At 51.2% G+C, this 117,219-nt stretch overlaps 1 protein-coding gene and 1 long non-coding RNA gene across 5 annotated transcripts; one reads left to right on the top strand and one right to left on the bottom strand.

The window, feature by feature from the left end:
* Positions 1-913: 913 nt before the first annotated feature.
* LOC127490555 (uncharacterized) lies at positions 914-15,491 on the bottom strand. The gene is made up of 3 exons (XR_007918564.2): positions 15,155-15,491; positions 14,812-14,916; positions 914-1,934 (listed from the first exon to the last, which is right to left on the bottom strand). It is a non-coding gene; the product is annotated as an uncharacterized lncRNA (long non-coding RNA).
* Positions 15,492-15,565: 74 nt separating this feature from the next.
* On the top strand, positions 15,566-91,962 carry BOD1 (biorientation of chromosomes in cell division 1). 4 transcript variants are annotated; one of them, XR_011389903.1, is made up of 7 exons: positions 15,566-16,038; positions 19,591-19,715; positions 73,023-73,240; positions 76,119-77,064; positions 79,094-79,307; positions 81,465-81,615; positions 82,159-91,962. XR_011389903.1 is itself a non-coding variant. In XM_002710387.5 (4 exons), the coding sequence occupies exons 1-3, from the start codon at positions 15,802-15,804 to the stop codon at positions 25,548-25,550; spliced, it is 558 nt and encodes a 185-aa protein (XP_002710433.1). In that variant the 5' UTR covers positions 15,566-15,801; the 3' UTR covers position 25,551; positions 26,542-27,290. The 4 variants fall into 4 exon arrangements, 2 of the variants coding, with proteins under 2 accessions (XP_002710433.1, XP_017196751.2); XR_011389902.1 differs by having other exon boundaries at positions 73,023-77,064; XM_002710387.5 differs by lacking the exons at positions 73,023-73,240; positions 76,119-77,064; positions 79,094-79,307; positions 81,465-81,615; positions 82,159-91,962 and adding exons at positions 25,355-25,551; positions 26,542-27,290.
* Positions 91,963-117,219: the final 25,257 nt, after the last annotated feature.

Below are 117,219 nucleotides of genomic sequence, written 5' to 3'. Positions count from 1 at the left end.
GCTTAGCCTGCTGCCCCACAGTGCTGGCTCCTGTGAACTTCTTCTGTTGTTAACACCATGACATGGCTGGCCCCTCCGCATCTGATTACAAATTCCATGGCCCTCAGCACCCTGATTACAAATTCTGTGGAAGGGGCCTTATATCAGTAAACCTCCTTCCTTTTTCAATCTCACACAGCCGCCCTCGGGGCTCCCCGATGAGGTTCTGCTGGGCATCAGCAAACAGAAAGATAATCAGCACAGCAAACTTTCACCTCTGCTGCCCTCATGCTAATAAGCAGGCAAGGAGAACTCCTTTGTCCCCAGGCTCTGAGCTGCCCGCAGCCCTTGGAGGGGCCAGGGCCAGCCAAGGCTGCTACTGGTGTTCAAGGCTTGCAAACAAAGCACGTCAGAATGCCAGCTGCCCCAGGTCTAGCCACTCTGTTCCTGCTATGTGATGAGCTCCTGGCACGGTGTGAATTCTTAGGAGGACAGGATGTGGCGTGTGGGATCCAGAGGGTGCCTCAAGAAAAATCAGTCCTGTCAGGGCTCTGGGGTCCTATTACCCAGCATGTTTCCTGCCTGCAGACACCTTTATGCAGGGTGGTGAACCCCGTGCAGACTCGGCAGGGGTGAGTCATCATTTTCTACTTGCTTTGTCATCTTCCTCGGTCAGTACAAGGTTCTTGCCCGAAGTCACTGAGAGGTAGGATTTCTGTGGCCTTGACTCAGCCACGGTTGCCATGACGACAACACTAGTACCACTGGGTCAACACTTCCTGTTGAGTGCAACCCTCCGGGGGAACCCTGGAGATCAGGGAGCAAGCCCAGTGTGATCCCCGAGCCACGGTGTGGGTGCCGGCACTCTTCTGCCTTCCCAGACAGGATTTTTGGCCCTCGTATTTGGGAGGCACTTCAAAAAGTTCATAGAAAATGGAATGAAAAATACATTTATTTTGGTGCAAAAAATTTCGAAACCCATGCATAGTTTTTTTCATACATACCACTGATCTGTCACAGGCTTTGCCAAGAACCCCTCATACCTGCCCTGGACCATTTATCCGTGCATAGTTTATTTAATCCTGAAAGCAGCCCTGTGAGGGAGGATTATTGTCCTCAGTTTACAGGAGGACTTGGACGCTCAGGCCCACACATCCTACTATTTTTTTATTCAAGAAGCAGATAGACAGAGATCTCCCATCCCATGGTTCACTCTCCAAATGCCTACACAACTGGAGTTAGCCCAAGCCAAACCAGGAGCCAGGAACTCAGTCCCAGTCTCCCATGTAGGTGGCAGGGACCCACTAGCTGAGCCATCACCATTGCCACTCGGGCTCTACTTTGGCAGGAAGCTGGAGTCAGGAGCCTGATCCAGGATTTGAACCCAGGTGGGAAATGTGGGCATCCCAACCACCAGGCTGAACTTCTGCCTGGGCCACACAGCAGAGTCCAGATGCAGGCCAACATGACGTCACCGCTGTGCCTAAGGCACTGGATTCTGCCAGGAGTTCGAGGGAATCTTCCCAACCAGTGAGCAAGGTGGGGAGGGCAGGGGGTGCCAGTGAGAGCAAAGGGAAGAGGACAACTCTGATACCAATGACATAAGGAGCATGGGCTGCAATGAAGCGCGGATGAGCAGGACACAGGCTGGTCCCTTCCATGTGGGCACAGGGGACTGGGGGAGGGAGACTTTGTTTCTAGGCCCATGCGTGTTCTCCCGTCAGCAGCAGGGCCACCTGGCCCTCCACCCACACTCAGCCTGAACTCTGATGCCACTGGGAGCCACGCTTCAATTATGTACAGTCCTGGGCCGGTCTGTCTCGAGGGTCTCCTAGGGAAAGTTCCCCTAGACTGGACGTTGCTAAGAGGGGGGATGTCTTCTCCACATCTTTATGTTCCTCTCGGATCCCAGGAGGCCAGTGAAAACACATCCTCGTGGTGGTGAACTCTTCCCACTGTAGAGAGAAAAAGAGAGGCAATGGGAATTCCTATAAATTAGGTTGGCAGCTCCAGGGTTAGTGGATTTTCCTTTAACATTAAATCTCCGATCACTACTATATCCTATGTGAAAAGCCAAATAAATGTAGGCTGATTTAAACAGGAGGAGAGGGGAGCGGGTGCTTACCCCAGCAGTGGAGACTTCTGCTCCGGATCTAACACTTGGGGCACAGTCCCAGCGCTGCCTCCCGTTTCCAGCTTCCTGACGACTCAGGCCCTGGGAGGCAGCAGTGCTGGCTCAAGGAACTGGGTTCCTTCCTGCCACCCACGTGGGAGGCCTGGAGTGAACCTGGAGCTCTAGCCCACCCATCCTCAGCTTTGGCAGGCATCTGAGGAATAAACCAGCAAATGGGAATCTCCCCCCACCCCCAGCCCTTGACTCTCAAATAAATTTTTAAAAAAAGATTTAAATGAAAAAGGAGAAGAGGAAAGAAAAGGAGAAAGGGTAGTGGAGAGGAGGGAGGAAGATGGGAGGATGAGAAGGGGATGAAGGAAGGGGAGGGAGGAGACAGCAAGGGGAAGAGGATTTTGTTCTAGAACATGGCACAGCTGAACACTGAAATGGGTAGAAAATCAGATTGGAGACAGAAATAGTCCTCTTCTCGCCACCATGAATTCTGCATTTCCTAACCTAAAAAGAGATTGTTCTGCCACACAGATCTCCACCTCTGTGTCTGTAGAATGAACCGCAGAGACATGCAAAACTCAGCCAGGTTCATTGCGACAGAATTGCAGCCACAGGGTCAAGTCCTGAAGCAAAACAAAACACACGAGGCCAGCTTCTGCAACCTGGCCATCTCTCGCAGATGCGGTGCAGGCAGTCGCCGAGAAGGGGATTCCGGGGGGTAAGCAGCAGGCTTTGCCTCCAGGTCAGAGTCAGTAATCAAGGCCCCCATCCCTGGGACCCGGTGCCCGCCCGCCATCGTGCCTGACCCAAGTGGGCAGCCTTTTGCCAACTGGTTATTCCTGCCAAATGGAATGGAATGGAATGGAAGATCTCTCTCTCTCTCTCTCTCTCTCTCTCTCTCTCCCCCTCTCTTTGTAATTCTTTCAAATAATTAATTTTTTGGAAAAAAAAAAAAGCAGCAGAGAGAGGTGAGCCAGCACACATTCTCTTTCTGCCTATGCAGTGCCCTCCTCTAGGCTAGGATGCAGCCAGGCCACCACCAGATGCCCGCACCATGCTCTTGGACCTGCAGCCTCCAGAATGAGCTAAATAGATGTCTGTCTTTCAAATAACCCAGTCTAGTATTCAGTTCTTGCAACAGAAAGAGGCCTAAGACAAGCACCATTGAGAAGATGGGCCAAACAGCCTAGCACTGAGTGGAGCAGAGGCCCATCACCTTCCTGAAAGGCCTGGCCTTTCATTCACAGTCACCACAGGACAAGGGCGGGGCCAGAGCCAGCCTCAGGGGCTCTGCTGAGAGCAAGCCACACCCAGCCCCTGTTCTGGGCTCCAGGCCCAGCCCCAGTCCTTGGGGCATACCTGCTGACTCCCCTGCTCCCAACACCTGAAATGACACGTCTGTGGGCTCCCCAGAATGTTTAGAACACAACCCACCCTCCTGCAAGGCCTCCTGCCTGGCCTTATCTGCTCTCCATGTCCCACGGCTCCATCACCTGTGGCCACCGTGGCCTTTGGGCAGCCCCTTGGTCTGGCCAGGCTTGTGCCTTTGTACTATATTGCTTCTTCGTGTGGGACCCTCTTCCCGAAGGTCTGAGTGTGGCTGGCTCCTTGCTGTGTAGTCCCAGCTCAAAGGCCACCTCCCAGAAAAGGCCTTCTCTGACCACCAACTTATCTGCACCCCAAGTGATCTTGATCTTGAGTTTGTTTCCTTGTCTGCTCCTGGCTTTTAAGTGCCAAGAACCAAGCTGGGCCACCTTCTACTTTTGTAGCTCTAACTCCCAGCACAGGGCAGCTCACAGAAGGCTAAATGGATAAATGTGTGAATGAACAAAAAGTGAGTGCGCTTGTTCAGTTAGATAGTGAGGGCCAACACAGCTTCCAAGGGGCCGTTCAGCACAGTCCCATTCAGCAACAAGACTAACCCCAAGATGCCTGGGGCACTGGGCATGGGCATATGACAAGCACATTATATCCAAGGCTTGGTCTAGGGGTGGCCATTTGGTCTAAGGAGTTAAGACATTCATGTCCCACATCAGGGCCCCTGGATTTGAATCCCTGTTCTGTTCCCTCTCCATTCCAGCTTCCTGATAACACAACCCCAGGGAGGCAGCAGTGATGGTTCAAGTAATTGCGTTCCTCAAACACACATGGGAGACCCTGGCTAGATCTGGCCACTGCAGGCATTTAGGGCATAAACCAGCAGATGGCAGCTCTCTGTCAGTTACTCTCCCCCACCCTGCCCTGTAACTTTGCCTCTCAAATGACTTTTTTTTAAAGATTTATTTATTTTGCAAATCAAAGTTATGGGGCGGAGGGATAGAGAGAAACACACACAGAGAGAGAGAGAGAGAGAGAGAGAGAGAGATCTTCCATCCATTGGTTCACTCCCCAGATGGCCACAACAGCCAGCTCTGACTGGGCCAGGCCAAAGCCTGGAGTCAGGAGCTTCACTGGGGTCTCCCACACGGATGGCAGGGGCACAAGCACCTGGGCCATCTTCTGCTGATTTTCCCAGGCCACTAGCATAGAGCTGGATCAGAAGTGGAGCAGCTGGGACTCGAACCAGTACCCACATGGGATGCTGGAATTGCAGGCGGCAGCTTTACCCAACGTGCCAGAACGCTGGCCCCTCAAATGATTTTATTTTTTTAAAGACTATTTAATTCATGAGCCACCCTCTGAGCAGTCACCAAGGTGATTCCCATTTCACAGGTAAGGAGGCACACCTGGGGAGGTTAAGCAACTTGCTCAAGGCCTCCCAGCTAGGAATCACAGGGCTGAGACTCCCACCTTGTTCTGGGTGACCCCACACCTCTCTCCTGCTCTCCTGCACATCACGATTCAACCTGTAAGTCTGCGCCTAGATAGGCCTGAGGCCAGAAAAAAGAACTCCCTGAATGCAGCAGCTCCTAATCTTTTATCCAAAAAGTATCCACGGGCCCCTTGCTCTCTGTGGGCCCCAAAGCCAAGGGCTGAGCCACAGACAGCAACAAGGCCAGGCTGCTCCATCCTGTAGCTCTGGGACACCCGTGTCCCAGGGAGTCCCCACATAATGGTCTCCTAGGAAGTTCTTTCTTAATGAAGGATCATTAAAATTCCTCCAGGCTTTGAGGGTTTCTTAAAATTCCTCGGGAGAGGGGGTGATGTGTGGAGCTAGCCCCAGTGTTGGCATTCAGGGGAGACGTAGGAGAGCATGGCCAGACAGCAAGCTGCCCAGCTTCCCGGCCTCCTGGCCTCCCGAGGACTGCCCCAGTGCGGAGCCGTTTTCTCCCCACGTTCTGACTTTGCAACCGTCAGGCCTTGGGGCCCCGGGCAGAGGGCCAGAGGGCACTGGCAGGGAGAAATGTGCCCGCTCAGCACTTGGTAGCTGGTCTGGGAGTCAAGGCCCCCAGAGCTTCTGCTGAAGCTTTGGAATTTTTCAATTTGAAGCCCAAAGTCTGCTCTTTCTCTCTTTATGTCTCTCATTCATTCATTCCTGGCAAAGTGCACATCCTCCCCCTCCTCCCACTGTGGCTGCCATTGTCATTCCGGTGGCATCTCAGCCCAATGCAGGCCCAGCACAGGCTCCCTCTTCCCCAGCTCTCTGTCGAATTGCTGGCAAGGACAAAGCCATTAGGAACAAGATTCGGTAACTAGCTTTTTAATTTCATGGCCGAGGGTTGTCAGGACAGTGCAGAGAAAATTGCCAAGGATTCAGGGAACAGCCGTGAATCCGGGCCGGCGCAGGCGAGAACAAGGGAGCCCTTCAGCTGGGGGTGGGGCGTTGGCAGCCACTGGGATGAGAAAGTTCTCTTCTTCCAAATTTCTTTGGTTCGGATCCGTGTTCATTTAAAAAGGTCGATTCAGCGATTTTTCGCCCTTCCTCAATGAAGTGCTTTAGAGGGCTGAGAAAGGAAAGGAGACGGGGCCTCCGAGCGTCTTTCTCAAGGAAGGCGTGAGGGCCTGTCGGTCACAGGTGGGTATGAAATGGGGCTGGTTCATCTGAGGGAGAGTCGTCCTATTTCCAGTTCACCCTTGCAAACTTGGATTACGGCACAGCTCTGCCGGCAGATTACAGCCCAGTATCAACATGGACAGATCTGCACCCAAAGCCCAAGATTGGCTGCAGACTTGCTGTGTGACTGCAGGTTGGTGACTCACCTTCTCTGAGCAAAGAATTCGCTGAAACAGTGCCCAACATCCTTTCCCACCCGCACATCTCTGCGTTAGTCGAGCTCACCAGTTTAGTTAGTCTAGTCCCTCCAGCAGAGCCTGCGAGGGGTCTGAGCTGAGAGCACTGACCTGTGACCTACAAGGTGAGTGATGGGACAGCGGTAGGAAGCACCTCAGGGATGCCTGGCAGGAAACCGCATTCAGCCTGGGCACGAAGATGCCTGTGTCCCATGTCAGAGGGCCTGGGTTCAGTCCCTGGCTCCAGCTCCCATCGCCAGCTTCCTGCTAACTGGAGGCCATGGTGATGGCTCAGGTAACGGGGCTTCTGTCACTCCCAGGGGAGACCTGGATTGTGTCCCCAGCTCCTAGCTCCAGCACCAGCCCAGTCCCAGCTGTCTGTGGGCACTTGGGAAGTGAACCATGTGGTGAAAGCTCTTTCTGCCCACCTCTCTGCCTTTCAGATAAATAAGCTTTTAAATTAAAAAACTGAAAATAAGCCTGACAATTTCCATTTCATCCTGTCATGCTAACCAAGATTTTCCAGTTGGATATATTCATAAGTCAACACCACTACATAGCAGGTTTGTGGCATAGCAGGTAAAACCTGTGCCTGTGACACCAGCATTCCATAAGTTCACTGGTTTGTGTCTTGGCGGTTCCACTTCTGATCCAGCTCCCTGCTAATGTGCCTGGGAAAGCAGTAGAAGATGGCCCAAGTGCTTGGGCCCCTGCACTCACGTGGGAGACCTGGAAGAAGCTCCTGGCTCCTGGCTTTGGTCTGGCCCAGCCCTGGTCATGGAGCCATCTGGGGAGTAAACCAGCAGATGGAAGACCTCTCTCTCTCTAACTGTGACCTTCAAATAAATAAGTAAACATTACAAAAAAAAAAGTTTGTGGAAAATGGAGTTAAAAGATAAGCTTATTTTGAGGCAAAAACATCTTGAAATTCATGCATATGAGGGATCATCAAATAGTTCATGGAAAATGTGTACTATGAAAAATTATACATGAATTTCAAAAATTTTTGTACCAAGAGGAACTTATCTTTTAGCTGTCCCCCTCATTCAGTGTCACTTTCCAGTATCAGTTACTGTAGTCAGCTGTAATCTGAAAATATTAAATCTAAAATTCCAGAAATACACAATGTATAAATTCCACATTGTTCTGACAACCATGAAGAAATGTTGCAGTGTCCTGCTCTGTCCCTTCTGGCACGTCAATCTTCCCTTGGTTCAACGTATATGCTGCCCACTCATTAGTCACTCTGGAGCCAGCTCAGTTATCACATACTGTCATGGCGGCATGTGACAACCCCAAAGCACAAGAGTAGTGCTGCTGAAAATTCAGTTATGCCAAAGAAAAGCTATGAGATGTTTCTTTTAAGTGAAAATGTAGACACTCTCAACTTAATAAGTAAAGTATTCCGGGGGTTGCCAAGAACTTTGCTAAGAACGAAACAAAGTCTATGTAGGGTTTGGCAGTATCTCTGGTTTTGGGCACCCACTAAGGGTCTGGAGACTCATCCCCCAAGGATAAGGGGAGACTGCTACAATAATAATGGAGCTGGGGTTTTGTATTAGGATTCCCAGAACTTCGTCAAAGACCTTCACTAATGTATTACTCACATCCAAAGAGTGCAGTCTTATATGCCTCATTTTACAGATAAGGAAAGGGGGTTTACAGGCTCACAGACTGAGCAAGTCTACCCAGAACCCCTCTGTCCAGCACCCGTTGGCTCACACTGGGCTAAGACATGCAACGTTGCTCGCGGAGAAGCAAGCGTAAGATGGAAGTCAGGCACATGTGGCCACTTCCTTCTCCTCCACTCCGGCCTCCCTTGCAGCCTCACCTTGACCTCTAACATGGCTCTTACATACAACATACAGGGATGCTGGGTTATTAAACTGGAAGTGAACATGTTAAAAGGTACTGGGTATCTCACACAATAGGCAGGAAGGCTGGAAAACCAGGCTTTGGAAGGAGGCAGAAAAGAGGGGGACCACAGAGAAAAGTCTGGTTAGAGACCCAGCCCAGCAACGCCACTGCGGCGGCTGCTGCAAACACACAGGCGCTGGCACGGCCTCTGTACAGCCATCTCTGCTGGCCTTGGCCTGGAACCCGAGCTGCAAAGACGATCCCTAGCATTTTCACTGCCTATAGGTTCCCAACAAGACTCGGGGGGTGAGGAATTCCTTCAGCACAGGCAGAGTGATGAGAAGCCAGCCAGGCAACGAAATCAACAGCAAACATGAATCAATCCAGTTAGGCTAGGTAAACACCATGGCAACAGATCCCAATCACGGTGGCTTCAACACACCTAAGACTTATTTCTGATTTGTGTTTCTTATCCATCAAGGGCCAGCTGAGGGCTCTGCTCCAGGGCTTTGTTAACACAGACCTCAGACTGACAGTGTCCACTGCCTCACACACGGCCCAGTGCCATCATGGCGGAGGGAAGGAGAGATGTGGAGGAGCCATTCAAGGCCCTTCCCCAGAAGGAAGCCGTGTCATTCCACATATGGCTCACTGGCCACAACCAGTCCTATGCCCCTGCCATGAGGCCAGCAAGTGCAATCCTGCCTGGGGTCGAAAAGGCAGGGAGTGGAGACTGTCTGCTAAGTAGTATTAATGAGGCCCACCATAGTCCATCTCACAGGAGCTGCCAATCAAAGCCCACCTGCTGAGACAGCAGAAGAATAAGACATTTGGATGGAGACAGCAGAGCTGAGTTTCCTTCCTGGTTGAGCCACTGGGCCCTGTGCATTCCTTTAGCAGCACTAAGGGGCTGAAGGAAAACCCTCTTTGGGGGCGTGGTCATGGAAGACATGCACGTGCAGCAGCAGCCATCCAATGCTCAGCCCACCAATGAAGCACTGGAGGAGGCGGGAGCCAAGCCAGGAGCCAAGCCAGGTCTCTGGGGGCTCAGACAGGCAGATGAGTTCTTCCTCCAAGGCTCCTTAGACACTACACCATCTCCTGAGAAAGACGAGCATCTCTCTGCAGCCCCGGGCTTTCTCAGAGTAAACCCTTCATAGGCACCTGCCTGATGGGGAGCAGGGATTGAGTCCAAAGTGTCCACAAGTCTCCATTTCAGCCGCAGGTGACTGGCCAGAGTCCCAGGTGATATGGTTTGAATGCCTTCTCCCAAAGTTCCTGTGTTAGAAATCGAATCCCCAAATTCCTATGTTCAGGGTATTTAGAGGTGGGGCTTTTGGAGGGAGGAGTCATTAGGGCTAGAATAGGCCATGAGGAGGAGGCCCTCAGGATGGCAAAGAAAAGAGCCCAGTGCACCTGCTCCGTGCTGCCACGCGATGGCCTCTGCCCCGTGACCACGCAGCAGGAGGCCCTTACCAGATGCCGCTGTTCTGCTCTTGGACTTCCCAGCCACCAGAACTGTGAGCCAAAGAAATCTCTCCTTTTTTCTAAGTTACTCAGTCTCCAGTATTTTGTTAAAGCATCAGAAAATGCACTGAGACACCAGGGAAGATGCAGAGGAGCAAGGTGCCCTGAGCAGTGGTTTGCTGACCCTTTGAGGGGTCTCACACCCCAGGGCCTGCCTGGCCTCACAGCCCTCCTAAAGGTTTAACGTTGACACTTCTAAACGAGTGAATGCCACTATGGGTGCCATCTTGCCCAGTGACCAACACACCAAATGCCTAAGCTTCCATTAGTGCTCCATCCAGACACAGGATATAAGATAAAACAAGTGTCCTAGATACAACACTGACCACTAGTCTCCTTTCAATGGACATCTGCCACTTCTTCCTTAATAATATGAAACCCAGTTTTAACTGGAGGCTCTACCAAAAAGCTCAAAGACTACACTTCCCAGCCTGCCTTGCAGCCTTCCAGGGCCAGGCCCCTCAGGCAATGCAATGAAGAGGAGGGTACAGGAGCAGAGAAGGGGCTTGAGGGTCCTGGAGCCACCCTTTCAGCCCAGTTGGGAGAACATGGATCACCGGGAGTCTGGGACGCTCACAATGAGACAAAAGATGTAGGAAGGCCCCTGAGAACAAGACTGAAAGTGCCATTTGCAGTTTGCCATGTGTGTGGCAGGGCCTGAATCCCACCTCAGGCCTGCCCTCTGAGGCCATAAGTTATAGGAGGAGGAGCCCAGGCATGAAGCATCAGGCAGGCCTGACTTGAATTCCAGCTCTGACACTGAACCAGGGATCTCTCCCACTCTGGACCTGTCTGTGCATCTGTAAAATAAAAATGACACCTCTGTGCCTTGCACACAAACAGAGGTGCTGAGGGAAGGAGGCTTAACCTGGATTGGGTGTGTGGTCCCTGCAGGGACAACACCGCCTCTCTCCCCCTGGCTGGCACCACCTGCTGGTCTCCCTCTCCACCTCCGGGATCTCAAGGATTTCAGCTGCATTTCCACAAAGACTCAGCACACACTGGGCTCAGTGCTGCCCTCAGAAATGCCACAGGATACCTCTGCTTGACCTGGCTGCCAAAAAGATGGCACTGAGAGTCCAGTGTTGTGGTGCAGCAGGTTAAGCCACCACCTGTGACGCCGGCATCCCATAGGAGCACCAGTTCGAGTCCCAGCTGTCCCACTGGCAATCCAGCTGATGTGCCTGGGAAAGCAGCAGCAGATGACTCAAGTGCTTGGGCCCCTGCTCCCATGTGGAAGATGCAGATGGAGTTCCTGGCTATTAGCTATTGATGTACAACCATCTGGGCAGACAACCAGAGGATGGAAGATTTCTCTCTCTCTTTCTCTCTCTCAATCTCTCTGTGTCTCTCCCTCTCTCTCTCTGTAACTCCATCTTTCAAGTAAATACAAATAAATCTGTTTTTAAAATGACACCTAAGCCACACCCAACCACATCCAGGCTGCACCCAGACACCCAGTCCCAGGCCTCTCTGTATTCCCCTGGCCCAAAATGACGAGAGGTAATGAGAGGGACATGGCAAGAGGGGCGATGCATCATGGCCTCTGGTGCACAGCCCTCGAATTTAAATATTCTGCCCAAATAAGACTAAATATACACAGGTGTAGAGAAACATGGGCAGGAACAACAACAACAACAGCAAAACATTTGTCCCCAATTTTAAACTTTGTCCCATCATTACACACCACAGGGCACACAGCACACTGGAGAATAAATGTACATAGTCGATATTAATTCTTGTAGTATCTGAGACGTGGCACAATCAATCACACCACACAAAGTGTTGTGTTATATATAAACTGTTATGCTATTTATTTATTTATTTCAGAGGCAGAGAGGCAGGGGGAGAGAGAGAAAGAGCACTCCCATCTACTTGTTCACTCCCCAAATATCCACAAGAGTTAGGGCTGGGCCAGGTCAACATCTAGGAGTGGGAACTCCATCCAGGCCTCCTATCACCGCTACCTCCCAGGGTCTGCATTGCAGAAAGCTGGAATCAACCCCAGGCACTCCAACATGGAATGCTGGTGTCTTAACTGGCATCTTCATCCTGGGCCGAATTCCTACTGCAGTTTGGTCATTAAATGTTGGTATCTCCCACTGACTATCCCTCCAGTCACCCTGTCCCAACTTTTGTTTTTTTTTTTTTACAGACAAGAGATGCAGTCCAAAAAGGAGGTATCAGTGATACCCTTTAGCAATAATAATTTGAAGTGATAATGTGTTAAAAAAATTGAGCCTGAAATCTTGTCTGAGGTGCATTTTTGGTGGGAGACGTCACAGTGTGGATTAGCACTGAACTCTCCAACTTATTCATGCCCTGGGTTCTTAATGTGTACGGGACCTGATCTTTTATTAGAGACACTGGAAATCATCAGAAACACACGAGCCAAAGAAACAGCCAAGAGATGGTGCGGATGTCGTCAGTATGTCAGAGACAGGCAGTCTCAAGGAACTCTGGACACAGTGAACAGCTGTCAGCCTCCCAATCCACAAGGCTCCGGACAGAGTGAGTCCATGGAGGCAAGAAGAGAAAGGGCCACTCCGTGAACATGAACAAGGGCCAATGGCTAGTCCACGCCAAGAGGGCGAGGGGTCTAAATGCAGCCCTGTGTGTGGTCGTAGAGTTCTGGAATGTTCTTACTTACAGACCAAGATCCTAGAATAGAAGGTTTCCAGGGCAACCCCTGTACTTCTCACCTCTGCTCTTGCTTCCGGTCCCAGGCTGGGAGTCCAGCTCAGTCGTGTATTACAGACAAATCGCTGGATTGTTCCTGACCTCTTTGAGTATTAACTGTGCAGGGCAGTATTACAAGTTTCCAAGTGCCTTGTCCTACACCTCCAACAGTAAGTTTCCCACTCGCTCACTCATATTTTTAATTTGGCCATCAGATATTTACAGAGAGTCTGTGTATACCAGGTACTATTCTTTTTTCAGATTTATTTTATTTATTTGAAAGGCAGAGTGGCAGGGAAGGAGAAAGAGAAAGGGAGAAGGAGAGAGAGAGAGGGAGAGGGAGAGGGGGAGAAAGGGAGAGGGGCTGGCGCTGTGGCTTAGAAGGTAGAACCGCTATATGCGCGTCAGTTTGAGTCCCGGCTGCTTCACTTCTGACCAGCTCTCTGCTATGGACTGAGAAAGCAGTGGAAGATGACCTACATTGTTGGGCCCCTGTGCTCATGTGGGAGACCTGGAAGTTGCTCCTGAATCCTGGTTTTAGATCGGCGCAGCTCCGGCCGTTGCAGTCATTTGGGGAGTGAACCAGTGGATGGAAGAGTTTCTCTCTCTTTGCCTCTCTGTAACTCTGCCTTTTAAATAAATAAAGAAATCTTTAAAGAGAAAGAGAGAATCTTCCACCTGCTGGTTCACTCCCCAAATGGCCCCATGGTTGGGGTGGGCCAGGTCGACACCAGGAACCTAGAGTTCCATCCGGGTCTCCCACATGGATGGCAGGGGCCCAAGTACTTGGGCCACCTTTGCTGCCTTCCCAGACACATCAGCAGGGAGATGGGTCAAAAGCAGAGCAGCAGGACTCCAACCGCCACTAGGATATGGGATGTTGGCATCACAAGAGGAGCTTAACCCGCTGCACACCACATTGGCCCCAGCAGGCACTGTTCCGAGTGCTAGGAATGCAGTGCTGAGTGCAACAGAGCAGCCCTGCCTTCTGGAGTTTAGGGGCCAGTGGGGGCGATAGAGGTTAATCAGCCTCCAAACGCAAAGGGAAATTCACAAGATAATGTTAATCAAGCGTGCTAGGGACCTGGAGTTCTGCTAAATGGGAATCCTCCTCCCCACCCTGGATGCAGTTCCCGGTCACACCAACCACAAGCAAAGAACCTGGCGCTCCGTCCAGCGGCAGCACACGCAAAAAGCCCATGCATTTGACTACTTTTTCATATCTCCCTTGGCAACCTATGGATCTCATTTCTCTCTTTTTTTCCCCCCCCAGTTTCTGCCGTTTCCCCTTCAAGGTTTGGATTTGGGCTTGTGAAGGCTCTGCCTTTTCACGTGTAACTCACTGGGCTTGGGCAACTTGTTACTGGCAAGTTTGAACATTGCGAAGCAACAACGATTTGTTAAAGGATGCCTCCAAATGAGATTGCTACCTACGCCTAAGTCAAAACAAGATTCTGCCCAGACAAGTCCAACTGCTCCGCGCTATTAATACAGCAATGGCGCCCCCTGATGACCATTGCTGTGTATTACATGTCTCTGCATGGGTGTTTTGGATGTAGTGGAGGACCTCTGTTCCAGGGTTTGGTTAAGTCAAAAGCCTGCCTTAGTATAAATTACCTCGGACCCCCATCCCCCAACCCCACCCCACCCACCCCACTTAGATGAGTTCCAGAGGAGCAAGGAATTAAGCTTTGAGCTGAAGACCAGCAATGAACAAGGCACGGCCCCTCGTCTAAAGCTCCCACTCTGGCAGAAGAGACACGCGGCCAGATTATAGCTTATTCCCTCTCAGTCAGAATAACTGCAAAAATGCCTCAGGCTCTGAGGACATAAATCAGGGAGCAAGATCTGATTAGGTCTGGGGTCAAGAAAGCTTCCTTGTAGGACAGGGTAAAGCGTAGCATGTCAGAAACGACAAGCAGCTGGTCATGTTGGAGAAGTTTGGAGGAGAATGAGTGTGGGGCAAGGCAGCCTGAACCGGGTTTCTCCTGGGCTAGAGATGAATGGTCAGGGTGCAGACGGCTAACAAAGACCTTGGGTCATTTCAAAGCCGGGCAGCCATAGAGAGAAACTGGCCTTAACTCAACCATTAAGTGTCACTGCGTCACAAAAGCAGCGGCATGACCCAACACCAGAACATCTATGTGGAGGGTCATGTTCCACGTTCTTGGGTAGTAAGTGTTGGAGTGGGGATCTTGGCTCTCTCGCTTGGGCTATGTCTTCGCAGGAGCCAGAAATACTGCAGAATTTAGGATGTGCCTCCCCTCCATTGCTTAGGTCAGATGACAAATAACAATAGCAGGTGTAATTGCAGGAGCAGGGAGCAGGATTGGAGTTAATAATGGGCACAAGGCTAAAGGGAAGGGAGGAGAGTGGTGGCAGCTTCCCATAGTGAACCGTGGCTGATTAAAAAAATCAATACACAAAGCCTTAGCTATGGCGCAATGCCCGCTACCTCTCAGGATGCGGTATACCTTAGGTGAAATACACAGGACTTGGATTCGGGAAACCTGGATTGAAATCCTGCTCTTGCACTGGCTGGGTAACGAGCAGTCCTGTGCCTCCTTTTGTTTCTGCAGCTGTAAAAAAAAGGCGGAAATAGGAGGGCCTGTTATTTGATGGCCGAGTCGGCTATGGTTATCGACAATATTTAATATTTGTGAGGAAATTCACACATATGTAAGAAAATGAAGGGAGGCTTTTTTCTTTACATTTCTGTTATTTTACTACTTTCTAAAACCGGCGAGCACCGAAATTGAAATCAGAAAGGGAAAAAAAACACCCTACATTTTTAAAAATATTGTTATTAGGACTAACCAGCTGTTCTCCGCCCCCCCTTCACACTGTTCAAGGCGGACGTAGCAGCGCGTGATTCCAAAGCCCCGACCCAGAAGTGCTGAATCAAAGCCTTTAAGGGATAAACCTGTAACCCACACTTTTAATCAGCTCTACAGCTGATTCCTATAATCAGGCACTGTTGATAAGCTCTGATTTAGCTGGAAGGCTGCCAAGACCGGGCGGGGAAGGCCAGTCAGGTGGCCGCAATGCTGACGACCTGAGCCTACAATTCCCACATGGCCCCGCGAACTCGCGACTGCAGCCAGGAGCCTGCCGGGAGTTGTAGTTCTCCTCGACAAACTTTCTGCCTATAAGAATGGCGGGGATGGCTGCAGAAAACCACCTGCCCCACAATGCAAAGGGAAAGGGTGACGCCATCGGGAGCGCGCCGGGACCGCCGCGGGCGGTTTCTGCAGCCTCCACCTCCGTCTCCGCAGCTTCGGAACCTGCCTGCTCTGCCGTTGCCCTTGCCACCGCCACCGCCACCGCCACCGCCACCGCCACCGCTATTACCACCTCCGCCGCTGCCTCCTTGGCGCCGCCCTCCTCCGCGTCTGCCTCCAACTCCACTCACTTCACGCCCTCTGTCGCGTGTTTGGCATCCTCCGCGGGCCTTGGGCGCAGGCATGGCGGACAGCGGCGGCGGCGGGGGAACGGGCGCTGTGGGCGGCGGCGGAGCAGGCCAGGCCTCTACCGGGGCCGCGACGGGTGCGTCGGGGGCCGGCGGGAGCGGCGGCCCCATCAACCCGGCCTCGTTGCCTCCCGGGGACCCGCAGCTCATCGCCCTCATTGTGGAGCAGCTCAAGAGCCGAGGTCTGTTTGACAGCTTCCGCCGGGACTGCCTGGCCGACGTGGACACCAAGGTAGCTGAAGCCGCCCGGGCCGCGGGGAGTGGGGGCTGGGCGTGAGGCCGTGGAGGTTGCAGCTTGGATTGTCCAGAAGCAAGAGCAAAACAAAAGAGAGCTTTAAAAATCTCAGCAGTGAGCTGCCGCGCCACTTGGGGCAGTGCAGAGGTCTCTCTGTGCTGCACACGTGGGGTCGGCTCGCAGCCGGGCGCTTGCCAGCCGTGATTTGTTTTAGAGCAGTCGTTTCTCTGAACCTGGGGGTTCAGTACAGACTTTGGAACCTACACCCTGGTTTCCCCAAGACGGAGCAGCTTTAGGGCCCTCAAGAACAAACCAAAGCCAGGAAGCTGTGCCAGAATACTTAGGCTGCCTCCCCAGTCTCTGCTCAGGGGGCTTGAGTGCGCTGTCATGGCCCTTGTCGCCAGCTCAGTGACGTGTAGGCTTTAGTGCGCAGGTGAATTAAGGTTCGCTGTTAATGGAAACAGCACCCTTATCTGCTGCTACATCATGGAATGAAGTTAAAGATGGGTGCCTGTTGTAGATCCTAGTGCCAGCGGCCGGTCGCCCAGGAAGATGCCACCACACTTCTACGTGGATTCAATGAAGTATTGTGGTGTCGTACAGTCCTTGAAGGAGTGTTCGTCGTCTCCCTTTTCAGTTTCTCCCGCTGGCGCCGCGGCTCACTAGGCTAATCCTCCGCCTTGCGGCGCCGGCACCCCGGGGTTCTAGTCCCGGTCGGGGCGCCGGATTCTGTCCCGGTTGCCCCTCCTCCAGGCCAGCTCTCTGCTGTGGCCCGGGCTTCTGGAAAGCACAATTTCTCCTCTGAGCTTGCCTACCTCACAGCAACATTGTGAGCTTAATGGATGTTTAAAGATAGGGAAAGACCTGACGAGTATTGTCCTCTAGTGCATTAGGCTCTGAGGATGCGGGACAGGTGAGTCCCTGCGGGAAAGCAGACCCTGAGCCAGCAGGCCAGTATCTAGTCAGGGTCCTGTTGGCCTCCTCCCAGGCAAAAACCCCCAACAGGAGTGGGAGCAGTGCAACACGATGTCTAAGGGTCTCATACACTAACAGAGCGTCCACCTGTCTCTGGACTCCTGAGTTCTCCTCTGTTCTCCACTCATGTTCTGATCCATGAGGTTCTGAGGGGCGGAGTGTGTGCACGTGATGGTAGAGCCTGGGGAATCCGGTTCTCGGAGCCTTCCGCTTGCCCCCCCCCCCCAAGCTGTTGCTTTTGCTAGTTACCCTAGCTAGTTACCCTAGTTACCTTTTGCTAATGCTTTTCCTTCTGAAGGTAGTCTGTTTGCAGGCCGAGCTTAGCTGAGACCTTGGCCAGCGTCAGGCCAGTGGTTCTTAACGTGTGTTCCTTGGATCGGCAGCGTCGGCATCACCTGGGAACTCGTTAGGCCAATTCTAGAGTCCTCAGGGGAAAGAAGAGAGAACAGGTCGCTTATTTGCTTTGCAGTGCGTCCAAAGCAAGCTGATTGAGTAGAGGGAAGGATACACAGGACAGTAAAGTAGTTCCTTGGACTTCTGGAACAGACAGGATTATTCTGTATTGTCCAGTGGTGATGTTCACTGCCCTTTGCCCTTTCTCAGCAAATAATTCGGTTCAAACCCATTGAGTTATTTTTAGAAGTAGAAGGTGTGGTACCAGGATGAGTCTAGTGCTAACTCCTCAGCAAAGGGCCGTTTCTGATGTCTCCTGAAGCCCCAGGGAGGAGTGCATGATGGGACTGCTGTGGTTAAGGGCTGCGTTGGCACTGCCGCTGGCTGCCGCCGGCTGAGTCTCAGGCCTGTTCTCTGCGCCTCTTTGACTGCAGGGTGGAGTCGTCCGTCTGCTCGCCACTGCCTCATGGCTGCCTTTTACGGCTTTTACTTCTAGAAAGGGACCCTCAGCGCTGATTCAAAAACACCTCAGGGCAGGTCTGCCTTGTGTTAGCTTGGCTCCGGCGTCCACCCCTGTGGCCAGGAGAACATGGCACCTACTGCCCAACCTTGTGAGATGGAGAACACAGCAGGAAAAAGAGTTGCCAGGCAGATAGTAGGTGGAAATCTGAACTTTACTCTTCACCCATCTTCTTTTTTTTTTTTTTTTTTTTTTTTTGACAGGCAGAGTGGACAGTGAGAGAGAGAGACAGAGAGAAAGGTCTTCCTTTGCCGTTGGTTCACCCTCCAATGGCCGCCGCGCCCGGCGCACCGCGCTGATCCGATGGCAGAAGCCAGGAGCCAGGTGCTTATCCTGGTCTCCCATGGGGTGCAGGGCCCAAGCACCTGGGCCATCCTCCACTGCACTCCCTGGCCACAGCAGAGGGCTGGCCTGGAAGAGGGGCAACCGGGACAGAATCCGGTGCCCGACCGGGACTAGAACCCGGTGTGCCGGCGCCGCTAGGCGGAGGATTAGCCTAGTGAGCCGCGGCGCCGGCCTCACCCATCTTCTTGCCTTCCTCTCTCCAGATGTAGTGGAGAGAGAGAGAAAGAGCGAGTGCGCACTCTCTCGGCCTTTCGGAAGAGTCCACTCAGAGTCAAGGCCTGCTGGTTCCTTTGTCGGTCTCATGTTCCCGTTAGCAAACTCTGCCACAGTAATGCAGACAGGCTCTTAACAGCAAGCATTTGCTCTCACGCTGACAGGGCGGCGGGTCAGCCAAAGTTCAGCTCATCTAGATGGGCTTCAGCTGGGGGGCCCAGCTGCCTGCTCTAGGTTCCCCGGGCCTGGGTCCAGGCTGTCGGTGGGGTTAGGCCTGCTGTGCACATGTGCCCATCCTGGGCCTCCAGCCCATAGGGACAGGACCTCCTGCCAGCACCCTCTGCTTGAGGGTCACTGGTGCACAAGAGCCAAGCCAGATAACACAGCTGGCCAGAGTAGGTCACGTCTTAAACCAGCATGGCGGCGGTGGGGGGAGCGAGGAGGGGCGTGCTATGTGGCAGGCCACCTCCGACAGCTGTTCTGGGGAGGAGCAAGGAATAGTGCCAGGGGGCCCTGGAGCTCAGTGTGTGCATTCCTTGTGTTTACCCGGTCAGTTTCTAATCTTGGTCTCCTTATCCTGCATGGATCTAGAACACTTGAGACCGGCCAGGACCTCCTGAGCTCTTTGGAGCTTACATGTTGCTTCACCACAGTCTTTCACGGTGGCCCACGTGCTTGGACTTCAGCAAGTTACTTAATTTCTCAGCCTAGAATTCTAATCTCACTCTGGTGGGTAGCAGGAGCTACCCCGTGCCTTCCGTCGTAGAGTTACTTGAAAAGTAAAGGGGATACTATGAGGGTACTTCTGAAAGGTCATGGAAAAATGAAGCCAAAAGGTAAGTTTGTTTTGGTACCCCCTGAAAATAACTGAAACCTGTGTATACTTAGGCACACATCGGGCCCACCCGCCATCAGGGAGGTCCATGTGTTAGCCGTGAGCTCGGCTCGCGGCTGCGGTGCCGAGGGGTGATCTTCATTGTCACAGTGGGAGCGTTTACACTTGGAAATGACCGATTCTATGAGAGGCAGCGCTCCCTGTGACTGAGTTCCAGAACCCTGGTCCCTGTACCTTCTGACCTCACCCCCTCTTCTTCACATTGTAGCCAGCCTACCAAAACCTGAGGCAGAAAGTGGATAACTTCGTGTCCACGCATCTGGATAAGCAAGAGTGGAATCCTACAATGAACAAGAACCAGTTGCGGAATGGCCTGAGGCAGAGCGTGGTTCAGTAAGTAAGCAGAGTCCCCGCTGCCCGGGCAGCGGCCACAAGGAGCTCGTGGAAGTCGCTCTGGCCAGGGTCACTCGTGCTGGATGTCCCATAACGCACAGGCATGCGCAGTCTCCTGCTTCATGGATGTTAGGGTTAAAGTAGGCAAAGCGTTTACCTGAAACTCGTGCTGGTTTATCCGGCCCACGAAGGCCTCTGCTGGGAGCCTCAAGTTCTTTAAGTTGGATGACGGGGTTCTTGCTTTGTGAAGTCTTCAATGTATGCTAACATATCTGAGTTTTATGAGTGTCAGCGTCTGGGTCTTGGGCAAGAGGAGCTGTAACTTCAGGCTCACAAGTGGACGTGAGTTCTGTATAAAGTCTCTGGACTAGCCTCGGTCCTCCTTAGAGGGTACTAGCAGCCAGCAATGAACTGAACTCGGCAAAGGAAGGCACGGTGGTTAGCTCATCCGCGTGACTTTCTGGTGTCACAAGGCATAAAAGGAGGTTGGTTCTGGAACCCGCTGCCCCGAGGTCAGTCTTTTCTCATCTCAGAATCCTTAGCTCTCGGCACCAGCACTTATGTTCGGGGCTTCTTGAGGCACTGAACTCCTGGAATATTTAAAAGATTGTGAAGCCTTTCTCTTTAAAAATAGGATTATCAGGGAACCATGCCGAATGAGGAAAGCCGGTGTCTAAAGGATGCACAGTGTGTGACCCTGTTTGTCGTGTTCATGAGCTGATAGAGCTGGAGAGCTAGGTGTGGGTTGCCGGTGGGCAGGGAGGGGAGCGGGGCGTGGCATGAGGGAGACCACAGGACGACCTTGCGATGGCGCCGTCTGGTATAGTTAGGTGTCCTAATTGTGCTGGTGCTTCCAGGAGACAACTCGTGGGATACAGCTGAGCTAGGGTTTGGGTGGCTCAGCTCCCAAAAGTTCATGTGCTGGAAGTTTCATCCCTACTGTGTAAATGTTGAGGCGATGGAAACTTTAAGAGGTGAGGGTCTTGGGGCCGGCACTGTTGAGTAGCAGGTAAAGCCTGCAGTGCCGGCATCCCATATGGGTTCGAGTCCTGGCTGCTCCACTTCCTATCCAATTCCCTGCTAATATGCCTGGGAAAGCAATGGAAGATGGCCCAAGTACTTGGGCCCCTGCTCCTGCATGGGAAACCCGAGAGATGCTCCTGGCTCCTGGCTTTGGATAGGTCCAGCTCTGGCCATTGCGGCCATTTGGGGAGTGAACCAGCAGATGGAAGATGTCTCTCTCTCTGCCTCTCTGCCTCTCTGTAACTCTGCCTCCTTTCAAATAAGTAAATATCTTTTTTTTGAAAAAGTGAGGGTCTCATGGGACTGGATCAGTTCCCGGGAGATTGGGTTGTTAGCGCGTGAGTTCTTGGTCCTCTCTTGCCTTGTGAGCTCGCTGGCTCTCATGCCCACTCCCCCTTCTGCTTCTCTGCCGTGTTGTAATGCAGCCAGGATGGGGAGACACCCATTAGTGGGGTGTGACTGGCATTCCAACGAGGTCTGCATTGTACCAGTGTCGTTCTCCTGGGCTTGGCTGTTGTACTGTAGTTACAGTTATACATTGGGACTGGCCAGGTGGAAGGTATGTGGCCCTCCTATACATTTCTTTGTAACTTCCTGTGAAGCTACCAGTGATTTCAAAATTAAAAGTGTCTAAAAATAAATATTAGTAACAAACTAGCACCTTCAAGATGGCTTGTGGCTGCTGAAATCAGTCTTTTACAATCTTAAATAAAACTAACAGTTGTCTGAGAATTAGGGAAGCAACATGACAGCAAAGGCTGCCCTGGCCTTGGCATTCAGGAGTGATTCCTGCTGTTTTGCCCCTTCTCCAGGGAGCAGCCTGGTGGCCCAGGGATCTCACAGCAAGGAGGAGGGTAGCTGCCCCTTACAGAGCAAGTGGTTATTACACATCTGGCACTACCCTTACACGTGTCATCTCTAATCCTCACGGAAAGCCTACTGAAGCATTGTTGGGTTTTGTAAACTTGTTTACCCTAGCTTCTGAGGGATTGGCCAAGACAATAAGAGAATAAATCAGAATATGTATATCTTGAAGTATGTGGGAAGCTGCTTAGAGATACAGAGACTGTCAACATTGCTGTTATTTTCCACAGTGAGCATTTTTTGAGGCCATTCTCAGAGTCTTTGTGCAACCTTTTAACAGACTTTTAGCAGGAAATGACATACAGAAAGTAGTGGTTAAGATGTCCCTTGGGGACCGGCGCCGTGGCTCACTAGGCTAATCCTCCACCTGCGGTGCCGGCACACCGGGTTCTAGTCCTGGTCAGGACACCGGATTCTGTCCCGGTTGTCCCTCTTCCAGGCCAGCTCTCTGCTATGGCCCGGGAATGCAGTGGAGGATGGCCCAAGTCCGTGGGCCCTGCACCTGCATGGGAGACCAGGAGGAGCACCTGGCTCTGGCTTTGGATCAGCGCGGCGCGGCGGCCATTGAAGGGTGAACCAACGGCAAAGGAAGACCTTTCTCTCTGTCTCTCTCACTGTCCACTCTGCCTGTCAGAAAAAAATGATGCTACTTTGGACGCCTGCATACCTTACTGAGTGCATAGGTTTGTCACCCATCTCTGCTTCCGATCCAGCTTCCTGCGGATGCACACCCTGGGGGAGCAGCAACAATCTCTCAAGTAGTTGGCTCCTTGCTGCCCATGTGGGAGACCCGAATTGAGGTCCAGGTTCCTCACTTTAGACTGGCCCAGCCTCAACTGTTGCAGGCGTTTGAAAGATAAACCAGTGAATGAGATATCTGTCTGTGTGTCTCTCTGCCTTCCAAATCTTTTCTAAAAATTGGATAGAATGAAAGTACCGTAGAACAGGTCACTAGAACACACCTCTGATCACCACCAGGCTGGGGAGCGGGATGTTTCTGGACGTTCCAGAACGCCCTGGCCCCAGACAGAGCTTTCTCCTCTGGGGAGTCGATCCCTTCCTTGCTTTTCCTTCTGCGTGGACCAGCTGAGTGGATTGTTCTTTTTTTTTTTTTTTTTTTTTGACTTAGGATATTTTGCCTGAAGACAAACATTTGGCTTTAATGCCAGGACGATTCTCCATGATTCTTGCTGACGCTTGCATTTGAGCCAAAATCTAGCAGAGTTTCAAGATGCAGATTTGTTCCTTCTAGAATACCCACCCCACACACCAAGGTGCAACCCCACAGGTCTCAGCCTGGCTGTCCAGGCTCAGGGGCTATAGCCCAGGTCTGTGGTATGGAGGGCTCAGGAAGTCAGCCTCTGCTGATGACCAGAAATCTTTTTTTTTTTTTTTTTTTTTTTTTTTTGACAGGCAGAGTGGACAGAGAGAGAGACAGAGAGAAAGGTCTTCCTTTTGCTGTTGGTTCACCTTCCAATGGCCGCCGTGGCCGGCGCGCTGCGCCTATCCAAAGGCAGGAGCCAGGTGCTTCTCCTGGTCTCCCATGTGGGTGCAGGGCCCAAGCACTTAGACCATCCTCCACTGCACTCCCGGGCCACAGCAGAGAGCTGGCCTGAAGAGGGGCAACCGGGACAGATTCTGGTGCCCCGACCGGGACTAGAACCCAGTATGCAGATGCCGCAAGGTGGAGGATTAGCCTATTGAGCTGCGGTGCCGGCTGCAGATGACCATTATTCTAACGAGTCTTCCAACTGCATAGTTGTTCACCTTGTCTTATGTTGTAGGCCCCTGACGAGATCTCGTATTCCCCAAGTGCAGTGAGCTGACGCTCTCCTGGTACTTTGCTTTCCTTCATCAGGTGTCTTGGTCTGCCAGGGCTGCTTCAGCCAAGTGCCATAGACTGGCTGGCTTAGCAAAAACATGATAATTTTACTTCCCATAGTCCACACTGGAGCGTTGACATGGGGGGACTCAGACACGGGCCCCGGGCTGCGCAGTGCCACAGTCTAGCTCTTCTCACACAGCAGGAAAGCACTCGGCAGCTTTGGGCTCCCTTTTGTGAGGGTGTGAGTTGCACTCGTGAGGTCTCCACCCTCGTGACCTCATCACCTCCAAAACGCCCCTACTCCAGATAGCGCCATCACGCTGGACGTTGGATTCCGACATGGTGGGGGTGGGGGGTTCAGTCTGTAACACCAGGCCTTTGCATCCTGTAAAGGCCCAGTGGATCTGTGTCAGGAGATGGTGCCGCTGGAAGGATGCGTGACTGAGGGGAGGTGACTGCTTTCTGTCCGGCACTCAGCCTGACGCTGACGGTGGTGCTCATCTTTAACAGCAAATACTGTCTAATGCGTGGTCCCTCTAGAGGCATGCCCCTCGTAATGGTGCTGTGTTTACGTTTAGACTTCCTGCCGATTAGCCGTTAGCTACCACACATTCCAGGAAGCACTTGACACGCTCTCGGCCGTCTCGGTTCAGGGCCTGTTTCTCATCTTCCTTGTCATGGTGCGCATTCTCACATTTGTTGCCATTCCTGTGCCCTGACACCATTTGCCCGCTTGCCGCGGGACCCAGTCTTACCCAGGCAAAGGCTTGGCCGGCCTGAGAACTCGCAGACTGAAGCAAGCGGAGTAAAACCCGTCCGCGTGCCCAGGCTGGTATTTCAGTGTTGGAACCCTTTGAGAGACCGCTTCAGTCTGAGCCTTCGTGGGCTGTCCCGGGCTCTCTGAATGTGATCCGTTCCCTGTCACCAGGCTTCCTCGTTACCTTGCCCCACGTGTTTGAATGCAGGGACCAGTAAATTCTCAAAAGGATTTGGGGATGTAGGCAGGTTCTTAAAAAAATGCCAAAAATGGAATTTAAAATAGGATTTTATCAGTTTTGAAATCCATGGTATAGTTTTCTCATATGTGTGTTCAGACTATGAAGAAATTCTTCACCAAAATAAACCCATTTTTAATTCCATTTTCCGTGAACTTTTCCAAATGCCGTTGGATTTTAGCCCTACGGAGCTTCAAACCAGTCTGTTTCCTTGCTAGCTTCTAGGTTGCCTTTGTAGGTAGTACCCACAGCCGAAGGCTATGCTGAACTGCTGGCGTAACCACTCTCATTCCTGATTCGTCTTGTATGGGGTTCTTTAAAAGGTTTGTGGAAAGTGGAATTAAGATGTCTATCTTGGTGCAAAAAAACTTTGAAATCCACACATGGGGTTGTCAAAAAGTTCCTGGAAAGTACGTGTTTTGAAAAAATTATGCACAGGTTTCACATTTTTTGCACTGAAGTAAACTCTTCATTGCATTTTCCCAGAGGTGCTGAGCTCCCCTCATGATCTGAGGCCCAGTAAGCAGAGTGCTGCTGGGGGCTGCTGCTGGTTGGCTGCTGAGAGAATAAGTGTTGAAGGAAATGGAGCCGAGTCGCGGGCTCGCTGCCTTCAGCAGGGCCGTACAGGGTTCCTGCTCTGTCCGCGTCTGCAGGGTCTTTCCTGCGTGTCATCACTCGTTCTCGCTCATTGGGCAGTCCACTTAGCTTGGTTTGGTTCTTCGTATGAAGTTGAGGTGCAGTGGATGAGATTGTCAGGTTGTGAATTGCCCCAGACGGGAAAATAAAATGGTTGGAACTCCATGTGGCAAGTGACTTAGGCATTGAAAGAACTCCCTAGGAGGGCATTCACTGGGGGCCCGCCTGTCGCTTGTTGGGACAGAAGGTGAGCCTGAAAGGGAGGAAGTAATGGAGTGATCTGTTTGTCTCCACAGGTCAGGGATGTTGGAAGCTGGGGTAGACAGGATTATTTCTCAGGTGGTGGATCCAAAACTAAACCACATCTTCAGACCCCAGATTGAACGAGCGATACATGAGTTCTTGGCGGCCCAGAAGAAAGAAGCGGTGCCGGCGCCCCCTCCAGAGCCTGAGAGCCAGGAGCCTCCAGCTCCAAACCAGGATGCCTCCTAAGGTCTGCTACCCTGTCTTGTCGGGAGCATTGGTCCCCGGCGCACACATGTGGGAAACGGATAGGAAAGGGAGGAGCCGGAGCTGGGGATCGGATTTTATATCTGCTCAGAGTAGCTTTTCCAGTGGGTAGACTGTGCCTCCTGGGAGCTGCATTTTCACTGAGGACCAACGGACAGCGTCTCCCTGCGTGGGGGAGTGTGGTCTTTTTGTGCCGCCAGAGCTGCTTCATTAGAAGCCAGCTGGGGCGTTGGGTGGTGTGCAGCAGGGAAAGTTAAATGTTTCTCGAAGTCACCTCAGCGAGTCCCTGTTCCGGACGTTAGTTTATGTAGGTTTGCAAACGTAACATAACATGAAGCAGTGCGTTCTGAGAGGGGGCTGAGAGCCCCTCTGGGCTCTTCTGAGTAGGACTTGAGTTTCCCACTATCATTTCCCATGGGGGACTTGTTATAAGCACCCCTTTTGTTATTAAATTTGGAATTAATATTGAAAATCAGCTGTAGACGCACAAATGCATGCTTTTTGCAGGCATTCGAAGCCATGAGTAAATACGACCAGCGAGATCAATGGTTGGCAACCACTGGGGTCTGCCTTGTCCCCTCATTCTACTGGTTAGCAGGAGGTTGGAGTAAGAACTGGAACCACAAATTGAACTCAGGCACTCCAGTATGCAGTGTCCTAACTCTGCACCCAGTACCTGCTCCTATTGGTGTTCTTTTTAAGACATGTTTTTATTAAGAAATCAGGTGTGTGAGTTGCATTGACTGGGGCATTCTGAATATAGCAAGTACCAGGCAAGAGCACTGGCCTGAGAGGGGCCCTCACTTGGAGGATTGTCTTCGTGCAACTCTACTAGGAGAAAACCTGGAGTCCACGACGGAGTGTAAACCATTTTGTTTTTCTAGTTTAATTATAAATTCCTTTAGGAACATGCAGTTAGGTAAATGGTCTTACCAAAAAGTGGCATTTTGATAGTTGTCTTTTTCTCTTATAGAATGTGCCTGACACCTTTTGAAAACTCCATTTAATTCTGGTGAAGGAGTGGATTCAGTTACGTAAAAGAACAACTTCCAAATGGAGATGGGCCACACTCACCACTGATCTCCGGATTTCAGCCTTGACTGGGGCAGCGTCCGGATGGAAGAGGGAGCTGTCGGGCAGTCGGGGAGTTGACTGTGTGCCCCTGCATTGTGCTGCCACTGGCCTGGCTGTACACGACTGACACACAGGAGACACTACAGAGATGCAGAGAAACACTACAGCAACCTCAGTTGCCCTGAAGCAAACTCACATACTTGAACATGGAGACTGCGTGGCTTTTAGGGTTTGCACTCTGGGATACACAAAAGCTACAGTGAGTGAATATGTCTCAAAGATAACGTCAAAGGCTAATGGCAGTGCAGGTTACCTGGGAGCAGGTATTTGGTGGTGCTTACTTGGTGTCTGAGTTGCAAACTAGAATGCACAAATCATTAGCACCAAATAGCTTTAAAGTTATCGTGACGTGTCAGTCTTCTAGCCAGTTTCCTTTGCCTATACAAGATGACAACGTGGAATCCTGGAATGTGTGCAGAAGCCCAGACGGGGTGGGGGAACCGGTTGCAAGCTCCGCCCAGGGCATCTTCCTGGCCTACAGGGCCTGGTGTGTCTTGGGTGTTTATCTTATTCTCACAGTTGTTTTTTAGAAAACTGAATGATCCATAAGTGGTACAAGTTTTATAATAAAATCATTTGCTACTTTAACTCTGAAGTTTCAATGGAACCTTGGGCCCCTGGTGTCTGCAGGTGAACCTTTTTTCCCTTCTGTTAACCATTTCTATGCACAACACACGGTTTAGCAGCGGTGAAGGGTTGGTGGGTGTAATTTGGAATTACTCTCCCTGGAGCTGGTATGTGTGGCCAGAGGGCAATAGGCAGTTCCTTTCCTCCCCTGAATCGTCACCAACGCTGGCCTTTGTGGAGGGCAGTACGTTAAGTCAGTGTTTCTTGAACTTGGATGTGCAGGAGTACCACCTGGGCGGCTGGGGGAATGCACATTCTGACTCGGGCTCTGGAGGGAGAGCTTGTGTTTCTGACAAGCGCCAGCTGATGCTGCTGCGCCCGGGAACCCGCTTTGTTTTGTAAGCCTTGGATAAGGTCAAAGATTACTTCAGTCCTTGGTGGTTGGGGTTGGTTTGTTTGGTTTTTTTTTTTTTGTTTTTTTTGTTTGTTTTTGACAGGCAGAGTGGACAGTGAGAGAGAGACAGAAAGGTCTTCCTTTGCCATTGGTTCACCCTCCAATGGCTGCTGCGGCCAGCGCACCGCGCTGATCCAATGGCAGGAGCCAGGTGCTTCTCCTGGTCTACCATGGGGTGCAGGGCCCAAGCACTTGGGCCATCCTCCACTGCCTTTCCTGGCCACAGCAGAGAGCTGGCCTGGAAGAGGGGCAACTGGGACAGAATCCGGTGCCCCGACTGGGACTAGAACCTGGTGTGCCAGCGCTGCTAGGTGGAGGATTAGCCTAGTGAGCCACGGCGCCGGCCCAGTCCTTGGTTGTTAATTGAGTCCACTGGAGGACATTGCTAACCTCCGAAGTGGTGACTGATACGGTGCCCTTCCTGTTCGAAGGGTTGTTCCACTTCTGCCTTTACCTGAATAACTCTCAGTCAGGGCTGCCCTGCAGCACGATGCTTTGGGCAGCATGTCCCCTCGCTTGAGGCTGGCCACGCACTGAGGAAGCTGGCAGTTGGATCTGAAGCATGGTCTGTTCCCGCCACCAGGTGGGTGCAGGTCCACTTCTGGCTGCAGTGGGTTGTTCTCCTTCTCCAGTCTCAGAACTCTACTGCCATTTCTAACACCTGCAGAAGGGCCCATTAGACTGACAGGTGAGCGTGGGGTGGCCACACTTCCTAGTGCCGTTTGCGGAGAAGCTTCTCACACTAACTGGAGTGTCTTTGAGACCACGGATCCTTGATGGGAAGGAGGACCACCTCCCCCACCTCAGCGTTGCTGACCCTCCTCTCCTGCCCACCCAACACTGACCTCAGTTTGGCAGCTAACAGGGCAGAGCTGACAGAGCTTCATCCTCCTTTGCCTCTAAATGCTCAGTTGACTGTGTCAGGTATATTTTGGCAGGCAGTTTGGGGTCCGCATCAGTTCTCTTCCACTACTCAAGAAGGCTGGACCATTTGTTAAAGTGCCCGAGTTTCTATTTTTTTACATTGTATTATACCTGCTGAGTCGCCTAGGCAAGTAATGACTTGATTTAAAAATGGAACAGAACATTATCCGATTGGAGAAGCAGCTGTAGGCACATCACTGCTGTTGGACAGAAGGCTGACTTGGGCTCCTGGCTGAAACAGATCCAAAGCCCCCTGGGTAAAGACTTGGGCTCCTGGCTGAACTAGATCCAAAGCCCCCTGGGTAAATACTCAGTCTGGCGGGTATAGGAGGGCAAGGCCAGACAGCAGCACCAGAAGAAGGGTTGGGGAGAAAGCCAGCCTCTTGACTTCTGCTTAGAAGCCAGGTCACCAGCTAGGTTGCATCCTAGACACAGTCCTCACTCTGGGTATTGTGTGAGCCATGCAGAACCTAGAAATGTCATGTTCTTTTTATTTTATTTTTGAAAGGGTTACAGAGCGAGGGCAAGGTGGGGGGAGAGCGTCCATCCTCTGGTTCCCTCCCCACATGGCTGCCACGGCCAGTGCTGCCAAAGCCAGGAGCTTCTTGTGGGTCTCCCACAGGGGTGGCAGGGGCCCAATCACTGGGGCCATCTTCTGCTTTTCCCAGGCCATTAGCCGGGACTCAAAATGGCAGCCTGCTATGCTACAACACTGGCCCCATCCTGTTTGTTCTGGCCTAAAGCAGAAACCCCCAAGGAAGATGAGACCACCAGAAATACTTCACCCCTTAGATGTCCTTGCTCTATTGATTCCTAGACAAGAAGTTTCATTGTTGCTGATTGTAAGCCAGTTAGGCTCGTCTGCTGCAGTTGGAAAATCCACTGCCTTTTGCAAAATCCCTGGTGCAGCCCAGAGCTTACCTCCGGAGGACATAAACTTCACCAGCATTGGAAAACCATTGAGACCTCAGAGTTACATTCAGGGATCCTCACTGAGGAAGTCCTACCCTCTTTTGAGGTGAGGCCTGGAGGGTGTTCTGATTTTGAAATCCAGTTCTTTGCCCCAGCAGCATCTGCGGTTGCTACTGGAGACTCTTGTCCTTGGCTTGTTCCTCGTTACCAGTTTAGGAGTAAATGCTTGATGGCCAACCTGCCGTCTCAACCCCAGGCCTCGTTGACTTTTCCTGTGTGGTGGCTCTTTGAAAGCATTTCTTAATTTATTCAAGAGAGAGAACTCATATCTACTAGTTTACTCCAAGTGCCCACAACAGCTGAGGTTGGACTGGTCTAAAATTTGGGAGCCAGGAAGTCCTTCCAGGTCTCTCACATGGGTGGCACGTGCCCAAATACTTGAGCTGTTCCTACTACGTCTCAGGGTCCACATTAGGAGGAGTCTGGAGTCAGGAGCCAGAGCCAGGATCAAGCCTAGTTACTCTGATGGTAGGATGTGGACGTATTAACCAGGTGTCCTAGTTACAAGGCCAACCATGTGCTCCCCTTCCCCCCCAGTCCTTGTTCTTTTAAATCTTGGCTTTCAGTAGGTTTGTGCCTCTTATAGCAAGGTTTCAGGAGTTATTTTATTTTGCTGTTATTTTGCCTTAGCCTCTATTAAATGTGTGGCAGGGTGGAGGTGCCTGTGCATTCTGTGTCACTAGCACTGTGAATGGAATCCGTCTTCATGGATGATTATAACAGTGGTTCCAAACGTAGAATCCCTGACAGGATTGCCGTGGAACTTGTTAGAAATGTGGTCCTCACTCAGAGGCTTGGGGAGAGCCCCAATAAGCCCTCAAGGTTGTCCTGAAGGCCACTAAAAGTAATTTTCATCTTAGGAATCCTTTTTGAAAGACGATGATGTTGACTGCTAATGACAGTTTAATTGCAGTTAGTAGGTGCACAAGGGTCTGTGCTAATGGCCTTTGAAAGGAGAAACTAATTTTTGTCCTGTAGTTCCTTGCAAGGAATGCATTTGGACATTTTGAATTAGAAATGCTTGTGTGTAACTTTTTAGATTATTTGAGTTACACAGAGAGAGGAGAGGCAGAAAGAGAGATCTTCCATCCAATGGTTCACTCCCCAATTGGCCGTAATGGCCAGAGCCAGGAGCTTCGTCCAGGTCTCCCACACAGGTGCAGGGGCCCAGGCACTTGGGCCATCTTCTACTGCTTTCCCAGGCCATAGCGGAGAGCTGGATCGGAAGTGGAGCTGCTGGGACTCGAACCAGCACCTGTATGGGATACCAGCACTGCAGATGGCTGCTTCACCTGCTACACCACAGCACCAGCCCCATCTTGTGTTTAACTTAAACCTAAGCTTTCAAAAGCTCTAAGCAAAGCAGCCTTCTGAGGATAAGTTTGCTAATGCAGCTCAGAACCTGGCCTGGAACCTGCAGAAGGTGTTCATTGGCTATTCAAGACCCAGGTGAGACGCCTGTGGGGACCCAGCAAAGGTCAGGGCCTGACATGTGTCTGAGGCTGGCACTGAGGGTAGGCTTTTTAAATTGTGTCTGGATGAGCACTGGCGAAGGGCCCAGGCTCTGCCTTCTTTGGCTGCCCTGAGGATTCCCAGAACAGGGTAGAGAAGCAGACAGGAGAGATGGCACAGCCAAGCTTTCTTTGGCACCGCGTGTTGCCCCCTGTCCATCACCTTACCTGTGCAGGAGCCAGGAGGGCCACTTTTATGGTCTTGTTCCCAGAGACGGGCTTGGCTTCGAGGCCACATGGTAATAATCACCTCTCGATCAGTCTCTCTGCCTGCGACCTGGCCACTCGGACTCCGGGCTCCAGACTGCCTGTGGCCCTGTTTCCTGAATCGCTGCTTTCATCAGATGTTTTCCTCATGAAGCTTTTAAAGAAGTGAACGTGGTGCCTGCCACACGGCAGACGTTGTCTTGACCCTGGTGTTAACGTGTCTTCTCCATTTTTGGTATGAGGAAACCAGGACTCAGAGAAGTAAAGCAGCCTGTTCATTATACATCTGCAGAGTTGAGAATTGTGAATCCGAAGCCCTTGCTTCTCTCTACCTCTCCTCCTCTGCCTCCTTAATACTTTAAAAGTTCAAACTTGTCAGTATGTTGGGATCTGGCCTTCATTCCGAATCTACACCAAAATCAAATCAATTGAACTTCCTTCTCTATCTCAACACACTCCCATTGTTCCCACCAGGCTTTGCTCTCCTCAACTGGAACTAGACAGGCTGGCCTGCTCTGGCCCTGTAGCCACGTCCATCAGCCGCGGAGTTGTGATCGTTTTGTTTTCATTTAATTAGCAATATTTTGAACTGGGGGAATTTTTATGTAGATCCATGTAGCTATAGTTCTGGCTCCTAATGAAAAAGGGGCAAGGATGGGCCACACTTGCCTTGGATCCCTGCTGGGGAACAACTAGCAGAAGTAGCATCCTGCTACTTGAGATAGCACGTGGGCCACGCAAATGCCCCTGGCTGGCTTAATTCCCATGACCCTGCTGGCCCTTGTAGACGCTTGGGTCCAAGATACTTGCCCCAGAGTGTCATTGTCCTGTGATTACTGGCAGTTGTTCCAAACAATCTCTTCAGCCACAGGGCCAGATCTGCCAGACTTTGATTGCATAGCTACAATGACTAAGGTGGCTGCAGTGGCATAGGTTTGGTTCTGGAACCTTTTGGATCGGGATGGAGCCTAAAGTTGCCTCCCTGGCATCCCCCACTTGCTATCTAGATTGAGCCCATCTGAGGATGAATCACAGTGACAGGAGGTAGGGCAGGCACACAGAGCTGGCTACAAGGTCCAACTAGTGTGCAGACCGGGCCAGCCAGCACAGTGGTTGTCTGAAGCCTCTTCAGTTTGCCCCTAGGGGCATAGCTGGACGTAGTCTGGGCTTAAAATTTTGCAAACGAGAGCAGTAGACTGCAGAGAGCAGAAGTGACAACAGGGGTGAGAGAGGCTGAGTGTGGCAGTTTATCTGGGCTCTTTAAAGGAAACAGCAGTCAGGTCTCTATAGAGGAGATTGTGTAGGGGAACGGGAAGCGTTTACCAGATTCTGCATGACGCATGGCCTCATCCTCACAACAGTGAGCTGGTGGCCTTTGCTGGGTTAAGGTTCAGGATTTGAGTCCTGATTCTGCCACTTGTGCTCTGAGGGTGTGTTCATCCTGGTTGATTTGGGCTTGTGCTGCAGTAAGTGATCAAAGACGTATCAGAATCTCAGAGGCCTAGCAAAACAGCTTCTCACACATACACGTTCACGATGGCATGGTCCAGGCAAAGCTCCTGTGCAGGTAGCACTTGGCATACTGGCTGCTTCGACCCCATCCTCTGAACCCAAGACTGCAGAGCACTGAGGGAAAGAGAGCATGCAGTCTCCCAGGAGGAGTTAGATCATTTGGCCTGGGAGTGAAGCGTGTCACCTCCATTCACATCCCGTTTGGACAGAATTAGTCCATTTGCCTCGATGCACGGGAACAGAAGTATGATCCACTCATGTGCCTGGAATGAGAGGAGACTCAAATATGGGTGAGGACTGCAAGTCTACAGCATGCCCTAAGACCAGCAAATGTGTTTCCCCCACAGAGATGCCAGAGCTGCCCCAGGGGAGGTGAACCAGAAGCCTCATGGAAGCCCTGCATCCAACTCTTAAGTCCAGAGCCTCATAAGTTAGGTCTAAGAGCCAGAAAGACAGGTTAATTGCCTGTTGTCTCACCCGCTGTGCAACAGAGGACTAACTGGAAAGGGGAAGACTGGAAATTGCTGTTCTTGGCTCCTAACAACATCAAAGTCCTAATGGGCGGCCATTGTGCAGCCACTTAACCTAGGCAGGGTGGGTGTTCCTTGTTCGGGACAGGTACCATTCTTGGCAAGGAGCCTTCCACTTCATTGTCCTCTCTGGCTTCTGTCTTCATCTGCCCACTGGATTCTTCCATTTCCTTTATCTTTTTGCCTACTTCTCTTTGGCCACACTCAAACATTCCAGAATCGGAACTCCTTTGAGACTGTACGGTTTTCCCAATGTGTCTAAGAGACTGGAGATCCAAGGATGATTTAAGATCTGAATAGACACTTTGGGGCCTTTGTCAGAATGACTCAGATACAGTAAGCATTTCATGCAGTTGATTGCAATCGGTCTCATAGACCGGAAGCCACCTTCACTGCTCTTTTTGAGGCTCAAGTATCAAATCCGCTTGATTTCTCTACTTCCTTGTTCTGGTGCATCCCCCACCCTCTCTGTAAACCTCAAGTGTCTGGAGCCTCCATGCCAAACAGCCTCACACTTTTCCCTGGGCCACTTCGCTCAGCTGTCAAGCTTGTCAGGGTGACACGTTCCTAGTCTGGTCATTGCGTGGAGACATCTGCCTTGTGAGGGTCCCATACACTCGGTTCCCGCTGTTTGGTTTACTTGTCCGACATTCTAAGTCCCGGAATGTCTGGGCTCTCCCGCTTCTCTGTTTCCTGCTCACAGACTTTTCTTCTTTCCTGTAAGACCTTGCCAGATAGAGTCAGTAGCAACCACAACATACGCTGAATGTTGTCTTGCAACCTCTTCCCCCAGAACCACCAGTTCATCAGGTGGATGCTCTACCGGAGTTCCTGCTGCCCGGCACACACACGCCCCTTTTACCCTGTGGGTTTGTTTGCAGCTGAGTGACCGTCAGTGACATTTGATTGATGTCCCCATTATCGACCCTCCCACTAGTAGGTGTTTCCTCAGCTGTCAGAGCAGGTTTGTATATACTGCTTTATTTGAAATTTTTATTTCTGTGTAATTATAGACTCACATGCAGTTTTTTTGTTTTGTTTTTATAACACCAAGAGAACCTGTGTGAACATCGTTTAGCTGGTTTACCCAGTGGTAACATTTCACAAACCAGTAGTTGGATGTCACAACCAGGACTGCCTTTTGTAAAAACCAATGGTGGGGGACGTTTGGCCTCGCAGTTAGGATGCTAGCTGGGATGCCCACATCTGCCAGAGTGCCTGGGCTCGACGCCCGGCTCTGCTTTCCGCTGTAGCTTCCTGCTGGTGCAGGCTCTTGGAGGCAGCAGTGACAGCCTGGCCCAGCCCCAGCTGGGGCTTGCATTTGTGGAGTGAAGCAGCTAATGGGAGATCTGCCTGCCTGTCTGTCTCTGTCTCTCTTATACTCTCAAATAAAAATTAATAAACTATTATCCTTTGCCCTTATTGCTGTTTTCAACCAAAACGTCTTCTGTGAGTTGAGCTTATTTTTGTCTTAAGGCTATTCATCATATGAGATACGGGAGCTAGCTGAGCTGGAGGTCACAAACCACAGGGTCCTGCCCCATGTAATTCTGTTTGTCAAGACACCCCCATTTCCCAAGATGCCTTATATTCATCCAGGACCTGGGGAAAAGTCACCATCTAAATATGTATATTAAGCTCCATGTGGAATTTTCTGGAGGTATCTCACATCTCCCAGGTGACCACATTATCTCATGAAAGGAGGTGCTGGACGGTGCTCGCTGTCTCTTCCTTTGGGGACCAAGACTAAAGGAGGTACGGAGCTGCCCCCCTTCTCTCCGCTCTCCCTCCCCCACCCCTTTTCTCCCACTCCACTCCTCAACTGTGCCTATGCGTGTGTGTGCACGCGCGCGTGTGCATGCGTGCTTTCTCACCTTTAAGCTTCATCACTCTGTGTACCGTATTTGTGCCTGTACTCGGAATGCTACTCTAGGCAAGGACCTGGAATAGGAATCTAGACCTCACATCTCCCACATCAATTAGATTTTATTTTTTATTTATAATAAAAAATTTATAATAAAAAAATTTTATGTTTTTCTTTGTCTCTTTAATGGTTTATTCATTCTAGCATATAAATAATGAGTAGGTCTTCAAAAAGCTCATGGAAAATATGTGCCATCTTTAGATTCCACTTTTCATGAACTTTGTGTAGTCCCCTCACGTGTACAGTGCAAGCGTGCTGGGCTGTGCATCTCACAGGACAACAGTAGGGCCCACGACAGACTGGACACATTGCACTGTTTTTCCTGAAGCTGAGAGGAAATGTCAGGGTGCCCAGAGAAGATGGAGATGAAGAGGCAGAGATTCAGAAAGCAGAGCAAGATGAAGCTCCAGCAGCCTCTCCACAGAGACACTGATTGGAGCAGCTATTCGTGCATTGAGTCACATTCACAACAAGCATGGAACCTGAGTGAGAAAGGATGGTGCCTGGTTTTGAAAACAAGAAAAGGCATTGAAGAAGACGGGAAGGAGAATTGCCACATCACCCATCCCCCATCTCCAAGCAGTGCAGTGTGGAGAGAGACCTCAAACTTACGGGAGGGGTGGAGAATGAAGTCCAAATCTTAGACCTGAAACCCAGTACCAGGCCTGCTATGGTGGCACCTTGAATCTGACAGGGTCCCATGGCTTGTGTCTCCCAAACTGGTACTTTGGCCAAGAGACTGCATCTCCTACTCCTCCCCTAGCCTCTCATAGACAGTAGAGCAAGACTCCAGGTGCTGGGAAGTGGAGTGGGAAAGAAAACAGTGCTTTGCCTTGAAGCTTAGTGCTGAGCCTGTCACAGTGAGACCCAGCACCAAGATGAAGCTCAGAGGCCTCCTCTGTCCCCAGGCCAGTGCTCATAGGAGCGCAGTCTCTGGTTCTGCCCGGCATCAGGCAGAGACCTGTGCCTTGGTGGGATGGATGGGTGTTTCAACCTGTTTCACTCACAGCCTCTTGCAAATACAGACTGGATTTGCCGGCTTTGGTGTGCATTCACAAAACAGAGCAGGGCCCTGTAGTTGCCAGGATTCAGGTACAATAAAATATTTTTAAAAACAAGATTCTGGTACAACCTAGCCTTGGTGGCCCAGGGATTGCCTTCACCATCTCCCTCAATGATGAGCAGCAGCAAGGAACAAGACTCCAGCCACTGGGGAGTAGGGCACCAAACTGTGTCTTAAATATGTTGAAACCATCACTGGACCGATTCTAATGGTCATTGATTCCAGGCCAGTGCCTGTGGATGGAGTCCCTGGACCTGCCCCAGTCCCAAGTAGAGACTCATGATCCCTGTCAATTGGACTTGTAACCCTGACCACACCATAGGTGGTTGGTTGCAATAGTCTTGGGCTGTAGGCCCAACTCACAAGCATGAAAGATATTTGAATTGTGAAGATTCCTGAGGGCAGAGAGAGAGAGGTAGAGGCTAAGAAAACCTGTTCAGTGAAAACTTCACCAATCTGCAGAAAGATGGACGTCCAAGTACAGAAAGCCCAGAGAACCACAAATAGACACGACCAGAAAGAGCCTCACTAGCATACATTATAGTTAAGCTCAAAAGTACAACACAAAGAGTTCTAGAATTTGGAAGAGGAAATTGTTGGGTCACTTTTAAGAGAACCTCCACCAGATTAGTGGCAGATTTCTCAACAGAAACCTTTTAGGCCAGGAGATAATAGCATGCTATTATATTCCAGGTTCTGAAAGAAAGTCGCCAACCAAGAATACTTTATCTAGTGAAGTTATCTCTCATAAATAAAGGAGAAATAAAGACTCCAAGACAAGCAAAAGCTGAGGGAATTCATCACCAGATCAGCTTTACAGTAGATGTTTAATACAGCTCTACATGCAGAAGCAAAAGAAAGCAGCTGTCATAAAAACACGTGAAAATATAAAATCCACCAGAAACATAAACTCAGACAAGAAAAATCTTAACTGATGGGACTGCATGATTGCTTATCAACAATAACCTTAAATGTAAATGGACTAAATTCTGCCACTAAAAGATACAGACTGGATGAATGGAGTGAAAAAGAACACCCAGCAATATGCTGCCAACAGGAGTCTCACGTCAGCAGTACAGACACACACAACTGAAAGTGAAAGGATGGAAAAATATGTTCCATGCAAACAGACCAAAAGTGAGCAGGAGTCACTATACCTATATCAGAAAAAGGTCATTATATTATGATCCAGGGATTGATTCAACAAGAAGGTATGACAGTTGTAAATATATATGTGCCTAACACTTTTTACCCAACTTTAGAAAACAAACATTGTTAGATCTAAGCCAGAGATAAGTTCCAATAATAGTAGGGGCTTCAGTCCCCACATTCATGAATAGGCAGATTATTCAGGCAAAAAAATCAACAAAGAACTGTCAGAGTTAAGCCACATGACCAAATGACCCTAACACATTTACAGAAGATTTCATCCAGTAGCTACAGATTGCACATTCTTTTCATCAGCACATGGAGCATTCTCTAGCATAGAATACCTATTGGGCCACAAAACTAGGCTCAACCCATTAACATTTAAATTAAAAATTGTATCTTTATATTTTGCTGACTATAATCGAATAAATCAGTAACAAAAGAAACTAGAAATTTTATAAATGCTTGGAAACTGAACATGCTCCTGAATGAACAGTGGATCATTGAACAAATCAAAAGGGAAATTTTTAAATTCCTTAAAACTAGGGAAAATGGAAATATAACATTCAGAAACTTAGAAGAATACAGCAAAGGCACTACTAAGAGAGAAATCAATAGTAATAGGTATCTACATTAACAATATAGAAAACTATAAAATAATTTAGCAGTGCATCTCCAGAACCTAGGAAAGTAGAAACAGATCAATCCCAAAGTTGGTAGAAAGAAAGAAATAATAAAGAGCAGAGATACATGAAATAGAAACTTGAAAAAAATGCAGAAATCACTGAAATGAAGGGCTGGCTTTTTAAAAGAATAAAATTGATAAACTTTTAGCCAACCTAAGGAAAAAAATCAGAGGTGAAAATAGATCTTATAGCTGGTACTAGGAAATTCAAAGAATTATAAGAGACTATTGTGAACAGCTATATGCAACAAATTGGACAGCTGAGAAGAAATGGGTAAGTTTCTGGATATATATAACTTAATGAAGTTGAATCACAAAGACAGCAAACATGAATGGACCAATGATGAGTCATAGAATTGAATCAGTAATCAGAAGTCTAACAAAAAAGAGAAGTCAGGACCAGTTGGCTTCACTACTGAATTCTACCAGTTCTCAAACTACTCACAAAATATTTAAAGGGAGGGAACCCTTCCAAACTCTGAGATCAGACTTACCTTGATTACAAAGCTGGACAAGGATACAACCCAGAAAAGAAAACTGTAAATCAGTATCCCTAGTGGACATAGATAGAAAAGTTCTCAACAAAATGCTAGCAAATCTAATCCAACAACACATAAAAATATCATTCCTCATGATCTAGTGAGATTTATCACAGTGATGCAGGGATGGTTCAACATATACAAAGCAATAAATGTAATACATCAACAGAACAAGGGATAAAATCACAGGATCATCTCAAAAATTCAGAAAAGGCAGTTGATAAAATTCAATATTTATATTAAAGGCCTTGAGAAAATTAGGTATAGAAGGAACACTCCTCAACACAGTATACACTGTATATGACAAACCAACAGCCAACATCATATTAAATAGGGAAAAGCTAAAAGTATTTTCACAAAGATCTGGAACCAGACACAGATGTTCACTGTCACTGCTCTTATTCAATATAATACTGGACGTTTTAGCAAAACTTAAATAAAAGGCATACAAATAGGAAAAGAGGAAGTCACATTATCCTTGTTTGCAGATGATATATTCCTATACAGAGAATCCTAAAGACTTAACCAAGAGATGATAGAACTGATAAACATTCATTAAAGTCACAGGATACAAAATTGACATTCAAAATCAGTAGTATATTTATACACTCACAAGAAAGAAATTAAGATAGCCATCTCATTCTTAATAGCTACAAAAAAAATCCTTGAAATAAATTGACCACAGATGTGAAAGACCCCTACAATGAAAACTGGAAAATACTGATGAAAGAAACTGCAGAAAAACAAAAAAGAAAAAGGAAAGACCTCCCATGGTACATGGATTTGAAGAATTAATGTTATTCTAATATTCCTATTACGTTACACAAAGTGATCTGTAGATTCAGTCTTTATCAAAATACCAATGACATCCTTCACAGAACTAGATTAAACAGTCCTCAAATCCCCATAGAAGCACAGCAGACCCCCAAATGGCTAATGTAATCTAGAACAAAGCTGAAAGTGGTATAGTACCAAAATTCAAGACATACTATAGAGCTGTTGACACCAAACTAACATGGTGCTGGCATGAAAAGCAGACAAATAGAACAATGAAACAGAACAGGGATTCCATACATTGGTCCATGTACCTACAGCCAACTCAACTTTGACAAAGATGCCAAAACATACACCAGAGAAAGGGCAGGCTCCTCAATAAATGGTGCTGGGGAAATGGATAAGCACATGCAGAAGATGGAAATCGATTCTCTGGCATCACCCCTGTACAAAATTCAACTCAAAACGGACCAAAGATAGAAGATCTTAAACTATGAAACCACTGGGAGAAAATGGGAAGTACTTCAAATCATTGGCAGAGGCAATGGTTTATTAGATAAGACCCCAAAATGCATAGGCAACAAAAGCAGAAATAGACAAATGGAATTATATCAAATTAAGAAGCTTTGCATAGCAAAAGAAAGAGTTAATGAAGTGAAGAGACAATTAACAGAATGGGAGAAAATACTTGCAAATTATTCTGACAAAGGATTAATATCTAGAATAAAAGGGTTTTTTTAGATTTTATTTATTTGAGGATCAGAGTTATAGACAGTGGGAGAGACAGAGACAAAGATCTTCCATCTGCTGGTTCATTCCTCAGATGGCTGCAATAGCTGGAACTGAGGTGATCTGAAGCCAAAAGGCCAGGAGCTTCTTTCAGTCTTCCACTCAGGTTCAGGGTCCCAAGCACTTGGGCCACCTTCTACTGCTTTCCCAGGCCATAGCAGAGAGCTGGATTGGAAAAGGAGCGGCCAGGATATAAACCAGCACCCATAGGGGATGCTGGTGCCATAGGCAGAGGCTTAGCCCACTATACCACAGGCGCCGATCCCAAGAATAAGAAATTTTTAAAAATCCATCAACAAACAATCCAGTTAAGAAATGATCAAGGTGGCCGGCGCCATGGCTCACTAGGCTAATCCTCCGCCTTGCGGCGCCGGCACCCCGGGTTCTAGTCCCGGTCAGGGCGCCGGATTCTGTCCCGGTTGCCCCTCTTCCAGGCCAGCTCTCTGCTGTGGCCAGGGAGTGCAGTGGAGGATGGCCCAAGTACTTGGGCCCTGTACCCCATGGGAGACCAGGATAAGCACCTAGCTCCTGCCATTGGATCAGCACGGTGCACTGGCCTCAGCGTGCAGGCCATGGCGGCCATTGGAGGGTGAACCAACGGTAAAGGAAGACCTTTCTGTCTCTCTCTCACTGTCCACTCTGCCTGTCCAAAAAAAAAAAAAAATGATCAAGGATATTTCTCAAAAGAAATACAAATGGCCAACATTTACATTTTAAAAATGGTATCTCTAGCCATTAAGAAAATGCAAATGACAACCATTGAGGTATCATCTCACTGCAGTTAGAATAGCTATTATCAAACACACATACACACACACAAAATGCTGACAAGGATGTGAAGAAAAAGGAACCCTTCCACTGTTGATGGGAATACAAGTTAGTATTATAAAGAGCAGTATGGAGGGTACTCAAAATAAAAATGGGGCAGGTGTTGTGGTGCAGCAGGTTGAGCTGCCGCTTGGGACAAATCCCATATTGTTCAAGTTTGACTCCTCCACTTCCAATCCAGTTTCCTGCTAATGCAGCCTGAAAGGCAGCAGGTAATGATTCAAGTGCTTGTGCACCTGCCACCCACGTGGGAGACCCAGAGATTCCAGACTCTGAAGAAGTGGATGGAATTTATCTATTATCTATCTATCTATCTATCTATCTATCTATTCCTTCCTTCCCTTTTTTCAAGTAGATATAAATAAATAAAGAAACATTTAAAAGAAAAAAAACTAAAACTATTTCCTCCCAGCGATGCCACTTCTGGGTATGCTTCCCGAGGAAATGCAATTGGCATATGAAAGAGATACTTTCACTCCCACATTCACTGCGGCACTAATAGCCAAGATCTGGGATTAACCAAGGTGGTGGATGAATGGAAAAAGAAAATATGTTATAAATGCACGATGGAATATTAGTCATCCCAAAGCCTAGTTGTTTCCATGGCTTTCAAAGGTGTGATAAGATGCACATAGCATAAATCTTACCATCTTAGCCATCTTAACTGTCTTTGGTTTAGTGGCAACAAGTACATTTATATTCTTACACAGTCACCACCACCAGCCATCTCCAGGACTTCTGATTCCCCCCAAACTAAAACTTTGTACTCATTAAGCAATAACTCACCATCCCCTCCCCCTTTCCTGCCCCCTGGCCACCACCCCTCTCCCTGCTGGCTCTGTGAGTTTCACTACTCTGGGGACCTCAAATGCATTCACATATTTTTCATTACTACAATGAAATACCTGAGGTAGGTTCATTTGTAAAGAAAATGCAGACTCTTATTAGACATAATAACTTGCCAAAAACTCTTCTTTTCCCTGGATAGGATTTTAATTTACGGGAAAGTTGTACGATTGGTACAAATAACTCCTTTTCCTGAGCCATTTGAGAACAGCTGACAGAATGCCACAAGGGTGCTCTCCGAGTCAGCCTTCACAGGAGCAGGGGGAAAGGAGCAGGAACACACGAGCACCATCTGTCCTCAGATCTGAGGTCAGCATTGCCAGGTGTCTCACAAAGGGATCCAGCTTAGGAGTGCACGATGCATTCACTGGTCACACCTCTTTTGTCGCCTTAATATGGAATCGTTCCTTGGAGGACTTTTTTTTTTTTAATATTTATTTATTTGAAAGTCAGAGCTACACGGAGAGAGAAGGAGAGGCAGAGAGGGAGGTCTTCTATCTGCTGGTTTACTCTCCAATTGGCTGCAACAGGTGGAGCTGCACGGATCCAAAGCCAGGAGCCAGGAGCTTCATCCAGGTCTCCCATCAGGTGCAGGGGCCCAAGGACTTGGACCATCTTCTACTGCTTTCCCAGGCCACAGCAGAGAGCTGGATAGGAAGTGAGCAACTGGGTCTCGAACTGGCACCTGTAGGGGATGGCTACATTGCCATCATACGCCACAGCGCCAGCCCCCCTTGGAGAACACTTTAAGACTATAAGCTTCATCTTTTCTAGAATGCTTTTCAGGATGGGCTTGTCAGAGAAAGGCCTGGTCTGGGGTGGTGACAATGAAGAGAAGAAATGGCCAAAGCCATGAACCCAAACGATGGGACAGCCCTCTGCCACATGGAGCCGGTGACTCCACTCATTTCAAACTTGGCCTCAAGAAAACAGCATGGCCACCTCCCAGGTCAGGTGGTAGAGATGAACGTGAACAGGCATTGGAGCCAGGATAGCCTGGTGTTTTCCGTGTGTCCACACTGCCTCATGGTCTTCATGCTGCCCCCTTCTCTTCCCACTCCCTCCGTGGCTTGGTGACCGTCACCCTACCTGCCTCTGTAAGCCCTGCTGCTTCTTGGTGCACCCATTTAGACCATCTTGAACATACTCTCCAAATTTGGTGGAAGTCTGTGCAGCCATTTTCCCGAGCTGTGGAAACTAACAGAAATTTATTTATATGGCATAAGTTATTAATAAGCTCAGATTTTTTATTGGTTTCCATTCCAAGCCCAGATCTCTCCATAAACGCTTGGGCTGGGGGATGAAAACACAGGGCACATTATGAGATGCACTCCCCATAAAAGGAGCATTGTAAGATGTCATGCCACTTTTCCTCATTAAGTCTGTGCTGGGAACAGCTTGTGGTTTGCTGTGGTACAATGGGGCCTGTTTGATCTGGAGACCCAAGGTCACTTCTCTCCCGCCTCCCTGCGAGTCCCCAGGGATGGTGTTTGCCCAGCGGACACTGGTGAAGTGCTCCTTTATTATCAGTGGAGCCTCTAGCCCTGAACCTTGACTCCGGGGACACGGGCCAGACCACACAGGGTGCTGGGTTTGCCCAAACTCGTTCTCGGGTGACCCGGCCTTGAACCAAAGTCAGCTTGAAGACGCGCCAGCTCTGCTCGTTTCTCCTGTGCCCCAGCGCCACGTCTTGGAGTTTACCATTCTAGTGAGAGACAGGGGGCAGAAGAGACTGAGAAAGGTGGACACCTAGATTGCGAGGTGGCCACAGGCCCCATAGCACCCTGAGTCTGAGAGTGCACCAGGGGGCGGCCATGACCATGGACGGACACCACAGGTCCCCAGGAGGGTCTTTCTCAGTCTCATGGGACTGCCAGAGAAAAGGGATGGCCAAGGACACTGCAGCAGTGGGCGTGGACTATGGAACCAGACCCACCCACCCCCCAGGGCTCATTCCCCGAGCAAGGGAGCATCTCCTTCGTGGGTTTCATCCCTAGAGGGGGTCACACGGAGGCAGAGGCGCCGGCAGGGGGACAGAATGAGCCTTTCCCGAACAGGCTGAGGGCGAGAGGAAAGCAGGAGACAGGAGATGCATGGCGGCCAGCAGTTGTCATGAGGATGGTTTACTAGGGGCTCTCGCAGGAGAGCTGACTGTGGATTCGTGGCCTACCCACGTGGGAGGAGTGGCACCACCTCCCCTAAATCCTCCCTCTTCTGCCCTACAGCTTTCCCTCTTCCACGGACTCTGAGGGCGGCACGGTGCTCCTCTCACAGCCGGGCTCTGAGCGAATGCAAGAGGGGATGTGACAGGGATGGGATGGGATGGGACCAGGTAGGACAGGGACTGGGCGGGACAGGACAGGGATAGCAAGGGATGGTATAGAACAAGAGAGAACAGAATAGAATAGGAGCAGGAGAGAAACCAGCAGGTACCAGGAACCTCAGAGACACCAGCATCATTCAGCTCGCGTCTTCCCATCACTCGCCCAATGAGCTGGTGCGTGTGGAGCCCCGACATGCACGGGGCACGTAGCAGCTGCTCACTCATTCGTGTTATTGGTACTCACCGGAGCTGCAGGAGTGCTAGGAGCCAGGAGCCGTGCCTGACTGCTCAGCTTACCCGCATAGCTCCCCAGAAGTCAGAACAGCCCCATTTTACAGAGAGAAACTGAAGCCCAGGGCTGTGGCGTAGCCAGGCCCAAGCGGCCCAGCCAGCCTGCGGGTTAGCAGAACCACAGTGAGAGCTTGTCCGCTGCAGGATGTCACAGGAGGCCGGCTCAGGCGGGGACTGCAGCATCCTCCCGGGAATTAGAGCAGCGCCCAAAAGACGCAGGGAAAAGAGGGGAGAGGTGGAAAACACAGGGCGCGGATGCACCGGGGCATGGGAGGAAGAAGAAACAGAAGAGCTAAGGGAAAAGGAGGCCAAAGCCAGGCCTTGCTGCTGGAGAGGAGAGGCGCTTCCGTGAGTCAGAAGGCGCCAGTAGAGCTTAGATCCTAGGTGGACCCCTCAGTAGCCAGGTAATTCTGCACAAGTCCTTTTTGGCTCTCTGGGCCTCCATTCCCTCCTCTGTACAATGGACTCACAGGGCTACTATGGGAATCAGAGGTGTCAGCCAGGCACACAGCTCAGAGCCATCAGTCAGTAGTGGCAGCTCTCCTTAGCCACGGAGAGATGGCTGGGCCCAGGTCAGAGGTGGCGCCGGGCCATCCACCTCTCTTAGACACACGGAAGGAGGGCACTCTGCGGTCATGTCAGCAGAGGGGCCCTACAAGGCCCTGCCTGTACGCCAGGGTGGGCGCCATGCACCTTCCCATCAGAAGAGAGCCGCTGGGCTTGAGAACCAGGCTCATTCGCCCACCAGCTCAAGGGCCTGGGTAATGCGTCCCAGCTCGATCATTCCCTACCAGAGACAAGACATCAGGCCTCTTAGAACCTCGGTCTCCACCTGCAGAATGGGTTGCTTTGACTGTTATAAAGAATCCTTCATCAGAACCTCACAGTATTGATTTTAGCCAGGGAGGCAAACCAACCAACGTGGAGATGAATCAACTTTTGACCTGAGAGAGATCAGACCTCAAAAATCCCAGCTCCCCACAAAAAGGCAGCTGAGCAGGAGCCCTGCTCCACCTCTCTGTGTGTGAAGCTGAGATAGTGCCCGGGGTACCCTTAGCCTGGTAGGGAGGAGCCCACGGTGATGGTCACTGTTCCAGAGACCTCCAGTCCGTTCCTCTCCCAGCCCAGAGCAGACCCCAGCCTGACCTTGTTTGCATCTCACCACGCGCCCGTCCCCAGGTTTGCAGCCGAGCGGGGCCTGAAAGCCGGCTTTGTAGGGCCCCCACCAGCCCTAACCTCAGCATTGGTCTCATCAGGGCCACCTCATAAACAGGACAGTGTAAGTAAACAGCCACTCCCCGGTGGCCCTGGAGGCTGCCGGCCTCGCTGGGGGTCATCGGAGGGTGGCAGCCTGGTTTGGAGAAAATAATAATGGGGTCCAGAGGAAGGGCAGACCCCGAAGAGCAGCAGGCTGTGTGCTGAGGTCGGGGCCCGCACCCTGCGTCCCAGCATCTGTCCAGCCCAGCCCTAACACCTAGCTCCTTCCAGCTCGCCTGCAGCCTCCCCAGAGCAAACACGTGCCTCCCGGTACTCCCCAGCTTGCCTCATCCCCCGCCAACCCAGGGGAGGTGGCCCCAGCAGTGCTGACAGTGAGACCCCAGGCTCCTAACCTGCACCGTCGCTTTTCACACTCACGTTCCAATGGGAGGGGCCACTGTGTGGTTCTGTCATCACAGACAGAGAAGCTGAATCTCAAGCAGGTGGAGTGAGTCCCCATCATGGAGCCAGTAAGAGACAGGGCTGGAACTGGAAACCGAGTCTGGCTCCCGCCCTCAGCGCCCACTCCTGCTCCGTGTCTACCCTAGAGCCAACCCTCGGAGCCCCCCAGAGTCTCCTGTATCTTTCTTTGGCCAACACCAAGCACAGCCAGCACCTCCATGAAGTGCAGTCATCCCTCAGTATCCATGAAGTGGCTCCAGTGCCCACTGCAAATGCTAGAATGCACCCATGCTCAAGCCCCTTCTACACAATAGTGTAGTGTTTGCAGAGAACCTAAGCATATAAACATCTCCTCCTGTATACTTTTACCTTTGCATCACCTCTGGATGACTTATGGTGCCTAATACAGTGTAAATGCTACATAGAGAGTTGTTACACTGTTTAGGAATGATGACAAGAAAAAAAGTCTGTCCATGCTCAGTATGGACTTAATTATATTTTGGGTATGTCCAATCTGTGGTTCCGATACAGGGGTGGATGATAAAGCGTGTTCACTGAGTGACTGCACATGAATGTGGAAGTGCAAGTTCAAGTAGCCGCGTTTCCTCCGAAGGACACGGGTGTGGATTGAGCACACATCCATAGCCTGTACGCTGCTTTGCAGCCACTAATTTATTTCACCCTCAAAACACCCGGAGGTCAGTGTTTGTTTATTCCCATTTCACAGTGGGAAGAAACAACGGGAGAGGTGAAGTCACATGCCCAAAAGTCACACTGTGCTTAGGAGCAGGGCTGGGTGGGGGCCCGGGGCCAGGATGCTGACCCCCCTCCCCTGGCCCTTTGCTAGGCTGAGGACCACAGAACGGGGTCTGGGAAGGGGAGGCCCCAGATGCCAGCATCCTGTGTGCATGAGCACCACGCTGGGGATCACTGTTGAGTTTGGGCAATGAATGCACACACAAATGGTTGCTTCTTAGGCTTCTGGAGGTTCTGGGAGAATGATGTAGGTGCAGAAGCACAGGGCTGGAGTCACTCTGCCTTGATTCTGCGTGCCTGAATGGCCGACTCCCCTCTGCTGTCCCTCGGTGCTAGCATCTGGGATGTGGGAGTGTCATTCCGCCTACCTCACAGGGTTGACAGGAGGACCCAGTGAGTGAATGAGGAGCTGTAATATTCTTCGGACATTTCCTGGCACAAAATAAGTGCCCAATGGGTGTTTGTTGAACTTTAAAGGTATATCCATAGAAGAATTTTTAAAAAGATTTATTTATTTATTTGAAAGGCAGAGTTACAGAAACAGAGAGAGAGAGAGAGAGTGCTTTCATCTGTTGGTTCACTCCCAAAATGGCTGCAACGAGCAGCCTGGCCAGGCCAAAACCAGGAGCCAGGAGCTTCTTCCAGGTCTCCCATGAAGATACAGGGACCCAGGGACTTGGGCCATCTTCCACTGCTTTCCCAGGCCTTAGCAGAGCTGGATCGGAAGTAGAGCAGCCAGGACTCAGAAACCCCATATGGGATGCCAGTGTCATCACAGGCAGTGGCTTAAGCCACTACACCACAGTGCCGACCCCTACAGAAGGATTAACTCAACTCTGTCACTGTCTCAATTTGTTTTTGGAACAAGTCACAGTGGCATGTGCCTGTAAAATTGTGCACTGATCCAAGCTCATGTCTGACCAAACTTATTGACACATCACCTCCGTGTTGCTTGTGAATTTGGATAGATTTGCAGGACCCTTCATCCATACTTTGTTTTGCCAGTGAGGTGGACATCAGGGCTCCCTCGTGCACATTTGGAAGGGTCCCACCGTGCCACTAAGTCTTGGCACTTGAGTCATTGTTTGGCTTTTGTCGGGGGACACCAAGGAACCAGCCCAAGCTGGCAGTTGCCCAGAGAGAGGATTCACTGGAACACATCAGGAAGACAGCTGGAAGGCGTGGGGGTCCGGAAAAGCAACTGCCTGCCCAGACGCAGCCCAGGGGGGCTTTCATGGCACGGGTCAAGGGTGAGTGTGCAGGATGTGGACCAGTGAGAAGGCGGACAACCGAGGCCTGGTGCACCTCCTTCTGTCTGCTCACGTTGTACATTCAAAACTGGCAGCCATCTCCTCCACCAGGCAGAGGATTGGGGACTACAGTGAGGACAGCACAGCTCAGGTCGGGACCATCCAACTCAAACTGGCTTCTTGCAGCTTTAAGCTTGCCTTGTTTGTTGTGAGGGAGGGTGAGGTGAGGGGGCTGGCCCTCTGAATATAAAGGCACAAGATGAGCTTTCCTGGAGAGTTCTCTGAAAAACAAGATCAAGACAGTGTGCACTCACAGAGGGCCTTTGGCACAGGGGTCAGGGTGCCACTTGGGACCTGCATGTTGGAGGGCCTGGGGTCAAGTCCCCTGATCCCGACTCTGCACGCCCCGGGGAGCAGAGGGTGATGACCCGAGAACTTGAACCAGTGGCTAGCAGATCTCTCCATGACCCCATCTTTATCTGTTGCCCTGTCTTACAAATAATTGAATAAGTAAATGTTCTTGTTGGCTTGTCAAAGACCTCTGATGACTCCAGTTCCCTCTGCATCTGGTGTGGCAGAAACAGGACTCGGTTAGGCCCTGGGGACTGGGGAAAACTCAAAAGCAAGGGAGCAAACGTTATCACCATAGAGTTTGAGGGGGGAGAGAGGACTCCAGTGATGGGCTGGGGAAAAACCAGAAAGCAGACAAGATTCATACTCTAGCTACTGGCACAGATCATAGCCCAATTCCACAGGAGAATGCAGCTGCATGGTTGTGAAGCTCCTTGGTAATACACGTTTGTTAGCTTTCAGGAGTGCAGTAAGATGTAACATAGCCACAGTTCATGAGAGCAGAGCCAGGACACCGACACATCCGCTGAATATAGGACAAGGCTCTAGTGGTTCTAACACACACACACAAATGTGTCAAAGAGAGGGGGAGAGAGATTGAGAAAATATCTTCCATCTGCTGATGGCAGCAAGGTCTGGGCTGGGCCAGACGGAAGCCAGGAGCCTGGAACTCCAACCTCGTCTCCCACTTGGGTGGCAGGGTCCCAAGCACTTGGGCCATCTTCTGCTGCTTTCCCAAGTGCATTAGCAGGGAGCTGGATCGGAAGCAGCTGGGACTCAAACTGGTGCTCTGACATGGATGCCAGTGTTGCAAGCCATGGCTAAACCCACCACACCACAACTCTGGCCCCTCCAAATACTTTTAACAACCTGAAAATCCAAGGCAGACCTATTGATTAACATCTACTTGTGTTAAGTTCCCATGTTTAAATTTGTAGAAAAACATATTTTGTAAAAAACATATCAACAATCTGAAGTGTACACTTTTAAAATATTTTAAACAATTTATTTATTTGAAAGTCACATATACACACGGAGAGAGATGGAGAGAGAGGATATTTCATCCCCTGGTTCACTCCACAAGTGGTTGCAATGGCCAGTGCTGAGTCAAGCCAAAGCCAGGAGCTTCATCTGGGTCTCCCACGTGGATGGCAGGGGCCCAAGCACTTGGGCCATCTTCCACTGCCTTCCTAGATGCATTAGCTGGGAGCTGGATCAGAAACAGACCGGCTAGGACTCAAATCAGCACTCCAGTATGGTGTGCTGGTGTCATAAGTGGTGGCTTAACCAGCTGCACCACCATGCCAGCCCCTGAAATGTTTTAACTTTTTATGAGCCGGTGCTGTGGCGCAGTGGGTTAAAGCCCGGGCCTGCAGTGCCAGCATCCCATATGGGCGCCGATTCGAGTTCTGTCTGGCTGCTCCACTTCCAAGCCAGCTCCCTGCTAATGCACCTGGGAAAGCAGTGGAAGATGGTCCAAGTGCTTGGGTCCCTGCACCCATGTGGGAGACCCAGAAGAAGCTCCTGGCTTCAGATCAGCTCAGCTCCAGCCATTGAGGCCATCTGGGGAGTGAACCACTGGATGGAAGACCACTCTCTCTGTCTCTCCCTGCCTCTATCTGTAACTGTACCTCCCAAATAAATAAATAAATAAATCTTTAAAAAACTTTTTTAAAAAGTTGTAGAAATACGGAACTCTTTGGGTTTTTTAAAGAATCAAACACTGGAGCTCTGTCAGAGAGGAAATGCATGTTTTTTTTGTTTTTAAGATTTATTTATTTATTTATTTATTTGAAAGGCAGAGTTACAGAGAGGCAGATGGAGGGAGGGAGGGAGGGAGGGAGGCAGGGTGGGAGAGAGAGAGAGAGAGAGAGAGAGAGAGAAGGTCTTCCATCTGCTGGTTCACTCCAGAGCCAGGAGCCTGGAGCTTCTCCCAGGTCTCCCACATGGGTGCAGGGGCCATCTTCTACTGCTTTCCCAGGCCATAGCAGAGAGCTGAGTCAGAAGTGGAGCAGCCAGGACTCGAACCGGCACCCATATGGGATGCCAGCACTGCAAGTGGCAGCTTTACCCACTATGCCACAGCGCCAGCCCCAAAAATGCATGTTTTACAATCCATTCTTTATTTTACACAATCCACTATTTTTCACACATTTTGCAATGACAATACTTCAAAAAGTTTATGGTAAATGAAATATAAATAAGTTTCCTTCAGTTTAAAAAAAACTGAAATTCGTGCATGTGAGGAGTCTTCAAAAAGCTTTTGGAAAATGCATGCTGTGAAAAAATATGCATGAATTTCAAAATGTTTTGTGTCAAAATAAAGTTGCCCTTTAAATCCCATTTTCCACAAAGTTTTTGAAGCACCCTTTGTCCATCGCTGCATATCATCTCCACCTGTAATCAGGAAATAGATGGGCAGGGGATTTAGAGTGAGCTGTCCCAAGGCCAGATGGGAAATAAAGGAGAGTTCTGGTTCCCAGTCCAGCTTTGACCGCCAAGGCCACGCTTGCCTTCTCTCCACTCTGCTGCTCTCTGTGAAAGGTGGGAAACCTGCCGCTGGCATCAGGGAGAGTCGCCATGTGCAAGCTGAGGCCACACACCTGCCAGGAAGGCAATGGCTGTCAGTTCACCTCTCCGCTCGGGATTCAGCAGTGCAGGGCCCTCGCCCAGCTGTCAGAGAGTGTCTCCGGGCTGGCTTGAAGGCACATGTGCACAGGGCACAGGACTCCTGCGGGAGACTCGCCACTCAGGCCTGTGCACCCGCAGAGAGCTCCAGGCCCGGGCGGCCCAGAGCACGGTGGCTCCTGCAGCCCGAGTGCTGCCCTGTGGGCGGGCACTGAGGAGGGGTGGTGACGGGACTCCAGCCAGGGGAACCTCGGTGTCCCCCTCTGGACACAAACCTGAACTCCCAGGTGGTACCAGCTCTGTGGGCAGGGCCCACATGACTGTGTCCATGCTCCCACTGAACTTGAAACGTTCACAGCAGGTGATCTCCATAATCAAAGGCAGGGACACTTCAGCATCCAGAAAGTTGCCTCGAGCCAGACACGCTTCGGCAACGGCGGTGTTTTATCCAATGGCTGACTCACTGTAAAAATAACTTCTGCATTTCTTAGTCAGATCAGATCTTGCTCTTTCCAGACTTCCTTGGCCTTTCCTTAAAAAGAGCCCCACCTACAATGGTTCCCCCCACCCCCCTTTCAGCACAGAGCGGAGAGAGTCTTGGTGGCGGTGCCGCGAGCTGGGACACACTCACATGCCCCAGGGCCCCCATGTCCCATGGCCGTGGTGCTGCTGGGAATTCCACAGGGAACAGGATCCCAAGGACTTCCGTTCGGGAGGTCTGGGACACACTGCAGCAAGGCCACTCACCCAGAGAGAGGGAGCAGGACGAGAGATGCTGTCGGGACAGCTGTTTTGCTGTGGATTTGAAATGATATGGCTTCTTTCTTGGAACAGCCTACTCAGAGCAGAAGAATGAAGGCCTTTCCACCATTTTGGGAGGAGACTCTTAAGTATAGTCTTGCAAGATTCTGGGCCATGCCGATCGGGATTCCTGATGGAGGTGCAACACGGAAGTCGGGGTGCCACCCCTCCTTCAGTATGCTTGTGAAGAAGGGAGAAAGCGAGGCGCAGCAGGTGCTCGGGGTGAGTGCTACTGGAGTCAGCTCTTTCCTCTTCTCTTCCGGATTGCCGCCACCCCATCTTTTTCCCCGAAGGGTAGAAGAGCAATTCCAAGGCTGGACACATTTCTTCCCCAACCCACCCAGTCCTCCCTGGGTTGATAACAGATTTTAGATGAGGGATTCAAATCTCCTATGCAGAAGAAGTCCAGTCACTTACATAGGTTTTCCAAGTTCAAGGAAGTGGAATGTCACCCACCACTCATTCAAATCTAGTCTGGGCATAGTGACCTTGCCCCCAAAGGGTGCATATGGAAAGGGGAGAAGGAAAGAATTAAGCTTACATGGTAGGAACCCACACTACCTCAGTCGAGTGTTCAAAGTCACTATCATAATAAGAGGTCAGGGCAGGCACTGTGGCGTAGCAGGTAAAGCCACTGCCTGTGGTGCCGGCATTCCATATGGACACCGGTTCGAGTCCCAGCTGCTCCTCTTCCACTCCAACTCCCTGCTGTGGCCTGGGAAAGCAGTGGAAGATGGCCCAAATCCTTGGACCCCTGCACACATGTGGGAGACCCAGAAGAAGCTCCTGGCTCCTGGATTTGGATCAGCCCAGCTCTGGCCTTTGCAGCCATCTGGGGAGTGAACCAGCAGATGAAAGATTTCTCTCTCTCTCTCTCCCTCTATAATTCTGCCTTTCAAATAAATAAAATAAGTTTTTAAAAAAGCATAGTGAGGGGCCTTGCTGATTACATGCATTTGACATGGTGTGATTTATGGTGCTGAACCGCTGGGTCTTCCACCCCCAAGCCTATAACCTCTGTCTAATTGTGGGAAAAGAAGGCAGACAGATTCCAACTGAGGAGCAGTCTACAAAATACCTGGCCAGCACTCCAAAACTGAGTCATCAAAACAAGAGAAGTCTGACAAACTGTCACAGCCAACAGCAGCCCAAGGAGACATGACAGCTAAATGGGACGCGGAACCCTGGACGGGATCCCGGAACAGAAGAAAGACATTAGGTAAAAACTAAGGAAATCTGGATTCACTTTAGTCGGTAGCGATGTATCAACACTGGTCTGTTCATGGCGAGAAGTATGAGAAGTTCATAAAGGGGGAAACCCGTGTACGCGGTATGGAAACTCTTCCTATTGTTTTGCAGTTTTTCTGTAAATCTGAGACTGTTTGAAAATGAAAGGTTTATTTTTTTTTTTTAATTTTTTTTAAAATTTTTTTGACAGGCAGAGTGGACAGTGAGAGAGAGAGACAGAGAGAAAGGTCTTCCTTTGCCGTTGGTTCACCCTCCAATGGCCACCGAGGCTAGCGCGCTGCGGCCGGCGCACCGCGCCAATCTGATGGCAGGAGCCAGGTAATTATCCTGGTCGGTTCCGTGTCATCGCTGGCTTGTTTGTAACCCGCCATGACATCTTAGCTGGCCTTAAACTCTTTTTCTAAGGAGATTTATTCATCTGTGTATCTTGCTGTCTCCCTTCGGGGATATGTATAAAAGTTTGCACTATGGAGCGGGTCCTTAAGTCAAGGACGGACATGCCGCCATCCCTCAGTTCTTCATGGTCATCATTAAGGCAGCTCCCAGCGGGTGGGGGCAGCACCGACTGGAGTGCTGTGGTCTCCTGAGAAGCATCCGGTGGGAAGGCAGCAGGTTTCCCCAGTGGTGGCCCACCCTCTGTGGGCGTGGCTGCAAGCTCGGGTGTTCCAGAGAGTGCCTCCCAGCTCCCCCCACCTTGCTGACCCCCGGCCGCAGACTGCACAGCCTGTTTTTCCAGGGGTCTGCGCTTGGAGAACACCCGGAGGGGCACCAATGCATTTGATGATGGTGACACTGGGTTTCAGGACATTGGAGGGGATGCAGGGTCTTCTTGCTGTTCTTAGAGGCACCGCCTGGGACACAGAGATTGTAAAAGATGTTCAGTTTCGTTGCATAACCTGTTTGTGACAGGTCTGGTGGAAGCAAGGGGTAAAGTGTATACAAGAAATGGAGCCCCAGAAGGGTCTCCTTTGACTGCGATGGAAGAGTCACACAAAAGGGACAGTGGCCTCGCTCGATATTGTTGGATTTAGGGGCATACTCCTAGGAAGAGGGAAGTAAAGTGCTCCCCGCCCACCCACGTCCCTGGGAGTGGCCATGGCACCTCCAGCGGTTGGGTAGGCTGTTTCCCTCAGCTATGGCGCAGCAAAACTTGACACAGGAGGGAGGGTCCCAGGGACTTCTGCAAGCTTGCCAGAACTGCATCCATTTTAGACCCAGCATAGGCAGGAGAGAGGCTTCCCAGGGGGTGCTGGTTCAGGAAGCCAACAGACAGCGAACAGAACCACGAGCATCAGGAAGAAAAAGTGGAGGGCCCAGCCAGTCCAACACATGACTCACCTGTCCCTTTCTCACAGGGGTATCTCGGGGCCTCCACTCAACTGAGGGTTCCTGGGGAAGGGACCTGTTTAAGCTGGGAGGAATAGACCCAGCTGGGGGCCCCTCTGAGTTTTCCTGGCAGTGGGGGCGGTTCTTTGCACTGTTCTGACAGCTGATCTCTAATGGGTCCCTCTTCCCAAGCTTCAAGAAGCGCCTGTGTGTGTGTGTATGTGTGTGTGTGTGATGGTGTCTTCTTTGAGGTGCTAACGATATCTTGTTTCTGGAGTCCGCCCGGCTCTCTAGGCTTATCCCAGACTGCATCCCAGGTTAGGGTCTGGCTCAGCTCCCTGTCAGTGAGGAGGTCAGTGGAAAGGAAGGGTCTCCCATGGATCATCACAAAAGAGCTAAATTCTAGGATTCCTCTGGGGACAGTGTGGACCCTGACGGCTGCTATGGGGAGTATCTAGTCCATGGTCATGGGCGCTTGGCAGAGCTCAGCTGTGGTTTTCTTAAGGATGTGATTCATTTTTTTCTCTACCTCTCCAGAGCCTGGGAGTCCCAGGAAGCTTGGACCTGTCGTGTCTTCTTGGGGAGGTGCCAAGGACCTGGGTGACATTTACCCCAAAGGAAGGTGCTCGATCACCCTGGAGGGGGCTGGGAAGTCCAAACGCAGGAACCGCCGCCTTTCTGAGGAGTTTCCAAGCTTCTGGTGCCCTCTCGGTGTGGGTGGGGAAGGCCTTCGCCCAACCTGTGGAGGGATCCATGAAGAGCAGGAGGAGGACCCTGCATCTGGGTCTCGGGGCATCTGAGGAAAGCCCGTCCCGGGGACTCCCCCCGGGGACGGCCCCCTGGGTTGCACTGGTTTCATCAACGAAGGTAAGATGGGATGGTTTGGGCATTGCTGTGGGCACGCCTTCCACACGACAGGGTCCCTGCGTTATAGTCTTTCTGAGGCCTCGCCCTGTAAACACCCCACAGACTGATGTCCCCTCGGTCTCTCCCCCTTAGTGGGCGGCACCACGGAGGGGTTTGACGAGCTTCCATTGGTCTTCCCCTGGGATTGCGAACGGGATCATTTCTGATGAACCCCCGGCATCCTCCTCCTCCTATCCTGACCCTTTAGTCTCCTCGCGTTCCTGCTGCAGGCACCGGGGACAGCTGGGACGCTTAGAAGGACCCATCAGTTAGGGACAGCCCTGTCCGCAGCAGGTGCCCGCAGTTCGGCCACCTGTTTAGTGGCTTTGTCTGCCTGTGTGGCTCCCTGGATTCACCACGGACACATCCTTTGTGTCCCCGCAGTGAATGATCGCCACCTGTCAAGGGAGTCAAGCTGCTTCTGAAAGAAGCAAGATTAGGTCTTCCTGCTTCGTCTGGAGCTTTGTGGCTTTTAACATTGCCCCCTCCTTCCGTCTAGTGGCACGGGCCTACAGTACCAGAAGCCCATACCTTGAGTCAGTGCAAAAACCAATGGCTTTGCCTTTCCCCTGTTGCAAGGCCTGGGTCAGGGTGACCAGCTCTGCCTTTTGGGCTCAAATGTGGGACAGTGGGTGAAGTTGGGGCTGCTTCTAGAGAAGCAACTACAGACAGGACACCTGGTTACACTTGAGTTTTAGTGCGGCCTGCCCTCCAGATGCCTCCCTCCACACCTGCTACTGTGGGTTCTCCAGGGGCTTGTCTGCAGGCCAGGCCTGCTGGGGCAGGTCTATCGCACAGTATGAACGCCTGGTGTTGTAGGGCCTCCTCTGCTGTGGTCAGAGCAGGCATGGCTGGCTTTGGGGTCTCACAGGCCTTTAAGGGAGCCTTGGGGTTAGCAAATAGAAGAGCTTGAGACTTAGTCTCCCTTCCATCAGCCGCTGGTGCCCTTTGACCTCTTTGAGGTCAGACACCCCACTGGGTTGTCCCGGCTGGGATTCTGAAGCTGCCTTCACCAACAGAGCAGTGGCAGCCCCTGCTCTTCGGCACGTAGGCCGTCCTTGAGCTGTGGGGTCCAGCCGCTTTGAAAAGTGGGTCACCAGCCTTTGGCTAGGCCTCGGCTTTTGAGTCAGAACTCCCAAAGCGACTCCCAACCTTTCACAGGCACGAAGAGCAAACAGCTTTTCTAAGTGTGGGAGCCCCAGAGCTGGGCTGTCTTTCAGGCATCAAAGATCCACTGGCATTCTGGGTCCCATATCAGGGTGCTCGGTCCCTGTCCTTTAGGGCCTCATAGAGGGAGACCCCAAGCCCTCCAACCATTGGCTTTCACCCATGGACCTCGGCTGTCTGGCCAGAATATTTGCACCGAACCCAGCAGGGTGCCCCAGCTGTGAAGGTAACTGGGTTGCCCAGGTAGAAGGAAGGGGCAGATGCTATTTTGTAAACTCTGCCTGCAGCCAGTGCTAGGGCTGTCCTGGCTAGGGCAAGTGTTGAATCACTCATTTTTCCCAGGATTCGCATCCCTCTGGAAATACCTGGACATGTGGGAGCCACAGAGAAGGAAGCGCTGGATTGCTCTCATGAAGACAGGAACAGCAATTTGGAACCTGGCCAGCAGCTGCGCGCCGGCTGCCGGAGGAAGCAGGATCTGTTTTGGCTTTTGTTCGTTTCTTTCTCTGTGTTTTGAAGGGGGCAGGATGGTTCCCGAGACACAGGGAGAAGGTGCAGAAGTAAAAGGGGAGCAGAGGGAGTTGAGGGAGGAAGTGGGCCAGAGAGAAATGCCTCCCCACGGGGTCTCCTGCCTGCCCAGGGCTGCGGGGCAGAACCCTTTGGTTTGGGGATGAACGCGGGCCTGCAGGAAACACCTGCTCAGTCCCCCAGCTGCGAGCTCCAATCCTTCGAGGCCAGCACTGAGATCACGTGGATGGAGAGAAACAGCCAGCCCCCCACCCCCAACCCAGGAGAAGGCAGCGCTGAGATAGGATGCTCAGCACGCACAGGAAGTCAGCTGGCGTGACCATGAAAGACAAGCACCAGGGGAGTCAGGAAACATTTTGGGAAGAGCTCCAGGCTCCATCATCTGGGGGCGGGGGAGTGTGTGCTAGAGGAGGAGGAGCCCAGCTGGTGAACTGGGGGCTATGCAAACGGAAGACATCACACACACACGCACACACACGCATGCACACACACACCTGTGCAGAGCCAGCTCTCCCACTAGTTCCCATCCTTGGCTGCGCATCTGATCTGCCTGGGGGCTTTTAAAAATGCCGGAGCCCAGAACCCTGGCGACTTCGGCTGCATGGAAAAGATGCTTCTGTGGTCTCTGCAGCCAGAGGCTCACCTGACCACCTCCCTGGCCCTGTGCACTGCCCAGAACTTCCTCTCTCTCACCACCTCCCCCCAGAGAACCATGGGTCACTTCTTCTAAACTATTAAGCTCCATGCAACATCATCTGTGACATATCTAAAACTCAAGTGTAACCAGGTGTCCTGTCTGTAGTTGCTAATTCTGGAAACCGAGATGAGGACAACAAAAAGCGACAAGGAGAAAGATGCCTTCCCCCGCAGGGACGGGGACCTCGCGCCACCACTAGCAGTAGACCCAGGGTCAGTGCCAGGGTCAGGCCCCCAGGTCCCATGGCGGAACCCTGCGAGGATGGGCAAAGCCGCCCCGGCTGGGAGCCCACAGTCCTGTGAGTTCTCACCACCAGGGGGCACATTCGGAGCAGGCAGGAGGAGCCAGCTCAGGAGAGGCGGCTGGGACAAGACCCCTGCCCCAGGATGCGTAGGGCCAGAGAAGGGTACCGATCTCACCTGTGCTCAACCCCAGACCTGGAGAGATCTTGTTGGTCTCTTCAGCCAAGGCGTCTGCTGTGCCCCTGAGGTGAAAGGAGAGCGAGGGGCGGGCCCTGGGCTCGGTGCGGAAGTCCCGTCTGCCAGCTGTTGCTCTTACGGCGGTTGATTGTGGTTTTTCCCTGCAGAAGTGTCACAGTGAGCCCACTCAGAACTAAGTGTGGACCCCCCTCCCCGCTGCCCCCATTCCACTGTCTCCCTGCAACAGCAACGGCTATATATCTGCTGTGGGGCATCCCAGGATGGCGTGTGTGTGTGTGTGTGTGTGTGTGAGAGAGAGAGAGAGAGAGAGAGAGAGAGAGAAAGAGATCTGGACTTATTGGCAAAATTCTTTACACAAATGCCATTAAAACATGAAGGTAGTTAGATACTTCTGGAAATTCCTTTTTTCATTTAATACTTTTTAAAAAGATTTATTTATTTGAAAGTCAGAATTAGAGAGAGAGAGAGAAGCTTCCATCTGCTGGTTCACTCCCCAGATGGTCACTGCGGCCAGGACTGGGCCAGGCCTAAGCCAGGAGCCAGGAGCTTCTTCCGGGTCTCCCATGGGGGTGGCAGGGCCCAAGGGCCATCCTCCACTGCTGTTCTTAGGCTATTAGCAAGGAGGTGGCTCGGAAGTGGAGCCGCTGTACGGATGAAGGCATCGCAGGCAGCAGCCTTACCTGCTACACCACAATGCCAGCCCCCCTGTAATAAGTTTTGAGGATCATCCTACGTATAGAAAAGTGCTTCAGAAAGTTCATAGACATGGAACTGAAAGATGTTGGTTGCGATGCACTGCAATTTTGAAATCCACACACAGTTTATTTTGTAATCTGCATTTCCATGAGCCTTCTGAAGATACTGCAACATTTTTTGCACCAAAATGAATTCTTTTAAATATATTTTTCCATGCTTTCAAGTACCTTTTGGTGTGTGCTTGCACAACATTTTATTTCATCCGCACAGTGAGCCTTACGACTTAGTGGCTCTGGTGATCCGCCGGTGCTCGGTGGAGAAGCCCTTGAGAGGTTAAGGGGCTTGCACACGATCACAGAGCAGTGCAGTCTGGACTAGCGATTGGCCGTCATGTTTGTCATCATTCCCTTCCTGATGCACACTCGGGCCGTGTCCAGCCTCCCATTCATGCCAGCAATGCTGCACTGGGGACCCTGGGCAGCGGCGGGAGGGGCTCTGCAGGGCGGCGACCCGGAGGTGGCGTTGGCACAGGTTGCATTTCAGCCCAGACCGGCACGTTGTGCGCCGAGAGGTGGCGTCGTCCCCTTCCCAGCACCCTTGCTTAGCGGGCCACCCTTCTTGCTGCCACCAAGGGAGTGCAGGGAGAAGGGAGCATGCAGAGGTGCCCCGGTGTGGCCTGGGGAAGGTCGGGGGGTCCGGGGAGACCGAACGTGGGTGTCGTGCAGACTTGCGGTTGCAATCTGTCTGTTCCATACTCGGCAGATTTGGTGGCTGGTTCCACGGGCTGACTTTGTGGTCTTCGGTTGCCCTTCCCTGAGTTGTGGGGGACGCAAGCACCTGCTGGATGCTTCTGTGCTGCTGCTTCTGTGAACGTCATCTTCCTGTTCTTCCTCCACTCCTCCCAGCGGGGTGTTCATCTTCTTGATTTGCAGCTGCTTTCCTAGGATGAGCTAGGAGTCCTTCATCCACTACCTTGGCTACCAATATTATCTCACAAGAACGGTTCTAATGACAGTGACCAGGGTTGTCAGAGGGGACAGGAGCCTTTGCCAGTCAAAGCTGGTGAACATATAAATGGGCATGATCTCTTTGAAGGGTGTTGATAATACAAGGTCTTCAGTAAGTTCACAGAAAAGTAGAATTAAAACTGTTATTAAAAGTAGGATTAAAGAGGTTTATTCAGAGGCATTGGGCCTTATGCCGGGTTAAGCCACCACTTGGAATTCTGGCATCTCTGCTGCTCCAGTTCCAATCCAGTTCCCTGCTAATGCACCTGGGAAAAGCAGGAAGGATGGCCCAAGTGCTTGGGCCCTGCACCTGCGTGGGAGACCCACAAGAAGCTCCTGGCTCCTGATTTCACCCTTGCCCAGCCTGGCTGTTGCGGCCATTTGGGGAGTGAACCAGTGGAGGATCTCGTTCCTTTCCTCTCTGTAATTCTATCTTGCAAATAAAATAAAATGAAATAAATCCTTAAAAAGATATTTAGGTGCAAAATTTTTTGAAATATGTGCATAGTTTTTTCATACGATGCATTTTTCATGAAGTTTTTGAAGACCTCTCCTATGCATGGAATTCAAAACATTTTTACACCGAAATAAATGTGTCTTTTAACTCCATTTTCCATAAACTTTCGGAAGTTCCTGTGCAGATACCAAATGCACTTAAAATGTGCATGGCTGTTGATGCTGCTGTTCTGTTTCCATCCTAGGAAATGACCAGAGACATCAACAACAGCTGAGCCCTCAGATGCCCATCCAGTGTTGTTGCTAATGCAGAAACCAAGAACACTTGGTTCTCCAGCAATAGGGCATTGGTTAAAAAAATGCAGGCAAAAAGACACAGACCCTGCCTGTGGGCCTGACCTGGGAAGACCAGCAGGTGCAGAGACCAGTTCCATAGGGTGACAAGGAGCCGCCCACCCAGCCCAGTGCTGGGGCTTCTGATTTCACTAATTACAGCTGCCATCGCTCTCTGGGTGGATTTAGGCAACACACATTTCACAAATTTGTTGTCTTACAGTTCTGGGAGTCGGAAGTCTTGAGATCCATTTCCCTGGCGGAAATCCAGGAGACCCAGGTGCCTGTGGAAGCCCCAGAGCAGAATCCACTAGTTGCGGGACTCAGCGTCCCCAGGCCCCTCTTTCTGTCTGCAGAGTGTGGCACTCCAGCCTCTGCTCCCATCATCACACGGCCTTCTTCTCTGCACCCCATGTCCCTCTGCGTCTCACCAGGAGCGGGGCCCTCGCACTGCGCACTCCCCAGCCCCCAGAACTGGGAGGAACCAAGTTCCTTCCTTTGTAAGTCAGCAGGTGTGCACTGTCTGTTCCAGCCACAGACGTCACTATCGAGAAGATAATGAGGTCTGCGGGTGGGACGGTGACGTAGTGTCCGTGTTCGTTTTCCCGATCGAGGACACTGTCCCGGGCCGCATGAGAGGCTTGCCCCTGGCCTTAGGAAATACGCACTGGTGCGTCTCAGAGGGCACGGGGCCTGGGGTCACGGATGGCTCGAGTTTGAAAAGAAGCAACATATGCGTTTACCAGGAGACCCAGGTGCGCACCAACCCCGCAGCAAACGTGGCCACAGGGCGACAGTTAAAAGTCCTGGGCCATCGGTGCGACTTTTACACCAGCACAAAACCTAAGGACCTGAGAGAGGCCGGCGGCCGTCCTCCCACACTTGCACCCGGCGAGGCGGGAACGCATTCCTGCGCCGCTGGAGCGGCGCATACCGGCCCGCAAAAGCTGTGACGCCGTCATACTCCCGACAGTGGCTCCGGGATCCCAGAGGGCCAGCCGCCTCCGCGATGCCCAGCCTGCGGGCCCCGGGCAGACCGCCCTCCGGCAGTGCCCCGCCTGCCCCACTAGGCGGCGCTCGCAACCCCTCCTTGTCCCGCAGAGCGGCCCGGAGGAGGCTGCGGAGCCGAGCTACGTGCGCCCTGCCTGGGGTGGAGCTGTGGGGAACCTTCCGACCTCAGTGAGGTGGGTTTGGAGACTCCAGAACCCAACGCAGCTCCCAGTTGCCTTCTCCCCCACCCCCCTTGTTGGATCGAGGACAACGTTGAAAACGCAATCAGTAATTTGTCCCAGTGACTGGATCTGAGCAAGTACATCTAAACCCACCCACGCAGACCTCCGGACGCTGCTTCGGGGATGGGGGGACAGCCCGGAGGAGGTTCCTCGTTGTGCTCTGACGTCTGGAACACTGATTTGGGAGCGTTTAGAATGGAGACAATGCTTTGACATTGGGGGTATTGAAATAAAATCCAGATATCTGCCTTTTGGAGTGCCCAGGTGGCACACCCCATTCTGCTCACCACAGTCCCCACCCAGCCCTGAGGCCGCATCATGGGGCGCCTCTCCCTATCCTGTCACCCAGACCCGCAGGAAAACTTGAATTGGCCAGGAGACCTGCAAAGTGGCCGGCTCCCATGGGCCCCATCTTGTGGTCAACTACTCTGGGGAGGAAAAACGATTCGGGTTGCGAGGTTTTCTGGGAATCAATCTTTGTTTTTTAAATCGTGTCATATATTGCCGGTGCCTCTGTGTTGCCATGACAACCGCTAGGAGCGAGGAGGCAGGTGCCTGAGTTGGAGCCTGGCTGTGTGACCTTGAATCCCCCCCCCCCAACAAGCTTCCCGTGTTTTTGTTTCCTTGTCTGTAACGTGGGGGTAACAGTAGCCTTGTAGAGTGCTGTGGGAATGAGCGATATGCTTACCTCAAGGCTCTACGTGAGCACCTGGCAGAGAGGAAGAGCCAGGTGAGTGTCCTCTGTTATTAGTAGTAATTACTGCCAGGGGGAGTTGACATAAACAGGGCCCCTGGTGCTCACCCTTGAGTGCACATCAGACCCACTGGAAGGTCGTGTGCAGCCACAGCTTGCTGGGTGCCGTCCTCTCCCCTCCTCCCCCCCACCCAGAGTTTCTAATTCAAAGAAGACTGTTAGAGCCCAAGACTGTGCATTTAATTATTTATCTGAGAGGCAAGAGAGAGTCCCCATCCACTTGTTCACTCTCTAATAATTGCCTGCAACGGCCAGGGCTGGGATGAGACTGAAGCTGGGAGCCGGGGACTCAATCCAGGCTTCTCACCTGAGTGTCAAGAGAGCCAGCTACTCGGGCCATCACTGCTATCCCCCCAACACACATACAAGATCTGTATTAGCAGGAAGCTGGAGTCGGGAGCCGGAGCCAGGGCTGACGTTGTGTAGCGGGTTAAAGCCACCAGCTGCAGTAAAGGCATCCCGTACTGGGCACTGGTTGACGTCCTGGCTGCGCCACTGCCAATCTAAGTCCCTGCTTATCTGCCTGGGAAGCAGCAGAAGATGGCACAGTATTTGAACCCCTGCTATGCTATGCACGTGGGGGCCTGGGTGGAGTTCCAGGGTCCTGGCTTCAACCTGGCCCAGACCTACCCATTGCAACCATGTGAGGAGTGAACTGGGGGTTGGAAGATCTGTGTGTGTGTGTGTGTGTGTGTGTGTGTCTGTGTGTGTGTGTCTCTCGTGTGTTTGTGTGTGTGTGTGTGTGTGCATGCGTGTGCTACACTACGGGACCACGTTAGTGCCTTAACCACTGATCCAAATGCCTGACCCAGGCATCTTTCACAAGTGCACAGATGATTGCTGCTCCTGGACTTAAAAACTGCCGCCCTGTATTTAAAGGCAAACATCGCCCCTTAAAACCTGTGCCCACACACTTGGTTCTTGAAACAGCCAGAGTAAGTATGATCAGAGTTAACACGTAGCAGGTGCCTAAGGCAGTGCCCAGCAAATCCCGCTCAGTGTGGGTTGTAGTTGCTGATGATAACGTGGAGTAGAATCAGGACCATTGCAACGCGGATTCTAAGGAGAAGGGCGTGGGGAGAGGGGACAGGGCTCTGGGCCTCTACACCTGCAGCTCCAGGGGATTGTCGCATTGTGAGCCTATCTTTGAGCACTGTGTAAGGAGAACAGGTCTTGGAAACAGCCTGGCCCTGTGCCAGGTCGCTCAGGCTTAAGCTAAGACCCGATCCCCGAACCCAGGCTGGGTCTGCCCACTGCCCTGTGACGCCCTGAGCCACGGCTACTCCAAGTTCAGCACTCCATCTGGCAGAGGCCCTGTCCCAAGCATTCTCCAGATGGCCTGCACCGGCTGTGGCCCAGGAGCAGAATCCGTGGCTGGTGATACAGTCACAGAAGGACAGGACCAGGCCCTAGGAAAAGGGTGTTCAGGAGAATGAGCCCGCCGCTGGGTGAGTGTGCAGGAGGAAGGCAGTTGGGCAGGGGGAGCCGTGCAGTTGCACCTGACCTTGGCATGGAGGGTTGCCCACGGGCTGTTGGTCCAGGACCCAGGAGTAGAGGGAGACAGAGGCTGGACAGGCAAATGGCCTCCACCAACCCCACATCTAGATGGACAGACCCTAGAATCCCCAAATGTGTGAGCCCCTTCCCAGGGACCGCAGGGTGGGTGTGGTGTGCTCCAGATTGGCGCAGCATCTTAGGGCAAGGCGTGGCCCAGGACAGCCGCTCCCAGGAGGTGTGACCTTGAGTGTCACGTGTGATGCAGGGAGTCCCTTGCAGCCCCTCGAGGTGTGCAGTGGAGCTGGGATGACAAGAGAAGGAGTCTGCCCCTGGCCCAAGCTGACCCTCCCTATGGGGCCGCATTCCAGTCAGAGCCTGGAGGATTTTGCACTTGACCTTGCAGAAAATTAGGAAGGCACACTGGATGGGGGAGCCTTTAGAACTTTCTCTACTTAGCAGCTTGTTTTCTGGGTTGGAACACTTCACCGTGGAGACCCACACTCTGCAGCGTGCCCCTTGTTCCCCTGCACGGTGCACGTTCGCAGCCCCAGAGCTGCCCCCAGCAGTGGAGACCCTGCTGGCATGTGCAGGAAGGGCTCAGATGAACTCATGGGGCTGGGCTGGAGGCCTGGCAGGACAGAGACTGACATTCCTAGGGCAGGGTTTCTTTGGGGTCATGTGCTGGGTGCCGAGAGCAGTGGCACCCAAGCCTCGGATCCTCACTACAGGGCTGGGTTATCTTCCTCACTATTGACAAGGGAGCCGAGGCCCAGGGCACTGGCCAGACAGCTGGATTCCAAGCCGGATGCCTGAGGGGGAGGTCGGCCCCCAGATGTGCCGTTGGAAGGAGCCACCTGGAGGACTTTCGTGAGGCTCCAGGATGTCTTGGCCCCCAGGGAAGCAGAGCTGTCAGTTTCAGATCACAGCCCCGGGAGGGCAGGAAGTGGCCCCAGAAAGAGCCCCTGGCCCTGCTCCCAGCCTCTGGGAGGTGGTCGCCTGGCACCTGGGTAGGATGGATTGGGCACATGTCACACAGCAGGTGGGACCCTCCTCACCCCGGAGCACAAGCCCCCTCGACAGGTGCCTCTGAGCGTCTGGCTGGATCCTCTTTCTCTTCCAACATCCAGATTCAACTGAGCCTAACCTTCTGCCCTTGGCCCTCTCCCCAAGGCAGCTCTGTGGGCCAGGGCTCTTCTGGGTAATTTCAGAGGACCCCAGGCATCCACAGTATTTCCTGGAGCTCATTCTGAATCCCTCAGCCACCCACTTAGGAAGCGGCTCCATTTCCCTCCAGTATTCCCTGAGAAAAGCTTGCCCCAGATCGGGTTGTCTGCAAGGATGCTTCTCAGTTTCTGCAAGGCATGGTTACTCTCATACCCTCCCCAGTATCTACAGGAAATTACTCCAGGCCCCCATTAGGCAAGGTCAAGGGCGCTCCTGCCAAGGGGAACATCTAGACTGAGTATACCTTTGCCCCTCCCTCCTTCCTGTTTTCTGTGGGAGTGAATATGATACCTGGAGCTCCAACATCCATCCTGAGCCATGAGGAAAACCAAAGGATGGAAGAACAGGCCGAGGATGGTGCCCCGGGGGCACGCGGAGCTGCCCCACCAGCTCCAGACTGTTTGTGGAGTGGTTTGAAATGAGAGGAAAAGCAGCAGTCCCACGTCCAAGCTGCTGTTGAGAGAGAGAGAGACAGAGAGAAAGGTCTTCCTTTTGCCGTTGGTTCACCCTCCAATGGCCACTGTGGCTGGCATGCTGCAGCCGGTGCACCATGCTGATCCGAAGCCAGGAGCCACGTGCTTCTCCTGGTCTCCCATGCGGGTGCAGGGCCCAAGCACTTGGGCCATCCTCCACTGCACTCCCGGGCCACAGCAGAGAGCTGGCCTGGAAGAGGAACAACCAGGACTAGAATCTGGGGTGCCGGCGCCACAGGCGGAGGACTAGCCAAGTGAGCTGCGGCGCCAGCCCCAAGCTGCTGTTCTTGCAGACACTGCCCTTACCCCACAGCTGCACTTGCTCTGAGAGCCGGTCCTTCCCTGAGCTGACTTCCAGCAGGGACGCCTCCTTCCCACCCCCCAGAGGATGGACACCCCAGTCACTGCCTCCACCCCTCGTCGTGGGCAGAATGTTCTGTTGTCTCCCGTCCTTGCCAGCCTCAGGTGGTCTCTACAGTGGGTTAACAAGGAAGTTCATGCGATGCTCCCTGAGCACCTCGGAGATGCCAGCGTCTCTCAGGTGGTCCCCCTGCTTCTCCCCTGCATGCGGTGTCAGGCTGAGCTTATGACCCCCAGGGGGCCAAGGTGTGGCTGCACAGGCTGATGAATTCCAGGCGCCCCTGCCGTGGTTGGCTGTGGTCTGGCCCCCGAGGCTGCATGTGTTAGGAGCTTGGTCCCCTGATGAGGCAGTGGAACTTTAAGAGGTGGAGCCTAGGCAAGACACTGTGGCAACAAACGCCCTACATGAAGGACCTCTGTGAGTGAGACCCCAGTGGAAGGAAGGGGCCGGCAAAGAAGGAGATAAGGGAGGAGAGAACTTCCACTTTGCTTGTAGTCTTGTCTATATACTGATGGAGTTTGTGGATTCAGAAGGCTTCCATAGCCTTGGCAGCTCATGTCAAGAGTCTCGGGTGATCACTGATGTCATACATAACAGTGTTCATTGTGAAATTAACAACAGGAGTCACTGTGCACTAACTCCCCATGCAGGACCTCTGTCCTCCACGAGTTGTATTATGAGAGCTAACTGTGAAGCTGCTTCTCAAACTGTGTGTGTGTGTGTGTGCAAATTGTTGAACTCTTTACTTAGTATAGAGTTGGTCTTCTGTGTATAAAGTTAATTGAAAATGAATCTTAATGGAGAATGGGACTGGGAATGGGAGAGGGAGGAGGAGGTGGGTGGGAGTGGGTGGGAGGGTGGGTATGGTGGGAAGAATAATTATATTCCTAAAGTTGTACTTATGAAATTTGTATTCCATAAATAAAAGATTTCTTGGGGAAAATTTTTTAAGTATTTATATGAAAAAAATAAAAAATTTTTAAAAATTTTTAAAAAGAGGTGGAGCCTATGGTGGGGAACTAGGTCTGGGAGGCTCCGCCCTCATACAGGGACTTCTGCAGGCCTCAGGGGTGGGGTGGGTCTCACAGGTGTGGGCTGGTCCCTGCAAGAATGGGGCGCTTCAAAGCAGGGTCACCCACACACTCGCTGTGTTCTGTGCGTGGCCAGTATCCCGCTTCTCTGTCTCACTGGGACACAGCCGGGGGGGGGGGGCCAGAAACACCCCCCTCCCCGGGGAGCTCTGCTTATCTCACCCTCACTACTGGGCTGGACGCAGCCCCTGAGCCTCTCCTCTTGTCTTGCATTCAGTCCCCGGCCTGGTGGCCCAGGCCCAGCCCCAGCCCCTGGCTCTCATCACCCGCCTGATCTAGGTGTGGAGCTCGGGCACAAGTGGAAGCCTCTTGTGCTCCACAGTGCACAGCCCAGGGTCCTTGAGAGCCCCTGAGGGCCGTCCCTCCAAAACCCATGCCCTTTTGGTTTCCTCCAGGCCCTTCTCCCCTCAGCCCCACTACTCGCCCGTCTCCTCTCACAAGGGTTGAAAGAACATCTCAAGGAGGGGCCGGTGCTGTGGCGTACCAGGTAAAGCTGCCATCTGCAGTGCCAGCATCCCATATGGGTGCTGGTTCGAGTCCCAGCGGCTCCTCTTCCAATCCAGCTCTTCGCTGTGGCCTGGGAAAGCAGCAGAAGATGGCCCAAGTGCTTGGGCCCCTGCACCCACGTGAGAGACCCGGAAGAGGCTCCTGGCTCCTGGCTTCGGATCGCCATAGCTCTGGCCATTGGGGAGTGAACCAGTGGATGGAACACCTCTCTCTCTCTCTCTCTCTCTCTTTCTCTCTCTCTCTCTCTTTCTCTCTCTCACTCTCCTTCTCTCTGTGCAACTCTTTCAAATAAATAAATAAATCTTTAAAAAAGAAAAGAACGTCTCAAGGGACTCTGCCCCCTCGCAGCCACTTCCGCCCCCTTGGATGTCAGCCACCCTGACTGCCCATGCGAGGATTTCATTTCACCCGGGTGGGAACCTCCCAGGGCGGGCAGCAGCCACGTGGACTCCGGCATCCAGCATCTGTCTCCCACTGCCGTGTGTGGAGTTACTCGCATGGGTGCGTCTGGTCCTTGGGTGTTTCCAGTTTGGGGTTGTCCCATGTGGCGCTGCCTTGGACACCCTCATATGTAATCCTTAATTCACAGTCTCTGGGTCGTGGGGCAGACATACACGCCAGATTCGCAGGTTCTGCACCAAGTTTTGCCATCTGACATTCCCGCCTGCATCTCATGAGTTCCTGTTTCTGTGCTCCCCGCCGGCTGGGCTGGGGCTGCATAGATTGCTGCACCCAGCTCTTATTTCAAGCTACTAACTGTGAAGGAAAAGTTCCATCAGCAGAGTCTCACTTCTCTTTAAAATTCAGAGTCATTCATTAAAACTTCAAGCACAAGTGTGATCCCTCTCAGTGCGATCATTCCCAGCGTCCAGGGATCGGCACATCTGTTACTTTACAATTACTTAAAATCTATCCTTGTGCATAGTTGCCGTTCCTACTGGAGCCCTATATCACAGGGTGTTTTCCTGATCCCAAATGCTTGGGTCCAGAGGTGCCCCTATCTAAGGGTTTTTTCAGTTTGGAATATGGTATATACCTCGTGAGATAGCTTGGGAGTGAGACTCCAGTCTAAACATGAGATTCGTGTCTGTTTCCTAGAGCCTTCTGCACACAGCCTGAAGGTGGTTTACTACAATATTCGTGGCACACCTGTGCTTTGACTGCACCCCATCACGTGAGATCAGGCATGGGCTTTTCCACCGTGGTGTCATGTCAGCCCTCAGAAAGTTTCGGTTATTGGAGCATTTCCGGTTCCGAGTTTTCGGATTCGCTGTGCTTGAGCTGTAATTTGGTGGTAGACAGCAAAGCTGAGGGTGAAACCCAAGCCTTCTGAGTATCTCCCATTAGGTGATGGCTTGGAGGGGAAGAAGTGACCAACACAGGAAAGACACCCACCACTATTTTGTGCCTACCAGTTGTGAAGTTCTGAATAACCCACTTTTTATTTTTTTTTTTTTTTTTAGATTTCTTTATTTGAAAGTCAGAGTTACACACAGAGAGGAAGAGAGAGGTCTTTCAGCCACTGGTTCACTCCCAATTGGCTGCAATGGCCAGAGCTGCGCTGATCTGAAGCCAGGAGCCAGGAGCATCTTCCAGGTCTCTCACGTGGGTGCAGGGGCCCAAGGACCTGGGCCATCTTCTACTGCTTTCCCAGGCCATAGCAGAGAGCTGGATCAGAAGTGGAGCAGCTGGGACTCGAACCAGCACCCATATGGAATGCTGGCACTGCAGGCGGCGGCTTTACCGGCTACGCCACGGCGCCAGCCCCAAATAACCCACTTTTATTGTGGCCTTTCCCCATGCCTTCAAGAACTAGTTAACCACCCTTGGTTTAACACCATTTAATATATGCCATAGTGGCTTTTAAACAAGTCAACTTTTAATATCCCAACTGCCTAAATTTGGCCAGATTTGTCAATAGAACACTAGTGAAAATAATGACAATTTCCATTGACCTTTGTGTGCGCTATAGGAAAGTCTGTTTGCCCAGGAATTCGTGCTGATATTTACCTTAAAACATCCAGCCTCTTGAAGCAACACAGAGCACACTGTGTCCAAAATATTTCTAAGCCCCAGGCCAGTCACGCTTGGAAACAGCTGCCACCATGCCGCAGGACCGCTGCCTGCAGCCCTGGCTATAACAGGATCTGACCTGCTCCTCTCTGGATTCTTAAGAATGTTCTCCGATGTAGGCCAAGGTCAGGTATGGTAAATATAGTGGCTTCCAGAGCAAAATAGATTCCACTTCCCAGCAGGCGTGGCTGCGGCACTTTTCCATTTTTGACAACGGTCGGTGGCAGGCTGGAGGATTGCAGGGAGCATTGTGCGAGGCCGTGGCGTGGCGGGTGGGCGGCCTGCTGAACACAGCAGCGCCCCAGAGTCGAGAACCAGGTTCCTGGGCGCTGGCCGGGGCACTGGGGTCTTCACCTGTCAATGGAAAGACTGGCAGAGCGCTTGCAGCTGCCCAGGCCTGGGCAACCGGGATGAGCCTGGGAGCCCAGATCTCCTCGATTATGGACCGACTGGGGCCAGGTCGCCTTGTGCCAAGGTCACAATTCCCTCCTTTTCAGTCATGTGACGTGGACCCATCCGTGCCCCCTCTCTGAGCCTCAGTTTCCTTCCTGGTACAACCCAGAATGATAGTACCGACGCCACAGGCTGTCAGGTGGCATTTAGGGAGCCCGCGTGGGAGACAGATGGTCAGCAAGCAGCTGTGCCCACCTTCTCCTCTCCCCACAGCCCGCCCCTGTGTCCCGCGCCACAGCCTCTGCCCCAGCCCGGTCCTGCCCACCCCCGCAGTGCCTAGAGCCCACGCTCGACTCCTCTGCCCCAAAGCAGCATCTGGTCCTAGAAATCCTATTCCACCTGTCACAGTGGGAACCGCCCGCCCCGTTGATGGCGTTTACTTGAGTGACTTCCTGGGATCAGCACGTTAACAATGGGGGTGGCGGCATGTCAGGGCCCAGGGCACAATCCGTGCTTTAAATATGGCAGCGCTTCAGGAAGAACTCCCCTTCCTTCCTTCCTTTCTTCCTTCCTTCCTTCCTTCCTTCCTTCCTTCCTTCCTTCCCTCTTTCTTTCATTTTATTTATTTATTTATGTATTTATTATTTATTTATTTGAAAAGCAGAGTTAAAGAGAGGCAGATGGGGTGGAGGGGAGATCTTCCATCTGTTGGTTCACTCCTCAAATGGCCGCAGTGGCTGGAACTGTGGTGATCCAAGGCCAGGAGCCAGGAGCTTCTTCCAGGTCTCCAACGCGGGTGCAGGGGCCCAAAGACTTGGGCCATCTTCTACTGCTTTCCCAGGCCATAGAAGAGAGCTGGATTGGAAGTGGAGCAGCCTGGACTTGAACCAGCACCCATATGGGATGCCGGCGCTCCAGGCAGCAGCTTTATCCACTAAGCCATCGCGCTGGGCCCCTCCATTTCTTTCTGATGCTAGAAGAAGAGGCATTTGTCATGATTTCTACTCCGTGTACAGTCAGCTCTGCATGTCCACAGCCTCCTCTCCATGTCCACAGAGACAGCCATATGCAAGTGGAAGATATTTGGAGAAACAAAATTGGGTCTGAACTGAACCCGTGCAGACTCTTTGCCTTGTCACTATTTCCCAGACAATACAGGGTAACTGTGCTTGACACTGCATGCACACCGTATTGGGCATTGCAAGTCAGCCAGAGAGGATTCAAGGCCTATGGGGACATGTGCATAGGTTCCCGGCAAAGGCTGTGCCCTTTTATAGAAGGAACCCGAGCAGCTACAGATTTGGGCACTGGGGGGGAGGGCAGGTCCAGAACCAGTGCACCGTGGGTATGCAGCACCACTGTCTATTGTGCGTGGAAGCAACTGGTCCCCCCGCCACAGTTCACTTGGTTTCCCGATCTCTTTCCTCTGGGTGAAGTACCTCCTCTTTTCAAAGCCACCTCAGGAGTGTTGCCGCTGGCTGAAGTCTTCGAGCTGGGATTCTTGTTTGCTTCTCCCATCAGCCACCCTCCAAATTCTTTTTGGAAGTAGGTGGAGCCTAGAAGAAAAAATTGGTAAACAGAGTTCTCTCTCTGGTCTCGTGGAGACAGGCCTTGGTCTCTCCAGGCGGCTTCCCGGCTCCCAAGCTGTAATTATTGGTTGCTTTTTTGAGTGTCTCTCTGCACTGAGAGTCTTTCCTTGTTCTAAACCCATCTGGGATGCCTCTGGACCCAGGAATGAAGGGGACTCTTCGTTCCTCTAAGGAGGAGGCGGCTTCAGCTAAGGAGACGCTCCAGGGCCGCCTGCAGGCTGCGGCAGGGAGGACTGCTGGCAGCTGTGGCCCAGCCTCCTGCATGCGGGGTTCGAGACGTCCCGTCTCCAGCCTGCAGACCCCTTCTCTCCCTGAGCCCTGGTCCAGATCCTGCAGGCGCGAGAACCTTGGGATGGGGCATCTTCAGTGGTTTCATCAGCCACCAAGGACCCCTAACGTCATGGGATTTGGGTGGGGCCCCAAGCTGCTCCTCACGCATGGAAGAGAGGCCTGTCTCTCGTGGATCCCACGAGCTCATCTGCATGACAGCAGATCTGCTGTCATGAGGAAGGAGGAAGGGGTGGGGTTTAAGCAGGAGACTCTGCAACCTTTGCTCTTTAATAACAATAGTGATGACGACAACATTTATTGAGTGCTTTGCACGCCCTAATTCATTTCACTGTCACAAAGACCCTAAGAAGCAGGTACCACTACTCTCCCCATTCCACAGGACAGAGAATTGAGGCTGAGAGGGGTAAAGAAGTTCCTGTGAATTAGTAACAGAGATTCAAACCCAGATCTGACTGGCCCCGGAAGCCTCACTTTCAACAACTGTCCACTTTGCCCTGAGCTTCGAGGTTGACCTGTCGCTCTTCAGGGCCTTTGGTGCCCACATTACCCCAGGGAATCCTGTGTGCATGGTCAGATGAGGGGGCACAGAGGGGACAGTGGGTCCAAAGGCAGGCTCCGGGGCCAGATGGTTCAGGTTTGGACCCATTTCCCATGCATGACTGTGGATAAGGTGCTTAACCTTCTGTCTTCCTGTCCAGGCACAGGGGTTGAGATCCTGACCAGGCTGCAGCGGTGATGAGAGACGAGTCCATGCAGGTGAGGCACACAGCTGGAGTTTGTCACCACGGAAGAGCTCCAGCTGCCCACTCTGCACCGCCACCCGGATGTCCCATCCACAACTCAAGTCTGCCATTGCCAAAGCCGAGCTCGCCGCCTCCTCCCCAAACCTGCTCTCCTCCCAAGAAGATCTTATTATGTAAATAACACTTTTTGTGCCTTTTGCTTAAGAGATGTTGCTGAGAAAGGCATTTTGGAATGGACTTGAGATGTCCTGACCTCTTCCAAAATAACACAGAGGAAAAGGTCAGAAATGCAAAGGAGACCCTTCCGAATTAAGAGGTCGGAACAAGCATCTGGTGCAGCCCCTTAGGAGGACGCTACACCACGAGCATGATGGGATTTTTTTTTTTTGGACAGGCAGAGTGGACAGTGAGACAGAGACAGAGAGAAAGGTCTTCCTTTGCTGTTGCTTCACCCTCCAATGGCCGCCGCAGCCAGCGCGCTGCGGCCGGCGCACCGCGCTGATCCGATGGCAGGAGCCAGGTGCTTCTCCTGGTCTCCCATGGGGTGCAGGGCCCAAGCACCTGGGCCATCCTCCACTGCCTTCCCGGGCCACAGCAGAGAGCTGGCCTGGAAGAGGGGCAACCGGGACAGAATCCGGTGCCCCAACCGGGACTAGAACCTGGTGTGCCGGCGCTGCAAAGCGGAGGATTAGCCTAGTGAGCCATGGCGCCGACTGCGATGGGATTTTTAAAGACATAAATCTACAAGGGAAAACGAAACATGAAAATAACCACTATGCTGATGAATGAGAAGGAACCAACAGACCTGAATTCCAGCCTACCACTGGGAAAATCCAGGAACCCACTGGATACGTTCAAGAGAAGGCTCAGGAAATCTCGGGAACCCATGGCACCAGATGCTCCTGAGACTGAGAGTAAAGTCGTGCGGAGTATCGGATTAATTGAAATCTGTTTGGAAGAGGTTGGACGCCTGGGTCCCGTCTCCAGCTCCACACTGCTGGGTGACTGCTCTGCTCCCACTCTGGAAGAGGACTGACCATTTGCTTTCTAGGGAGGGTAAGACATAGGGACTCTGGATTGTGTGACATCAGGCCAGACTGAGCCCAAGGGCACTGCACTGGAAACAGGAGGATTCGGAGACGGTGGATGTGTTGGACATTGAAACACACCCTGTTCCCCTTCTTCTGTCGCACCCCCAGAATGCTGGCTCCTGGGCCTTTGCCCTGCACACAGAGAATTGGGAGAATCTCTGCTAAATCTAGAAGCCCAGATGAAAAGACGTGGAGAAGTTGACATAGGAGCTCCCCCAACAGCTGCTGCAGCCTAGCACCTCACAATGAAGCTCAAGGAAGTTCCTCCCATTCGGACGGCTGCAGACGCACAGACAGGCAGGGAAAGCCTCTGCTAGCAAAGTCAGAGGATAAAGCAAACAAGTAAGGGAAACTTAGAGGGAAAGAAATTATGCAAAGAGAAGAAAATTTCCAAAAAGTATCACTAATAGCCTCTGAGAGGTAAAACAACATACTGCATGCATGAAACAAGAACAGAGTGCTGTAAAACAAGAACACTTACAGAACAAAAAGTATTACTGGAAAATTAAAAATGTGAACATAAAAAGAACAATTTTATAGGAATACTGAAAAATCAAATTGAGGAAAATATTCCCAAAATAATTCTGAAAAAAAGGCAATAATTAGAAAATCATCCCAAGAAATTCAACATGCAAATAAGAACAGTACCAAAAAAAAAAGAATAGTGAAAATGGAGAGGAGAGAAGATTCATCAACAAAAAGACATAAGAGGGGCCAGTGCTGTGGCATAGCCAGTAAAGCCACCGCCTATAGTGCCGACATCCCACATGGGTGCCCGTTCGAGTCCTGGCTGTTCCGCTTTCAATCCAGCTCTCTGCTATGGCTTTGGAAAGCAGTGAAAGATGGCCCAAGTTCTTGGGTCCCTGCACCCACATGAAAGACTCGGAAGAAGCTCCTGGCTCCTGGCTTCAGATCGGCTCAGCTCTGGCTGTTGTGGGCATTTGGGGAGTGAACCAGAGGATGGAAGACCTCTCTTTCTGTCTCTCCCTCTCACTGTCTATAACTCTGTCTCTCAAATAAATAAATAAAATCTTTTAAAAAAAGGAATAGAATAATTTAGACAAGCAAATTCTCAAAATTTTACCTTCTACATTCTTTTCCCTCAAAGCCATTGAGAGATAGGCTCTATGAAATGAGAGAGCAAACTAAAAAGACAAAAATAACCCACATTCCATAGTGTTAGCTTCTTAGGGCTGCCGTGACAACCTGGAGAAGCATCCCATTATCCATGGGCTAAACCTCCCAACATCCTGTGGGAGCCTAACAGTGCTGAACCCTGTACACACCATGTTCTGTGCTTGCCACAGATAGGAGCAACCCCCACATGGGATGTGTCTTCTTTCTCTGTTGAGATCATTCATCTTTTCAGTTATAAAGGAAGCACTTTAGAGCTTGTCCTTGGCATACCTGAAACACAAGAACTGCGACTCTTGCACTTTGAGGCCACTATTAAGTAAAATAAGACTCCGCTGTGATGCTGCGCTGGTAGATTTGATGACTGAGTGACTGAGGGACTGGGAGTGTGTAGGGTGCACAGACCCTGGGCAGGAGGATAACACATCTGGAGTGGGACAGCGCAGGTCTTTGCAGAATTTCATCTCACTACCCAGAACCCTGTGCAATGACTTGTTTCTTTCTGGAAGGTTGCATTTGTATCTTTGCACTGCAGTAGACCATGGGTAACTGAATGATGTAAAATGAGGACAGAGATAGGGGAGGGCCACAGTAGCAAAAACTGGGTAGTTTACAAGAGAAATGTGTTGTCCATAGTTCTGGAGGCCAGAGGCCCAACAGCACAGTACCTGCAGGCCCATGCTCCCTCCAGGGAGGGTCCTTGCTTCTTCAAGTTTCTGCTGTATATAGGTGTCTGGCTTGTGGCAGCCGAAGTTGTCTGCCTATGTTGTCATGAGGCTGTCTTCCCCCTGCATAGCTATCTCTGTGTCTCTTGCTTTTCTTCCAGTAAGTCCCTCAGGCATGTTGGATGAAAAAAGAGCCCATCCTACAGTTGTGTGACCTCACCTTAACTAATTATAACCATCCTCTTTCCAAATGACGTCATATTCTGAGGTTCTGGAAAAGACCTGAAGTCTTGCGAGACGAGATTTAATCCAGGAGCAGGTGCAGAAACCAGAGGTGAGAGGAACTCTCAGAACAAGGATGAAGGATTAGCCCAGCTGGCAGCACTCACAGGGGTAACCAGGTCAGACTGTGCTGGTGAGCTGCTCTTCAGGAAGCAGACATAATGACTGTTTATCAAGCTAAAAGTGCAACAGAAGTGCAGGGAGCGGCTAGGGACCGGGACGCCAAAGTGGAGGGAGGAAGCAGTTAAGTCCTTAACATCCATGGCGGCAAATTCATGGGTAACACCCACACTGGAAAAGCAGGAAGCAGCTGCGAGCATATATGGAGACAGGCGGTAAATATTAAAAGATGGAAAACGTTGTTCCCCCAGAAGGAGAAAGGGAGGGGAGGAAGACTAGGGAATGTTGTTTGTCTTCACAGACCTGGTAGAACCAGTTGAACTATGCGTATTTATAACCTCAACTAGGAAAAAAGTCAAAAGAAGAGCAAAGGCACAGTTTGGGCCAAAGCACCAACAGCTCTGTGCACCGTGCACCACGCCATATGCATGTTTTATAGCTAGAGTTGGCCTACGGCAATGGCTCTCTCTCACACAGTACACCTGCCTGCCTCTGGGGACATCTGCCTATGTCTGAAGGCATTTTTCATACTCACACCTGGAGTAGGAGTGCTTCCAACCTTTGGGAGGTAGAAGCCAGAGATGCTGTTGAACACCCTACGATGCCCAGGACAGCCCGGCAGCACAGAACTATCTGATCCAAAATACCTACAGTGCCGAACTTGAGAAATCCTTGTGGAACAGGTGTGTGGACTGCAGACCGCAGGTAAACTAACCTTTTCTTTTTTTTAAGATTTATTTATTTGAAAGGCAGAATTACACAGGGGCAAAGGCAAAGAGAGAGAGAGGTTTTCCATCTGCAGGTTTACTCCTAAATGGCCACAATGGCCGGAGCTGCACCGATCCAAAGCCAGGATCCAGGAGCTTCTTCCAGGTCTCCCACATGGGTACAGAGGTCCAAGGACTTGGGCATCTTCTACTGCTTTCCCAGGCCACAGCAGAGAGCTGGATGGGCAGTGGAGCAGCCGGGACTCGAACCAGAACCCATCTGTGATGCTGGCACTGCAGACGGCAGCTTTACCTGCTACGCCACAGCGCAAGTCCACTGCAGGATTTTGTGTAAGGGGCCTGGGCTTCTGCAGAGTCCAGGATCGGGGTTGGGGGGAGGGTAAGGGTGGTCATCGAACTGCTCCCCTGTGTACACTGAGGGATGGGTGGCAGCAACACAGGAGTGATAAAATAGGCAGTAAGAGGCCAGTGCCGTGGCTCACTAGGCTAATCCTCCACCTGTGGCGCTGGCACCCCGGATTCTAGTCCCAGTTGGGCACCGGATTCTGACCCAGTTGCTCCTCTTCCAGTCCAGCTCTCTGCTGTGGCCCGGGAGTGCAGTGGAGGATGGCCCAAGTGCTTGGGCCCTGCACCCGCAAGGGAGACCAGGAGAAGCACCTGGCTCCTGGCTTCAGATCAACACAGCGCGCCGACCGCAGCAGCCACTTGGGGGATAAATCAACAGAAAAAGGAAGACCTTTCTCTCTGTCTCTCTCTCTCTCTCTCTCATTGTCTAACTCTGCCTGTCCAAGAAAAATAAATAAATAAATAAAATAGGCAGTGAGAAAGACACAGAAATAGCAACAGCAAACCCAAAGTAGATACCGAGAGGTAAGATGTTGGTGATTGAGCAAGGTCTAGAGGAAAAAACTCCAGCAGGGGCCGGCATGGTGGCGCAGCAGGTTAAGCCACCACCTAAGACACCTGCACCCTATTGGAGTGGTGACTGAGCCCGCCTGCTCTGTTTCCGAATCCAGCTCCCTACTAATGCATCTGGGAAGGCAGCGGAAGACGACCAAGTGCTTGGGTTCCTGCCACCCACATGGGAGACCTGGATGGAGCTTCTGGATCCTGGATCCTGGCTTCAGTTTGGTCTAGATCTGGTTGTTGCTGGCATGTGGGGAGTAAACCAGTATGGACGGGATATCTCTCTCGCTCTCTCTTTTCTCTCTCTGTCATTCTGCCTTTCAAATAAACAAAGATATCTTTCAAACATTTTTCAAACAAAGGCGGTATGGGTCCTCTGTTATCAGGTAGACCGTGGTATGTGTGAGAAAATGCGGGGCCCGAGGATGAGCGCAGATACATTGGGAAAGACACCCAGACGAACCAGGCACGATGCCGGGAGTATTCCGAGGGTGGAAAATGTGCATTATGAAAAGCTAGGGCCACATTTCAAAATCGTTTTGCATCAAAGTAAAGGTCTCCTTTATTTCCCTCTTTTCCACGAACTCTTCAAAGCAGCCTCACAGTACGAGGGGGAAGCTGACTACTACAAAGCCCTGGTGACTTCAGCCACGGTCACAGAGCCCCTGTTCCAGCCTGGCCCTGTCTGCCCGGGTGGTCCTGGATGCCCAATTAATGCCAACTGTGTCCGGTGTTTTATCCACATCCAATCAGAAACGCTTTTCCCCGTGGGGAGAGGGGCTCCCAGAGTTGCCGTGGGTTCCCGGGGGTCCAGCCAGGACAGGGCAGGGCGGGAGGAGGCTCCACACAACAGCTCTTGGCACAACACTTATTTACATGCCTGGGGACACTTGCGATTTTTGCCCCTCTGTCTTCTCACCAGGAACTCTGCCAGTGTCACCCTGCCACTCCTGAACCTCGATGCTGTGTGTTTTATCGGGAGGATCCGGGAGCCCCCAGAGGGGCCGGCTGCAGGAGTGATAGATCGGAAGCTCTTCATTCTCTTTGTCCCCTGGTTGTGCCGCGATTCTGTCTGGTGCTGCCCTTCCTTCTCTCTGCAGGACCCTACACACCCCATCCCCCAGAGCTGGCCAGAGCACAGCATTGTGTCTCAGCCCCATTCACCCTGGAAACTGTTGAGTCTGCCCTGACACGGACCCCCATGACGGAGCTGTGCCGCTGTTCGAAGCAGCCAGCCCCAGGGCCTTCCGGAAATTGCTGACATTCGTGCAACCTCTGCCTGACCTGGCGAGCCCCGCGGGACTTAGCACCCCAGTAAGTTTTCAGTTAATAGCTAAGAAAGATAGATACTTCCTTCTTGCTATGTAGAATAAACTGTGGGGGTGGGAGGGCCAGGGAATGGGTGGGGAGACCACATCTTTTCTTCTTTGTGGTTAAAGATAACTATTCTCATATTATTTTGGGCTCATTTGGTTTAAGTAGCATAGATCCAATTCCAACTGAATTTGGCAAAAAGAGGAGTTTTATAACAGGGTATTGAAGTTGCTCTAAGTGAGCTAAAGAAAGGGCAGGATGTGACCAGAGGAGTCATGATGTACAGTTGGGCGAGCTGTACACTGCACAACTCTATGGGCCCCTGTTCTGTGGTGGCCATATGAATGGCGCTTCCTGGACCTATGTAGGAATCTGGCTATTCCCGGTGTCTCTCATCCAGGTTTCAGAGACAACTGGAAGCATGGAAGCAGGGTCTCAAATCCAGGAAGTCTCTCCTCTGAACTTGGAACCAAAGGATTGTCCGGGAATGGCTTGATATTTCCAACACCAAGGAGGGAATGCCTTGAGATCGTATCAGTTCTGGTTTCGAAATTTCTGGGATGGGGTTCTGATTGGCCTATCCGAGTTGGAGCCCCTCTTTCCATCACTCAGGAAACCAGATGGCTCAGGGTGAGGGTGTGATGGGGGGCGAACACCACATTCGGCTTAGCCTGAGTCCAGTTCCCACCCTCGGCCCAGCAGGCAGCGGCGGATGTCAGGGCCTGCCCTTTGGGAATTTGAAGATTTCAGTCCCTGCTTATTGCCTTCACTTCTGTCCCCTCCTGGGGTCTCTGAGGAGCTAGACGCCACCCCAGAGAGGAGAGGATGTGGAAGAAAAGTCGCTCCAGCTCCAGAGTGGGTGTGAACCGAGCTAACCTCCTCCAGGACTTGCACTTGATGGAGTTTAAAGAGTTTTGGCAGAGTGGGAGCTAAACTCATATTTTGAATACTTGAGATGTGATGATTCCTGTGTAGATGACTCTGAACTCTCCCTGTGTCTTAAAGGCAAAACCTGCCGATTCTCTTCCCAAATCAACTGCTCGTTCACGCTTGGGCACTTCCTCTTTGGAGGGGCCAGGGGGGAGAACCAACAGTGTCATCGTTGTGAAGTGTATCTGCTTTCTGTCCCTACCTCCTGGCCTCCTGCCTCCAACACCAGTCTGGAGGGTGCGTCCCCTCTCATCCTGTAATCCTGCCAGCCCTCCTGGGACTGTCTTCGCACCTGCTTTGAGCCCCTAACTTTGCACCCCAAGTCTGATCGGTCACCATCACATCGGCATTCAAACATTCAAGCCAGAGGGGGAATTCTCGGCTACCCTGGAAGAGATGGGGGTGAGGCAGGGTGTGGAACGAGGGAAAGCAAACCCAGTTGTATCCTGGGACCCTGGAGTCCACACGTAACAAGGGAGGCCAATGAGTGCTAATGACCAAAATTAACAGTAATCAGTTACGAGCATGGTCATTTTGCTTTTGCAGTCAGCCTGGGAAAGACGACCCAGACGACTTGTTTTCATTCCGGGTCAGGAGAAATGGGACACCAGCCGGGGCTAATAAGAGCTTTCATGAAAGCGCTGAGCTGCGTCCAGCGCTGTGAAGAAAGCCCTCTCTGTTCTGCGGCCCTGCCCGGCCGTGCCGTGGCTTCTGCTTTTTAACAAGACTGAAAGGTGGGGAGACACACAGTGCTGGCCTTGGCAGTGGGTGAACTTGGCCTCTGAAAAGGCACTGATTCTTTTCCATGGGCCAGCATGGGGAGTGTTGCTTCCTTCACCCCCCAGTCACCATGTGCCTCTCTGTTCCCGCACCCATGATGGAGCTGAGAGGCTGTTTGGCAGTGCTGGCTGACCCGGGCAGAGGGTATGGGCAGGGACGCATGCCAGGGCAGCCTGCAGAGACCGGCTTGGAAAGGGAGATGGAGGGAGAGAAAGTTTCGGTACCAGGAGGCCGTGCGTGCTGCCCTGGGCACCAGGAGCCCCGGCTCGCTAAGGTCGGCCTGCCGGCTCTTCCATGCCTCGTGGCGTATATCCCCAAGCCTGGGGCAGCCCTGCAAGCCCCTCACAGCCCTGCACACTCAGCACGGTGGGCATTTCATGGGAGTCTTCACTGCTGGCTGCCTCAGTTTGCCTCCCTGTCTCTGTGTCTTTCTCGGTTTCTACAAAGAAACTAAAGGTCTCTGACGTGGCTACCAGGCTGCACCGTCAAGGAATTTAAGGACTGGGGGAGCAAAGTTCTGATCGAGACGGCAGATCCAAGACTCACTATGGAAACATGGAGTCAGGTCTCGGCTCCGGTCAGTGGATCTCAGCCAGAGGTGAGTTTGTGTCCCTTGCAGGGCAGGGGTGGGCGGGGGAGAGGGAGGTTGTTTGGGTTGTCACAGCTGGTGTGGGGGATGTGACGGGGCATAGTGGACAGAGGCGGGGAGGCTGCTGAACATCCTACAATGTACACAGAGACAAGGAGCTCATCCGTTATGTCAATAGCGCATGAGTCGTCAAAGTCTGGCTCCATTCCCGGATCAGCAAGGACCTAATCACCCCCCCCCCACCACCACCACCACCACCACTACCACACTGGCAGGGCTCCAGGGGGAAGACCGTGCGTGAAGGGGCGAGGACTCTGGAGGTACCTTGTACGTCAGGAATCTCGCAGAGAACAAAGCCAGCCAGAGGCAGGGCCATACACGTGCGTGGTGTCAAGATGGTTGGGCCCACAGTTGGAGATGATCCCTAAGGCACTGCTCTCCGTGCAGCCTTCATTGGGCAACAGCAGGCCAAGCCCCGTGCCAGGTGTTTCGCACAGTCGATCTCTTCCCCCGATACCACAGGGCTGCTAGGTTTCCATTCCTGCTTTACAGATGAGGAAAGGGCCATGCAGGAAGAGCAGGAGACTCCACAGCGCAAGTCCGTGGAGGAGCTGGGGTTAATGCGGCCCGATCTGTGCTCATTCTGAGCCTCCCTGGAATCTGTAAGCGGAACTGGAGACCCAGACGGGACCAAATGACACTGGCTGGACAGACTGATCCAAGAGGCCGCGAGAGTTTGCTACAAAGAGCACTGATCCTGGAGAGGTCTGGGGGAGACCAGAGAGGCTCCAGGGTTTGCGCGTTATGCGGGTTTTGCATGAAGTGGACATGAGTTCCATCACCAAATCCCTCCCACAGCACATGTAAATGGTGCCCCTTGGGTCTTTAACTAGGTGACAGAACCCACCAGTTCACAGTCAAAAAAGAGAGCTTATGTAGACCTCACAACACTTCGAGAGATTCAAGAGGGGGATCCCGAAGACTATCGCTCACGGAATGCCAACCATGTGCCAAGCACTCGCTCTGCTAGACTCCCATAGAGACTCCTGCATGGCCTGCTTCTGGGATCCTACACAGTACCTTAGCTCCAGTCTCATGGACCAGAAAACAGAGCTTCACAGAACTTAAGCACAGCCAGGAGCAAAGCCAGCGACATGGAGCCCTCGGACTTACCCAAACCCCCTGCCCTGGTGCCTGGTGGGATCAGTCATTACTAAGGGGTACTGGGCTGTCGTGAGGACACAGGGGCATTGGAGGGACCCTCAGAGAAGACCCCCGAGGGATTCCACAGCATTCCTATGCAGCTCTCAGCACTTGTCAGACACACACGCCCAGGGAGTCCCAGCAGGGAGGCGGACATTGGCTTCCAACAAGCCCACACACAGAGGCGACTCTGGTCTCCATTCCATGGCCTCAGAAGAAAGGCCTGCTCTCTCTCTCTTTTTTTTCTGCATTGACCCAACCCAAGGTCAAGAAATGCTTCCATATAGACACTCTCAGGCTGCAGCCAATTTCCTCCTCGCTGCTCCAGAGGGGAGACGGAGAACAGCTGGCGGCCACCGTTCTCTGCAGATTTGTCATGGACCTGAAGACTCCTTATATAATCAGCCTTCCCCTTGGTGAAATCATCCCACTCCCTCCCAACTTTTCTCGGAGCTGATTTATTCTCCAAGTCTCCTATGCAATGTGTTGACCACTTTGGAAGTTCTCTGTGTTCCTGTCAAGGTGTAGAGCCCACACTGGACATGATGGAGAGCCCATCGCTCGGGAACAAATGTCTTCTCAGAAATGTGGTCAGACGGTCAATTCCTCGTCAAGCCAGCAGGTGACGGGGATGAGAGCTGGGGTTCCGATTCAAGCTCCTTCTTGTACACGCCATGCGAGCTCAAACAAATCATCTGGGCTTGCAAGTCTTCCTGTATCTCCGGGGCAGGGGGAATAATGACCTTCCTTCAAGGTTCCACGAGGAGACTTCACAAAGTGATGCAACATGTGGATTATGAAAAATTACATGGGTTTCTATTTTTGCACCACAATAAACCTCTTTTCATTCCATTTTCTGCAATCTTTTGGAAATGCCTTCACACATAAAGTGCTTGACACCCCATGTCCCGGTAGGAACACTCTGCCCAGCAGCTGTCCTGCCTTTACTGTTGCCCCTCCCTTCCCCACCACGAAGTGGAGCTGCTTCATTGTTCATAATTCTTCTGACTCCAACGAGCAAATCAAACGCTGGAAGCTCCTCTCTGGGCCTGTCTTCCGTGCTGAAGAAGCAAGCCCTGGATGTGTCTACACCAGACAGCTCCCATGTCCCAAGGAGGTCTGCCGAGGGGCTCCTGCTTTGGGTGGAGAGCGGCTTGGTGGCTTCTAAAACTCCCCAGCATCCCCAAGATTCGGTTTCAAACCCAGTTGCACCTGGACTCTTCCCTCTCCTCCATTGTCCTCCAAGAAATTCAACCGGGCTTTCGGTGGGGGAAAAGGAGGGCGGACGTTACTCTGTCTTCCTTGCAGCAGTTCCTCATCAGACATGAATGCCCCCCAAATTCCCCCTCTCCTGTGCTTCTCCTTTAGTCTTCCTTTACCAGAGTCTCCCCAAATTGCAACGCAGTTTTGCCAGCAAACTTGTCTGCTCCATCCAGGTCAGCTATACCGGGTAACAAGATCCACCCTCCTCCACGGGCAATTTAGAGACCATATACTCTTCCTATAGCCTGGCCTCTGGCTGGGTGGATCTGACTCCACCTGCAAAGGCACTTATCAGTCAATTCCTTTCTTCCACACAGAATGTTTTTCTGAGAAATTCCTAAGTAAAACAATTTTCCCCATCTTCTACACAATTCAATGATTTCTGTCTCCAGTTCCAAGAGCTTGTATTCCTTCCCTATAAGAAACTGTGTTAAGAAATAGTTATCTCTATATAATATTTTAGGAATCCCCTTGCTTTTTTTTTCTTAATGATTTATTTCAACAGAGTGAGAGAGAGGGAGTGAGACAAAGAAGAAAGAGATTTCTCCATCCATAGATTCACTCTGCAAAGGTTCACAACAGTCAGAACTAGGCCAGACTGAAGCTGGGAGCCAGGAACTTCATGGAGGTCTCCCGTGTGGGTGGCAGAAACCCAAGTACTTGGGCCACTCCCCAAGTATAGCAACAGGAAGCTAAATCAGAAGCACAGAGTAACCGGGACTCAAACTGGCCCTCATAGGGGATGCAGGTATCGTAGGTGCAGCTTAACCTGCCACACCACCATGCCAGCCCCTCCGTTGCATTTTTTTTTTTAATCTATGTTCTCTGATGATTTTCATCTGAACATTTGCAGCCTCTCATAGAGCTAGGCTGCAGCCCCACAACTGGCCCACAGGTGGCAGTAGCTCACATGCTTAGACAGATGAGCCAAGATTTGAGGTTTCAGGTTATGTGGAATGAATTAGCTGGAAAACTGAAAAATTACTGAATGATCTTCCAGGAAAAGGGAGTCACTGAGCGCGACTGGCTCCTGCCAAGGCTCTAGTTCACAGCGCACTTTCCCCCTTGATTTACGTTGTGGGTTTCACCGAGATCCCAGCCCCACAGCACCGGTCAGCCTCTTTCGGTCCTTCCTGCCGGGTTGCAGTCAGCGAGTCTTTCCAGTTGCTCTTGGGTCACATGTCAGGGAGACCTCCAAGGGCAGCAAGACCCCACGACGCAATGAGTTTGTTATTAAGTCACAGGCGTGGCCCTCTGTTGAAGGAAGTTGGCCTCCTGCCTCCGGAATGCAGTGTGATTCCTTCTCAGCCCAAAGACAAGGCTTAAGCTGCACACTGCTCAGAGTGCCGTCCAGGTAGAAAAACCCACTTCTGACTCTTTATAAAGCCCCCTTCCTAGTTAGAATTTTTACCAGCATTTGCAAAGCAGCTTTGCAGCAAATCAGAGGAGACTGGTGTTCGACAGTACTGGGAAAACCAAGCTGGCCAGCGTCGTGTTTTCATTCAGAACCGTGATCAGATGATGGAAGCTTTCACCAGACTCTTGTCTGCCTCAGCTTCAGCCAGGCAGAGAAGCGAGGCTGTGGTGAGAGGGGAGAGTCAGCTGATGGTCTTCTGGGTGCACTTTCGACAGGAGTGGCCTCTTAAAGCTGCTGGGCGGGACTTCCGGTAGAATATAACCAACCACAACACAGCTTGACGAACAGTCAAATCTCTGTCCATGGGGCCAGAGGCACAGGGTGCTAGGCTGCCACCTGCCACGCCAGCATCTCTTTTGAGCCACAGTTCAAGTCCCAGCCTCTCCACATCTGATCCAGCTCCCTGCTAACGCTCCTGGGAAAGCAGCGGAAAGTGGCTCAAGTCCTTGGGCCCCTGCCACCCATGTGGGAGACCCGGATGGAGTTCCTGGTCCTGCCCTAGACATTTGAGACCATTGGGGGAGTGAACCAAAGGGCAGAAGATGCCCGCCCTCCTCACCTTGATGTCACTCTGTCTTTCAAATAAATAAAATAAATCAATAAAATCAAATAAAATCTCTGTCCTACATACAAGGGGTACTTCAAAAAGTTCATGGAAAATAGAATTAAAATATGTTTATTTTGGTGCAAAAAGTTTTGAAATTCATAACTTTTTCCTTTTTTGTGATTGTTACATTTTTATTTGTTAGTATATAGAGAACAAATTTCATGAATTTTATAGATATGATTCCAAGAATACAATGACCCTTTCCTCCCTCCCTCCTTATTTCTTTCTTTTCTTTCCTTTTCTCTTCTTTTCTTTTTTTGTGATAGCATACTTTTTTTTTATTTGACAGGTAGACAGAGAGAGAGACAGAGAGAAAGGTCTTCCCTCCATTGGTTCATCCCCCAAATGGCCGTTGTAGCCAGCGCTGCGCCAATCTGAAGCCAGGAGCCAGGTGCTTCTCCTGGTCTCCCATGCAGGTGCAGGGCCCAACCACTTGGACCATCCTCCACTGCCTTCCCGGGCCACAGCAGAGAGCTGGACTGGAAGAGGAACAACCAGGACCAGAACCCAGCGCCCATATGGGCTGCCGGCACTGCAGGCAGAGGATTAGCCAAGTGAGCCACGGCACTGGCCCTGATAGCATACTTTCAGTTTACTTTATAATCACAGGCTCAGTGCCCCTCTAAACAAAGAGCTCTACATGATACACATTTTCCATGAACATTTTCAAAACCCTTCATCTATATCGCTTCTTGGCCTCTTGGCTAAGATCAAGTGCAAAATCCTTCATCCATTTGGATGTCAACATTTTTTTACACCAAAATAAACTCAGATGCTATTTCATGTTCCACAAACCTCCTGAAATACTCCTGAATTTCCCTGAGGCAGGTTCCTCCCTTTCTCTCTGGCGTTAGCATGTGAACTGTTTATTCCCACCAAACGCACCCATCAGAGCAGGCAGGAAATGATGTCAGAGCACCTTGACAAAGCTTGCTGACTCATGGTTCCTGAGCAGCCAGTCCCACTGAAGGCTTTTGTGGGAAAGCACCTGCCCACTGCTAGGATCATGCAGTGAAATGATGAAAGGGTGCCTGGAGGAAGCCACGGGTACTGAGGAGCTGAACTTCGCAGACACGTGTTCATGTGCTCAGTATTCCCTCCCTGCGCTGCTCAGCTGTTCTGGCCTTGCTGGTGTCAGGCCTCGGCTGTGGACAGAGCGGTGTTTACTGTGTTCCGGTACCTGCAGGCTGCATGGCAGACTACTCCAACCCCGAGCCCCTGAAAACAGCCACCTGATGATAGTCCTGTGTGCCCTGGGGCAAGAACCCTAACAAGTAGGGTTCAGAAAGCAGCTCCAGCGTCATCTAGTGTTGATGTCACGGTAGAACTCTACCTCCCACCCACAACGCTGCAGCTCTGGAAAGCCTGGCCTCTCTGGGATTTCTGAGCCTCTGCTCTCCCCTGCTAAGCTGGAACTGCTCTGTGCAAACGCAGGGTTGACGCCTTGATGTCTGGGACTCACCCAGGGGAGACTCAAAGCCAGGAGATGATGTGACAGCTGGTGAAGGGAACCATCTAAACGTCTGCATCAGAACGACTTGAAGGTATTAGTGCTGTGGTGCAGCAGGTTAAAGCCATGTGCCGGCATCCCCTATGGACACCAGTTCGAGTCCTGGCTGCCCCACTTCTGATCCAGCTCCCTGATAGTGTGCCTGGGAAAGCCGTGGAGGATGGTTCAAGTGCTTGGGCCCCTGCACCCACGCTGTAGACCTGGAAGAAGCTCCTGGCTCCCGGCTTTGGCCTGGCCCAGCCCCAGTCCAACCCCAGGTGTTGCAGCCATTTGGGGAGTGAACCAGCAAATGGGAGACCTTTCTCTGTGTGACTCTGCCTTTCAGATTAATAAGAAAAATATTTTAAAAAATAGGAATGACGCAATGACCAAGCCTGCCAACCGGAGCACCTCCTTGTGGCTGGGGTTTTTCACAGCACAGCAGCCTCCCACGCATCTTAGTACGTGTTCTGTTGCTATAATGGAATACTGGAGACCAGGTAACCAACAAGGCAAGAAGTTAATTTTGGTTCATGGACATGTAGGCCGGGAAGTCTAGGAGTGCAAGGTCTGTGAGGGCCTCCTACTGCTTCCCCATACAGTATAAAAGCAGAAGAGCAAGTGGGCATGCATTGGGGACACCACATGAGAGGTAGCCTTGTCATGTAATAACCTCTCGCCATAATTCATTCAGTCCCCCAAGCATGAGACATGACTCTCCCAAGGAAGGGATTACGAGAGATTCATCTTAACCACCACCCAGCGCTGCCATGTGGCAACCAAAGTTCAGCATGAGGTGCCGAGGAGCAAACCACAGCAAGCATGGTAGCAGAGGGCTCAAGTGCAAGTGTCCCGTGAGGCAAGACGGAAGCCTCATTGCTCTTCCTGGCTGCAATGTGGGATGTGACATGGACTCCTCTGTCATATCCTATTGCCCCGGGAGGGCAGTGGAGGATGGCCCAAGTGCTTGGGCCCTGCACCCGCATGGGAGACCAAGAGAAGCAGGAAAAACTCACACGCACATAAAGGGAGGAGACAGAGGTGCCCCTCCCCAAGGAAGGAGAGCCAAAGTCACATTGTGAAGTGCACTGCAATCAGATACCTTGGTGCACTCATCCTCAGAGAACACATTGGCTGCTCACTGCTCATACACAGTCAGAGTATGGATGTCACACTCCCGTGTACTTTAGTCGTTGTCCTTTCATTCATTCATTCACTCACGTGTAACCCAGAAAGCAGCTCCAGCGTCATCTAGTGTTGATGTCACGGTAGAACTCTATCTCCCACCCACAACGCTGCAGCTCTGGAAAGCCTGGGCCTCACTGGGATTTCTGCAGCCTCTGCTCTCCCCTGCTAAGCTGGAACTGCTCTGTGCAAATGCAGTCACTTGGGGGGGGGGGAGGGTGAGCAGTTGGAGGATTTGCATTGTATCCTTCATGCAAACAGCTTACTTTTTTTAAAAAAAGAATTTAGGCCGGTGCCGCGGCTCACTAGGCTAATCCTCCGCCTGTGGCACTGGCACCCCGGGTTCTAGTACTGGTTGGGGCGCCGGATTCTGTCCCGGTTGCTCCTCTTCCAGGCCAGCTCTCTGCTATGGCCCAGGAGTACAATGGAGGATGGCCCAAGTGCTTGGGCCCTGCACCCGAATGGGAGACCAGGAGAAGCACCTGGCTCCTGCCATCGGATCAGCGCAGTGTGCCGGCCACAGTGCGCCAGCCGCAGCGGCCACTGGGGGGTGAACCAACGGCAAAGGAAGACCTTTCTCTCTGTCTCTCTCTCTCTCACTGTCCACTCTGCCTGTCAAAAAAATTTTTTTTAATTTTAAAGATTTATTTTTTAATTTATTTGAAAGGCAGAGTTACAGAGAGAGAAAGAGGAGATGAGACAGAAAAAGAGAGAGAGTTTCCATCTGCTGGTTCATTCCCAAAATGGCTGCAATGGCCCTGGCCGGGCCAGACCAAAGTCAGGAGCCAGGAACTTCTGGTCTCCCACATGGGTCCAGGAGCCCAAGTACTTGGGTCATCCTCTGCTTCTTTTCCAGCCAATTAGCAGGGAGCTGGATCACAAGCAGAGGAACCGGGTGTTGAACCAGTGCCCATAAGGGATGCCAGCATCACAAGTGGGGGCCTAACCTGCTACGCCACAATGCTGCCCCTTGCAAACAGCTTACATACTCATCTCTCTGTTCTCTGTTGTCCTTTCCCACATCCCCCCCCAAATATGCACACATACACATGCGCGCACACACACACACACACACGGCCTGATACTCCTCCCCCTTCCCACCCAGCCTCTGTGACTTCTCTTCCCATTCCCCAGTCCCCACGCAAGGGCCCCTCGGCTCCTTCACCTACTGTGCGCACAGCCAAGTAGTGTTCTGCCTACTCCCTGAGATGTGCACACAGAAGCTTTCAGATATACTGAGCAGAGCAGGCACATTCCAAGACCGCAGCCCACTCACCTAGGACTCGATCACTCATTCAGCAAACATTGATTGGGCACCAACTGTGTGCCAGCACTGATTGACACAGAGAGCACAAGACCATAGCATAGGCCTCTCTGAATTCTACCGACTTCTCTCTCACTGTAGAAACAGGTTTGGAAATAGTAAGCACGTGGTCTTGCGCTACACCTCTTGCCTTGACAGAGCCCTTTTGCTTCTGCATGAGATTCTGGCATAGAGCATGAGCTCCATACCCCAGCCTGCAGTCACTTACAAACCACCTTTATGACCTTCTGCTACAAGCATGTGCCACCTGTGTTTTGTTGGCTTTAGAGAAGTCTTTAACATGACTCACTTTCTTTGCTGACAATTTAAAAAAATTTATGTCACCACCACAAGTGGAAAACTATAATCCTTTGCCATAAATAGGAGACAACCCTAAAATTAGACTCAATTTTGAAATTCCCCTGTGAAACGTTAGCTAACTACAACGACTTGAGGCCATGCCAGCTGTCCCTTTGTTAAGAAGGGAGTCTGGGACGTATTGGATTGGGTGGGGGAGAGACAGTCTGGCAGTCTCCCGAGGTTCACCCCTGGCTGTCACACAGACAGTTCAAAGCAGGGGATTCCGGGTAATTGAACGCCATTTCTGCAGGCCATCTGCAGTCACCTCCAGTCACCACCAATGGTTTCCAACAGGATCAGCCAGGATGACCAAATTCTGCTGTAGTAACACATAGTCCTCAAATCTTAGTAGCCTAAAACACAAGGAGAATTTCTCACCTACACGCACCATTGGGTTGATGAAGTCCCAGTTCATTCTCTTTGCTTAGGGTCCCTGGCTGAAACCATCTGGACTTTTGAGGTTCCTGTGGCAGATGAAAAAGAGAGTGTCAGAAGCACACCCTGGCTCTTAGGGCTCCCACCCAGCAGGCAACACTTCCTGCTGCTGCTCCCCAAGTCTCCTGGGCAGGAAGCAGCACCTTACTATGCCCTAGAAGGAGAGGACGGTGGAACGTTTATGAACAGCCAGGGTGACTCCTTAACCAACCCCCGACAAAGAGATCTCCACCCTGAATCTTTGCGCCCTGGCTGCTCCAGGGCTGCCTCTCTCTACGCTGTCCCTCCCCCACACACACCCAGGCAATGCTGACCCCTCACAAGTCCATGACCCTGGGCACACTCTGCACTTTTGCAGCACCTGACCTGCAAGGTCATGGTGTCCTGGCAGCAGCACGCACCCAGCTCAGGGTGGGTGCTCTTTAAACACTCCCTCCGACGCGATCATGGGGAAGCTTACAGGAGTAATTGCTTCCAGGCTTTTCTCTTGGATCACATTTTAAAAGCATTTTTCCCCTGATAATTGGTTGCAACATTCTTATATCAACTCCAAGGTTCTTTGGAAGATAGAAGGCTGTGGTGGCCGCGGAGGTGACGGTGGGCATGTTGCACTATTGCCACTTTGAATGAATAAGAAATTCTTCGACGACGAGGCTGCAGTTCCAGGAAGGCTGGGTGGAGTCGGCTCCTGCACACCCTTGCTCTTGGACAAGCCCCCCCCCCCCCCCGCTCTGGCTCCTGAGAGGGCAAACCAGCGGTGACTGCTTCCTGTGTGGGCTTCCCTGGGGAGAGACGCTCCTCTGGCATCACCCACAATTCCAGCACAGCTGAAACCCAGCCGCATCTCGCTCCAGCAGTTCCACCTGGGGTGCTTCCTCCCCAGATGCATCAGGACAAAGGCATGGAAGTGTAGGTGCAAGGATGCCTGTTGCAACATTGGTTGAAGCAGCTTAGTTGCCAGCAAGAACTAAGTGTCCATCCAAGGGCGGCAGGTGAAATTGACCATGGTCTGCCCGTGGATCCTCTTTTACAAGGCTGTGCTGGAACCGTCCCTGTGTTTGAGTAGGCTTATGAGTCCATTTTCTGTTTTCTAACCAAATATCTGGAGTTCAATACTTGATAAAGAAAAGAGTCTGGGGCCAGTGCTGTGGCGTAGTAGGCTAAGCCTCCACCTGCAATGCCGGCATCCCATGTGGGCGCTGGTTCCAGTCCCGGCTGCTCCACTTCCAATCCAGCTCTCTGCTGTGGCCTGGAAAAGCAGTAGAAGATGGCCCAAGTCCTTGGGACCCTGGACCTGCATGGGAGACCCAGAAGAAGCTCCTGGTTCCTGGCTTCGGATCAGCCCAGCTCTGGCCATTGTGGCCACTTGGGGAATGAACCAGGGGATGGAAGACCTCTCTCTCTCTCTCTCTCTCTCTCTGACTCTGCCTCTCAAATAAATGAAATCTTAAAAAAAAAAAAAAAAAAAAAAAAAAAGAAGAAGAAAAAGAAAAGAGGTTTAGTTAACTCGCAGTTTTGGAGGCTGGAGGTCCAAGATTGGGCCTCCCCATCAATGTGGCCCCTGAGGACGGCCCCGTTCACTGTGTGACGTCATGGCAGAGTCATCAGGGCGGGAGTGCATGCAGAAGGGGCAGTCGTGTGGCGAGACAGGAAGCCTTGCTCTTTCCTGACCACCTACTGCAGAGAAGGAACCAGGCTCCCTGGAGAACGCTCATTCTTTCAAACAGCAGTGCCCTCCCCCCCAAGCCTGTAACCTGCCCATCACCCACCAGGTCCCACCTCTTAAAGGCTCCACCGCTTCCCCACACTGGGGACCAAGACCCACCACAAAAGCCCTGGGGGACACACGCACCCAAGTCCCACAGCTCAGTATCTAGCTCAGTAGTTGTCCATCACCATCACAGCTCACTCATGTCCACTGTAGCCCTGGCCAATCTGCCTTCACCAACAGGCTTGTCTCTCCCTCTCATGGTGGTTTCACTTTGATCTAGGACCCTAGTTTAGAATTGCCCCGAGACACGTGCCCTGCACGCTTCATGAGCACACCCCCATCTGTGGATGCACTGGGGGCAGAGAAGTCCCAGCAGGCACACATGTGACATGGTTACAACAACAGACACAAAAGTGGGATGAGGGTGTCTCGCAAGGGCCAGATACGGCACTGGGGCCAGGCTGAGGGAACCCACAGAGGCTGGGAAACACCCAGGGCAGAGCAGCAGCAGGAAGCCATGGCCATGTGTCGCACTGAGCGGTCAGGAGAGGGGACAAGGTTGCTGCAGACCAGCGAGAGCTGATGCGGGGACTCAGGGCAGTCAGGCCACTTTGGGGGCCCCAGGGAGGCAGAGCAAGAGCAGGACGAGGAGGAGGAAGAGCAAACGCCTTGGCCTCCCTCTCCTCCTAGGCTTTGATATCCAGCCAGCCTGCCCAGGGGCTGGAGGCCCCAGGAGCCAGGGTACTGCCCTCTGCGGGAGTTGGCCCCCAGGACACAGAGAAGAGCAATGGAAGATGGAGAAGAGTTCTGGGGCTGGAGGAGGGGAGGCAGGTGGAGGAGGGGCACTCCATGTGCGGTTCTGTCCACACGTGCACAAAACACACACACGCATCTTCAGACGCCCAGCGTGGCCCCATGCCAGCAGCTCCCAGGCCGAGTGGACTGCGCTGCTGGAGATTGGCTTCACACGCTTTGGGGCCCTGGTCAGGCTCAGCAGTGAGCAGCAGCTTTAGAACAAAAAGTGTCATCATGGATTAAGCTGTATGGGCCCCGAGGGAGGCCAAGAAGGAGGGGTCCGCACGGACCTCGCAGACCAGGTGAGATGCTCCCAGAGCTATGGGGGACCACAGCACCGAGGGTCTGGAGGCCAGAAGGAGTGCTTGGCTGGGCTTCAGAGGTGAGGGCAGGGCAGGGTCGAGGCCAGGTGGGCAGATCAGTGCACAGCCCGGAAGGGTCTTGAATGCCGAGAAGAGGTCTCTCCTGCTGAGAGAGTCCTGTGCTTCTGGGCTTTGGGCAACTGCTGACCCTTCTCCTCCGCATCAGCCAAAGCAGACTAACTGCTCCTGCCTTGCAGGGTCACTACAAGGATTAAAGGAAATGTCTGTACCGAACCTGGTACCTAAGGGACCCCTACCAACCAATAGCACCATGTCCTTGTCGTCCCTGTTGGCCAGGCACATGGTGGATGCTAACCCGAGGTCCAGCTGCTCCACTGGGATCCCAGGGTGAGCGAGGTAAAGGCCCCAGGGTCTCTGGGGTCAGAGGCTGTCAGTGCTGTGCACTCTATGGTCACACAGTGTCCCCCTCGTCCCAGCCAGCTGTCGGACTGCCTATAAACAGACGGCGGGTGGGGTGGCCCATGACATTGTGCAGATGGCACTGAGCAAATCCAGCCGCACTTTTGGGAAAACAAGTCAGGGTCAGGCCGTGCCGCCAGGGCCCCCCGTGGCCATCTCCATCCCTGTCGGACAACACACCCAGAGAGATCCGCTCAGGGAAATGATGAGATGGACCAGGCCATGGCGGTCCCGCCAAAAACTGGCTCCACCCTCAGTTTCTGTGGCCCATTGCCAGGGAGACGTTGCAGCCCGCTGGAGGTCACCCTGGCCGGGCTCTCAGCATAGACTACACAGCCCTCCAAACCCAATCTCTCAAAGAGCCTATCTTCTCCACTCCCTCCCCGGAGTCCTTGCCTGGCTTCTGGGTTCTTAATCCTGCTTTCTTTACCTGCGTGCTGTCCCTTCCAAGGTCTTGGGGCCATGCGCACAGCCAAGAACACGTGGACAGCACAGAGCTACCGCCCACATGATCTGGCTGGCAGGGTGGGAGATGTGCCCATCTTGACCAAGTAGCTGGGCAGCGGTCCTGGGAGTGGGGAGCAGGATTCTCGCGTGGGCCCCTTATAACCACCTGTGCTGCCACTTCCTCTGAGCACCCACCTCCAGGTACCCTGCATCTATTCCTGAAAAAGGCCAAGCCCTGCTGAGTCTGTCCCTTCTGCCAAGAGCTGCTCTGGGTGCCCCATTCCTTGAGAGCTTTCTCTGCTCCTTCCAGGGTTCACAATGTCCCCTATGCACCTGCACGACCCTTGGCAGACTTCAGTGCCTCGGGATGTTTCGTGTCATGGTGCTCAGCCTTGTTTGAGACTACCCACAATTCTACAACACACACACACACACACACACACACACACCAGCTTCCTCATCCTCTGTTCTCAAGTTGATTCTGAGGCTTACTAAGAAGATGACCACTCTTGGTTTTCACCATGAATTGACAAGGCCTTCAAAGAAAACCTAGCTTCATGCTACTGCTGATACCAATACTCATATTATACAATTCTGGGCCTGGTGGTGGTGGTTTCATTTTTGAAGCACAAAAGTGATCCTCCTTGTAGGATGGACATGACCCTGCCCCTGTCTCTGCACCTGATGGGGCATTCTGGACACCCCAAAGCTAGCCAGCCCTCTGCTGGGTGCTGCCCTCCCACCCTGGCCAAGCAGAGGCAGGTCTTGACTGCTAGGTGAGGGCGAACGCCCTGTGGCTTCCCCAGGGAGAGCGCTGATGTCCTGGCCATGGCTCTCAGTTTTACTACAATAAAGTGTGCCTTTAAAAAAAAACTTGCTGGTAGCAATGGTAGCAGACATATTTATGGAGAAGCACCATGCTTATTAAGTGCTAATTAATAGTGCCTAATGTTGCATGTATGATCTCTAATCTGGGAAGAACTCTTTTGAGCGGTGACTGTTACTACCCTTGCTGTACCCGCAACAGATCACAGGTCAAGGGAGAAAGATGGCTCTTCAGTCTCTCAGCTGGTGGTGGCTGTGTTGGCTCTCACATTCGGGCAGGCTCCCTGGGATGGCATCCCCAATCAACCATCCTGCTCTCATGCCTTCTTTCTGAGCCAGGAGTACCCTCTGCTCTCTGTCATACACACACATTTACGTCTGTGCCTGCATCAGACCAGAGCTCCCCAAGGTGTGATGCAGCCAAATCTGTCTCTAGGGTGGTTGTTTCCCACAGCTAGAAACCTCCTCGGCCTTCCTACCTCTGCTGCTGTCGCGGGAAAGCTTTTGGTTTCTGCATTGTCGGTGGTCATCCGGGGCCTGCAGTGCAAGCATGCTCAGACATGCCACAGGGGCTCCACGGAGCCTTCCCCAACAGCCACTCAGGCCCACACGGACACTGCATCACCACCCACTGCGTCCAGTGGGTGTGCGTGCTGAAGGAGTAAACCAGTTAGGCATGGTACCCTCTTATATTTTCCCCCACCCCACTTCCCCACCCCACCCCACTTCCCCACCATTCCATTCTCTGCTTCTGCGATCTTGACTTGTTTTAATAGAGATTCCTCATAGCAATGAGATTATGCGGTATTGTCTTCTGTGCCCCAAGCAGCCTCTCCTCCAAGTTCATCCACGTTGTCACAGATGACAAGAACGCCATATTTTTGTTGTTGTTGTTGTGTCTTTTTTTTTTTTTTTTTTTTTTTTTGACAGGCAGACTGGACAGTGAGAGAGAGAGACAGAGAGAAAGGTCTTCCTTTTGCCATTGGTTCACCCTCCAATGGCTGCCATGGCCGGCATGCTGCGGCCGGCACACCACGCTGATCTGAAGGCAGGAGCCAGGTGCTTCTCCTGGTCTCCCATGGGGTGCAGGGCCCAAGCACTCCCGGGACATAGCAGAGAACTGGCCTGGAAGAGGGGCAACCGGGGCAGAATCCGGCACCCCGACCGGGACTAGAACCCGGTGTGCCGGCGCCGCAAGGCAGAGGATTAGCCTAGTGAGCTGCGATGCCGGCAAGAACGCCATATTTTTAAAGGCTGAGCAGTATTTCTTTGTGTCCACATGAGGGAACTTCACATATTTTGTAGAGAAATGGAATTGAAAGTTAAGTTTACTTTTGCACACAAAATTTTTGAAATCCATGCATAATTTTTTCATGACACATATGTCCATGAAGTCTTGGAAGATGCCTCATATACATTTTCTTTTCCATTCATCCGTTGGTAGACAGATTCACACCATATCTTGGCTGTTGTGAATAATTCTTAGTGAACAGGCAGCACAGGTGTCTCACCAACATACTGATTTCCTCTCCTTTGGATATGTATGTAAAGGTAGAATTGTTGGATTACATGGTAGTTCTATTTTTATTTTTTTTGAAGAGCTTGAATACTGTTATCCATAAAGCCTGCACTAATTTACACTCCCACCAAAAGTGTATAAGGGTCCCCTTTTCTCTATATCCTTGCCAACCTTGGCTCTCTTTTATTTCTTTATATTTTTTATGAAAAAATCATATCTGTAAGGTTTAGCTCATTGTGAATTTTATATGCATTTCCTTGATTATTAGTGATGCTGAGTGTTTTTTATAACATAACTGTAAGGCCGTTTGTCTTCCTTTAAGAAATGGACATTCATATCTTTTCTCTATTTTAAAAATGTATTGGTTTACTTGTGTGAGAGGTAGAATTAGAGAGATGGAGAGAGGGGGAGCAGAGAGAGAGAGAGAGAAACAGTAGCTCAGTAGCTCTAGCTTTCATCTGCTGCTTTACTCCTCAAATGCCTGCAGAGGCTGGGGCTGGGCACCAGGAATTCAATCCAGGTCTCCCAAGGGTGAGGTGGCAACACAATTACTTAAGCTATCACCACTCTCTCCCACTCGCAGGAAGCTGGAATCAGGAGCTGGAGTAGGGACTCAAACCCAGGTACTCTGATGTGCGATGCAGGCATCTCACCCAGCATCTCAACCACCAGGCTAAAACTCCTGCCCTCTCTGCCCCGATGTTAATTGGATTGTTGGCTTTCTTGCTCTGGGGGTCATTGAATTCCTTATGTAGTTTGGGGTATTAACCCTTCATCAGATGTATAATTTCCAGAGGGTCTGGGCTGCTGAGTGGTGACTCTGAATTCTAGCAATCTGGATCAAAACTGTGCTCTCACACTCTTGAGCAAACACGTTCTCTCTCTGGGTCACACTTCTGTCCCTTACACGTCAAGGATAATATTACAACCTGCTCCCCAGGTTGGTTGTGATGAGAACAGGAGATGATCAATACAAAAAGCTTAGCACAGGCCTCTCTGATTCACAGCACTAAGAAAGTGTTATCGTCACAGTAGATCAGAGAAGGGAGACCAGACCCACACACAGGACACCCGGATGCACTGTGCCACTGTCTAGCCGGAGAGCAGTGGATGGAAGGCGTTCAGCTGTCGTGGGCCTCAGATGCTGCAATCCAGAGGAGACGGCATCTCCTGACTCTCAAGGTGACACACCTGTTGTGCACTGTTTGGGGTTCTTCTGAAATCCTTTCTCACATGGATTTATTCACGTCTCTTCCAACTTGAAGTCTTCCCAGCTTCAAGGCATCCATGGTGTCTCCTCCCCTCACCTTCTCAACAGCATAAAGGGGGCGGGGTGGAGGTGCTGCATCACGGACACTGTGCTCTTTCATACTCAGCTGAAGCTCTGTTTTCTCTTCCACGTTAGAAGAGGGGCAGGAGTCTGGCCTAGTGGTAAAGATGCTGGTTCGGACACCCAAGTCCACCTCGGTGTGTTTGGATTTCAAACCCAACTCCAACTCCTGGCTAAGGCTTCCTGCTGATGCAAGTCCTAGAAGCAGTAGCAACTTAAGCGATTGGGATCTTGTCACTCACATGAGAGATTTGCACTGAGTGCCCCGCTCCTGGCCCCAGCCCCTCACCACCCTGGCTGTTAAGGGTGCTTGGGAAGTGAACCAGTGTATCTGTCTATGTCTCTCTCTATATCTCTATGTGTGTTTCTGTGTTTCTTTGCCTCTCATGTAAGCAAATAAATAAATTTTAACATATTTATTAGAGGAAGGGGAAGAAGAGCCCGCTTGGATGGAGTACCTTCAAATACCAGGTACCTCACCTGTATTAGTTTCAATACAGGCCGGCGCCGCAGCTCACTAGGCTAATCCTCCGCCTTGCGGCGCCGGCACACCGGGTTCTAGTCCCGGCGGGGCACCAGATTCTGTCCCGGTTGCCCCTCTTCCAGTCCAGCTCTCTGCTGTGGCCCAGGAGTGCAGTGGAGGATGGCCCAAGTGCTTGGGGCCTGCACCCCATGGGAGACCAGGAGAAGCACCTGGCTCCTGCCATCGGATCAGCGCGGTGCGCCGGCCACAGCGTGCCGGCCGCGGCGGCCATTGAAGGGTGAACCAACGGCAAAGGAAGACCTTTCTCTCTCTCTCTCTCTCTCTCTCTCTCTCACTGTCCACTCTGCCTGTCAAAAAATATAAAAATAAATAAATAAAATAGTTTCAATACATACAGTAGCTCTTTTGGATAACCGTACAATCACTCCCATTTTACAGACGAGAAAATTACTGGGAGTCTAAGAGGAAAGACATTCAAGCTGACATAACCACTGCTGGGGTTATGACACCACTGGGGCCTGCACCCAGGTTCCTCTTAGCCCCAGGTCCTTCCCAAATGCCAAAAACTCCACAATTTTCACATTGTTATGAGATGAGGAGGGACATCGCATTCTATCATCAAAAGGTTGAGCCCTCAGTGGTTTCCAATGCCGTTCTCATCCGACTCAGTGCCCTGTCATCTCTCTGATCATCTCTGATGCCAACTATCAATCAGCACAGTGACAGAGACCCATCCATGAGCTGAGCAGCCACTGCACCTGGCTAGGTCCCATTCAAGAAGCAGAGAGCAGAAATCCATTTGCTTCCTCTGTGTCTGCCCCTCCTTGGTCTCCGGCCTGGATGGAGCTCCCCAGTGCTGGAAACCACACCACATTTCTTGGCAGTGTCTGCACCTGAGCCTTCCTGAGGTGCTTCTCACTTGCCACCTGCCAAACCAGGGACGTGCCCCCGAGGGGGCAGAGCTGACCGGTCAGCCCCACCAGACCAAGTCAATAGAATTCACAGCCCAGGACTTAATTTAGCACTCCCCTCCCTGCCACCATGTACCTTGGCGCTCGTGTCTGTGGCTATCTTTCTGGCGTGGGGATCTCTGCCAAGGCTATTTTCATGCTGACTGACACCTCTGTCTATTCTGGGCAAATATCATTGGAGAGGAGCAGCTCGTGCCCAGATCCCAAGACCTCTGGAATGCAACACCGGCTGCCCACAGCACCCTGGCTTCCTGGGTGGGAGCCCCTCCATTTGCACTCTGCAGAGCCCTGGAGAGACTTTTTCTCCTCTCTTATGTCAGATGGACCCTGATGCTCCCAGTGTCTGCCAATCCACACGTCCAATCGGTCAATCCAACAAAAGAAGTCATAAAAAGGAAGGAAGGGGGCGGGTGTTTGGCCCACATGCTTCCATTTTGACAAAACATTCCGAGTGCCTGGATTGGATAGGATACCCCAGCTTTCACTCCTGACTCCCGCTTCCTGCCAATAAGCACTCTGGGAGGCAGTAGTCATGGCTATATGAATTTCATCTCAATTAAAAGAACATAGAGAAGCTGTGATGAGGCCCACAGTGTGTTGCACACATGAAGTCGTGTACCACACACAACAAGAAATCGGAATTACAGGAGAACAGGGCTAGAAAAGGGAAATGAAGCTTGGGTGTGGTTAGGAGCCAAGCTACAAGCCTTTAGCTCTCGTTAGGTTTAAGAGGAGGCCACGAGTCCAAGGTGAGACTCTCAGCAGCTGAGACAAAACTGAAGCCAGTTGTAGTGTCCAGAATACAGCAAGCCGGCTCTTCAGAAAATGCTCCATTCACGGTTGAGGTGATTTTCTCCCGAGGGTCCCTACAGGGTCTCCTATAGAGAGCCAGAGATAAGGATGTTCACCAAGAATGGGGTCTCCCACAAGGCTCTTCGGCCTTTCTTTCTAGTCAAAAGAATAGCGTTCATTGTGAAGAAAACACAGAGCAAGTTGTGTAAGTGGACAGCAGAGGAGCCGGGTGGTGGTTAGAGGAAGGCGTGGCTTGTGGTCATCACGTATGAAATCAGACCTGAGGAAAGGGAAGACAGAGCAGCAAAGAGAAGGGACGGCCTCTGGATAGGAGAAAGGAGCCAGAGAGTGCCAGGGACTACTGTAAAAGCGGACTGGTGTCACTGAGGCGGAGACGGGGTGGGGGAGAGGGCGGTGCCAACAGGGACCAGCTACAGAGGAAGAGGAAGAGAGGAGGTGCCCACTCCCGAAGACAGGGGATCACAGCACACAGAACACCAGGGCAAGGACAGACACTGGCACGTTGGTTCAGCCTCCAGGTGCAGGAAGGAACATTCCAGAATGAACCAGAACATTCTAGAATGAACCTGCTGATCATCTGAAGCTGGGGAGTTCTCACTCTCACCACGGGAGCCCTTCCTGGTTGTATCTCCATGCTTCTGTGACCCCCACCCAGAATAATGCCAATGTTTGCGTCCAACGTCTGAGAATCTTCCCTCGCATCCCAGGCAGCCCGGGGCAAGATTTTAGCTTCTGTAGTACCTATCTGTTGCTCCTTTGACACTGGCTACTCTTCAGACCTGACAGGTGTCATGGAGATAGCAATCATCAGCCACACTTTGAAGAAGAAAAAACTGAAGCTGAGAAACGAGGCGACTGAGGTGGGGGGAAATCAGGGCCAGAGATGGGGTCTCCTCGCCCTCTGCACATCGCTGCCTCTTCAGCCGCCACTCCCGGGCCGCCCAGTGAGCCTCATGGTCACCTTCCAAGGGCTCTCAACCTTACTTAGGTCGCCTCTTCTCCAGCCGCCTGGGAGATCCTAAGAAAAGCCCTGGATGATCATCTCCTTTTCAAATAAAGCAGTTGCCCAATTCCAGCCTCCTGCTAATGTAATCATCACCTGGGAGACGCAGGTGATGGTTCCAGTACTTGGGTCCTTGCCGTCCATATGGGAGACTTGGATTGAGTTCCTGACTCCTGGCTTCAGCCTGGCCCAGACCAAGCCTTTACAGAATGAACTAGTGGATGGGAGCTTCCTCCTTCTCTCTCTCTCTCCCTCTCCCCCTCCACTTCCCTCTCCCCCTTCCCCTTCCCCTCCCCCTCCCTCTCCCTCTCTCCCTGCCTGCCTCCCTCCCTCCATCCCCTCCCCCATCTTTCTGCCAAATAAAGAAAAATTAAAATGAAGGAGCTTCCTGACCCAGAGTTTACAAAATGCATTCCTTAACATGTTAATGCCAAGGTCAAATCCAGAGGGGAAACCTTGTCACTCAGCCTTCCTCTTGGCAATTCTCAGGATGGTTCAGCCTTCGAGAAACCCAGCAGTAGAGAGCCGCTTAACCTCAAGAAGTCATGCTTTCCCTCTCTGTGTTTGACCATGAGCAATTGTTACATTATCCCAGGAAACTGGTGTTCCAAGGCACACACTTTGAGAAACACTAAACTTGCACATTCAAGTTCTGAGGAACTGTCTTCCACGTGTTATACAGGACTCTGGGGGAAAAAGTTTGTAAATTGTCAAAATAAATGGATCCTGTCCTCAAAGAAATCTTTGGGAGGGTAAATGAAAATGCCCACGGTGATTTGCAGGCATGTGCTAAGTGCCTACTCTGGTGTGTGCCAAGAGGCAGGCCCTGGGTGCAGAGGGCAGGCTGGGAGAGGTGTTGGAGCAGCGCCCCGAGATGACCTGGGAGAAGGGGCAGGGCGTCCTGTGGGTGGTGAGGCATGGGGCGGTCAGGGAGGTCACCAAGTGGGCTGTGAAGGGGGAGCCAAACAGGGGAGTGAAAGAAGGGATGATGAAAGCTTTGGAGCCAGGAAGATGGCTGAGCTAAGGCACGGAATGTTCAGAAAATGGTGAGTAATTTGACAGAGCTAAATGGGAACCCAGGAGGGGCGGGAGGGAGAGCCGAGGCTCCGGGTGCTCTCTCCTGAAGGGTGATGAGTCCGTGACCCAGCCACCCTCGCTGCCTTTTCTCCTCTCGTCTGCAGAATACCCAGCCGTCCTGGCCTTGATTTTCTGACAGCATCCTGTAACTCCCCAAGGGGTCACCCAGCCACCCCCGAATCCTGAAGGAGTGGCAAGACCATGGGTAAGAGAGGAAAACCCAGCTCTGAATTTACCCCCTTGGTTTTCCTTGCCTGGTTTCCAAAGACTTCCTGGAGCTTTGCTTATCAGATGGGAATACTTTTAGCTGCTAATAATGGAAAATCCAGATAAAATGACTTAAACAGAATTTTTTCCCTATGGGATAGGAACAGTCTGGAGTGAGGTGGCAATGTTCCTGTCTGTGGCTTTCCCTACCCTCCACAATACCCTCATTCCATTATCTGTCCCAGAACAGTTCAGTCATCTGGTCAACCCAACTCCCACCATAACTATCTATCTTACTGGAAGGGTCTTTTTCCCACATTATCATACACCTGGGAGGTAGGATGTGCTGGCTATATTTCTACCACCCAGTGATGTCAGACTTGATTTTCCTCCATTCTCTTTGCCTCTCCATCTTGTTTTCAAGATGGTGGCCATGGTTCCAGCCATGATACCTGTGCTCAGAGCAGATACAAAGGAGAACGGAAAAGGTGCACCCCTTCTTTCAAAGAGCTACCAAAGCGCTCCCATGTGCACCTATCTCGTCTGGAATATGTTGTAGGACCACAGCTCATTGAAAGGGTGTCTGGCAAAGCGAGTACACCATGGGAACAGAGTTGACTGCTGCTCTGAACAAAATCAGGGTGCGGTCTGCAAGGAAGGGGGTGTGGATGCTGCAGCCCATGCCTGTGATTCTACTGCCCTCTCGGGAGGACTCGTTGGTGTGAGGCCCTGAAAACAGGGTTCAGCTCCCCGAAACATGATTGCTTCTTGGGCAAGCCACTCAGTTTGCTTCCTGCAAGTCACTCAGTTCCCTTAAGGTAAAAGCAAAACCAGTTTTACTGTTTAGATGATAAATGCACTCTGAGAATTGAAGGATTTTTTTTTCCCTTAAGGCCTCAGGGAAAAGGCACAAGTAGTTATGCGCCTTACATGTAACACACAGCAAAGTCTGACCAGTGTAGCCGGCGTCCAGCACAGCCCATGCCTCAGGGCTGTATTGCCCCCGCCCCTTCTCAGCAGAATCCGCACAGGAGGCATCGTTAGAAGCCCGCAGGTTTCCCTGGGGGAGAGGAGAGAAAGTTAGACATATCTCAGTGGAAACTTCAAAACAGACACACAGAGACAGAAGGACAGCAAGGCCAGGGAGGGCCTGCCGGGCGTGAAATTCGAGTTGTGTCTGTCTCTGATTTTTGCCTTTCTACTGCCTAAAGCATTTTGATCATGAAGGCCCAGTTCCCCACGCTCCTTTTGCCCCCGTGTGGAGCCTCCAGAGCAGGAAGATGACAGCTGCCCTTGCTGGGTGCTCACCCTTGCCCAGGCGCCACGCTGTGCCTCGCTGCATGAAGAAGCAGAGCTATCGCCACCCCATTCTGCAGACAAAGAAACTGAGGCTCAGAGGGGCAAGTTTACCTTGGCCAGGACCGCCCTTTATCAGGTGCCAAGCTTCTCACGATCACACCACTCAGCCCCTACACTGCCTGCTGCTGTTCAAGCCTCAGCTAAAACTGCTCAGGGCGGTGTTGGAAGCCCGGGCGTGGCTCATCTGTTTGGGTAGCCAGCCCTTGCATCTGGCATGGGTGTGTGCTGGGAGCTGGGCCCTGCTGAGCTCCTGGCAGCTCAGATATGCAACGCTCAAGGCCACGGTCTACTCGTCTGCCCTCTGCTAGTGAGATGGGCACATGGCGAGGGAGCTGCAGCCCTGTGAAGCAGCAGTCAGAAGAAAATCTAGGAGACTTAACTCTTACTGTTAACGGCAGACTCAAATCTTGCCAGCTGTGCAAAGTTGGGCAAGCTTCCTAACCTCTGTGAGCCCCGTTTCCTCATCCGTAAAGCGAGACTGACATCACGGGAATCTCGTGAAAGCTAAATGAAATGGCCCACAGGAGTAGTTTAGCACAACGTCCCATTCTACCTGGCGTTTTCCATCATCAACAGCTGCTCTAAAGGCTAGCCGCTCTATTAGCCGCATGCTGAGGGTGAAGAAACCCAGGTGGTTTGCCCAGGCCCCAGAGCTCAGGAGAGCCGGAATGGGAACCTGGGCCTGAGTTGGCTCTGTCCGGGCGGTGTTCACAGGAAGTGACCACGGAGCGTCTCTATCGGAGCCACGGCGACGTCAGCGGGAAGCAGGCTGTGTTTCCAGGACAGGCTGTGCTTTTGCCTTGGAAGGCCAAAACCTCGAGGAATGGGGTCTGGGCGCGGCGTGACCCTGGCTAAAGGTGACTCTTCGCAGACTCCCTTTTTGCTCTCGGCAGCAGGCACGTGGGAGCCCACATTCCTGGGCCCACAGCAGGGAAAGTCATCAACTCATGCCCTCCAGAGATGGCACCCGGCGCTCCCTGTAATATCTCTTGGAGGTGTCAGCACATCATAAAGCATTCCTGCTTGGCCCGGAGCAGCTGCTCCTAATTTTGTCCACGGTTCAGAAACAACAAGACACGTGGGCTTGCCACTGACGATTCCTGTTCGACTCCATGGGATTTCGGCTTCCAAGGCCTCCATCGGAAAATATTCAGAACCATTTTCCCAGGCCAGCACAAACAGGGCTTCCAGGAGACTCCTTCCAAGGGCTGCTGCCATCTGCAAATAAGCCAAGAATTTTTTTTTTTGCCTCATTTTGGTCACCAGCAAAGTACAGCATGTATCACACAGAAGCACAAACAGTAGGTCAAGGTGGCCGGAGTGGTGTGCTTGGAACTTTTTCATGAGAACATTCAAATAGACTATGGCGGCACTGCTTTCCTGGGTAGCCGGGGAGACTTGGGGGCAAGATGTGGTCAGGGTGGCTCCTCGGGGCTTTGGACCCGGACCCTCCAGGAGACAGACTGTGCGTGTGTTTCGCCAGCCTTGGCAGTGAGTTTTACAAATCTGCCCCCGCCCCCTTCTTGTAGGCACAGAGCATAGACTTCTCTCCCAGGGCCTGCACATCTGGGGTGCCTGTCTCTAATGTGAGGTACCCCCTCCCTGGAAGTCAGATGCCGCAAGTGCCAGCCAGGAACCCAAGGGGGCAGTCCTGCTCCCAATTAGGATGTGGGAAAAAAAGCAAGCTGTGCACAAAAGAACACCTAGTTTGGAATAAAAGGATGGGATTCTAATTCTAGTTTTCCTACACTCTAGCTCTGCCCTCTGTGTACCTGAGCCCAAGGTCCTCATCTGGAGAATGGTGCCCAGAATCCCTTTCTGCCATCTCACAGAGTGAGTCAAATAGGATATGTGGATCCAGGCCACCGGAAATCACCATTTTCCCCAGTGGCCCATCCACAAGAGGAGCCCATGAGTATTCGGAATGAGTGAGGGAATTAATGGCTTGGTACACCTGTGAGGGAGGTCCTGCAAGAGGCACTCTGGATATTCATGGTGAAAATTTGGACACTTTTTTTTAAAATATGTATTTGTTTATTTGAAAGGCAGAGAGACAGAGGGGAAGAGACAGAGATCCCTAACTTCTGGTTCACTCCCGAAATGGCTGCAAGAGCAAGTGCTGGGCCAGGCCAAAGCCAGGAACCAGTAACTCCATCCAGTCTCCCACATGGGTGACAGGAGCCCAAACACTTGGGCCAACTGCTGCTGCCTTCCCGGGTGCATTATCAGGCAGCTGAATCGGAAGTGAAGCACCCAGGACTGGACTCAGTGTTCTGATACAGGATGCCAGGGTTGCAAGTGATGGCTTAACCTGCTGCACCACAACACTGGCCCCTGAGCTTATTCAAAGCACCAGGCAGATGTCCTTTGTGACTTCCTGAGCCAGTGGCAGAAACCAAGCTGCCTCATCTGAAAGCTGACATCAGAGCCCTAACACTGCTGCTTCAAACCTTGCAACAGCACTAGGCACTTGGCCTGGCAGGTAAGACACTGAGATGCCCGTGTCCCACCTAGGAACATGTGGATTTGGTTCTTTGCTCCAGCTCCCACTCTCAGCTTCCCTCTGATGCAGACTCTGGAAGGCAGCAGAGTTGGCTCAAGTAATTTGGTTCCTGCCACCCATGTAGGCAGCCTGTATTGAGTTCCCAGCTCCTGGCTCTAGCCAGGCCCAGCCCAAAGGGCATTTGGGGAATGAGCCAACAGTTGGGAACACTCTCTCTCCCTCTTCCCGCCGCCTCTCAAAAAATTAAATAAAATAAAATCTTCCAACAAGTCCCAACTGCACTGAGATTAAGCACCCAACTCCCAACCATGGGTTTTAAATTCAGCTGCAAGTCAAAACTTTTCCCTCTGAGTCTGGGTGGGCTTGCAATCGCTTTAATCAGAAGAGGGTGGCAGAAGCAACACCATGCAACCTCAGAGGCTGGGTCCTAACAGCCAGGCAGTTCTTGTGTGGTTGACGAGACACTGATTGGCTCTTAAAGCCCTGAGCTTCTGTGGAAAAAGAGTGTCCACCCCAAGTCCAGCATGCTGCAGAGGCCACAGGAAGGGGAGGTGGGTGATGGTCACCAGTCACCCCTGAGCACATCTGACCAAGCCCGGCCACCCTGGCCCTAGCCGTGGGAATGAAGACTGCTTGGAAGCAGGTCCACCAGCCACTGAGTCATCCAGTGGAGGCGGCCTTGGATCCAGAGGAGGCAGAAGAGCTGGCCCTGTCCAATTCTTGACCAACAGAAGAGTATCATTTGAAACCAGCACGTTTGGGACGTGTATTACGTTGCAGTAGACCACAGGCCTGGCCCAGCCTCTGCCAGGCCCCGAGTTCCTCTTGAGCTACTTGTCCTTGCTTGCCAGTGTCCAGCGACCCTGACATCTGAGCCATGGCCACACCCAGCTCACCCCCACCACAGGGCCTTCACACTTCCTGTCCCTCTTCCTGGAAGATACTTTCTTCGGCTTCGTGCGCTGCTCACTCTGCCCAGCCTTCCAGCTTCTCTCAGCTCAAGCGTCACCTACGCAGAGAGGTCGCCTGTGACCTCCAGGGGAAGGCAGCGCCCTGTGTTTCCTTTGCAGATCACCTGGGCTTGTTTTCCTCCTCTGCATCCTTGTTCTTTGTCCATTCACTAGTCTGAGTTCCTTGAGAGCCGGAGCAGGATCTGCCCATGCTGGTTATTAAATTCCATGCCCAGGACAGTTCCCACAATGCAGTAGGCATTCAAGGAGTCTTTGTTTTCTTTTGTTCCTCCCTTCTGTCCCAGCACTCACTTCTGCAGTGGGGTGACCTTGAGTGTAAGTGTAGTCCCCAGCAGACACTAGGGAGCTCCAACCTAGTTGGAGACAGGGAGAAGGAGGAGAGAGCTAGGGCTGAGCTCCCTCAAACACACACGTATTCTCCCGGTCACTGCTTCTCAAGGCCTGTTCTCTGGAGCAGCAGCTGCAAACATCACCTAGGAGCTTGTCAGAAATGCAAATAACAGGGGCTGACATCGTGGCACAGTGACATTGAGCCAGACGGTGCCTGTGACCCCAGCAACCCCAGTGAGCTCTGATTCAAGTCCCAGCGGCTCTACTTCTGATCCAGCTGCCTGCCCATGCACTTGGGAAAGCAGTGGAAGATGGCCCAAGTACTAAGACCCCTGCCACCCACATGGGAGACCCAGATGGGATTCCTGATTTGGCCTGACCCAGCCCCAGCCATTGCAGCTATTTGGGGAGTGAACAAGTAGATAGAAGATCTCTCTCTCTCTCTTTCTCTCTGTTTCTGTCTCTCTTTCTCTGTGACTCTGCCTTTCAAATAAGTATATCTAAAAAAAAGAAAAGAAAAGAAATGCAAATGATTGAGCATTGGCTCAGATCTACTAAATCAGAACCTCTGATGAAGATCCCCAACAATCTATTCTTTTTAGAACATTATCTGTTTGAAAGGGGGAGTCACAGAGAGAGAGAGAGAGAGAGAGAGAGAGAGAGAGAGAAATTCCTTCCATCTGCTGGTTCACTCCCAAAATGGCTGCAGCAGCCAGGGCTGGGCCAGGCTGAAGCCAGGAGCCAGGAGCTTCTTCCAGGTCATCCACATGGGTGCAGAGGCCCAAGTACTGGGTCCACCTTCTGCTACTTTTCCCAGGCCATTAGCAGGGAGCTCGATCAGAAGTGCAGCAGCCAGGACACCAACTGGCGCCCATATGGGATGCCAGCATCGCAGGTGGTAGCTTTACCTGCTATACCACAACAGCAGCCCCCAACAATCTATTCTTAAATGAGCCCTCTTAGGGACTTGATGTCTGCTGGAAAATTACTTCTCCGGGTCACAAAGGCAGCCCCTTATGGCCAATGCAGCCATTAGCTATGTGGCCTTTTAAGGCCTTCTAGAAACACTCACTTCTAGAAACACTCCGTTCCAGCCAGACCTCCTGAGAAGTTGGAACTCAGGTTGGTAGATCGTCAGGAACTTCTTCCAGCTCTGGATAACGGAAGTGACATGCTGAAGTCTTGTGGCAAAGAGGGAATTTCACTACCCTGTATGGGAGGATGTTAAAGGCTTGGGGCAGACTGTTGATTGTACTAGCCTGGATGCCTGCAGCACCCACTGGAACGCTTTCAACTGCAAGTTGTGGGTTATCAGATGGAGGGTGGCTGAAGCAAAATAGACTCTTATTATGTCACTTTTCAAGCAGTCCAGAGGCAGACAGGGTTGGTAAAGTGATGCCTCTGCAACATCACTGTCTCAGGTCTTCCAGTCTGGTGGCAAGGCATCCTCCAGGTCTTCCATCCACTGCTTCACTCCCCAAATGGCTACAAAGGCTGGGGCTGGGCTAGGCTGAAGCCAGGAGCCAGGAACTTCCTCGGGGTCTCCCACGTGACTGCCAGGGGCCCAAGCACTTGAGTCATCTTCTGCTGCCTCCCCAGGCACATTAGCCAGGAACAGGTTTGAAAGCAGAACAGCTAGGTCTCCAACCAGTGTTCTAATATGGGATGCCACAGTCGCGGGTAGTGGATCACCTGTTGTGGCACAACTCCAGGCCCATGAGAGGGAAGGACTTTTGGCGAGCTGCAAACAGGACCAATTCTGTACAGCCTTCTGTTAGTTGGAGTTCATGTTCCTGGAAGCCTTTCTCCCTGAGCCCCCAGGCCTGGAGGAGTTACTGTACCATTGGGCAGGGTGGAATGGTGGTGGTGGTGGGTTTCTGTGCCAGCAGAGCCATCTACTTTGCCCCAAAAGCCCTTAAATGTCTCTGGTCAGAGCTGCTGTCAGGTCTCCCCACTACTCTCCTCTGTGGCGAGCAGTCCTGTGGGCAGGCAGTTGGCCTAGCCTCCAAGCACCCCCACCAGCACCTCTCTCTGGCCATGCACAAGGCATAGTGACAGCCAGGTTCCTGCCACCAAATACTCCTGGCCTTGTCCAGTGTGCATTGCCACTTACTAAGCCCTGATCAGCATGCATGAGCTTCTCACATACAAATCACAAGGCTGGGGCTGGCACTGCGGTGTAGTGGGTAAAGTCACCGCCTGCAGTGCCAGCATCCCATATGGGCACCAGTTCAAGTCCCAGCTGCTCCATTTCTGATCCAGCTCTCTGCAATGGCCTGGGAAAGCAGTAGAAGATGGCCCAAGTCCTTGTGCCCCTGCATTCACATGGGAGACCCAGAAGAAGCTCCTGGCTTTGGATCGGCTCAGCTCTGGCCGTTGCAACCATTTAGGGAGTAAACCAGTGGATGGAAGACCTCTCTCTCTCTCTCTTCCTCTCTCTCTCTCTCTGCCCCTGCCTCTGTAATTGCATTTTCAAATAAATAAATAAATATGAAAAAAATCACAGGGCTGAAGTGTCACCTGTGGAATGACACTTGCTTCTTCCTGTGTTTCACCCATCCCGTGAATCCCAAGAAGAGCCTAGTGTCATTTTGATCCTGGTTCATACCTCCACTTGTTCTAATCCTTTATATTGGACATATTTTGTCCTCTCAGTAAACTTTTTCCAGACTTTACAAAAGTGGCCTCTATCCAGGGATAGAAGCAAGGACACAGTGAGATATAGAGGAAAACACTAAACTGCCTCCCACCCGCTCTCCAGCTGCTGCCCCCACGCCCGCAGCAGGTGGGGCTGGACCCTCCCACCCTGTATGCTCCGCAGATGGCCACAGCAATATATGCAAATATTTGTACAGGCAGCCTTTGGGCTTACTGATGGTCATTTTTGAAAAACTTGGGTCTTAATAATACACATTTGTCTTCAGCTTGCCTTTCTCTGTTTGCAGCATATGCAAGTGAAACCACATTTTGGTATGTAGTTGAGTAATATTTCCATAGTTTTGACGCCACAATTCACTTGTTCATTCTTCCCCCACTAGTAGACATTTAGGTGGTGTCTGGACATTTGTCAGTGTAACATAATCTACACCCCCCATCACACACACACGCAAGCAGGCTAACTGGGCTCACGGCTCATCACCGCCGGCCCCTACACAATCTTCCTGGCTATCTTCCTCCCTCGCTTCTTCCATGGCCTTGGCAACATCTGTTCCATACTGCTTTGCCTGTAATTTTTGCCACTGCATTTGATCACCAGGTCTGATTATCTTTTTTTATTTATCTGTTTGTTTATCATCTGTATCTCCTTCCAGAGAGTCATCTGCTACCCGAGGCAAGATGAGCACATTGTGTTCGCTTTTGTTGCCTGCAGAAGGCTTGGAGCCTGGTGTGCATCAATAGCTGATTGTTACAGGAAGGAATACAAGAGCCAACCCCATGGGAAGGAGTGACTGGTGCTTCTTAAATCATAGCAGGGCTGATGGCTTCAGGTCACGGGCTTTCGAATCAGGTAGAATCTTGATGTGAAGCCTTGGTCCAACGATTCTGTTTGGACAAGCTAATTGAGGTCTTCAGGCCTGTGCTTCATTCCTCATCATATGGGGAAAGTAGCATCCAACTGATAGAGTTCTCATAGCCCAGAGCTCCGTGGTAACTGATGCCACCTGGGAGTAGTATGCCATGCTAATGATAACAATGAAATGCTAGTAAAATGAAAAATTAGTCCAAACTCACAGCTATTTTCAGAATGAGAAAGTTGTTTTACTGTAAACTGTTTCTAGTGGTCTAGAGTGTGACAAAAATGGTCAGGGGAACTGAACCGAGCAGAAATAGAGGCAACAAAAGACGACAAAGCCTGGAGACCCTAAAACTCATGTTTCCCAAGCTTGCCTTATCTTTACAACCAGAGTTTAGGTAGAACACAGATTCCTGGACACTTCCCTTAGAGCACTGGGTGAGGCTAAGCAATCTGCATTTTTTAAAAGACTTATTTATTTACTTGAAAGGTAGAGAGAGAGAGAGAGAGAGAGAGAGAGAAAGAGAGAGAGAGAGAGATCTTCCTTCCACTTGTTCATTCCCCAAATGGCTGCAGCAGCCAGTGCTGGGCCAAGCCAAAGGCAGGAGCCAGGAACTCTACCCAGGTATCCCATGTGGGTGGCAGGTGCCCAAGTACTTGGGCCATCTTCTTCTGCCTCCTCAGGTGCAATAGCAAGGACCTGGATCAAAAGTGGAGCAGCCAGGACTGGAACCAGAATTCATATGGGATGCCAGCATTAGCATCTTACCCTGCTGGGCCACAGTGTCAGCCCCGGGAATTTGCATTTTAATGAGCACCTCAGAGACTTCTGATGCAGTCTGGGGAGCATGCGTGGAAATAAGTGAGCAAAACTGAGTTCTGATCTCCTGTGTTTTCCCCAAGAGGCTTTTAGGTTTTACATCAAAGTATATGATCCACATTAATTAACTTTTGTATCTGATGCAAATATGAACCAAAATTGATTTTTTGGCATACACATATCCAATGATCGTGACACCATTTCCTGCAAAGACTATCTTTTCTCCACTTATTTCCCTTCACACCTTTGTTGAAAACCAATTGGCCATATGAGGGGGCTTCCAGAAGCTCATGGAAAATTCAGGTAGTCATTTAATTCAACTCCTCCATGAACTGTTTGAGGCTCCTCATGTTCACGTGCATCTCCTGGGTGCTCTCTACTCCACTGCTTTATTTGTCTCTCTTGATGCCACTACCACCCTGTCTTGATTGTTGTAGCTTTAAAATAGGCATCAAAGCCTGATAATGTAAATCTCCCAACTTTGCTCTTCTTTTTCAAAGAAACTCTTGCTATTCCAGGTCATCTGCATTTCCATCTGAATTTTAGAATCAGCTTGTCCATTTTTGCAAAAAGGCTTATGGGATTTTGATTTGAATTGTGTGGCATTGACAGATCAACTTGGAGATAGCAGACATCTGAACAAAATTGAGTCTCTGACCCATAAATACAGTGTATTTCACCATAATTCATCAACATTTTGAAGTTTTTTATATATAGGTCTCACGTATCTTTATATATTTATCCCTAAGTAGTTCATATTTTTGAAGCTTTTTTGAATAGTATCAAGATTTAAATCACCATTTCTTACTGCTTATTGGTAGTGTACAGGAAGATAAATGATTTTCGTAAATATATTTTGTATCCTGCAGCCATGCTAAACTCAGTTACTAGTTCTAGGTTTGTTTGGGCTTTGTTTTACAATTTCCTTAGACTGTTACACAGATAACAATTTTTTTCTGCAAATAAAGACAGTTTTATTTCTTGCTTTCTACTTGGATGTCCTTTATTTCTTTTTCTTGCCTTATTGCATTGGCTAGAACTTTAGTACAATTCTGAATAGAACAAAGGTGAACATTCTAGCCTTACACTCCTGATGTTTCGGGAAAAGGATTCAGTCTCACACCATTAAGTGTGATGTTAGCTGTGGGTTTTTCATGTGTTCTCTTTATCAAGTTGAGGAAGTTCCCTTTTCTTCCTAGTTTTCTGAAAGTTTTTTTTTTTTAAAGATTTACTCCCGATTTGAAAGGCAGAGTTACAGAGAGGCAGAGGTGAGAGAGAGAGAGAGAGAGAGAAGTATTCCATCAGCTGGGTCACTGGTTCCCTTGCCAAATGGCCACAATGGCCAGAGCTGCACCAATCCAAAGCCAGGAGCCAGGAGCTTCCTCCTGGACTCCCACACAGGTGCAGGGGCCCAAGGACTTGGGCCAACTTCTACTGATTCCCCAGGTCATAGCAAAGAGCTGGATGGGAAGTGGAGCAGCCGGGACTCAAACTGGCACCCACATGGGATGCTGGCACTGCAGGCTGCAGCTTTACCTGCTACGCCACAGCGCCAGCCCCTCTGAAAGTTTTAAGTAAGAATGAATAGTGAATTTTGTGAAATGCTTTTTCTGCATCTGAGAGATGAACCTATGGTTTTAGCCTGTCAGTATGGTGGATCACATTGACTAATTTTCAGATGCCCAATCAAACTTGCATTTCCTGAGGTGATCCCCCAGTTTGTGACAACAGGCTATGTATCTTTATATTTAACGAGATTGAAATATTAAAATGTTGGCCAGCCCAGCTCTCTGCGGTGGCCAGTGGAGGATGGCCCAGGTCCTTGGGCCCTGCACCCCATGGGAGACCAGGAGAAGCACCTGGCTCCTGCCTTCGGATCAGCGCAGTGCACTGGCCGCAGCGCGCCAGCCGTGGTGGCCATTGGAGGGTGAACCAATGGCAAAGGAAGACCTTTCTCTCTGTCTCTCTCTCTCTCTCTATCTAACTCTGCCAGTCCAAAAAAAAGGAAATATTAAAATGTTAATAATTTTTGCATCTGTGTTCATAAGGGATATTTCTCTGAAGTGCTTTTTCCCTGTCTCTGTCCATTTTTGGTGTTAGAGTAATATTTGCAACAAAAATAAGCTGGGAAGTATTTCCTATAATTTGAGCAGAATTGGTGTAATATTTTAAATTTGGTAGAGTTCACCAGTGAGGCAATTTGAAATGATGATTTCTTTGTGAGAAACATTTTAAAATACAAACTCTTATATTTGTATTATTCTTTAGTATCCTTTTAAAATTTGGAGAATCAGTAGCATTGTTACTTCTCTCATTCTTAATATTGGTCATTTGAATTATTTCTCTTTTTTCCCCTACTCTTTGGTTTCACTGATTTTCTCTATAATTTTTTCTATTGTCTATCCCGTTGATTCCTGCTCTGATCTTTATTATGTCCACCATTCTGATTACTTTGAGCTACATATGCATCTTTTTTTTCTTTCCTACTAGTTTCTTAAGGTGAAAACACAAGTCATTGATTTGCAACCTTTCACATATTCTATGATAGACATCTTGTGCTAGAACTTTCCTGTTAAGAACTTCTTCAGGGGCTTGCACTGTGGCGTAGCAGGTAAAGCTGCCACCTACAGTGCCAGCATCCAAATGGGCACCGGTTCAATTCCTGGCTGCTCCACTTCCAATCTAGCTCTCTGCCGTGGCCTAAGAGGGCAGTAGAAGATGGCCCAGGTCCTTAGGCCTTTGCACCCACGTGGGAGACCCGGAATAAGCTCCTGGCTCCTGGCCACTGTAGCCATTTGGGGAGTAAACCAGCAGATGGAAGACCTTTCTCTCTATCTCTCCTTCTCTCTGTCTGTAATGCTACCTCTCAAATACATGAAAATCTTTTTTAAAAATAGCATAAAAGGTAGTGAGGAGAAGCTGAAATGTAATATTCTTATACTACATTGAAGCAATACAGTATTAGTCAATGCTAGACTATGCAGAGCTACAGATGAGAAATATAAACCTCAAAGCTACCACTAAACTAACACAAAAAATTATAGCTAAAAAGCCAACAAGGAGATAATACGGATAATAAAAAATACTCAGTACAAAAAAAAAACTAAAAAAAAAAAAAAGATGTGGGGGAGATAAAGAGCAAGTAAGAGACAAGAAAACAAACAGAAAGGTGACAGATTTAAGCCCCCCCCGTCTCTCTCTCTCTCTCTCCCTCCCTCCACCTCCTCCCTCTCCTCCCAACCCCTTTGCTCTGCTTCTCAAAGAAGGAAATAAACCAACTTTAAAAAAATAGGTAACTTTCATCACCATATATCTAAAAAACATGTGGTATTACCACAAAGACCAACATGTAGATTAATAGCACGGAATTTGGAAAAGATTCACATATATATGGACAAGTGATTTTCAGTAGCGATGCAAAAGGAATTGAGTGCAAAGTTCTCTGAGTTAGGCAAAAAACATGTCTTTTATAGACAACAAAACCATGCTCTATAAAACAAAAACTGAACTTCATTATAATATAAAACTTTTGTTCCTCAAGACACATAGGTAAGATGAAAATACAAGATATGTCTTAAGGAAAATCATTGCAAATAGAACATCCACTAAAAGATTCATATCCAAAATAGATAAACAAGACTCAAAACTCAACAATAACAAAAAAGTCAATAAACAGCTCAACAAAAAATAAACAACGATTTGAGTAGATTCTTACCAAAGAAGATACACAGAGAGCTAATCATAACATAAAAGATACAAACATAGGTATGAGGGAAATAGACTAAAACCATAATCATATACCCCTAGTCACATATTAATGTGGCCAAAATTAAGTCTGACAGTACCAAGTGCTGGCAAGGGTAGAGAGCAACTGGATTGTTACACATTGCTGGTGAGAATGTTACAGCCACTGTAGAAAATAGATTGGCAGTTCTTTTTTTTTTTTTTTTTTTTTTACAGGCAGAGTGGACAGTGAGAGAGAGAGACAGAGAGAAAGGTCTTCCTTTTGCCATTGGTTCACCCTCCAATGGCCGCCGTGGCCGGCGCACCACACTGATCCGAAGCCAGGAGCCAGGTGCTTCTGGTCTCCCATGTGGGTGCAGGACCCAAGCACTTGGGCCATCCTCCACTGCACTCCTGGGCCACAGCAGAGAGCTGGCCTGGAAGAGGGGCAACCGGGACAGAATCCGGCGCCCTCACCAGGACTAGAACCTGGTGTGCCGGCGCCGCAAGGCGGAGGATTAGCCTATTGAACCGTGGCGCCGGCCCTAGATCGGCAGTTCTTAAACGAGTTAAATATACACCATACATGATCCAGCCAATTTGCTCTTAGGTATTATCCCAAGAAAAATGGAAGCTTACACCTACACAATGACTTGTACACAAGTGCCCAGAACAGCTTTATTTGTAATAACCCCAAACTGGAAACAACTCAGATGCCCATCAGCAGATAAACAAATGAGTGAGTACAGTACATGCATACATGAATGAAGTTCTTCTCAGTAAGAAAAAGGAATGCAAAATTAACAAATGTAACAACACAGATGATCCTCCAAATAATTATACTGAGTGACGGAAACCAGAAAAAAATTAGGTGTACATTGTAGGATTCCACTGATGCACAATCTTGGAAAATGCAGACTAATTATTTTTGGTGACAGAAAACACATCCATGGCTGCCCAGGGATGGAGGAGAGCAGGTGTGGAGTGGCGGGAGGGTGAGAGTGAGCATCAGAGGGTGGAATTCCAAAGGCTGTGAGGAAACTTTCATGGGTAGCGGATGTCCCTTATCTTGGCTGTGGAGACAGATTCATGAGTATGTCAGTTTATCAAATGATGCACTTTAAACAGGTGAGGTTTCTTGGAAGTGGCTTAAACCTCAGTAAGACT

The sequence above is a fragment of the Oryctolagus cuniculus genome, chromosome 6, assembly GCF_964237555.1.
Source record: "Oryctolagus cuniculus chromosome 6, mOryCun1.1, whole genome shotgun sequence".
NCBI classification, from domain to species: Eukaryota; Metazoa; Chordata; class Mammalia; order Lagomorpha; family Leporidae; genus Oryctolagus; species Oryctolagus cuniculus.
Note: the sequence above shows the minus strand (reverse complement) of the source record. Positions and strands in the feature narration are given on the sequence as shown.

Bases quoted from the DNA above. Each gene is read 5' to 3' on its own strand.
- BOD1 (XM_002710387.5), top strand. From the start codon at position 15,802: ATGGCGGACAGCGGCGGCGGCGGGGGAACGGGCGCTGTGGGCGGCGGC. The intron at 16,039-19,590 runs GTAGCTGAAGCC...TTCACATTGTAG, and splicing joins TGGCCGACGTGGACACCAAG to CCAGCCTACCAAAACCTGAG. The intron at 19,716-25,354 runs GTAAGTAAGCAG...TTGTCTCCACAG, and splicing joins CTGAGGCAGAGCGTGGTTCA to GTCAGGGATGTTGGAAGCTG.